This window comes from Echiichthys vipera (genome assembly GCF_963691815.1).
Source record: "Echiichthys vipera genome assembly, chromosome: X".
Taxonomy (NCBI): domain Eukaryota; kingdom Metazoa; phylum Chordata; class Actinopteri; order Perciformes; family Trachinidae; genus Echiichthys; species Echiichthys vipera.
In genome coordinates this window covers 17,073,111-17,217,289 of record NC_139825.1, presented here as the reverse complement: position 1 = coordinate 17,217,289, position 144,179 = coordinate 17,073,111, and the positions used below count along the sequence as shown (strand labels likewise).

The window sequence follows — 144,179 nt, the reverse complement described above, 5'->3', positions numbered from 1 at the left end:
TTGTTGCATTAAATCGACCAAGTCTTAAAAGTTTTAAGAATTTGACTTACTCTGCCTTACAAAACACACCAACCCTGACCTGAATGTTGCAAAATGTTACATCATTTATTGGTTAAAAGTGCCTTAATGTGCTTTTTTCACTGACATGTATGTAAAACAAAGCACTGAACACACAACAGTTACCACTCCGATTGTGTTGTTTTATAGTCTGCACTTCTTATATTAATTTATTTTGGAATAAAGTATTGAACTCATTAACGTTGTGTCCGTTTTCATGTGTAATGTTTTCTTTCTAACTTGCCTGTATGTGCCTGCAGGATACAGTCATACACACTCTGCAGCAGCCTTGCTGTAACCTGACCTGAGCTCAGTCAGGCTGCCACTCTAAACTCTTCACCTTTACCATTTTCTAGAGTGTCTACTTCAACCTTTCTCTAAGCACACGTCCTGCCTCAGTCCTCATAAGTGATGGCTGTGTTGTTCAGTATGGATTAATGATGAAGCTGTAATTAATTCAGCATGATTATAAACACTTTCAGAATCAAATCTTTCATGATGTTTTTACAACCCACATACATATGTATATATTTTTAATTCTGTTGATTAACTCATAAACATCTCAGAAGATGTAATCTCTTTCAGGATTCTGTTTACAATATCTGCTCATTCACAACCATCTGTCTGCCAACATATGCCAGTGTATCCCATCAGTGCTCAGTCCCTGTAAGTCACAGCGGAAAGGCAGCATGAAAAAGCCTATTACCTCTGCTGTTGAAATGGTATTATAAATTCTCTGCTTTGCCAGTATATTAACTGTTAAAGCACTTGGCCAAAAATCCTCTCCACGTATGTTCATATTATTATTATTTTTACCATCCCGCTTTCTCAGTTCTGTTGTAGACCACAGCGTAGAATCATTTGCCACTTGTTTAAAATTGGATTCCCTTGCTGAAAGCCAGTGCATAGTTATTGAGTCAAATGGTCTGTGAGATTTCTAATAATAACATGCTCCAAAGGGGAAATGTCCATCTATAATTAGACAACGGACAGCACTGCAGCTGCCCCATCCCTGCTTAACCTTTTCGAGATACTATACCATTGTGGTGCCATCAAAAAAACAAAAACAAAACAGAATTTGACTGTCATTTTTCAGTCACTTTGTTCTTTTTAATGTTTTAATGGGCTATAATAATACATACTTCTAATGGCTTTCAGCTGGGTGCAATGTTTGTCTGAGCCTTCTCAATAATAAAATACACTATAGGTCAATTTGTAGTTGAAATACATCAATCAACCACAAGGGTGCGTCATCACATCAATCACAAGCCCCGGTTGTGTACCCGTCAGCTTTATCTGATACGGTACTTTTAGAGAAAACCAGTTACATCGGATTACTGAAAGGAAAATGTCCCTAATAATGATGTGCTATATATAACTTAAATAAAGTGTCTGCCAACACAGGCTGGCTCTGACAGGAAACAGCAGGGATGGATGCCATATTCATGCATGGCATCCATCCCTGCTGTGAGCGAGGAGGGTCTCGCCCACACTTCCTCCTTCTGGGCTCCGGTTCAGTTCTCATCTCAGGGCGGCAGCTAAGGTTTGTGAAGCCTGCCGGTGACAGCCGTAACACACAGGAAACTGGGTTGTTGTACCTTCAAATTCAAAAAGTAAACCGTATGAGAAAATGTGTAGAAGAGCTGGTTTTGAGACCCCTGGCGCAAGTCAAGTCCCTTTGATTACGCTACTTGACGTGCAAGTTCAAACTTGCACTTCTTTCCTGTCAGGCAGTTAATAACAGATACAGCTGCAGATGTTTATTTTTGCACTGCACTTTTTTAGTTTTTTTTAATGATTTGAGGTAAAATATCTTCCCGTTTTCAATCCAGTCCAACTCAAGTCTCCAGCTGTGAATATATTAAGTAAAAAGAAAACAGTTTTGTAAAGATATATCTTGTTATAAAGTAAAAAAATAAATGGTGATTAATAAACTATATAATGATAAATAACAATGCTGACATTTCTTTATATCTTGTTATAAAGTAAAGATAAGTGGTGATTATTTTATTACTAATTCTGATTATTATATATACTATAAATAATTAAATACTACTTATTTTGGAGAGGGGGTGGGATTAAAGTATACTTCTTTCCACTCGAATATGTGAATTTTTTTTCTTCGCTTAAATTATTTTTGTATGTGTTTTTCTATTTTTTTATGGTTTATCTTTTTCTCTGCCTGCAATGGCATATTTTTTATTTTTACTAGGAACTATTTCTTTTTTATTTGAGGTAAAATCTTCAGGTTTTCAATCCAGTCCAACTCAAGTCTCCAGCTGTGGATATATTAAGTAACAAAAACAGTATTGTAAACCCCATGCCTGAACAAAACAGTGAGTATTTATTGAGCCTTTCTTTTTTTATTTATTTATCAAAAATTACAATCATAGTCAGAAATACAAATACACAATATAATTTAAGACATAAAATATATAAACATAAGACACAAATTAATAACTTGTAATAGGCTACCCAGTGAATAACACCACAAAAGGGGTGAATTCAATGTACAATAACAATGAAATAGAGGATACGGTAAATTAATCCTTACTATTGTCATAGTAACATATAACATCCTTTTGTTTATTTGAGTCTTTCTTACTTCACAATGCTGGTCAAAACGACCGTTACAAAATAAAACGTCGACCGTTGAGAATCTTATTTTGAAAATGTGAGCCGGAAGTCTCTGGTTTCCATAACACTGGTGCTCCAGGGTGGATTGAGGCAAACTCATCGCACAAAGTGGCCCAGAGGGCAGGAGGGGTTTTCACCAAGTTTTTACACATCATTTTTATTTCGGATAATAAACTAGGACTGGGGGATACTGTGAAACATGGCTGCTGTCTCAGCCTGGTTCTGGAACGAGAGGTTTTGGCTTCCACACAACGTCACCTGGGCGGATCTGGCAGACCCAGCTCCCGGGGTGGAGTACCCCAAAGCTGGACACTTGCTTACCGCCTTACCGCTGGCTTTGGGGATTTTCGCCGTCAGGATACTCTTCGAAAGGTAACGTACTCACCACTTGTGTCAGAAGTTTTCTTGTAAGTCCCTTAAACTACTTTAACTGAGATGTTTTAAAGAAACAACGGAGTGATGGACGGGTAGCTAAACATCTTAAATATGTGCTAACTCTAGGTTTTATTATACATGTATTATACACATGCTAGAACTACCTGCATGTATTACTACACAACACAACCAAGTTGAGATTTCCTGAAGGCTTTATGCACTGGTAAACCAGAGCAATGTATTAATGTCATTAATTTGCCCATTGGTGCATAGCTGAGATGTTGTGGAGTTATTTTATTACTAGCTTGACCCTCTGTCTTCCTCATTTAAAGAGAAGAGTCCAAGCTTACTTCTACAATAGCTTTTAAGAAACGAAAGAGTGGATTTAAAAAGCACTTTTAGGGTCTTCAAATAGGTGGGTCAGTCTGGAGTCCCAAACAGGACAGATGCATTTGTCCTGTTTCCTCAAAAGATCTCTTAATTGCTTGCTTATAAAACAACAGATTATCTTTGGGAAGTTTTGTTGTCTTGTGGGGCGATGTTGGTGCTGGTGCTGAAGACCAAGTTTAACCAGACAATAAAGAAAAGGCCTCTGCTGACAAGTTTCTCATTTGATTTGCAGAAAGTATGACTGTAAAACTTAATCTGATTAATGAAGTACTTGTTCTTGCTTGTGTACTGATACTGACAGTGGCAACAGGAAACGCACATTCACTCATCTATTGAGTGCATCTTTGATAAGTGCACTGAATGGCCTGATGGATGGGTTCACTATTTGTTTAGCCATTATTGCCTTGAAGGAGGTTTATTCTGTTTCGTGCAGCTTCAAGATAAAAGCATCAAATAAAATAAAATGGACATTACAGTAGATGATGTCTCTAAACTGAAATGTCAGATAGGGCCCTCTAGAGTATTACTATTGTATAAATGTAAATAGCTTTTTATTTCATTTGTTACTTAATGTTTTCTATTATTTATTTGCCCAAGTAGAGAATTGCTGTTGTATTTTGTTTGCTCACTGTTGAAGACAGTTTATGGTCAGGTGTTTGCATTAGCAGAAAATACTTTCACATCTGGTTATTTTATCTGTATGGGGCTCTTAATTCATTTTCCAGGAAATTGCACTATATCAGGTAGATACTCAATAAAGAATATTTCATCCTTATCGCCTATCACTAATTTCATTGTGTGTGTCTTGCTACAAACTTAGATGTTTTAAAACGTAGATGCTTAAAACTAGTGACTAGTGACTGTTCTGTGTTAATTATTGTTTAATTATTACATATAACACAAGAAAGGCGTTGACATATTGTGTTGGTGTTTTTATTTTTAGCCAAATGCATGGCTAGGGCTGGGAAGTTAATCGATTTTAAATCGAAATAGGATTTATTTGTTTGGACAATGTTAAAAAATGAAAATCAATTTTTTGTTCTTTAAGTTGGGTAAAAACGGCAGTCTACTGCTCTATCTCAGAAATTGGGGATTTTATTTTTAGGCCATATCGCCCTGCCCTATGCATGGCTATAAAAAGCTATTTAATCAAGGTTTACATAGTTAAAAAGACTATATACTCAAATAGCTCTCTATAGTAGTTGTTTGAAAACAAAGGGAAACATGCCTAAGGGACTACATCTAAGCTGCAGGTTATAGCCTAAAACTAAACAGAGACAATGCCGACAATAACACTGTTAAATAAATGTTCATGTAGCAAGCTCAGTGTGTCTCATTTCTTCTCATTATTATAGTGTTGTATTTTATCCAATGCACTCTCTCAAAATGGCATCAGCCGTTATAAAAACCCATATCAGTCGACCACAAGGAGAAGTTTACCTCAGTCATGACAGATATTCGGGCATGGCTTCTAGACTCAACACGTACAGCTCCAACTACAGCATCAGGCTTTTGTCTCTTTAATATAGACTGGGTCAAATGGCTGTAAATAAGAAGCAATCAGATAACGGAGGTGTCTAAGGAGTGTCGCTGAGGTGTTCGATGAAATGCACACAGCGCTGAGCCACCTGTCTCAGCTGTCAACGCTTGACTCTGTGTCCCTAACAAGAGGCTGGAGATACGGATCCACACAGTGATGTTATTAGAGGGCATTAACTCTGTCACTGTCTGACTCTGGCTAGCTCATCCAGTCACTTTTTCATCAGATAAAAACATCACACCACACAGCTTAAGTTCCTACTTTTTGCAGAACCTAGACAGAGCAGACTGTGCTGTTTGTTCCCACAAATTCACATCACATACAAACTGCTATCACTTCTGCAGTAAGAGGCTCAGGCTTACATTCACACACTGATGAGTTTGGGGGTGGTCCGTCAGACACATCCTGCCATAAACTTGTTATGACTCATGACCTTATGGTATGAGAACCTATGCTCTATTTTTTTTTCTTCAAATGTAGGCTACTGCTTTCATTTCTCACAAATAAACTGATATTTCATCTACATTCATATCTTCCTCTTAAACTTCGACACTTCCAACTGCAATGATTAGCCGGCAGTAAATTCATCTAAGTAATTTTTCGAGCAAAAATGTCAAACCACGTCCGTTGTTCCAGCTTGTGAAAATTTGAGGATTTTTGTCACATATAATAGTAAACAGAATATCTTTTGGTTTTAGGCCTTTGGTCAAAAGAAACTATATTATGCTATATAGTGCTTTATTAATGTATCACCTCAAGAGGTGAGAAATTAGAACAGACATCTTTCACTATTTTCTGATATTTGCTAGAACAAATTATTAATTTATTGATCGATAATAAAAATAATTGTAGTTGCAGCCGTACTTCCAAAATCTTTCAGGTCTCTCCTTTGAACAACAACCCAAACAAACGACTTCTTCAGCTTCTCAAACTCCAATAACTTTCACGGTTCATACACAGTTTACTATAGCTGCTTTCAGTGCTTACACTCAAAATTAATATGAAATTAAAGTGAAACTTTTAAACTGCTATTTCAACTCTTATTATTTTTTCTATTTCAAATGGCACTTTAACTATAACTTTAACTTGAAAACTTCATAAAATGCAGCCTTTTCTAGCTCTAGTTATGCTCTCTTCGATGCCACGGAACTTGCTTGTATATCTTTCGAAATCTTTGTCTTACGCTGTTATCTTTGACAACTGCAGTATGTGATTGTCCTTAAAGATGAGATCATTCAGTTCTGTCTGTCAGGAAGAATAGTTACAGACACGGTGGAGACTTGAGAGTATCGCATGATCTTTTTTCTTGATACAGTTTATGGAAGTCTTACTACCAGCCTCTGTCTTCAGACATACTTGTGTTTGTCCTCGAAAGGCTGCGTTCTCACACGTAATCATCAAGCGTGTCTGCAGGATTGCTCTTCTGCGTTCACTGCAGGCAGCTCCTCCCACTGGCTAATTTGATGCCTGTCTACCACAGCCCAACCCAGACCGTCCCTTCTAGACCAGTTTCTTCTTGTTTGATAATAATCAACGTTTTTTCTGTTTCTGTTGTAGATGGGAGCAGTCAGGCTGTTTTGTGTGTAAGCCTCAACCCTTCTAAGCCGTGTCATGGGTTGAATGGTGTTAACACTACAAACTGAGTAGCTGGGCTTGCCATGTAATCTGTTGTGGCCCGTTCTGACTGTATCCGCATAGAGTAACAACCAGTATTATCCTCTGCCAAAAGGAAGTGAGGGCAGACACACTTAACAAAAATGTTGATGTGATGAATTGAACATCCCCCTTTTTCAGTGTTCTGTTTACTTCCAACATAATCGGGCATTGTCTCCCCCCAAAGTCACATTTCTTCCACATAACTGTAAATTTGTTTTCAAAATGTCCCAAGTCAAATTATGGCCACAATCACATCCAGTACAGTGCCAAGAATAGAGTCATGCCAGTGCCTCATCTAGGCCCTGGGACTGGGAAGTTTTCCCATGGCAGGTTCTATGAAGCTTTCTGCTCTTCCCTTCACAGCGGTCAGGGCTACTAGCTCCCCGTGTACACAGACCACACTGTCTCTTGGCAACAGGCTTTGTGTATGCTGGAGTGGTCAGGATCTGAGGAAGAGCAGGGACGTTTTGACGTTTGACACAAATAGATTAGCTCGCGTCTCTCGCCTTTTTCCCTCTGCTGCTGCAGTCTGCAAGTCAGCTCTGCAGCCTCAGGTGTGCCTGGGCTATTTCTGTTGATTGTCATAAATTTGAAAGGCCTGTGCTTGCAAGAGAACCCAGACTTATGCCACTACCTGTGTCATATCAGCTCATCTTTTAGCCGTGTGATTGGGTAACAGTTTGATGGAGATTGTTGTAGGCACTTAGTACCAGACCACTTAGTAAATTCAGGCTGAAACAGCCACATCACAGATCTGTGCCAACCTTGATTTGCAATGATCGCCCTGAGTAATATTTAACTTTGACCTTTACAGTCTAACTTCTGTGCAGATGTCAGTATGGGCCACTTTAATTTCAGTGTCAGGAGTGCCATTCAATATATAAAGTGGAACTGTTATTTTAATGTTACTTAAAGATCCACGTAAAAAAACACTTTGCTTGAAGAACCTGTTTTTGATTATATGCTCACAGGTTATAATAACTATGTGTATTCTCTCTTTAAACGTTAATGTAGAGAAACTATGTTTGCTTGTTTGGATGGTATGAAAATAACACAAGGCCTGTCTGGTCTACATACTTGTCATTGCTGTAAAGGTCACTTAAAGACAAGGAGAAAGTGCTCTACAACAGATGGAAGGTGTTTTTTTTTAAATTAATTTCCTTCTCATAATAGAACAAGGTATTTTGTGTCAGACCCCCTCACCAGGATCCATTTCTTTTTTACACCACTTACACAATGGAGGTTTCATCGTAGATGATTGCTCCACATTTTTTAACAAATATTTGGCAGATAACGTCTTGCTGACACGATGATCGCCTGATTAAAAAGTAGATAACACTTACAAGGAGAGGCTCAAGATTGTCAAAAATCAAATGGTTAGAAAAATGATTGTAGAAATCACAAAAAATATAAAATAAGTATTTTTCAAAACACAACACAAAAGAATATGACACTGGCTGATCAAGTTTGTAAATATGGGAGCATGTTTCCCTGTTAGGAGCCCCCAACCAGTCAACTAATTGTTTCATAATTTACTTTTTTTAATTGGGAATTAACTGTTAGTCAATACTTGAACATTATGATCACATTTCAGTAATATTCACATTTAAGTGGCAGCTGGGTTTCTACTAAATACCAAACTACCAGAGACACAATTTGACAAATCTTTACTTAAAACTTGATAATTAGTTGGCAAATTCATGAGTTGACATATTTACATATGATTTAATTGCCTGAGGCTGTTGATGTTAGTAGGAATTTACATTCACTTTCACAAGGGGTTTCTCTACAAATGGGCCAAGACGTTGGGCACACAATATTATTGAATGCCTCTAATAGATTTTAAAAAGCGGACACGGTGTTGTGGTGGTTAGCACTGTCGCCTCACAGCAAGAGGGTTCCTGGTTCGAATCCCGCCTGGGGCCCTTCTGTGTGGAGTTTGCATGTTCTGTGGGTTTTCTCCGGGTTCTCCGGCTTCGTCCAAAGACATACTCGTGTTATGTTCATTGATGACTCTAAAATTGCCCGTTGGTGTGAATGGTTGTCTGTCTCTGTTTGACTGCGTCCTGTCCAGGGTGTACCCAGCCTCACGCCCGATGTCAGCTGGGATCGGCTCCAGCCCCCCCGCGGCCCGACAGGGACAAGCGGTTGAAGATTCATGAATGAACACATAATAACACCTTTTTTTCTTGGTGTCTTAATTGTGAAAAATAATGGAAAAGTCTGGATTTTATCCTTTTGCTTACATATTTGATATAGTTTTGTATATAGTGGAAGCATGAATATCTGGCTCTAAATCAATGACAAACTAACCCTTGAGCATGTTTCCAGAAACAAATCTTAGAGTCTGAGCTAGTTATGTCCAAATAGCTTTATTTTATCATAGCTTCTCATAGCCTGAACCAGAAGGAGCTGTTTATAAAACCTCTATGATGAGAGTATGAGGATAACATGGTACCACCATGTCTGTTCTGCAAAGTCATTTTCAGTGGAGCAGCTCCAAGTTTTTGCCAGACAAAGACCTGTTTCTTCAGAGACGTGTTCACAGATGTAGATTTTACAGGAAGACCATAGTAATTTATTTTTTTTCAATAGTTTTTGTGTAAAGTTTTGCAGCAGCCACACCAACAATCATATAAATGAGCGTCTTGTTATTGTTAACAGTTAAAGTTACTCATCGGTATTGATATTCATTCATACTTATTTAAACATTAAACTACCCGCAATATAATATTTTTTTCTGCTAATGAATTCTCCTGTCATGCTTTTGCATAACACTAAACTATGTATTCTATCTGTATTTGAGCGATGCTTTCCTTAATTAATGATTCATGGCCTGCAAGAAGGTCTTCTCACAAATAAATATTTATGGTCATAAGCCTTCATCCTACAGGTCACAGCAATTCACCTGCACAAAGTACAAATTGCCTAAAATATCAAATACGCCACTGTACACATTAAAAGTAAAAACCCAATAAAAGTTTTTAACCTTCCTAACACGACATGATGAGTTGAATCATAGAACAGAGCTACAGACAGGGGTCATACAAGGGCATACTGTTCCCACAAATCCCAGGATCACTGGGGATTTTGAGAAGCTCCCCTTCAGCAAGTTTTTGCCCTTTTTCATCATTTATGAGATGTTAGTCAGGCTAATGCAGAGCCACTGACAGAGATGAGAGGTCAAAAGTGTTTGTAAATGGCATTTGAAAAAAAAACAACCTCCTAACAGCGGTAGTGGTAGTAGCACTAGCACTATACTGGTTGCTGTTGTGCGTCACAATACTTAAAGGTGCCCTGTGGAGTTTTCTTCAAACAAACAAAAGCTGTTTACATTCAGCGTTTCTCCCAAAAAGCAATCTATCCTTGAGGTCTCACAAACATGATGAAGGCATGAATGCATTTGAAACATGCATAGTTTCCATCCCAGTTTACTAGCAAGAAGTTGTCTTTTTTCCTGCCTTAGCCAGTGCATTCCTGCATATTTTGGCTTCTAATATGCATGCAGTGATTTTATATTACTAGTGGTAAGAATCTCATGACAATTAATGTCAATAAAGAGCTATCCCTTTTAAAATATATGTTCACATTTCAGATATGGGCTAAGGAACCCTTCTTATCCATTTGATAACAGATTGAATGTCAATTCAAACTTGGGCCGAACAGGTCCTGTAAGTTTTCTTTCACAGAGCTAGTTTGCATGTTTAAACAACATTGTGTGACTCATCTCTCCCATTTTCACCTCTGCCACAGGTTTATCGCCAGCACCTGTGCCCGAAGTCTCCACATCCAGCCAGGTGTTGGACGAAGAGCTCAGCCCAATGCAGTACTGGAGAAAGTGTTTACATCCATCACCAAGGTTTGGTTTCTTTCTTGACATCTTCTTTCTCTTTTTTAAAGAAGCATTCATGAACTTGAATAATGGTTGATACTGACAACAGTTGGTCATACAAAGGTTAAACATATGCTGCCTCTGAAAGAGTGAGGGGTTAATCTAGCAGACAGCTAGCAGCTGGCCACCTAGCGCCTCGCCTCCTGTGACAGCACCCGCCTGTCACTCAAAGCCGACATGCCCTTAATTATGCATAACTTTAAGCCTTGATATAATTCAAACTGGTGAGTTGTAGAAAAATTAGGCCCCTGCATAGTTGTCATGAACGGGGAAATTAGCTGTACACCAAAACATTTTTATACCAGGTTGTAAATAAGTTTATTCTGCTGTAAGGTTTGTCATTTTAATGGGACTTTGAATATTGACCCGCTTCTGGGGCGATGGTCTTCAGCAATAAATAACTCTTAACTACCTAAATAAAAGCATGTATAAAAAGCTTAATGTTGCGCCTGCAAGAATTACAAGAATGCTTATTGCTAATTGGACTGGGAAGAATGGTATCGACCACAGCGGAGGAAAGAAATATTGGAGCATTCCAGTCTGTCTTGTAGGTCACACTGTTCATTGGGTTTATATTTATAATTACATTGTTTTCAATGTACTCTGTGAATCATTTAAATTGTACCAACATTCAGAAACTGGAAATTGTCTGCCTTCATAACATATTTCAGACACCATATCCTAACATACAATCAAATATGAAAAATCGATTTAGCTATTACTGCGGTTACATAGACTCATGGTTTCATGACCGTGCGAATTGTAGAACCTAAGATATCTATGGTGTACTGAGTCCTGCATTGTTGCCCTGTGTAAAATAAGCTCACGAGTCGAGTGTTTGTGTGCGCTGGTTTGTTTTTTGTGTGAGAGAATCATCGCGCCACTAACCTGAATCATTGACAAGAAGAGCTGTAAAAATGTCAGCGGGAACCAGTTCTAGCCTTCTATCCATCAAAAAAGTTTCTTAAATCTGTATTTTGAATATCAACAAAATGAGCGGGGAGTTGTTGAAGATGGATATCCAAATATCCAATTTGCTAGACTGCAAGACTTGGAATATGTTCCAACATATTTGAGATATGAGATGAATAATAAATTGTGACACCGTGATATTTCCTCTGACAATAATCATGATTTTATGACTTCCCTATTATGAGTAAGATAATGGATTTTGTTAAAGTTTGTGAAATAGATAGACAGATACTTGAGCTCTATGATGAAACTGTTATGCAAGAGCACATTTCTGTCCGTATTGTCACATTTGCAGAAAAGGTCTCTCGGTTATTATTGCAGTTTTCACAGAAACTCTCAATTTCTGAATTTGCTGTCTTCACATGCATCAGTTGAATTTGTTATCTTGAGTCTCAGAGATTAAAGCTCAAACTTGCAATGTGCTTGGACTGGATACTGTATAATAACCAATATTTATTTTCATCCTTGTTGGGAACTATAATCCAATTTGTCTTTCTTTTCTCTTCGCACAGAATCCAGACTCTCGCCATCTGGATGGCCTGTCCAAGCAGCTGGACTGGGAGGTGCGGAAGGTCCAGCGTTGGTTCAGACACCGCAGGAACCAAGATAAACCCAGCACACATACTAAGTTCCGCGAGAGCATGTAGGTTAATCCCTATTGTGTTAATCTTTGACCTCTCTGCAGTCTTGAGCACACATGGTTTTCTGTGCATGTTGTATGTGTGTGTGTGTGTGTGTGTGTGTGTGTGTGTCTGTGTGTGTGTGTGTGTGTGTGTGTGTGCGTGCGTGCGTGCGTGTGTGTGTGTATGCTATCTTCGTGAGGACACGAGCTGTAGAGCGTTAGAGTGAGAACGATTTGGCTTGTCCTTGTTGTTAGGATTTGGATTTAAATGTAAAATAAGAATCAGGTTATGGCAGAGTAAGCAATGGCAAGACATGTATTGCGAGTGGTTAGGGTAGGGGCAAGTAGATACATACTGTATGTTTTATTTTTAATGTGCTTTTTCTCTCTTAAACCAGCCCTATTTTCTGGATCCTGGATCATAATTCCTTCTTGTTTACTTGTAGGTGGAGGTTTACATTTTATTTGTGCATATTTACCTATGGGTTCCGGTTTCTGTGGCAGGTGAGCACACAATAAGCTTGGAAGTACTTATAAACAGGGGGGAAAAAGTAGCTAATAGCATTGTTTGTTCTTTCATTGATAATTGGCTTTGTATATTTCCAGAGATAATAGCCTTTTGGACTGTTTGCTGAACTAACACATTTTTGTTTTTAGTCTCCTTGGATGTGGGATACACAGCATTGCTGGTACGGTTATCCCTATCAGGTATGATACCGTTCTAATCTCTGTCTATAAAATATCTGATGCAATGAACGTTTATTACAGGGCTATTGTATTGGATTGCATGACAATGGATTGCATTGAACCTATTAAACTGGTGCACAGTAAACTTTGAAGATCCGCTGGAGTTGACAGCCGAAGCATTATCAGTATCTGTTTATTTCACTGTCTTTTCCCTGGTCCTTGTATAAATGATAATGTGTCATAAAAAGCAGTCTGACAAGGGTATATCATGTAGTTGTCTTGTTGTAAATGTATGGGTGTAGACTAGGGCTGGGTTTAAAAAATAGATTTTCGGATTAAAATCAATCTTCATTTGAATTATCCGATATCGATTCATTAAAATAATTATTGATATTTCTGGTGTCATATGAAACTAGAAGACTTAGGTAATCCATTGGTACTGATCATGTCATGCTAGCTTGGCCATTCAAAGGGCTCCCTTGAGCTCTGACCTCAAGAAATCTTGATGAAAATGTCATTCAAAACTGAAGAGATGTATAAATGTAACTACTTTGGCGTCAATTCTTAATGTAAACATTAATATTTTAATAATGCACCAGGTTAGAGGGTTCTTTGTACAATTTACAGCATTAGCTATATGAGAAAATTGGTTCTGTAACTGAAATATCCCTAATCGATATTGAATCAAATCAAATCAATTGGGACCTTGTAACCCGGAATTTAATCAATTCGGGAAATCAGTGGCAATACGCAGCTCTAAGACATTGTCTTTATTCAAAGTGTATTGCGATACACCTAAGTCCCACTGGTAACCTTTCCATATTCTAACTCAAGAAGTTTACATTTACATTTGTTTGTTTTTTTTCTTATATGTACTGTTCATTTTATTTGCTATTGTTTGTTTTTTGTTTTAAATTTTAATATGTTCGAAATAAACAAACTAATATAAAGTTCTTAGGACTGAACTTTTCTCACCTCTCTGTCTCTTGAGGTTTTGACTCCGGGTCTTTACCACTACTACGTGATAGAACTGGCCTTCTACTGGTCCCTCATGTTCTCCCAGTTCACTGACATTAAAAGAAAGGTGAGACCACACTGGATACATCACAGTTGCAAGTCCCTGTGAAACATTTTTCAAATTTATACATCAAGATAAAACTCGATTGTAAATGTGCTTTGTAACAAGCTCTCACAGTTCAGTGTGGATGGTCACATGTTTTTGTTTTTGGGAGGGGGGTGGGGCACAGCTCGAGCTGCTCGGTCTGTGAATGCTTTGTATTTTCAGCACGAGGGCATCATGTGATTGCAGAATGGAGCAGGCCTAATTCTATTAGAATTACAGAAATTCTTCTGAATACCAGCATATTAGAGCTGAAGTTAGTTAGAGACATCATTTTAATGTTTAAGATGTTTCATATAGTAGGCCAATGCTGCTTGTTTTAATTTACAAGCTGAACTCGAGGAGGCAGCTGGTCTGATTTCACATTCTGTATAATATATGTATTTTCATCATGTCAAAGACAAAGATTGTTTCAGTAGATTTGTTATCAAGCCAAAGGAAATTTACATAAGGCTGTTCTCCCTGTTTAACCCTTACTCAGCTGAGTTGCATTGTGACTTTACAGTTAGCTCCAAACCACTAAGGTAGTGAGTAAATAGACACAATAACAGGTATTTTCCAGACAAGCAAACAAGTCGGTATTCATGCAAACAATGGTGACTTGAACAAATATGAACCGGTTGACAGAGGAGGAGATTTGAGACCTTTTTAGAGATATTCTGTGAAAATGGATATTGCGCTTGACTGGCTTTACAAACTCTTACATTCTTTTTATCTAGTATTTTAGAATATAAGTCATATCCCACAGTCCCGATGTGTACATTATGTTTATGGCATTTTACACATTGATCTTCAGTGTCAAACAGACAAATAAAACCGCTGAATATTTGTTGAATTAAAAGACAAGATCAGATAAGATGCTCCTTTTATTGATCCCCAAAGGGTACATTTCTTGATTGCAGCAGCACAAGGAAATAAATTAAAGTACCGATAGAGGAAGCAAAGAACAATTAAAGGGTATATATAACTGTGTAACTGTATATGACTAAAATAAGAATAGAAGTAAAATAGAAATGGTAATGTGGAACAAGTGAAAGACTAATATGCTGTAGCTGTATAGAAAGTTGGTTGAAAGTATGGATCAGACCTCAACCTGTTCAACTTAAGATAATACATATTTAAGACTGTAACAACACAGTATGTAACAATACTACATTATTGTTGTTAAAAAAGCTTTGCATAAAATTAAAATGTAATAACTCAAACATTATGTAATATCCAACCAAATGTTATGTTAAACTAATGTTTAGTTTAGTTATGGTTAGTCTAAGTAGCCACATAAAACAACAAGAGATCAGCCTTTTATCATCTTACAAAAAAGTCAAACTCTGGGACTTCATGTAACAACCACTGCAATATGTAATATTTTAATACAAAATGTGGGGGAATGTACTACTTATTGTGTTCAGGTTGTGTTCATTACATAATGTTGGTGTGATAACATAATGATTATTTTTAACAAAAACCTCTTCAGTCTGTCTATCCATCCTGCAGTCTGCTGCTGTCAGCTCTGATGACTAAACTGTCAGAAGCACGTGTCTCTGCCCTCAAGTCTCTGCACGTCTTTGTCTTTGATTGTTCTGCACTATTAATCCCTCATATCTCCCTGCGTCAAAGTCTTGCGACATGAATCCAGCACTACCAGTTTTATCTGTGTTAATCTGTCTGTATCTCCTCTGTAAGAGCTGAACATTGTCTGTTAAGAAACAATGGTGATGAAATTCATAACATATTAGCAGTCTTGTTCCTGCTACTACAAAATGTGCTCCATCTTCTCACGTTGATCGTACAGTGGGCTTTTGTTACAGCTTTGTCAAAGTGCATTTGTGAATGTCATGAATGGGTGGTAGCATTCGTAATGGTGATGTGTGGGGCTGAGAGAGGCCATGAAACTCCTTTTTTTTTTTAATTCTGTTGCTGTGGCGATGCTAGGAGCACATAACTTTTGTGCATCAGTATTCACTTGCAACAACTTACCTACTACTTACTTATAAGTTACTTATAAACCGTAGCAAAACTTTTTTGTAACAAACCTCTACAATCAGGTAAAAAGTAAAGATGATTGTGTGTTTGTTGCCATGGCTCCCATTCGACTGTGACTTCTTTTACATCTTTACTTAATTAAAACAAATTTTTAAAATTTGCATCCCAAACAAAGCTTTTACCTTGATCTGTGTGTCTATTTGCATTATCTGTTTTCCTTATCATTGTAGCTAGAGCCATTTATTCTGTGTAGGTGTAGCTTACACCTTAAATTACTACGGTAGTTCGTATTTATGTTTTAGTGATCTGATATTGCTCTTAACTTAAGTTATATGGCAACTTTAATGTCCAAGCACTGAATGTGTGTTATCGTGGTTATTTGATTTTGAGCATAGCTAAATGCTTCTTGCCAACTTTTCTGAAGACGTATTTTTTTAGGCATTTTGCCTTTATTAATAGTGACATTAAAGATCGGAAACAGAAGCCTCTTTTACACTGTCCATTGTGGTGCTATTGCGTCTTTATTAGTCCCCACCGTCTGTCTGAAAGGCACAGAGACGAAAGTGGGGGACCGATCTATTGTGTCTCTGAAACAGCAACGGAGGAACTCACATAGCTGCAACAGTGCTGAGCTGACGTCTGTGTTAGCGGGATAGCCGGTAGGGCAGATCTGCCCTTCAGTAGTGATGCACAAGTTGACCCACAGGCAGGTCAAAAAGCAACAAAGCAGCATTCAGAGTAGCCTTCCTATACTGTCTCGTCCCCTCTCTCTTTTCTCTCTCCCTCTCTCAGACACACATGCATGGGTGCCACGGTGCTGCCCGTCTCCTTTTCTCTACTCATAGTTGTGCTATTATAATATATAAAGTTGGCAGTTTGTGTGTCGGATCGACTTCGAGCAGTTGATTAACAGTGCAGATCAGCTCACACACACTAAACGCCGATGCCTCTTTTGATCAACAGCATTTCCATTGAAGCTGCCAATGCCCGCAATGGCAAAACAAATAAGTGGGATTTGTGTAAAAATACACTCCACACAACATTCAATGTCCATGTATGCTAACCACCCCCACCCCCCTCTCTCTCTCCCTTTTTAATTTCAGGACTTCCTGATCATGTTCATCCATCATATGGCGACAGTTGGCCTGATCAGTTTTTCTTACGTCAACAACATGACACGAGTAGGGAGCCTTGTGATGTGTGTGCACGATGCCTCTGACTTCCTGTTAGAGGTCAGTGAGGCACAGTGGTGACTGCGATCACACACTGCAAAATTTTGATGAATTAATTGTGTTGAAATTACCACACGAGTGCATGTCTTAAGCAACTTTCTACAAATGAAATATGCTGTACTTCACTGGCCATTGTTCAGTTACAATCGACGTATGTGATCCTCTCCACCCAGCCTTTATACTCTTTATTTACAGCTTTTCATTTGTTTCTTTTTTCAGCTATTTCGTAAAAATGGAAGGTACATCTTATGAAATGGCCACTTAGTGTATGATGTGATTTAAAATCAGAACAGTGTTTTTTTACAGCACATCTGCTATTGAATCAAAGTTATTGCTCATATGCTGATATACTAACACTAGATACAGGAAAGATAAAGAAAATATAGGAACACAGGGCTGATGTTGATACAGTAATTGTGTTACCTCAGCTTTAACATTTAAATACAATAGTTTCCTCTTACTCTGTCAGTGGGTTTCTTAAACAAACTAGATGAATTGTGATTGTTGTTCTCGTCACTTTGTCTTGGGGGAAATCCATATTGATTATTGGTGTTTGCCAAGGAATTAAATGGGGTTGATTCATACTCCTGTTTTTTTTTTCTTCCTTCAGGCAGCCAAGCTGGCCAACTACGCCAAGTACCAGCGTCTGTGTGACTTCCTCTTCATTGTGTTTAGTGTTGCATTCTTCATTACACGACTTGTTATATATCCAATATGGTGAGTTGTCAGTGACACCCGCAGCTTCAGAGTAAATATTATAACTACTCTGCCTTAACATCTATGAATTAAATAATGCAAAAGAGCTCATTGAAATATCTGTTTTTGCAGAAAAATAATAATCTAGCTGTAGATTTAAAGGTGGAGGAGCTCAGGTTAAAAAATATGAGCTCACCCCCGGTCTCTGAGCTTTGTTTTTGTAAACAAATGCAGAATATCAAATCAAACCGAATGTGAACATATTGATGAGGAAATGGGAATGATTACCAATCTTGGGGTTGGGACCCCCCAAAGGTTTAGTAAAAAAACAACAACAAAAATCAATATAAAGAAATACTCCATTACAAGTACAATCATCCATTAATAATTTCACTCAACTGAACTTAAAAGTATTATCACTAAAATGTACTGAAAGTATCAAAAGTAAAAGTACACAATATTCAGAAGGCCCCTGTTTTATATTATCAGATCAGTTTTATATGTAAGAATCATTTTAATGTTGTAGTTTGTCAGGGTGGAGCTAATTTTAACTGCTGTACAGACTGCTGGTGGTTTAATCTTAAACAATGCATCCTATTTTTTAAGATTATCATATTTTTGTGCCTTCATCTAAAAAGTAATCAGTTCCTCTATAAGCAGAGGAGACTCAACACATACCTCAGGACACCACAAAACAATTCCCCAAGTACATTAAATGTAGGCCTGCTACACTCTAACCAACATCATTGTTTATTAATGGTTGATCGGCAAGTCTCAGTGGTGGAAGAAGTATTCAGATATTTCACTAAATTAAAAGTAACAATACCAGTGTAAAAATACTCTGTTACAAGTAGCAGGGTTCATAGACAGTATGGAAAAGTATGGAATTTAATCTGAGTGATTTCCAGGTCTGGATAAGTCTTGAAAAATGTTTGTATTGTTTCCAGACTATCATCTCACTTTCTAAAATAAAATATATTAATACAAATCAAAACAAGTTTACTAACGCAACATAGCCGATGTAGATGATATGAAACTAATGGTGTCCCGTTACCACGAAAAAACGTACAAAAGTATGAGCTTCAAAATGTACTTAAGTATTAAAAGTAATTTTGCATAAAGTCCCTTTTCAGAATTTCTTCTTATTGTACTTGTGTATTTGTAGCACTGTATTTCCTCAATGCATCAAGGTCACACCACTACCTACACTACCTCCAGCAGGGGTATATGGAAAGCAAAAGTACTTCTATGCCCTGATCAGGCGGAACGCATTTTAGCAGCCTGGGGCGACTATTTGTAATTGTTTTCAGTGAGAGTGAAGCAATTTGCTCATTTTCTTTGTCTTGCTGAGTGCCTCGCATTTTGCAGGAACGCCCTGAACGCCTTGAGTTGAAAAGCACTGACGTCATTTAACTTTACAGTAAAATAACTGTTTGGCTGAGGATGGGTGATTCAGTGATTGCCTAGCAAGAATAACAAAAAGAACCTTCAACCATTCTCTGACCGGGGCATCTTCAACAATAGAGAGTTTCTCCCGCTGGCATACTGTACATGCTCTGTGAAATTTATGCAACTATCACCAGTGTTTAAATCAGGTGGCGAAAGAGGCAATTTCCAGGACAACTGACAGCTTCATCACCATTTTACTTCTTTCCCAGAGCACTGCAGAGATGTGTGCTCATGTTTAGGCTTAAGGGAGCTGTTGAGATAGCGACTGTTCCTCAACAGAAGCCTGGGTGTTCAACCTCCAGAGACAGACAATAGGGAACCCATCAGTGATGAAAGTAACCTGAGCAGCTATATTCAGTGTCTTTGTGTGGATGAGTGATAAAGCTAGTGTTGCCGGTGCAGCTACCTGGTCTGAAATCTATACCTCTGCTGGGGGGGTCGGGTCTGTTGACAACCACCTGTCACTCACCTGGATTTAAGGAAGGTGTGACCTCACCAACCACTCACCTAACATTAAAGTCGAGCAATGTTACTCGCCTGCTTGGTTGCCACTGGCATCCAAATGGGAATAACACTGTGTATCGTTATAATGATCCTCATTAGAAGAGTGCTGGTTGTTTTTATGATTAAGGAACAGCTGGACTACCTTCACATCTAGCTGTCTTTTGTGTTCCAGGGTCCTGAACTCTACTATGTTTGAGAGCTGGGCCATAATCGGGCCGTACCCGTCCTGGTGGCTCTTCAACTTGTTGCTGCTGGTCCTCCAAGTGCTTCACGTCATCTGGTTCTACCTCATAGCCCGTATAGCTTTCAAAGCCATGATGCGGGGAAAAGTGAGTCACCACACTAGAGAAGAACTGTAATGTAAAGCTAAAAAAACCCATTGAATTATTAGTCGATCGACAGAAACTTAATCTTCCGACTATTTTGACAATCAGTTATACTCAGGGTATGTCCAAAGTGGTTTTCTAGGTTAGGGATAGGCTTCATTTCAAATATACCCCTGCTTGATTTTCACCATAATCTGGTGTTTCATGTGCAAAATCATTTATGTAAAGCAAAAATTTTCATTTTTTAAATGAAACAATCCTCAGATGTGATGGAAATGTTTTCAAGAGTCTGGAAATGTTTGGTTTAGGCACCTGGAAAGTGCTTTGATCTTATTCCCTGGATACTATTTTGATCATATTTAAAGAAAAAAGGGCAAAAAATCAGTCTAGTTCCCTAGTCCAGTGTGAAGATTTGCACTTTCCGTTGTCTTCTTTGATAGTAAAATAAATATATTTGGATTTTAGTGTTGTGGTCGAACATACCAAGTAATTTAAAGATGTCCCCTTGGGCTCTCAGAAACTGTAATGGGTACTTTGCAATATTTGTTGACATTTTGTTGACCAAATAATTATTTTCTCATGTATTTGTGGAAAAAGCAGCAGAACGGTCAATAATGAAAATCGTGTTATTGGATGGAGTGAACTGCGTTGCCTCCTTACTGTAATGACCTGCTGACGGGGTTTGACACCTGACACATCCAAGCTTTTCCTGCACAAGATGATTGTTTCGAAAAGTTTCTTTTTCAGCTTCTAGCACATGAAAAATAATAACTTCTGACTAAAGAATAAAACCGATTAGTTTTCTGGGATGAGCTCCTGTTAGTTTCACTTCAGTGCAGTGTAATTTCACAATTTAAGTGCAGCTCAAACTGTGGCCTAATTTAAAAAAAAACATGTCCCGGCAAAAATGAACAAAAATGTCTCAAACCAATTGACCTATATCGACTTGTAAGGGTTATAAAGAACACCACATCAGTTATATTAGTTCCAACCAGACACCCATCCATGACTAGACTGTTTACTGAAACACAACAAGCTATTTTTGGTGATGAATTTGCTACCTCCCGGCTGTCCCTGACTCTGTCTCATTCTCTCTGCAGACGCTGTTTGTTTCCTCTCCCTCTGGAATGAGAGAGGGAGATCCTGTCTTTCTATCAGTCTTTGTCCAATGCGCCTTCTCCACCACTCTCTCTCTCTCTCTCTCTCTCTCTCTCGCATCCTCACCCGTTGCTTTGTCCACTTGAGACCTTTTCTATTTCTGGCTGTAAGTTTCTACTGACTGCCTCTGCTTTGTTTTCTTTCACACGTCTTAATTCCAGCTGCCCTGTCCGTTTCTGTACAGATCCAGTGTAGTCGCATTGGGTTTAAACTGGACAGCAGTAGAGCCACATTTAGATTCAAGCCCACTCATGATGACGGCACTAAGAGGAGAGCTAGAATGATGAATAATGTGGTAATAGTGTCATAAATGTAAGGTATGTCCCACTGTTTCTCGTTAGGCAGCAGCGTGATGAAACTGTCCAACGCCACCACCCTGTGGTTATGATGAACACCGCTGATTTGCATGAATAAGATATGTGTTGGGCATGAAGCTGCAAAACCTGTCATTAGACTAAACCAGTGGTTCCCAACCGTACAGTTCTGAGTTACTTACTGTTTTAATTTTATTCTACTTTATAGTTCTACACCACTACACTTCAGAGGCAAACATTTGACCTTTTACTCCACTATATTTATCAGCTACCTCCAGGTGCTTTGCAAATTAGGTTTTAAAAGAATGTAATGAGCATGAAGAATAAAATGCATTGTTATACAGTTAATATAAACATCCCGTAAAGTAATAGCAGTAGATTGTCATAGGCACTGTGAGAAATATGTACACAGGTACAGAACCTTTATTCATATTTGAGCAATGCTACCTAGCTTCACAGTTTAATTGGAGTTCATGGGTAGTCACAGATAAAAACTTATTTTGGTGAAAGTTACCCACTTCATCTTTAATGCAACTGTGAACATTTCATGGTGATATTAGTTATAAATGTGACCCCATTCACCTGCAGTGTCTCTCTTTAAGCATTATGAATGAATAATGTCCTGTTTCCTCCTCCATCTGTCCTCTAGGTGTGTAACGACGTCCGCAGTGACATTGAGAGCAGCTCTGAGGAAGAGGCCGACACGCCCACAGAAGGCCTCAAGGCTTCTTTTCATACTCTCAAAGGAGAAAACGGCACTAACGGCCACTGCTGCACTGGAGCCAAAGCCAGAGTGCAGAACCATAGCAGCTGTTGACAAGAAGCTGGGAGCCCCTGCAGTTTGTCTCTCTCACAACGTCTCCAAGAGCTTTGTTTGTCTCCTGACACACACACACACACACACACACACACACACACACACACACACACACACACACACACACACACACACACACACACACACACACACACACACACACACACACACACACACACACACACACACACACACACACACACACACACACACACACACACACACACACACACACACACACACACACACACACACACACACACACACACACACACACACACACACACACACACACACACACACACACACAGCAACAAAATGGAAAATCAGTTGAAGCGAGTGGTTTGCATCGCTTTATTGTTCAGATGATGGGATTCATTTTGTGCTGAGTTTGGCTGCAGATGTTGATTTCTTTCAGTGTTCACTCCCAGTTTTATTGGTTGGATGAACTTGATTATTTTTGTGAAAGGGTTCATTTACACTGGTTCTCAAAGGCACAAACCACTACTCTGTGGCAGTGTGCTGCATTTCCAATCTGTGATGTCACAGCAGGTATTATTCATATAAATAACTGTAAAAAATAATTGTATTGTTATAGCTGTGGTTTTATCAGCTCTTAAAAGAAGGGCACCTGCTGTGTGTATGACCAGAACTACACACTCGACCAGAAGTTTCTGCCTTTTGAGACGTAGCGTGGATTTTTCCTTTAACAGCGCTGTTTGGCTACTTTGTGACTTAGTTTATTTCTGTTTTACTGTTTTTTTACTACTTCTTCTGAGACCAAATGTTTATGAAATTGTTTGACACTGCATATAGAGAATCCAGTTATGAGGGCTATACTAAATGTCTGGTTTCACGTTCTCACTTGAGTGCCTTGTAAAATATATATTTCCATATATATATATTTTCTGTTGTTGAAATATCTCTTTCTTGTTGCAATACTGTTCATAAACACTACTCTTTAACTGTGTTTTAAAGGCATTTAATTTAATACACACAAACAATTACAGCCATGGATTTTACACAGGACATTGCAAGAAATATGTTGTTGGTTGATTTGCTTGGTGAAGTTTTTATGGGCAACATCGTCCTCATGAGGGCAAGATGCCATCCCAATGAAATTACTTGTCCGCCCTGAGAAGAATTAGCATCTTCATGATTTAACGACGGACAAAAAAAGGAAGGAATGGGAAATTTCCACATCTGTGCAAAAACAAGGATAATCCATCTCACATCAGTCTTTGATGACTTCAAGATCCTGGTTTTCCGCTGCCAGTTTCAGCTGTTTTTGCTTGTCCATGTAGCGTTTTCCTCGCATCACACATAGGTAGCCTCCGTAGACCGTCAGCAGCATCATCGAGGTGGTAAATGTCCGATAGCTGATGTCAGCCAGGCGCTTTGCAGACAGCATGATGAGGATCCTGAAGGGACCAGGAACAGGAAGTTAGAGCAGGTTCAGCAGCAAAATGCTGTACTTTCGTTGGTAATATGTTTTAACAGCTTTTTAATCGTACATTCAGACATAGAGGAAATGTGTTGTAAAATTTGTCTTTCTGGTTAAAATTTTCCATTTCAAAGTTTCATACTTTTTCAGATTTACTGAAGAGTTTTCGGTCAAAATTAAACTTCTGAAGAACAAATCAAAGTATAGTATGTCCAAAAAGTTATTTAAAAAAAAAAAGAAAAGTCAAAATATAAGATGTCCAAGACAGTCTAAAGCAGTCATGGTATGATTTCTTGAATACAGGGTTCCTACACTTTTTCCATTTCTTAATTCCAGACTTCTCAGAGGATTTTTCAGTCAGTATTAAACATCTGAATACCAATTAGATGCTTAGGTCAATAAATGGTTTTAAAATCCAACTTTAACACCTATGTTATATTCTGACAATGTATGCAATTATGCTGCCAAGTAATTACAAGACATTTATACCTACGTATTGTAGCTCATATAAGTGAATGAACTCCAAACCGAGACATGTTGAACACACAGCATTTTATTCAAGGTCAAGGCTAAAAGAGTGAAATTAATAACGTTCCTGCCTGTTATCGAGAAGGTTTTCGTTGCCACCGTACTCTACTGGAGAATTGTTGGCTCTATGTAAATCATAAATAAGTCATAGAGTGTGGTCTTTACCTAGTTTGTAAAGTGTCCTGAGATAACTTTTGTTATGATTTGGCACTATAAATAAAATTTAATTGAATAACTGAACCTGTAACACTACAGACCGTAACAATATTACAGTAAACCAGGAACTACAAAAGAAAACATGAGTCTTTGCTTCATTGGCTTTAGATGGTGTAAACATGTAAACAAATTAAAATAAATCACAAGTAAAATGCAGTTTGTAAAAAAAATCAAACTGAGAATCGCAGTCGCAAGGTGAACGGTAACCATGGTAACGGGACACCATTCTACAGCCATCTTGATCAGTTTCATATCATCTACATCTGCTATGTTGCGTTAGTAAACTTGTTTTGATTTGTATTAATATATTTTATTTTAGAAAGTGAGATGATAGTCTGGAAACAATACAAACATTTTTCCAGACCTAAAAATCACTTGTCCATGCTGCCAACGAACCCTGCTAGACTCTTAGTGTAAAATAAATAAGCACATTGAATTGTGAACAGATTCCTGTCATTTTCAGTAAATACAAACATGTTTTTCCCACAGTAATGCACAATTAACAATAAACAGTTTCTCGGTTATCCATTGAGTTATCATATTGTGATATACCAATATTGCATAGGCTACCCGTCCCTAGTACTACCCAGTATTAACTACTTTAAGTATATTACACTAAATTTAAGAGGGAAATTGTCTTTTACTTACTACATTTTTCTGGCATCTGTAGTTACTGACTCTCTAATTGTCACACGATGCATTCTTATTTAAAGCTGACGTTAAATGTATGTAAAGTAAATTGGTCTGTAATTAAAGTACAATAAAATACAGATCATTCCACATTTTGCTGATGACTGTATTCATACTCAAATTGTTTATTTTAAGTACTTTGACTTGCAACTAGTTTATTCTATTGCATTATGATATAAATGTAAATAATACTACAACTATCAATTAAGTTAAAAAAAAATAAAAATAAAATAAAAAACACACCCAGGAAAAAGAACGAAACATTACTAAAAGTTTGTGCTCAAAAGCAAAAACCCACCTAAAATAATTTTTGGGCCTCAGAAATGCTCTGAAAATCCTATTTACAGGTTGTTTTTTCATTTGCATTACACACTGAATTAACTTAGGCTTCTGATGGTTATAAAATAAGATAAGATAATCCTTTATTGGTCCCACCGTGGGGAAATGTACAGTCTACAGTGTGTGCTACAGCAGCAAATGGGAATCCGCAAATAACAAAAGCATCTATAACAGAAATACAAAGTATAATGATAGCCTTTGTACACAGTAAACAAAAACAATTTAACAGTTGTCCATAGAAGTACAGTAACGTTGCTCTGTTGCCTTGATCAAGGTGAGCCATAATATCCACAACTGGCGTTAACCTCACCACTTTATTTCATCGACTCGTCTTTGTCACGTCTCCTCAGACCAAATACTGAAAAATATTCTTACCTTTTATTTTAAAAAGCGCAAACAGGCACCGGCTATCGTAGCTGTCCTCAGTCAGCACGCAGGTATGTGAAGTTAGCACACAAGCTAACCAACCTTCGCTTTCGTAATGTAGCAACGGAAGCCCAGAGGGGACCTCTCTCCAGACAAAACCGCGAACACAGCTACAGCGCGCCCCCTACCGCCCCGGAGTACATGTGCGTCATACTCGCATTGGGGGTACATTTCTCGTCCCCTAGAAAAAAACTTTGTTTTTGTTTCCTGGAAATATCTTTATTGAGTCTGTTTTGATGATAATGTTTTTATTTAATTTTTTGCTCACTCATGTTTTTCCTCTCATTATTTACTAACATGTTGAGAAACCATTAGCAGTATATATATATGTATATATATATATATATATATATATATATATATATATATAGAGAGAGAGAGAGAGAGAGAGAGAGAGAGAGAGAGAGAGAGAGAGAGAAATATAGTAAGGTGACCAGATTTCTGAGACAAAATCCGAGGACAACTTTGGTTCAGAGGTGTAAAAACCTCCAAACCATGACCAGAAGTGAAGTCAGTTTGATATTCAGAATGAAAAACTATTATGCATTTAAACCATTTCATTGAATTGTGTCAAACCACTTGTGCAACATAAAGACTAATATCCCCCCCTCGTGCATCACAAGGCTTGTTCTTGAATAATGTATATTTTTATGATTTTTTACAAAACTTAAAACTTTTATGCTTCCTTATCTTTTGACCTGGAGATGTAGGAAAGAGGAAACTTCTCGATAGGCTATTTACCAGATTTACGTATTATGATCTGAAGAAAAAACCAAATAAAATACTTGATGGTCGAACATTATCTGTGGATTTTTAGAAAAGAAATAGACTTTGTGCCAGACTGAAAATCGCAGAAAATACAGTCTGATGTAATTTGCAGCGAAAAAAGAAACTTCTACATATTCACCAACATTATTAAAAGCTTTTTTATAATCTGATCTGACATATTTGTAAAATTAAACACACGATGGTAGGTTTTATACAGTCCACCACAAGTAATCTATGGAGCATAATGGATACATTTGAATACCCCCCTCTCTCTCTTTTAATTCAAATATAACCGTACCCAAATACAGGATCCTGTGTTGCTTTGTTTAAACCTCCCATGAACTAACCACGAACTTAACGTTCCCCATTTGTCTGCAGCTCAAGTTTCCGCCCGGACGTGTTTTGAAGGCGCACACATTACGATGGCAACATGTTCGATGGGAAGCGGCGATGTTGATGAAATAAATGATCCAGGAGCAGCTCCTTACGGCAACTTTAAAAATTACTACACCTTCAACCCTCCGGACAACCGGTTGAGTCTGATTCCGGCCACATTGCTCCAGGATTTAGGCTACAAAGACGGCCATGGGAGCACACTGATCCTGGACGTGGGCTGTAATTCAGGGGTACGTGACTCATACTTTCTGTTTGCATGCTAATACTTTTGTGCTTTTATAAAAGTAATATATTGAATGCAGGCTTTTTCCTTGTTACGGAGTATTTTACACTATGGTATTATTACTGTTACTTAAACCTGGGCAGTTTATTTATTTATTCTTTTTTTTTGGTGATGTTGGACAAGGACTTCATAATGATATTTTATTATATTGTGATTAAAGTGTTCTGAAAGAAAACGAGACTTCTGCTGTTTTCAGGCTTTGGACAATCTAAACCTTAGACCTTGGCCAATCACACATTTCAAGGAGAGAGTGTGTTCCTATTGGCTCAGGACAGAGCATGGAGATCTTTGTGATTCATCATTTCAATCAATTTGAAATGTAACTAATACCTGTCCACAAAACACTTTTTTTTTTCTTTCCCCCTGTAAATGACAGGAACTGAGTGTAGCCTTTTACAAGCATCTGGTGCAGGAGCCTGTGTCCCGAGAAGAGTCGGTTAAGAGGAAAGTTAATCTCCTGGGCTTCGACTTGGATGAGATCCTCATTCAGCGGGCTCAGCAGAGCAACCCTCTGCCCAGCAGCATCTCTTTCATCCCCCTGGACATCACTAAAGACACCAACCAGCTGCAGGATTATCTTAAACAGCAGGGTTGCTCCCACTTCCATCTGTGTTTGTGCCTTGCTGTCACTATGTGGGTCCACCTAAACCACGGAGATGCCAGCCTGCTGCAGCTGCTCTCTCACCTGGCCTCCATCAGCCAGCACCTCCTGCTGGAGGCGCAGCCCTGGAAGTGCTACCGCTCTGCGGCCCGGCGGCTGAGGAAGCTGGGCCGCTCAGACTTTGACCACTTCAAGACCTTGAAGTTCCGTGGGGACGTGGCAGAACATGCCAGGGAGCACCTGGAGAGCCACTGTGGCATGGAGCTCATCCAGAGCTTCGGCAGCACTACATGGGACCGCAAGCTGCTCCTCTTTAAAAGGAGATAAAACTGACAACATGGAGTTTTCTTCTGCTGCTGCCCAGAAGTTTCAGACTTGCAACTGAATGGAAGTTGAATCATTTAGTTGATTAACTATAATCTGCAGTGATTATGACAGTTTGTTTAAGTAACTTTTCAAGCAAAAATGCCAAATATTTGCAATATCAGCTGTACACACACACGCACACACGCAAACACACTTAGACTTTTGTGTTCTTGGTTGGAAAAAACAAGTAAACTGAAAATGTCATTTGGCACCTGAAGATTGACATTTTGTAGATCAAACTATTCATCAATACGGCAGAATACTTTAATCATTCAGTCTATATAATATTTTAAATAAAAACTATTTAGTCAGTCATTGATACAATTATTAATGTACAGATTAAATAATAAAACATCTTTTCCATTGGCTCATACTGAGATAGCATCTTCCTCCTGCTCTTTGCATTCTACGATTTGCTCACAGCTCCCCATAACTGCGCACAAGGTCTCATCCAATCCGGTTGTCGTTAATGCCATTAAAATTTGGATCCAGTTCAGGAAGCAGTACAGCTTGCAAAAGGGCTTCAATCCTTGCCCCAGTTTTGAAAACAATGCGTTTCTCCCTTCCTGCACCGACCCTACATGGTCACATAAGGATCTCAAAACGCTTAAGGACCTGTATGACGAAAGGGTGTTTGCGTCCTTTGCATTTATGTCGGACAAATACAGCCTGCCTAATAGCCACTTTTTTCGGCACCTTCAAATAAGACATTTTATGGACCAATTCCTGTCTCTCAACGTACAACACAAACGACTGATGTATAAAAAGATCGCTCTTCTGAGCCCAGTCCCCACTGCCTCACCTAAAAATGCATGGGAAAGGGATTTGGGGGTAGACATTACTGATAACCAGTGGAGGGACATTCTGAAACTGGTCCACTTATCCTGGATCTGTGCCAGGCACGGCCCATTGACATGTTCTGGACGTGCCCGAAGCTTTCTGAATTTTGGTCCGATATATTTCAAACCCTCAAACAGGCTCTTAACACAAATTTGGAACCAAATCCTCTGACTGCTCTTTTTGGGCTCCCTCCGTCTAAAAATCTGCCCATTACTACACATCGTGTCGTGGCCTTTACCACGCTGCTCGCCAGACATAACAACCTTCTTAAATGGAAACATGTTTCTGCACCGACTCATAATAGTTGAACGTGAAATTTTACAATGTCTACGGTTGGAGAAGTTAAGGTTTTCACAGAAGGGATCTTAGACAGCATTCCACAAAACTTGGGACCCACTGCTGGCTCTTATTAGTAATAGTCTCACTGTTACTCCTGATGATGCTGAGGACACGTGCTGGAAAGAGAGAGACCCCCCCCCCCTTTCTTTTTCTTTAATTATTTTTGCTATCAGCTATGGTTTTTACTCTATTTTGTCTCATTGTACCTTAGTTATCTACTTATGTTATATGTTAGTTAGTTGTTTACTGTGACTATGTCTGACATGGGTTGTTGGGAGGGATAGTGGGATGCATGTTGGGGTTTTTCTTCTTTTTCTTACCGAGCAGCTACAGCTTTCTGTATCAGAACTGACCGAACCACAGTATTGAATAATGCAGAAATACAAAAAGCACATTCATTTTTATTATTTTAATTACAGAATAAAAAATAACATGACATAAAATGTCTTTTTAAAAGAAACCATTGAATATTAAAAAGGTTGTAAATTTTGTAAAGTTAGGATATAAAATCTTTGAACAGTGGTGCATAATTGAAAAGAAAAATAAATTTCATATGTGTATATATTAACTGTTCTACTACATTAAAAATGAGATGGACACAAATCACTGACAGACGAGATGAGTAGACACCGCCATTACCGCAGTGAGCGCTCCTTTCGAAGGAAGAAAGACTTGAGATGCACAGCACACACCACAATCCGCTTAAGTTCTCAAGTTATGTCTAGGATTTAAAAAAAAAAATAAAGAGGGTTACCATTTACAACAGAGGAGAACAAACAAGCTTGAGAGACGACAAAAAGTGACTTGGTGACTGCTCCCAATATTCATACATCTCGACTGGTTAAAACCCGACTAAACTGGCCTTGGTTCCATAAACACAAACCATTTTCCACAGGTTTAAGCTGTACAAAAGACTTAAAAATCATTCCACCAAGACAGGGAAGTAACGCTCAGTTGTCTTTCAGTCTCATCACACAGCCATTTCTATATCCTACTGTACAACCGGTCAGTCAGATCCACTGAAAGCTACCATGGTCACATAGTTCATTATCAGGAGATCAACCATAAGGAATTGGAATAGACTATACACAAGAGGGAGGGAGGGGGGAAACATGCATAATCCAACAGTGTTCTCGCTTTCTTCCTCTTCTTTCTGAGATTTACGTCAACCTGTGTCACTTTGTCACAGGCCCTTATTAATATGTTTTAGTCAATACCAAATAATCCCCAATTGAGGACATTCACAGCCTGTTTAAACCACGGCTGCTCCTCTACATATACGCCACACTGGCCTGTTGTGTCCAAACAGAGGTATTTCATTTGTCTCCTGCCGTTTGGGAGACGGGTTGTCACATTTTTTGGTAAACAGACAAAAGGGGATGGGTGGGGTTGGAGAGCAATCAACAGTTTATTAAGGTGTTCTTTTAAAAAACGTCAAGATATGGTATTTATCGAGAGTAACGCTGAGTGGCAGAATCACTGTTCCTTCTGTGCAGTAGTGGTTTCAGTGGCCCATGAAGACCAGGGGAAGAAACGCAGAGAAAGCGTGAAGAGAAGAAGAAGGTTGAAGGGAAACAGACGATAACCCAGAGGACATCCCAGAAGACAAAGGACGTCTGAGACAACAGAGGCGTTTAAGAGGAAATGAAGCAAGAGATACCAGCAGAGCTACTTGGTTTGGCTGGTCTGTTGCTCAGACAGCTGGAGATTATTTGTTTTCCTCACCAGGGATCCAGGAGCTGCTGCTTATCATGTAAGATAATAATGCTGTTTAGGTTCAGATGAGTCCCCCTGAGTTAGTGCACACGTCAGAGTCGGGCAGGCCTCGCCCGCTTGTTCGTTAAGAAATCCACAAAAAGAAGCATTAAGAAAAAAAAAAAATCAATTCAGTAAATCTATATCAAGCTTACAATTAGCTTTGGAGAAACAGAGCCGTCGTAGTTACAAGTCTGTGATTGGGGATGGGTTGAGTCGATATTAGTGAGGAGGAGGGCAGGGGGAAAGTTCAGGCATGAATACGGCCGCTCCCAAAAAATGGTGCAGCTAACCTCTGAGTCCTGCTCATTTTCTGAAAACTCTGTTAAGTATTGCATTTTGTGTCGTGAATGCAATGTGCGTGATGTAGTGCTCAACCAGAGACTGGGCTGTGTTGTTTGAGCATGCTTATACTTTTATACTGTAATCTGATCATCTGACATGATTCCCACGTGGTCGTTGGTGCAGGTCTGCCCAGCAGGCGAGTGGTCGGGGATCTGGTCAGTTGCCGGTGTTGCAGGTTACGCCGACTGTGCGTCAGTCAGACAGACAGACAGACAGACAGGTAGGTAGACAGGCAGGTGGGCTGTAATCTGACTTGGGAGCTGCGGCTAAATCAAGAAAGCCGTGTTTATCAAGCTTTTGTTGGGGTCCAGGCTGGCAAAGAAGCGGACGTCCCGGTCCTTGTCGGACTGCAGAGCCATCACAGTCTCTTCCAGCTCGTCAGAATAGGCACAGCCAGGCTCCTTGAAGTAAGCTGTGCACAAGACACAAGACACAGTTAGTTCAAGTACAAACCTACCAGCAATTGCTATGGGATGAGTTAAATAAAAAGAAGAGGCTAACACATGTTTGGAGCAATATTTTGTTTTCCAATCCAATGAATAGAGAAAAAGCTGAATTGATTGTAATGACTAGTATTGTAATCCAAAGCCTGATATTGCTTATTCCTCAACTTCTATACTTTCCAAAAACTGTCAGCGACTCACAAAGCTGCTTTCAAACCACCACAAGTTTTACCAAGGCAGCTGGGGTATGCCGCGGTTGCTGCCCATGCATGCACAGATTTCCCATCTGCCACCCAGAACTCAGAGAGTCATAAATAAAAATATTTTTATTTAATAAATTATGTTTTAGGATTAAAATGAATTTGTGATTCCACATTTATTTATTTAATGTCAGCTTATAAATGGCATTCTATAAATTTCAAGATGATGCCACAAACACAAGAACAATAAATCTTCAGCAGAAAATAGTCCCTAACGAACGCAGTTTAATCCTGTTTTAGGAACATTTGCTTACGTGTTCAGCTGCTTAGGAAATAGCCTAAGACTTAAAAAAAAACAACTATGTATTTGTAACCTGTTTTTACAATATTTACGTCTTCAATAAGTACCAATTGATGAGAAGTCAGTAAACTACTTGCAGTAAAAATTATGCAAAGCCTTACAATACTTTTCTGAGTATTGTCAGCTTTATCCTTAAAAGACAGCATTCACCATTTAGTTTATTTGCACTTTACCTTTCTCCATGACACTCTGTCGTAGAGCCTTGGCCACCAGTACGCGGACATTGGCCACCGGGTCCGAGGACAGGCTGAGCAGGCTGGGCAAGAGGTGCTGGCCGAAATGCTCCATGGGCATGCAGTTCTCTTCCACTATGGCCTACAGAAAACACAAGGACACAATAAAAACAGTCAGGCAGAAAGGCCGGCGTTGAAGCCAGGAAGAAAGGAGCCGAACAGGGACTGATCCGTCGGCTCTTGTGACAGAGGTCCAAAGAATCTAATGAACATGACAAACAAACACTCTCTTTGGCGACATTTTATGACAGCATGAGGTATCACTCTTAAAAAAATAGACAACATATTTTACATTTTATTCATGGCAGGTTTCAATGAGAAAGGGAAGGAAGGACATGTCAAAATGTTCCAAGAACCATAAATGTGATTAAAACTTGCTCTACCCCTAAACTCCAGAGAACATTTAATTTGCCATTTCATTTCTGTTTGATGCTCGGACAACCATCAGATAAACAACCAAACATGTACAGGGCTATTTATGGAGTTGAAAAACAGGTAGAGAGAAAATGTGTACAGCGGCTGTTCCAATCATTTCGTGCAAGTTATGTGAGATAAGAGCTACGGACCTGGCAGATGAAGGCAAAGGCCTGCCGCCCCACCCACTTGGGACAGTGACAGAACCTGACGGTGAGCTCGTTGATGAAGTTCAGTCCGAGATCATCGGCTCCACATGCATACAGCTTCTGGAGGATCTCTACAACCTGATAACACAAGAGGTGATAACATGCGGAAAAAAATACAGTTTGAAATTGCAGTTAATCTGGAAAAATTAATTAAAAAAATTAAAATGTGTGTTAGAGGTGGTTGAGAATCAAGTTCAAGGCACTAATTGGTAGACTCCTGAAACCACCCTGATCTTGCAAGCTCCATTATATTTTACTCACAGATCAGTCAGGTAACCTGTGGCAGAGAAAATTCTTGTTTTCCAAGCGACCGGACCAATCAGCGTTGGTTTTGAGACAGATTTAAGTGTGACGCAATGATAAGTGAGTGTAAACAACATCGCGGCTTCCGCGGATGAGATGAGTGCAGCTGTCGAGCAAGCTGCTCGCTAACACTATTTTCTCTTGGATTCTTCTGTTGGAATATGGACCGGGCACCTGAAATTGTGCCTTTGATCTGTAAATTCATGTTACATAAATGGCAAATATCCTTTACCGACATGTTGTTTACTTTCTGAGCTTTGCCCCGAAACTGTTAGTACGTCATACGCTTCGTTGATCTGACTGATTGATTTGGCCTGTATGTTGCTGATAGACAGATGGTTTATCCAATCAGCAACCAGTATTTTCGCCACTTCCCAAGAGATCTCCAACAGAGAGTTCCCAGATGGATATGCAGAGCAAATGAGAATCAATCCATGTGGCGGAGTCAGGTTAACAAATTGGACCAATTAAAGTGAAAACAGGCCATGGTATGTTGTGACATTACGGATCACCTGAAGGGAGCTATTGCTTTTATAAAACAGTCATTAAGTTTGGCACCCACTTTTCTCATCAAGTATGGCATTATGAACGTTATAGACATTCCAATTTAAATATTTTATTGTATTAATAAATAATAATGCTCACAATAAAAAAGGCTCTCCTGGGCTGCCTACACATACTGAGCTGCTATAACAGGGTTCCCACTCTTTTCTGAAGACCATTTTCCAGGGCATTCTCAGTGAGGATCTAGCTGGATTGTTCCATACACTTATTTCTATATGCGTTACATTAATGCAAATCTTTGGGACTATAGCTCTGTAGTTTGCATATTAACATTTTTTTTAATACAAAAAAAAGTACAATTATCTAGTATTTAGCCAGTGTTTGACTCACATACACTTGGGCTTCCAATTCATTATTCATTCTCTCAACAGGCAAAACAAACAAGCAACCACAACAACTTTAATTACTGAGGCAAACATGCTTATGTTATCCAATTTAACTTTTGTCAACTGTTTACCGTTAAAGTTGTACTCCATAAGAAATGAAATGCATGGTTTCTAGTGTCCTCTTTGGTGGTAAGATGTAATTGCAGGTGAGTCTGTTCTTTCAGAGTCTCCATCTTTTCACGTTTACAGCCACTATGTGTGTTGACTTTTTTTTTTGTTAGCCCTTTTTGAGGATCTGGGTCGACTAACATGGCGGCTTATTTACATCTAGCCCGAGAATGTCGCCACAGACACGGATATTGTAATACTCAGCAAAAAGGCAAGTAGACGTGCTTTCATTAGTGGGTCATATGATCAATCACCATTGCTTTAACTCACTCTTTGATAGATAGGAACTTTTTTAATTAATTAGATGAACATCGATTAAAATAAAAGTACAACTTTAAAATAGGTTTATTAGCTTTCTTTTTGAGTTAGACAAGAAGATCAATACCACTATCATATCAATAAATAGTCCACCCAAAAGTTTCTCTGAAGGACAGTGCAACTTCCTGAAGTTTTTTTACATAACATGTTAGGGTGCACTCGAACTGTCCTTCCGTACCGTGCCCCGTGCTTTAGGGTACTTGCTCCCTCTCCCCCGCAGCCGAGGCCCGTTTGTACTCACACTACCTGGGCCTCGCGCGAATGCTTCTTGCCTGCCTATACGTCATCACGCTGTAACACGTCACACGCGTCGATTGATGTCATTGCGATGCGTCGCTTTGTTTACAAATCTTTCCATAGACCTCAGAGTTTTTATGCGTCTTCAACTGTTTTTGAATATTTTCATCTGACCAAATCTGCAGTAAACACTCGCATCACACCAACATGAACCTTTCGCCGCCATTGTTTTAAATCTCTGTGCATGGTCTGTCCTTTTTTCCATGTCCAAACGCGCACATAAAATGACGTCAGAACCGCCGTAGGCCTCGTGGCCGTACACGTGCGCACACTAGTGCTCGTACATGTGCAAACATGCTTTACAAAAGCCCATTTCTCCCAATCCAATGGTGCAACTGCACTGCGCCCTAAATTAACTATTCCTTTACAAAATGACAACTTCGCACGTGTAATAAGTAAATATAAGTAAATACAATACAACCTTCTGTGAGGGCATTACTTTTTCACATACCCACAACACAAACTCATTTCCCGTTTGTGAGATAACCATCTGTCATAAAGTTGACAACACTTTTCCTATTAAAAGATGTTACCCCCACCGGCAAAAAAACAACCCAAAAATTCAATGTTGTACACTTACCAGTTTGTATGAGATCCACCTGACCTCTGAGACTTTGTCAGAGCAGAGTGTGAGGGCTATCTGTCTGAGGTAGTCATACACGTCATTGTGGCTGTACAACTCTATGATCAAGATCAACTGCCTGGAGGGAGAGAGAACACTTCAGTCCAGTAAACATGCACACTTTCCCATAAATACAATATAGTAAATACAAAAGGGACAAAATTAAATTTAAATTAAAAGAACTAGAATAGAATAGGTGTTGTGTGAGTATGGGGTGAGGGGGTCACTTCTATGGGCCATCCAATCTCTGTACACTCAAAGCGAGAGCTGTGTCCTGATCCTCGGCAGTAAGTCTGATTTTTTCCTGGTGGGGGTTGGCCTCGGCCAGGGGTGAGCTTTGACACCAATCCTCATCTCATCTCATCTCATCTTCAACCGCTTATCCGGGGTCGGGTCGTGGGGGCAGCAGCTTTAGCAGGGGACCCCAAACTTCCATTTCCCGGGCCACATTAACCAGCTCTAACTGAGGGATCCAGAGGCGTTCCCAGGCCAGTGTGGAGATATAATCACTCCACCTGGTCCTGGGTCTTCTCCAAGGCCTCCTCCCAGCTGGATGTGCCTGGAACACCTCCCTAGGCGCCCAGGGAGCATCCTTACTAGATACCTGAACCTCCTTTCAACGCAAAGGAGCAGCGGCTCTAAGGGAGACTCCAGCCACCCTCCTGGGAAAACCCATCGAGGCGTAGTTGTGGTGGGGAGGGGTTGCAGTTCGGTGGGCTGAGGATCTTGCCACTGCTTTTAGCAGATGATGTGGTCCTGATGGCATCGTCGGTCAGTGACCTTCAGCACTCACTGGATCGGTTCGCAGCAGAGTGTGAAACGGCTGGGATGAGGATCAGCACCTCTAAATCTGAGGCCATGGCTCTCAGCAGGAAACCGGTGGATTGCTTACTCCAGGTAGGGAATGAGTCCTTACCCCAAGTGAAAGAGTTCAAGTACCTCAGGATCGGGTTCACGAGTGAGGGGACGATGGAGCGTGAGTTTGGCCGGAGAATCGGATTGGAGGGGGCAGTGTTGCAGTCGCTCTACCGCATCGACGAAAAGAGAGCTGAGCCGGAAGGAAAAGCTCTCAATCTACCGGTCAATCTTTGTTCTTATTCTCGCCTTTGGTCATGAAAGCTGAGTCATGACCATACCCAATGACAGTAATTAACAAGTTTATATATCTCTGCAATTAATTGCCAGTTGTCTACCCGGACGTGATTTATTAGTGTGACAGAGGGATTGGGTCTATTCGAAACTTGCAACAATAAGAGGTCACAGCAGAGGGGAAGAAACTCTTCATTTGTGGCTTCCTTTCACACAGAAAGATTACAACGGTGCAGCTTATAATGTCTGTACAAGGATAATTAATCTACACTGTGTTCAGAGGCCTATTGTAGGCCTACCTTTTTCCCACACAGAAAATTGATCAGAAATCAATATGGGAACAGAAAGAATTGACCAATAAGCAGAATCGATAACGGCATTGGTATCCTGATGGGAAATAAGAGGAAGAGGTGACCTACTCTGCCAGCTCATATCTGAATCTCCAGTTGCGACTGTTGTCTGTCACCATGAACTCCTGCAGCTGGTACAGATATTCTCTCCTCTTGTCAGCGTGCAGCAGCTGCAACAAGAACATGCACATAAACCAACTTAGTTGTCTATAGTAAGACCCGTAAAGCAATCCAACAGTGATTTTCTTCTTTAACTGAAAATCAAAACTGCTGCAAAACACTGCACTCAAATCTTACCGGAGCTGTGAATTCATGCTCCGTAATGCTCAAAACAGTATGACAAGAAGAAATTCATCATTTTACCCGCATAGAGTGTTCTCACGTTTGGATAAGAAGTATTTGAAATCTATATTCTCACCTTGAGGAAGTCGTAGAGGTGTTTGAGTACACCTATGCGAACCTCGTCTAGGTCCTTGAGGAAACCGTTGAAGATGGGCACCAGATCAGCTGCAGTCAGCTGATCCCCAAGGATAACTGCCAGCTCGTGGATGGAGAAAGCCAGCGTACGCCGCACCTTCCACTGAGGGTGGGGAGGTACAGGGAAAAGAGACACACACATGGATCAAAGCACGAACTGTGAAACAAGCAAGTGTCTTGGTAAAGAAAAAAATGTTAAGACTGCTTTTCAAATAGGAAAACAACCACTTACTGGTGTATCTATATTTACTGATAATTAGAGCATCAATTAATCTGCTGATTATTTTAAATATTAATAAATTGGTCTATAAAATGGCAGAAAATCTTTGCATCCCAGTTCCTCAAAGTCCAAGGTAATGTCTTTAAATGTCTTGTAATGCAGGTCGCAAACAGATATTCAGTTTAATATATAATAAACAAAGATAAGCCTGAAATCAGCATTTTCTGCCATTTTTGCATGAAGAATTACGATTAATCAATTATCAAAATAGGACCCTGCTGCTATTTTTGATTGTTTTTCTGTTGATCAACTAGTCGATTAGTTGACTAAAGGCGCACTCACTGTCCGTCCGTACTGTGCCCCGTGCTTTAGGGTACTTGCCCCCCCCCCTCTCCCCGCGCGGCCCAGGCCCGTTTGTACTCACACTCCCTGGGCCTCACGCTAATGCTTCTTGCCTGCCTATACGTCATCACGCTGTAACACGCCACACGCATTGATCGACATCATCGCGATGCGTCGCTTTGTTTACAAATCTTTCCATAGACCTCTGAGTTTTTGTACGTCTTGTCCGACTGTTTTTGAATATTTTCATCTGACCAAATCTGCAGCTAACACTCCACCTTCGCATCACACCAACGTGAACCTTTCGGCGCCATTGTTTTAAATGTCCGCGCATGGTCCGTCCTTCTTTTTTTCTATGTCCGAACAGACGCACATAAAATTACGTCAGAGCCGGCATAGGCCTCGTGCTTGTACACGTGCGCACGCTTGTGCTCGTACATGTGCAAACGTGTTTTACAAAAGCCCACCTCTACCAAACAGGCCGTGGCCGGCAATTTGGCCGCAGCTAGGCGCACTTTAAAACAAATGACTCTGACCATACACTGTCCCTGTATGTCAGCACTATAACTGATATAAAGATGATGAAAACATGGACGATGTACAGACTCAGCAACACATCGTTGTTCTCACAAGCTGTTAAAACAGAGCTTTACGTCCTCACTAACAAACCCAGTATACTCAAATAGATAATTTTCTTCACAAAGCCAGAATCATGTGTCCAGAAACACTCCATCACACCAATCAGGGTAAACTTAAAGTGAGCCAAATAGCTCTCTTAGAGCCTACTCACACTGTCCTTTTGGCCGCTGCCAAAACCGTTTTTTCAGCTAAAGCCTAGTACCTTTAAGCAGTGTGAGTGCACCCGCTCCACGCACAACTGCGGCCAGCGGGCCGTCCACGGCCCGCTTGAAAGAGGTGGGCTTTAGTGGAGCCGTTTGCACATGCTGAGCACGAGCGTGCGCACGTGTACGAGCACGAGCACGAGCCCTACGGCAGTAGCGTTATGTCCGCCTGTTCGGACATGTAAATAGAAGGACGGACCATGCGCGGACATTTAACAACAACAACAATGGCGGTGAAAGGTTCACGTTAGTCTGATGCGGAGGTGGAGTGTTTACTGCAGATTTGGTTGGATGAAAATATTCAAAAACAGTCGACAAGACGCACAAAAACTCCGAGGTCTGTGGAAAGATTTGTAAACAAAGCCACACACATGCGATCAATGCGTGTGACGTGTTACGGCGTGATGGCGTATGGACAGCAAGAAGCATTGGCCGGCCCTGGCAGTGTGAGTACAAACGGGGCTGGGGCGCGGGGGGAGAGGGAGGGGGGACAAGTACCCTAAAGCCCGGGTCGCGGTGCGGAAGGACAGTGTGAGTACGCCCTTAGCTACAAATCATGTACATTGTTTCCACTACTATCAGAGAAAACAGTCTTCTCATTCAATTTTGCCCAATCATTTGTGTCAATTAAACAATACAATCATTGTACTGTTTCAAGTGTATTTGTTGTGTGATTATCAGTTCTGTTTTACTGTGTAAAACAATTATTTAATAATGCAATTCAGCTTTAGCAAACATGTAACCTTCGCATTCATGCCAATAAAAATGATTGCATTCAATTGAGTTCAATAAACTTTGTTGCAGATTTTAGGGCAAAATTAATTTCCTTAAAAACAATGAAGTGTAAAAATATGACAAGTCAATTAACATACCTTAATCATCACCCATTTAAAAGGCTTCGTTAAGGAATTAAAAGTTTCTCAAAGAACTGCTAAAATACATGATCATAAAAGCACAAACCTCTGCCAACTCAGCCAGTACAGAGTTCAGTTAAATCCAAACAAATAACATATTTTAAACTAACCTTTACATTAAAAGCGTGGCTTATATTTTCTCATGTGGTTAATCACTCAAACAGCCAATCGTTCCCCACATTACCCTCATTTCTCTGCCTACCTGCACATCAGTAGCGAGGGTTTCATATGTGTCCTTGAGGCAGTGCCAGTTCTGCCGCCCCAGAGTGAGCGCTACCCCCGGCAGGCTGAAAGCACAGTGTTTGGCTATCTCTGTATCCACCGTCTGGGCCCGGGCCGGATCCGTCATGGAGAGATACTGATCCAACAGCTGCTGGGGGATGACATTCTGGAGACAGGGTGAGGGATTAAAGAGTTTGATGATCAAACAGGAATTGGGATGCACAGAGATGGTATTTAATAATCCACGTCTGTGCCAATCAATACCAACTGTGAGGTTCTGATCAATATTTACGGGATATATCAATCAAATTGCTGACTGACCTGGATCTTAGGTTTATCCTCAAACACTGGGCTGTGGGCAGAGTCTTCCCTTCCTTCCTCCTCCACACTCTCAATTAGTTCAGACTCCTGAGGAAAATAAAAATACACACACGCCATAAGGGAACAAGCAAACACACTTCACATCAAAGAAGCAAATATGTCTTGTCACTTCTGAAAACACACCATCACAGTGCTGATAGAATAGCTGAGTTTTTACTGTTAAATAAACTAATCATAATTACAAACTTCTTTTTTTTTCAAATGTAAACTTAACCTTTTTTCTATATAGAAATGCCTTTTTGAAAGTTTTCAGGGCCTTCAAAGCTCAATAGGATATGGGTGTAAGAAAATATTGATACTCTTGAGTATTTTCATATTATGTTTTATGATACTGTATCAATTCTCAAAATTGCTACAGATTTTTAATAAACCCTCTGATAACTGTGGGAACGCTGGTGATCTGGGATCAACATCACGGTCATTAAGAGGCTGAAATAGGCTGAGTTTTAAAGTGACATTGAAGTTAACCCCAGGCATCCATTGGTATGATGTCATGCTAGCTTGTCGGGAAGGGGGCTAATTAACACTGCAAAGTTAAAACTGGGATGTCCAATCTCAAAGGACTTTGACCTTTGACCTCAAGATATCTGAGTGAAAATGGGTTCTATGGTTACCCACGAGTTTCCCCTTTACATACAAGCCCACTTCATGATCACAGCTGGTTTGGAGGAAAAAACATGCACTTCTTTGCATGCCGTTTAAATGTGTTAACACCTAATCTAAAATGATGTATTTGAATATTTCTGCATAGTGGGGTCCCTTAACAGTCTTTGAGTTACATAAATTGGATCAGAAGGGAAAGCTGATTGGATTCAACGAGCAGCCATTAAATTATAGTAAGAGCAAGTTTTGTGTTCCTAAAATTTGCTGCAATTGCTTACAGTATGATATATCGCAATATATTTAATTGTAAACCCTGTATGATATGTAGTGTATTGCCAGTATCAACTGGAGTAATCTGATGCTGAGCTTTATATCAAAATCTACACATGCAGGTTTGCAGAACTCTTGTTAACCCCTTGCATAAAATATAAATCCTGCTTAAGTCCAGTATATCTGTTAAGCTGACTTAAAACACTGCAAAGATTTGAATACTCTCGTACTAGAATAGGAAAGTCAGGAGGAGACTCTTCCTGATCCTCCATTGGCTCCGTCTGTGTCTCTTCATCGCCTTGCTCCTGAACAGGGCTCGACTCAGAGGCTGGAGGCATTTCCATCGTTTGCTCTTCTTCTGTAGGATTCTCTTCACTCTCAGACTGAACCTCCACAGATTTGCTCTCCACAGACGGGCTGTTGATCTCGTCCTCTGGCTGCTCTTCTGGCTCTGGGTCAGTCAGGCCGTCATCGTCGTCTGCGGGGCTGTCGTCTCCTGGGCTGTCGAGCTGGGCCGCCTTCAGAGCCGCTGACAACACCTGGACTTGAGCTGGAGGTAAATTCACATGCACAACTCAATCTACAAGCCAAAACATTGTCAAAAGTTAATAGCTGATCCCACATATTCTGGCTCTGTTTACCCACCTTGTACATCAGGGTCATCCATGTGGGGTTGCAAACAATCCAAGACCTTCTGGATCTGGTCGCTGGTAGCTTTGCCCGTGATGGACTTGGAATCAGGACAATCACGTTCCTCTTCCTCCTCGTCCTCTCTCTTTCCCTCCTGTTCTATCACTGCCTCTGATTTTTGACAATTTAGCATCTCCAGTTCCCCGCTGATGTCTGGTAAAGGAGACCTCCAATAGTTGAAAGAATTAAAGTTCTCATCCGTCTGCTCCGTGTCTTTTGTGTTCTTAGCGTTGTTTGTAGTCGTAGGGCTGGGGTTGCTGTTTGATACTGTGCGGGTAAAGCCGCTGTGCATCTCTCTGGGAACAGAAGTGTGGTTGTCATCAAAGTTGTGCGTTTCCTCGCTGTCAGCTGTCGACAGGTGCTCTGGGGACGGTGTGGCGCGGCCGTCCTGGTTGGGAGGTGTGTGGGCGATGGTTCGTTCGGTGTGGCAGCTGCTAATGCCGGAGCAGTTCAGAGAGTTTAGCGAGCAGTCGCTGAAATTGGTAATGGGTAATGAGTATCAAAATGTTTAGAAATATGTAGGCACATCCTTATATTTTTTTATAAGAGAATAAACTTTATCTTGTCAATAGCTTCTTAAATGTTCAGCACTAACTTCACAACCCAAAGCCAATAATTACATTTTCACCTACATCGGAACTCTCCATTGTAGAGTTTTTAACAGAAACAAACTCCACTTCAAGTGTTCAAAGTGGTAACTGAAGCATTTAAGAGTACATTTAAAACTATGTAAGGTGTACTACACTGTAATCTCTATATTAGGACTGAAACAATTACTCAAGTTACTAGATTACAAAAACAAATTCCTTTCATTTCCCCATTTCTAAAAATAAACCTTTTAACAAAAATAAAAAAAACTGGTGTGGCCCTGTACAAAAATCAAATGAGTTACAGAGCATAAAAAATAACAGTATAATAACATGCTTTGTTAATTTTTTTCAAATTGGTTAAAATGTGTGCTAGTTAAAAGCATACATGTGTCCATTTCATTCTTGTTTTGCCTTTGGTTGCGTTAAGACCTCACAAGACAATCAGAGTAAAGTCACTGTGTAAGAGGCGGGTCGAGTGGGCAAGTTGGTGCAAGAGTAGGTGAGCACCAGGTCCCCAGGACTGGCGCTCTCATCGTATGCCACCATGGGCTTAACGGCCAAGCGCGGTACTGAAGCACTCGCCTGTTTGTATTGTGTCCGATGGCCCGGAAGCATATTCGCCCATTCACTTCCATACATACTGGGAAGAGGAGATCTCTACCAATTTTTTTTTTAGATACAAATCAAAAGGCTCATAATTATCTTCAGACCGTCTGCTAAAAACAGTTTTGTTTTCATAATTTTACCAAAATGGAGTTATTGGCAGGAGAAGGTGGGTGCGTGGCTAAAAAGAGTCGTAGTGAAACACATTCTGCAGCTTAGTTCCCGTCTCCTTAAAATCCCAGTGGAAGGCTTCGGCAGAGACACAACTCTGCTGCTCACACTTTTAAAACATTGTGTCTAATGTTTTTATATAGTTTCTCATCGAAAGTCAAATGTTTTTCTAGCAGCATGACCTACATGAAATTCATATATGTTGTTTTAGGCACGGACGTTGTGATTATAGGAGATGATGGTACGTAATTTACTAACATTGTTAGTAGGCTAACATAAAGATTATAACTTTATACGCTTCACTTATTATTTTTTCTATCTATCTATCTAGTCTATGCCAGTGTACAATCTAAGTGTACTACAATATGGGTAGTGAAACCTAATCATACTAAATAGGCTTACTTGTTGTATTTTATTTAGTTAGTACTTGGTCAACGTACTATTTCTAATAAATAAATGAATAAAAATATATAAATATAATAATAATAATAATTCAAGATAGTGCTTAGAACAGGAAAGTAAAATGTATATTTCCTTTTTCTTTAGATGGTATTTTGGCACAATTTAGTCAGGGGATTGAATTTTTAAAAAGCTCATTAAAGAATACAAACGTCACTTTCCTTTTTCCAAACAGTTAATACAGTATAAATTATATACTATTATATAAATAATATATAAACATGCCAAATACTTCTTTGGACAACATTTACTCAATCTACTAACTACCAAGCCATAGATACCATGGACAGAAAAAAAAACACGAAAATATCGCAATCTTAAAGAATAAGAGGCTTCCTTCGCTCGAGACAGACTCGCTCGTGCTTGGCGTGCTGGCATTTCTACATCCGGTAAGTCCTCCCGCGTTCACGAGAAGCAAAAATGGCGGCGTCCTTAGGGGAGCCTGCGCCACTGAGCAGCTTTCCATAGGAATGAATGGGCCGCCATTTTAAGTTCTCTGGCCGTTCTTTTTTAAATGTCCATGAGCCTGCGCCACTGAGCAGCTTTCCATAGGAATGAATGGGCCGCCATTTTAAGTTCTCTGGCCGTTCTTTTTTATATGTCCATGAGCCTGCGCCACTGAGCAGCGCTCCATAGGAATGAATGGGCCGCCATTTTGTGTTCTCTGGCCGTTCTTTTTTATGTGTCCATGGTGAGCACGCATGATGAGGAATAGGGACAAGAGTGCTAAGACAGGAGGCGTCGTGTGTGGAGAGCATTTAAGCTTTGTCGTGGAGGCCGACTACTTGTGGTCCTGACATAAATTTCTATGTGACCTGCAAGGGGTGAATATGATTTGTATGCCTGTATTTTGTGCTATATCTTACTGTTAAAGTGAAAAGAGACTGGATCTGGGTTAGCGACGTGATGGCTAGCAGTAGCATTCGGTGCTTATGAGCCAGTATACCATAGCTTCAGCATTGTGATCAGGGCAGGAAATTGGCACCCTCCCACACACCAAATGCGGGCAACTGAGCAAGTGTTGTGTGTTGTTGACCAATCAGCTAACCTGTTGTTGCTAAGCAAGCCCCTTCGTTTTCTTGGACTTTCAAAATAAAAAACGAGAAGAAGAAAAATAAAAAATGTGGCGGTATATTGCTTCAACAGAACAAAAAGAGGATGAGGAGGACGATTAAAAAAAAAAAAACGTTTTAATACAAAGTGACGAGGTTCTCGACTGGCTTGTGTGCGACGCCACAACAGAGGAGATGCAGTGTCGGGATCACCGTGTGTTTGGAGAGTGGAAGAAGCAGAGGGGAGAGTTTGCTCCTACTGAGCTCTCAGCCTGTGCTCTGTGAAAGGATTTTTATTCAGTGTCTGACCTCCACATTACAGTGTAATGTAGTTTGGTTTCTGTTTATTATTATTGTTTATCTAAATGTTATTCAGTCAAAATAAATAAATGAGACTATCAGTGAGATGCTTTACTGTTTTCATTTCTGTTACTTTCTATTCTAAATGCCTGCCACACCAGGTCAGACACAGCTGTAAGTCATTCTAGTTATTAATGAGATTAAGTTGGTTAATAACTCAACAGCACGTTAATGTGGATTCTGTACAAGTTCACGAACCATTCTCATGCATTTTCTGAGTCGTTCACCTTTATTTTAGGCACACAAAAAATTGGCTGGTAAAAAAATCACAGTGGCAGGTGGCAAAAAAAGCTAAGTTCATTTCTGAGGCTAAAGCAACGCTTATTCTAATTCGACATGAGATAGCATTTGATATTGTGGCTCAATTCGGACAATATGCTTTAAGGAGACGGACGTTGGAGAGAAAGAGGCGGGTTACCAACCGACGGCCCTGCCGTGTCCTGTCCTGCTGTGCTGTGTTTTCTTTCCCTCTGACTTCGCTACAGCGCCATTGCCCGCCAAGTGTTTGGATTATGACTGCCAACGCCATTATCATTGTGAGACTCTCAGTCCCTATTCCCCTTCTGCGCCTACTAATAAAACCTCAGAGCTTTATTTTTAACTACACAGGACCTGGGTTACACCGGTCTAACCTGATACCGCCAGTGAATTATGACATTAGTGCATTTACATGCACATCAGTAACCTGAAAGTGGTCTTTCCCCGATTGCGGTAAAAATCAGATTATTGAAGTTCCCCTCGTATACATAAGCAGGGGTTGAATGAGATCGCTGTTTACATGCGTGTATAATCAGGGAACTGAAGGAGTTCTCAAGGTCTGTACACCGGGGTATGCCTTCAACTTGAATATAATCTGTTTTTTAAACTGCATGTAAACGCACTGCATGATTCATTAGATCAATGATGCAACACTTTAAACTGTGTCTGCGTAAATAGAAACATGGTGATGAAGGTGGGGGTTCTTACCTCTCCAATGTACACCTGGGGAGCTCTAATAGGGATCCGTCCTCTCTGAAGTGAAGGCCTGTGCTGGAGGGATTGGCAAAGGTGGAGATGAAACGTCCCAGAGACTGAAAAGCAGCCTGTCGCACCTAATAGTGGAGTAAATAGAAATCTGTCACTTTCATCATGAAAACAGAGATTTTTCCATAAACAGCCAATCATCTTTGTATGCTTAGGATCCAAATGCATTGATGAACAGGATTGTTTGCGTCAGTCTGTGAAACCTTTGATAACAATACACTGACACCCTTCTCACTAATAAAAAGTTTTGCACCCATTTTGAGAGTATTCCAAATTGCCAGCGAAGTGTTGTAACATTTCCAGAGTGTATCCATTTCTTAACAAGTGCCTAACACTGGTTTTGCACCACCAACGATTGTCTGAATGACAGGTCTAAATAAAGATGTATTTCAAAATCAGGAACAACAAGATGCACATAGTGGTGAGGAAATGTCTCCATTTTCAATATTACACAGAGGAAATTACATAGTTGCTTGAAATTTTATGCAATGCAATTTGTCCTGCTTGTGTCTTACCCAGCGAGACTGGTCACTAATGAGGCTGATGAACAGGGGGGACAATTTTGCACGTCGCACCTCTGGAGAGGTGGAATTGGAGACCATCATGAAGCACTCAGCACAGGCTTTCCTGATGCCCCATAGACTGTCTGAGCACAGATCGAAGAACTTGGGCATCTAAAACAAAACAAAATGACAAGTCAGTATAACACTGACTGTTTCAACTAAGAAGGGATTTATCAACAGCTTGGGAACAATCAAAGAAAAAGAAGTGCTGCAGCTCCTCACCAGTAGTTTTTCTGTGGCCTCCTGACCCACAATAGAACAAAACTCTCCGAAATTGGCTGCACATACCTTTAATACAATACAATACAAACATCATAATAAAAAACAAGGCAAAGTTTAAGTGCCAAATACATGATGAAGTTTATTTGAAACCATCAATAAACTATCTCCACAATAGGTTGCAGATGTTGTCTCAAAATAATGCCAATAATACTAATAGGAATATTAATAACATTATCATTACACAGACCTGTCACATTACTTAATCAATGCTAGCTTAAACAGTGTTATTTGTCTATTATCACAAATGTTGTATGCTCTGGTCAGCTAGCAACGTGAGCATTTTTTGTTGTGCCATGTCTTGAGGGGGGTTTGCTTTTTTCATGCAGTATTAACAAGACTTTAGTGAGTTTTATTTTCATATAAAAATAAGTTTCACATTCTGGCAACTAGAGTTTCGCAAAATTACAATTAGCTGTGGTGAGTAACAGTAAAGTGAACATAATTAAAATTTTGTTTTTCAAGGTTTACAACTTGAAACTGACCAACTGTGCAGCTCCTAAATACCCTTCCCTAAATGGCACCAGTTATGCCAGAGAATTAACATTCCAAGGTTGCAGAAAACAACAGTGTAGTGTAAGCAAAGGTGAAATTCAGTGTTACTGAATTTATCTTGACACAATTAAAGTAACTGTTGTGCCTGCAGGCTGAAACAGAATATCTTGTATGTTTTTGTCATTAGTACTGTTAGATGGTTAAAAGGCGTCTTGACCTTTGAGGGGGAGAAGGAGACGAAAATGATTCAGACGTTTTACCTTGCGGACTTGAAAAAGCCTGGCATCACTACACAGGTCACAGAAGCGTGGTAGCAGTAGATGCTCCACCGTGTCTTTGCTCAACATGGTGACAACTTTACACATGATCTGTAAGAGGAGACATATGTAGAGAATTTAGCGCTGTCATAATTCCGATTGGGCTTCAAATTCACATCTATTCTGCATTCTGAACAAATGAAAACTAGCTGAAGATTTGAACTGAAACTTTTACGGAAAGCTAAAAATGTGCCACTGAGGGAAACTAAGAGTAGAGAGGGAAAAGGGAGGATTAGTGCGCATGTTTGCGAAAGCTGCACCAGATTTGAACTAATGAATAAAATATAAATACAACACATTCAAATTTGAGCATTTTAATTAAATTTTAAATAGTTTATTGCAAACTCAATTTTTTAAATGCAACAAATACCTTAAAAATATATCTATATATTTGACACTTTTCAGTGATGCATTATAGTTTCTATTACTCCAAAACAATCTCTCCTGGCATCCATCATGTTCCTTCAAAATACAGCATTTGTTATTTTAGACTGGTTGTGACTGGACCAGATAAAGGCAATGACTGATCACAGTAAAGCAATAAAAAGAAACTCACTGTGCCTCTCTGCGATTTGTCCAGAAACATGTGGTTTTCAGCTAAATTTCATTCAAACCATTTCCCTGAAATTTAACCAAAGACCATATTTCTTTGTATTTATTAAAATCTCAAAAGAGGAGTTTCTTACAGCGACTGCCTCAATTTTGTAGTCATCATCACTGCTGGGTTCTGTGAGGTCAAGCAGAACAGGACAAACTTTGGTCTCCATATCAGCTTTAGAGATGAGGCCTTGCTCCAACAGAACAAGCAGCGCTGCCTGGCTGGTCTTCCGCACCTGGAAAAGACGAAAGGAAGTTAAAAACTGTGTGTGAATGAATCTGACCAGTGAAATTGTTTTTTTTCTAAGTCTCTTATTTACTAAAAGCTGAGAAGGAGCTCACAGGAAATGACAAGTAGTGACTGTTTATTCCATTGTCAAAATGAGCTAAAAAATGGGTACATTTGAAACCTACCTGGTTATTTGGATCAGTGAGATATCGGACAACAATGGGTACCAAGTATCTTGAGAAGGCTGCTGGGAAGTTGGGCCGACTCTCATGTAAGAACATGGCAATGTTGGGGACCTGCTCCATCAGTTCAGCTCGCACTGTGGGCTCTGAGAACACATATTAAAGTATAAGCTTAATGTACGAACATAAAATGTGTATATTACTGTGCAACAAACCACAGTAAATAAGTGTAGATCTCGAGACATGACCACTAAATTGATTGATGAAAAGGAAAAATCCATCTACCTCCATCTTCTGACATTCTGGCAACTGTTTCCATGACACTGATAAAGTCATTTTCATTGTCACTGAATTCTCGAAGCACATCAAGCAGGCCACGAGCCACGATTTGCCTAGAAAGCAACAGGAGCGTCAAGTTAGCTGACTGCTTGCCAATACCTACAAGTGCTGAATGCGCACAGCGTGACACAGCACTGACAGAGCTGTCAACACACACACTCACGTACGAATGACAGTAGGGACTGAACCCTGCAGAACCAAGCATTAATGTAGGAACTAAACATGTGTACGTGGGGCCAAAAGAGCCATAGTAAATGTTTGCAGAGGACTTTAAATACACCGAGGCCATCTGGCAGGTTTTTACAGGTTACTATGCAAAAAAAATGCATTGTAAATCTCACAAAATGTGTTATCCTTGATCGAGTGATTGAGTGTTTAGGCCGCTGCAGAGCGGTGACTGATTATTTGCCTTTTATTTTGGAATAGGTGAGGGCAGGCTGATTACCTTGAGAACTGTTTTGTTTGTTATTTTGCTGTGAGCTCACCCTAATGTTAGATGTCATAAAAAAATTTAAAAAAACTATAAAAAGGGCTGTAAAATCCTTTGTTGCTGGTGGTTCTTGGAAACTGGGAAGAGGGGAGTCTCACCTGTCATGCTGCGCTTAGGTTTTCCCTAGGCCGGGTCGTAACATTACAATATACAATAAACTAAAGCTACTACTGTCATACTATTGCCACATTCAGACAGACACCATCCACCCATGGCTCAATGTTAAGCCTTTGGCATTCCTGCACTACAGCGTTAAGGCAGGTATGTGATTAGTAAATACACAGGAATGCAGAGTCAGCCAGATGAAAAAATCCATCTTGAGATGACTTGATCGAATGATGTGATAATCTCGCATTTAAATTTTCCGATGTGAGGTTTTGTTTATGGTACAATTTAGCCATTACTAAATACATTTTATACAGTGAATTTGAAGAAAAGAACATACAATATCAAAAAAATATTAAAATTTTTATGCAACATAATACCATTAAACCTTTAAGCAATGATTTTCTTGTAGTCAGTGAACATTAAGTGAAGATCAAACTTTTTTAGCAGCGCAAATACTATTTCTTGACACACAAATGAGCTTAATTATCACTGAAGAGTTTCCTAAACTAGATTAAAAGTCTATTTGAATATCTGGCTACATCTTTTCATCACCTTTCATCTACAAGAAGTGACACTGGCAAGATGTTTCCTTTATACCAAGTTCCACTAGGCTACAGATGTTTCCTTGTTGCCAAGACTCTCTATGGGGAAGCCACTCAACACAAATTATCACCATTAGGACACCTACACAGTTGCAGATAAATTTGAATCATTTATATATACACACCAAACACTATTTTTTGCTCAAAGAAAAATATCTAAAATCGTGGGGCTTAGTGTAGATGGCAGGAAAAAGGATGCAATTCCAATGTATTGATATTAGTGTGGACACAGCCATGGTCATAAAGGAAACAGTGGCCGGATTAAAGCATGATTCTGGCTTAATTGTTTTTTGTAATGTGTCTCTGTACAAGCCTCAGTTGCAGCAGCAGTAAGTTTTGAATCACATAAAAGAAAGCTACCTACAGTGAAGAGTGCTAATGGAGAAAAATGAGAGTCCAGTTCCAGTCGAAGTCTTAACAAGGTCAAAGAAACAATGTTTTCTGCCCTACAACATGAATCTCTGCATTTACACCTAACTAGTTTGACAATGTATCCTCACAGCCCAAAACAATACTCATGAAAGTCCCATTGTCTGTCTGATATTGAGCATTTTGTTTGGCTCAACTTACCTGTTGAAGACATTCTCACTGAAGGCATACTTCTCTAGCCTTCCAAGAGGAGTTAGGTTGTCTTGTCCTGCATCAAGGAAGGCTGTGATGCGAATACCGTCGCACTCTGAACCATAGTCATCAAATCCAACTGCAGGATGGAAAGAAACATAATTTTACAGTTACACAAAGTAGAACCTTCCTCTCTGTAGCACATAGCTGATGCCTACTAAAACAATGAACAGCCACCACAGTGCCACGTTAAAGAGGAGTCGGGCTAAATGTTAGGAACTAAACCGCTAATCAAATGGGATTAGTTTTACGTGGGGACGTGAAAAAAATGTTTTACCTCAGGACGTCTGTAATATTCAATTCACATGGGATAAAGAAATCTCTGTATTCTACCAGAAGAAGGAGGGGTTACTCGATTTAGGAACTGTGTGCTACGATGCTTCCTCATATTGCAAAAACTAACCAAACACGAAACTAAATGACAGAATCAATCATCTAAAAAAGCGTTGAGTGCTTCTTTAAGTTACTCCATGCTAAAAAAAAATTGGAAACTACGTAATAACAGGATATGACAGAAGATCTGCAAACATTTTACAGAGGGTCTTATTCGGACAGGATTATTATTACCTGAGCTATTTTTTCCAGATCAGTTCACAGAAGATACAAATCGCCATCATCTTTACTGACATTCTCCGGAATAATTACATGGCGCATTCGGACGGGACTAAAACCTGTGGTAAAAATGACCTTACCCCACATCCCGACGTAAAACTAATCCAATCCGAATAGGGCTTAAGACCCTCTAATGTATGAATAAAGCAGAAGGCATCAGGTCTAAGAATTTATTACATTTAATGTTCCAAACAAAAAGACACCAGGATTTGCAGTTGGATCCAAATGCTGTTTCATCACCCTCACTAATGCAGACAACAGGGACTGTCAGCCTGTATGACAGCTAATAATAGCAAGGCATAAAACCTGAAATATTGTTGACAGTTTTATATTTCACATAGGTGAACAGCGTTGTCCAGAAAGATGACATTCACATATACCTCTCTGCTGAAAGGAAAAAAAACAATGTTCCAGATGTATACAAGAAATGAATCTTAGTTTTGTTTAATGTGGTTTTGTTAAAGTACTCACAATCATCCAGATCATCATGGCCATCTTCAAAGTATAAAGATAGACCTGTAAAAGCAGGGAAGTTAGGGGGGAATCCATGGTTGCAAACATGTCATCAACATACCATCACTCTATACAGCACAGTACAGAGCTCTAGCTTAGCGGGTTTACAGCTGACAATTAAAAAGAAGGGACAAAGTCTCCTTAAGTAAGACTTCTCGCTGATAAATCACTGCGAAAAATTAAACTATGACATCATCGGTATAGTGACATGCAAGAGGAAGAAGTCAAGGCAAGGTAGTAAATACAAAACATAATGTTTTTCCTGGATCCCAAACTATTGTCTTAGTTGGTTTCCTGCACATGCATTTCTTCTAGTTTATAAATTAGAAGTAATCCAAAAGCATTTATGTGATTGGTCATTTTGGTGCATCTACTTATATTTATTTTCCTTCATGAGGATATTCATCTGAGGGGTCAAAACACTGCCAATAAAAGTTTAAGGAACCTGATTTCAGTGTGTAGGCACTTGTCTATTGTATATCTGTGTATTGTCTCTATGCTTTTTGCAGACATAAGACACTTTACCCACCACCGGACACCACTGCCTCAGGTGCAACTTTTGTATTGAATTCTATATCAATTTTCTTATCTCTTCACGTCAACCTATTTATTGTCTTCATACCCTTTACAGTTGCCATGTTTGGTGTAGCTATAGAGTATTCAGTAAGTTTATTATTTTTCTGCTTCATTATGAATGCAACAGATGTTCAAAATAGAGGTTTTTTAAGTTGTTTATCTTTGAGAAATCAATTTCCCTGCATGAGATCAATTCATTAATATTGGATCACTCAGACAATTATGTTGCCTAATTTAAGAACTACAAGTCAGTTATAATTATTCAAGAATTAAGGATGTGGCCAAAAAATCATGGCCAGTTTGTTATTCCATTGTCATGCAGTCCAGTGATGTTTCTTCGCTCATAGGAATTTCCCTCATAGGAGACTATTGTGTGTTTAAAAAAGCTGGATCAAATCTAACCAGTTGGTTTGTTATGTTGCCTTGAAATCATAATTGGACTATAATAATGTCTAATCCACTTGGTTTAAAGTTTGGCTTCCCATAATCATGCAGTTCAAAATGATGAACACAAACTAGACATGTAAAGCGGGTAATTTCAATAGATATTGTTTGTGTGAAACTTACTGAAGTCCATTTGTGTGATTAAAAAGTTAGATCATATGTCAAGAAAATTACTTAGTAAAATAATGCTTTTTTTCCATCACACTGGTAGAAATGGGCTTCCATAGACACTACAGCAACAAGACTTTTCTTCCTGATTGATTTTTAATACCACCCAGCCCTGATTATAGGACAATAACTCAGAGTAGTGCAGTCAAAAGAAAAACCTAGAAAGAAGTCCCAGTGTACAGCTGAGCATGAAGGGGGATGTGCCCCAAATATAAAAACAACTCCTATATCTCGAAAAGACATTGCATGGAGTACATAACATCACAACCGGTTTAAAAGAACCGCAAAATACAAAACAAAGAACAATATACACCCCTTTGTTATGGTATCGGTATGTGTTAGAAACGACACGCGTGTATTGTGTTTTTTTTAACAATACGTGTTGAGGTTCAGCTGGGTAGAGTCATAAATCTAACTAGTTGGTTTGTTATGTAGCCTTAACTAAACTACAAAGCAGATAAATCATAATTCCACTATAAAAACGTTTTTATCCACCTTGGTTCAAAGTTTGGCTTCCCATAATCAAAGTGATGAACACAAACTAGACATGTAAAGAGGGTGTAGTCAAAGGAAATACGTCCCAGAAGGAGAAGCATGTGCTGGGACGGCTAATGCCAGTGTTTACAGCTGAGCATGCAGAGGGAATGTGCTCCAAATATAAAAACAACCCCTATATCTCGAAAAGACACATTAAACGTGGCGTTTCGTGTGCGTGTGTGTGTGTGTGGGGTAAATAGCATCGCGACCGGTTTAACAATATCCACGAAAACAAAACATGTTGGCAAAGAACAACATCTCCCCCTTTGTTATGGCATAAAGGAGGATTTGGTGGAGAGCTTATGGGCTGAAATGACTTTAGCAACTCGGCTAACGATAGCTAGGTCAACTCACTAGCCTTTGCCATGACAACAGTTCGATAATAAACACGACTGAAAGCATGTGGTGCCGTCCAAACTACAGAATAGTGGTCATTTGAAAAATCATCTGAGTAGTTATGTGTTTATATGTCGCCTCATGTCGCACATTTCGACACCCTCATGAGTAGCTTTCGTTAGCTTGCTGTTAGCAGTTTGCTAACAAGGCGCTTTCGCTTGACTTGACTCGCCTTTTAGGAAGCACTTTTGCCAGGGAGATATCACAGATGCTGTTACTATTTTTTATATAATCATATTCTGAAGAACACAACACAGCATTACAAGTTTCCAACACTGCGTCTAAGTACTAAGAGAAATCCCTATTATGAAAAAAGTGCCATTATTACCTGCCATCTTGAGTATCGGCTCGGCTCTGCGGGCTGCCGTCGTCCCCGTGTGGGCTGTCACCACCGACCAGCTGTCACTCAAACAAGGCAGCAACTACTTCCTCCTTTCCTTTTTTATAGTATATGTAGTTTTCATGTTACTTTTTTTGGTTTAATTTAGTACCTTTCAAAAATGTTTTGTAAAATAAAACGGAATACTAACAAACATGAATTTATAACTATTTCTTATCAATCCCAAATATTTGGCAGATTAAACTTACATAATTAATTTGATCATTATCTTAGCAAAAAACTATATCCATAAAATTATTTGGCTTAACAAACTTCCCTCCTTTTATATTTTTAAAGAGTCAGATTTTAAATCATAATTTTATGATTAGATTATTAGACGACGATTAGATTATTTAGGCATTTTCAGGTTTACTCCCTTAGTTTAGCAGACCCAATATGTTTTTGTTTTACTGTCTTTACACATTTTACTTTCTGGTATTATCATTTCTACATAATGAATAAATTAATGCTGACATAAATGAATACATAAATAAAAGCAGAAATAAATGGGACCTCCTACCCCATTAACACATGGACAGGCGATGCAATTCGGACCCGCAGGTCCACGGGCACAACGCAAGTCGCAGCTTGAACGCAGCACAGATTGTTGTTTAAAAAAGAAAGTGTCTGTATTTTATTTAGTAGATAATGTGTTTGTTCACATAATGCATGCATTACTCAACTTTGCACAACAGCCCCAGCTTGTGGCTGATTGATGTCAGATTTTGCACAGACGCTCAGTGCGGCTCAGGAAATAACTTTTTCAAGTTGTGTAATAATCAGAGAAACTACTTCAAAGTAACGCACCACTTCCTGTTTTGACTACAATGTACAGGAAGTCTTTCCTCTATAATTTCCATATTGTTTGGATTATGGAAATTCTTTTGATAACTTTTGATCGTAGTTTTAGAAGGATTATGTGTGCAAAATTTCGTGCTGATGGGACTCTTGGCCTAGGACGAGTTCGCAAAAGTAGTTTTTGAATATTTTTTGCATGGTTTGTGTATTTTTCAATTTTGTGTAACAGCGGCAACTAATGTCAGATTGACATCAAATTTTGCAGAGAACCTGAAGTTTCCATAGAGAACTATCAGTCTGAGTTTGATGTTATTCGGACTAATTATTGCCAAGCTATACAATACTTCCTGTTATGAGCAGGAACATAAAGGAAGTTGTTTCTTCATAAAATACACGTTTTGGACTATTTCAATTATTTTGATAACTTTCCATTAAAATGATTAAAGGATAATTCCTGCGAAGTTTCTTGGTGATCGGAGTCTTAGTCTAGGAGGAGTTTGAAAAAAAAGGTTTTTAATTTTTTTGCAATTTTGTGCAAAAATACTAGGCATAAATGTGCCACGGTCTATATCCCAAGATTCAGCGCCTTTCAGAGAACATGTGGATGTAAGAAATCTATATTTGCAATATAGGGCTATTCAATTATTTTGGAATTGGGGCCGGTTGATGAAAATTATCCAAAATGAGGGGCCCAAAAAATATGAGCATCACATAAATGGATATTGTAAAACAATGCAGCGACATAGGAGTACATATAATGTCTTTATTTTATCAGTGTAAATATTAGTCATGACCTCAAAGTGCAACAAGCTTGTCAAAAACAATCCTTCACAAACCTGTGAACCAAATGTTTTCACTCAATTACTGGACTAAAGTACAAGTTTGAGGTTCTTCTCCTTTACATGAGTATTTTATTTACATGCTACCATACACTTCTACTCGACTACAAATCAGTGGAAATATTCTACTTTTTACTGCACTACATTTATCTGTTTACTTCAGTTACTAGTTACTTTACCAGGCTTACAAGCACATATGAAACATTAGTTTGTTCATCAAAAACTGGACTGAAAATTATTAATTATTAACGTTAACATAAATGCAGAGTAGCATGATTTTTATTAAAATGCCTTATCAACTTATCCTCTTTACACTCAGATATGGCTGCAGAGTAAACACAGGCTTCACAGTGACAGAAACAAAAACTTATCCGTCCATTTTCTGGTGAAGTGACGGTTTTCTGTGACAACCTTTCTTTTTTCCAGAGTAGAAAGAAACATTGCGGTGGTGATTTCACCATGGATTTAACGCATAGACTTTATTCAACCAGACAGAAACGACTGAGAACAACAACAGAGCGGAGCTTAGAGGGCTGTTGCCAAGAGGATTCAGAAACCCACAAAGAAGAGCGTAGCAGGAGCTTGCGTAGCGTTGTGGCCGCGCCTGTATTTGACGTGCTGAGACGTTAGCGCTGAAATGGATACAAGAAAGGACAGCGGTTATAATGGCTAAGCTTAAAACTGAGCCACTGAGGGGCTGCTAGACAGGCTAATGACTAATGCGAGTTTAGAAATAATACAGTCCAACTTCGTTTGTTGCAGTTTTATGTTGATTTATTTCTCACAATGTCATTAATCCAAGTGCCTATTTTGTTTGCAAACAAAACACGCGCACCGTTTCATTCAATAGTAGTCAAAAACTATAAAGCTCCTCCGACTAGCAACACACCTAGTGGGTGACTTTTGTCCACACACACCATACTTGACAATGGCTCTTACAGCGGTCATGAATTACTTTTTTCACTTCAGGCTTCTACTCAAAGGGCCAGTAAATATTCCCTCACAGGCTGGATCTGGCCCGGGTGCCACCAATTGTATAGCCCTGCAATATATCATGTGGACTTGATCATAGCACTACCTTGGGGTGGACGTGGCATTTTTGGTGTGTTCTGCGGGGGCACCAGTCTATACCTCCCCTGAAAGTTTTGTTTCCATAACTTTTAGGGTTAATGCTCCAGTATGAGTGATATTTAAAACAGTGCCACCTCATATTTTTCTCAAAGCCTCAGACAAGCAGCAGAAACTATTGTTCTAAGTTTCTTGTTAATCTTACTTAGAATTGCTAAGATATGATGAATTCTACAGCGCCACCTAGTGGTTGGTTGGTGTGAAATTTTGTAGAAGGCCTCAGTAAGACATAGGAAACTACAAGATTACCAAGTTTTGTGTCGATCCGACACAATTTGAGGAAGATACGCAGCACTTCCTGTTTTCCCTGTAATCTACAGGAAGTTGTTCCTTAACAACTTCGGCATTCATAAGAGTATTGAAATTCTTTTGATAACTTTTGGTCAGGACAGTCCAAATATTATGTGTATCAAGACTATCTTGATCAGACACTCGGCCTAGTAGGCGGTCGATGAAGTAGCTTTTGCATAAATTGCGATCCTGTTTAGAGCGCCACCTGCTGGTGAACATGTGTCATTTATGGTGTCTTCCGTACATGCAGTAAGTTTCACCTCCATAACTTGTGTAGGCTGAAGTATGAGTGTCATCGATGGAAAAAATAAAAAAAATAAAAATAAAAATCTTTTGCGAATAAAATAGGGTTCCCATAATCACTGGTACTGAGAGCCGCGCTGCTGCTTGCATTGCGTGGCCCCCCAGCCCATGATTAAAGCCGCAAGCGGCGATGAATGGGCCCTCACACCCGTTCCACATGCAGGCTGTCGCGCCCCAGCCGATCTATCATGACTGTTGCAGCACTTCCTTCATCCGCTGTGTGCCACTAGAGAGCTGGTACTAACTGCGCTTTGTGATACTCTGTATCAAGTGTAGAATGCACATTGAAAATTTTATGTAAACCGGATAAATTTTGTCATATTAGGCTGAATTCCTGTTACCAGTAGGTGGCGCTGTGACTGTTGGTCACTATTGGCACATGGTTGTCATCAGGCCTCGACTGTCATCATGTCTGGGAAATCTGTTGTAGTTTGGACAATGTATGTCAAAGTTAGTGGCGATGAAGGGACCCTCGCATCTGGTGTGCGCCGGGGGAACCAAGCCGGACCCTGGAGGGCAAGGGGATTTCTTTGCGTGACCACCAGGATGCTTTGTGAAGGGTGCCGGGCCGCGGGCTATCTATTCCCACTCTTGCAGCACGCCTCGCGTCCCGTGTGTGGCGCAACTGAGCGCATACCAAACACGCTTTGTGTTACTCTTCATCAAGTATAGAACGCGCATTCAAATTCAAATTCAAATTCAAATTCAAATTCAAATTCAAATTCAAAAAACTTTATTTGTCCCCGGGGGGCAATTCAGGGCACACAGAGCAGCAAATGACTCTCATCATGTATATGGAATTTTGTGCAGTTTGGACAATGTATATTTAAGTAAGATTGACTTCCTCTTTCATGGCGAGAAGCCAAAAATGGCCGCCATGACATTACACAGCGTGCACAAAACATGCTTTATGTTTCCATACTTGAAGTCAAGAACCCACAATGGAAATTTCATCTAAATCTGATGATTTTTTTTTATCATTTTCCATACTGCCAATAGGGGGCGCTATAAATGTGAGTCAACATTGAGATGTAGATGTGTTCAGGCTGGGACTCTCTCTGAAAATTGATGAAAATTGGACAATGTGTGGTCAGGTTAAACCAACTTTCTCTTGTTTGGCGATAGGGCTGACTTGGTGCAACGCCACTCCCATGCGGTGCAGTTAAAATGAAACGGCAAGTATTGTTTGGTCACACATATCTTGACATACTAACAGATTTTGAAGCCGATCGTCTTAAATCTCTAGGACGAGTTTGTTAAATATAAAGACATGTAAAAACATGTGACTTCCTTTGGCAAGCATGGGGCGCTATGACTGTGAGTCAATATTGAGATGTAGGTGTTGTCAGGACAGCACTCTTGTCATGCTTGACAAATTTGGTGCAGATTGGACAATGTACGCTGAAATTACAGCCACTTCCTGTTTGAAGGCGAACGGCCATATTTGGGCGCCACACCACGGAGACACAGAGATAAAAATGTAAAAAGTGCAGTGTATCGTTTGGTCAGACATGTCTTTAGATGATACTGGCTGATTCTGAAGTCAATCGTGTTAAATCCCTAGAAGGAGTTTGTTAAAGTAAGACACGTGTAAAAGTGCAAAAATGGGCATAAAATTCAAAATGGCTGACTTCCCGGTGACTTTAGACTTCAGGTTAAAACAACTTTCTCTTGTTTAGCGATAGGGCCGACTTTGACGCCAAGCTACGCCCACATGGTGCAGTTAAAACGCAAACACCAAGTATCGTTTGGTCACACATGTCTTTAGATGGTATTAACCATGTTTGATGTCGATCGTGTTAAATCTCTAGGAGGAGTTCGTTAGGCTTTTTTGTACGACTGGATGAGTTATATGCCTACCGGTTTTCATAAATTTTCATCAATCTGGGAGTTGGGGCTGTTTTCTAGGGGGCGCTAGCCAGTCAATTTGCCATGCCCATCTCTGAAAACAATGAAATCCGTAAATTTTCACCATGACTGAATTATTTGTGAAGTTTGGTGAGTTTTTGAAAATTTTCATTAATGATAAAGCCTCTAAAAAGGCAATTTATTTGTTATCGTAATAATAATAATAATCATAATAATAATAATAATTACAATAATAATAATAATAATAATAATATTAATAATAATAATAATAATAATAATTAAAGCTGCAAGGAGCGATGAACGGGCCCTCACAACTGGTGCATGTCGGGAAAGTGGCTGGTCACCGGCACTCATGGCATTGTGCTTTCAATATTGAGAATTTCATGTAAATCTGATTAATTTTGTCATATGTCTGATTTCCTGTTGCCGGTATTGCTGTGTCTGTTAGTCAATATTTGCATTAGGGCTTTGACTCCAAATTTCAATATTCAAATTTAATTTGAGGGAAAAGGAGATTGACCATCTACTGTGAAGGCACCAGCAACTCCGTAAGAACTGGAGGAAGGCACAACAGGAAGAGAACGAGGGCCTGAAAACCCTTTGGGAGGAGGTTAGACAAAGACTGTCCAGGCTCCGCAGAGCCAAGCGTATCCGCAAGCTTACCAAACGGAGACAAAAAGGACGAGCCAGCTTCTTCAAAGACCCCTTTAAGCATGCCAGACAGCTGCTGGAGAAGAAGAAGAGTGGGAAACTCAAAACCACCAGGGAGCAACTGGAACAGCACGTCAGAGAGCAATACAGTGATCCAGCAAAGAATGTCCCATTAGGAACATCGGGATATGTGCCCTGGCCCACACCTCCAATTACTGAGTTCAACATCATGCCCCGAAGCTCATTGAAGTTCGGCAGGTGGTGAAGAAGGCAATGTTTTCATCAGCCCCAGGCCCCAATGGAGTCCCCTACAAGCTATATAAGAACTGCCCTAAGGTGCTAGAGTTGCTATGGTACCTCATATGAGCTGCCTGGAAAAAGCAACGCATTTCATACGAATGGCAAAGAGCTGTAGCGGTCTTTATTCCCAAGGAAGCAAACTCCAAAGACATCAGCCAGTTCAGGAATGCCGCCTTGCTAAATGTGGAAGGAAAAATCTTTTTCTCCATGCTGGCCAAAAGGATGACCACCTACCTGCTCAAAAACGACTACATAGACACCAACTGCCAGAAAGCAGGAGTCTCGGGCTTCCCAGGGTGTGTCGAGCACTCCACAATGATCTGGGACCAGATCCAGACGGCAAAAAAGGGGAAGACAGACTTCTCTGTCATCTGGCTCAATCTAGCAAATGCATATGGATCAGTCCCACAACAGCTGATAAACTATGCCATGGATTTCTTTCACATGCCCTCCTGAATCAAGACCATGGTTGCATCCTACTTCAACGACCTGCAGAAGTGCTTTGCTCTCCAAGATTTAACCACCGGATGGCAACAGTTGGAGGTAGGGCTATCGTTATGGGCTGTGCCATCTCTCCCATCTTGTTTGTGACAGCATTTGAGGTGATCCTCATCGGTGCAAGACAAATTAATGGAAGGATCAGGCTCCCAGCTGGGAAGAGACTACCCCAGCTGAGGATGTACATGGACGACGTCACAATCCTCCTTCAGACCGCACCATGTACATCAAGACTGCTGAAAAGGATGGACGAGCTGATGCCGTGGGCTCGAGTGAGGATCGAGCTCTCAAATCACGGAGCCTGTCTCCCAGAAGAGGAGTCAGAACCGACAGCACCACCTTCATCGTAGGGGGAGAGAAATTTCCAACTCTTTCTGAGCAACCCATAAAAAGCCTTTGCAGGCAGTACACTGCAAGGTTCGGAAAGAACCCCCTCCAACTTCTGCTCCAATCCATCAGTCTGGGCTACAAGCAGGAAAAGACCAGGCTCGTTCTCGAGTTAAGAGAGTCCACCGACCAGGCTGTAAGGAAAGCAAACATCAAGATTCCAACAGGCCGAAAGAGGAATCCCCAAACTCAGGTTGACAGAGCCATCAGTCGCCTGCAACATCAAGAGATTGTCGGCAGAGTCCAGGCAGGAAGGGCAGGCCTAAGGTGGGGAGAAGCACCATGGTTCTGGTCCAAGGCCAACCGCAAAGAGAGGAAGGAGATGGTAGTGGCGGAGGTGACAAGGTAGGAGGAAGAGCGCTATAAGATCAAGGCTGTGTCCCAGGGCCAACAAGGAAGCTGGACAACCTGGGAGGGAGTCATCAACTGAAACATCAGTTGGACAGACCTTTGGAAGATCTCGCAGGCAAGGCTCAGCTTCCTTATTCGTGCAACATATGACACGCTTCCCTGTCCTCGGAACCTTCACCAGTGGTTTGGGATCGAGGGATTCTGCACAGTCTGCAACACCCCTGATGCAAACCTCCAGCACATCCTGTAAGGCTGTAAGATCGCGCTCTCCCAGGGACGCTTTAGGTGGCGCCATGATCAGGTCCTGAGGAAGCTAGCAGAGGTGTTGGAGGGCCGTCGACAGGGCAGCAGAGGGGTACCACCTGCAGAGAACCACAGCTTCATCAACTTCGTCACGGAAGATGGGGGGAGAAGAGAACCAGGCCAAAAGAAACACCTAGACTGTTCTCCCCTAACCAGGAGGGGACATGAGAGTCGACTTCGACAGGCAGCTTTGATTCCCGGTCGAGATCACTGCTACGTCGCTTCGCCCGGACATATTGGTGTGGTCCTCTAAGGCAAAATCCCTGGTCCTCATGGAACTCACTGTAACAGCGGAGGAGGGGATCGAGGCTGCCTACGAACGAAAAAGGGCCAAGTACTCAGAGTTGGCTGCTGAGTGCTGGATGGCTGGCTGGAAGACCACCATCTATTCAGTGGAGCCTGAAGAAGGCAACCAAAGAGCTGGCAGAGGAGGCTGAGAAATGAAGCTTTTGGCTCTGGTTAAGGAGGAAAGACAAGTGCTGGGGAATAAACGTTGTTTTCAATTCAGATGCCAAGGCTTGAATTGTGAGCTCATTAGCTCTGTCCATTATTGTCAATCTGTGCTCCTGTAGGTGACGTTAGCGTCAGTCAGGAATGGTCACGAATGGGGTGTTTACACTCACTCATTCATTCTTTTTTCTGTGTCGATGGTTTCACTCAGCATTGAAAAACTGATGCCAATATCTGGGCAACATTCTTTAACAGCAGTCAAGTTGTGAATTTGTTGTCATGTCACATTAATAAACAGGAAATGACTTACTCTGTGCTCAAAGTGATGCTCAGAGTTCCAAGATCACATGAGTAAAACGAGGCTGACTATTTTCTTTTCATTGGTTGTTGCGTTAAATCTTACCCAATTACAATAGTGCTATTTTCTGATTGGCTGTTGTGTAACCCCGTTCTTCTTGTCAGTGGCAGCTCTTGATTTAATTTGAAAGTCTTTTATTTTGTTCTGCAAAGAGAAAAATTATGTATTTTATCATCACAGTTTGCCACACACACACGCAGTAACTTTACACTCAAGTGTGTGTTCTCGTTCTCTGAACATTCACTATTCTAACACAAAAAGTATGAATATCTGCACCAACATCAAAACAATAATCATGCCTGTCAGTGTTTCCCACAGACCAGGTAGCAATGTGTGGTGACAGATAAGTGTACTGCTTTTATCTGAATCATAATATGCAAATATACATAACTATATGTCTGTGTGTATAGCAAAGATATATCTTTTTTTAAACTTCAATGTTTCTTGGAACCGAATAATCACGATAAAGTGAAAGTTTATAGTGGGATGGGGCTGACATTTATGTGATTAAGACATCTATTAGGCTTTACTTGTATATATTTATGTGGGACACATTAAAGCCACCCAGTCCCTTCGATTTGCAGAAATACGTTTTTATTTGTCTGAAATATCTTTTTGGCACCATGACGGGAATGACAGACCTTTTCTTTTGCTTTGTTATCGTGTTTGTTTGGACAATTTTTAACCAGGCCAGGTGTCTGACAACAGTAACCAGGGTTTTTTCTGCATTATAAATTTGGAGGCAACTCGCTGAAATTGTCTGCTGTCGCGCTGGAATCTTGATTGAAAAGCAATGTAGGTCTATGGAAGCTCAGTGGCGATGTTTTCAACTCGGTTCAATTCGACCAGCATAAGGTTTGGTTTGATTTCAGCTCCGGGCCGCAAAATGACGTTGACTGCTTGTATTCCCGCCGGGCTCAGGGGGGCTCCGCTCTGTTCAAACTTTGTGCCAAGCCTGAACACACACAAAAGAAAGAATCATTAATTCTGAGGTATGTACTGCAAAGCAGTGCACATTGTCAGGATTCCTGTTTCTGCCAGCCTCTTCTTTTCCTTTTGTGCTTGTGTTTGTCTCCCTCTGTCTGTTGTTCCCTGCATGTGTCTCCCCTCTTGGTGTGTGTCTGTCTGGAGCTGGTAGGCGTGGTTCCACCCAGCTGTATCCAGTTCCACTGATGACCTGCTCTGCTGCTTAAAAGGCTGGATGTGGGACACATTTGGCGCCAGACCGTTTTCCTCATTTACGTGGTAACCTCTCGTCGGTTGGCTCCCGTACATTGTTTGTTTGAATCTTTGCTCTTAGTAGTTTGTTTGTTAACCATTGTTTCTTTGTTCCCTTTTGTTATAGTTTCCCGCAATCCCGTTCCTGTCTACCCTTGAGCGTCTCGTCACGTTTTGTTTGTTTGTTTCCCCTGTTTTTGGATTCCCTTGTTTCTGTATTATTAAATATTAATTTATACTGTTCACTGTGTCCTTGTTTGCATTTGGGTCTGATTCACTGTGTTATTCCCCGCACCGTTCATGACAGAAGGGTCTGGCCATAACAGACCTAACATCACCAGGATGAACCCATGCAGTCGGGCCACAGCCGTCTGACTCCCACCGAACGACAACGGCATTTTCGAGAAAGACTTTGTATTTATTGTGGAGCTCCCAACCACCAGCTGGCTACCTGCCTGCGTCGGTAAATTCCAGGCTCACCAGTCGCAGACGGGGTTCTGGTGAGTTGATCCGTTGTTCCTGCTATTCCCCGTAAGCACATACATTTGGATATTGTTTTAAGCTGTGAAGGCAGAGAATTCCCCCTTCAAGCTTTAATCGACTCAGGGGCGTTTACTAGTTCCTCTAGTTACTCCGTTGGTGGTTAATGGTCTCGGTGGTGAGGAGGTAGCTCAGATCTCTGCTGAGACGATTCCCATGACCCTGTCGCTAGCAGGTAATCATACTGAGACCATAGCTTTCCACATTATGCCATCCGCTAATGCTCCCATTGTTCTTTGTCTCCTCTGGCTTATCACTCACAACCCTATTATTGAAATAAGTTGTGAGTTGGAGCAGCAATTGTCACTCTACCTGCCTTCGTTCGGCCCCTTTTAGGTGCCCCAGTGACCCCAGACCTTCGTTACCCGAGCCTCCAGACTTGTCCTCAGTGCCACCAGTGTATCGTGACCTCGCCGAGATGTTTAGCAAGGCCCTAATTAAAGCTGCAAGCAGTGATGAACGGGCCCTCACCCCTGTCGCGCGTAAGGGGAACCTGCCTGACACTGGTGGAGGAGGTCGTGACCTTACGCGTCCCGAAGATGCTGCGCCCGAGGGCCGCATCATATCTATTGCAATTCTTGCAGCGCTTCCTTCATCCCCCATGTGGTGCTAGACAGCGCATACCAAACGCTCTTTGTGCTGCTCTTCATCAAGTGTAGAACACACATTGAAATTTTAATGGACATCAGATGAATTTTGTCCAATCAGGCTGACTTCCTGTTGCCAGTAGGTGGCGCTGTGGCTGTTGGTAAATATTGGCATGTGTTTGTCTTCAGGCCTGGACTCTGGAAATTTGATGCAGTTTGGACAATGTATATTTAAGTTAGAGCGACTTCCTGTTGTATGGTGAAAAGCCCAAATTGGCCGCCAAGCCATTACCCAACATGCACAAAACATGTTTCCATACATGAAGTGCAGAATACACACTGGAAATGTCATGTAAATAAGATAATCTTTTAATTTTTCATCCTGCCAATAGGGGCCGCTTTCACTGTGAGTCCATATTGAGATGTAGGTATGTTCATGACATGACTCTCTTCATGCATGAGAAACTTGATGCAGATTGGACAATGTATGCTGAAATTACAGCTACTTCCTGTTTCTTAACTATTGCAAAAGGCCGAACTTTGACGTCAAGCTACAGCGACACGGAGCAAAAAATAAAAAAGTGCCGAGTAACTTTTTGTCAGACATGTCTTGAGATGATACTGGCTGATTTTGAAGTCAATCGTGTTAAATCCCTGGGAGAAGTTTGTTAAAGTACGAAATGTGCAAAATTAGCATAAAATTCAAAATGGCCAACTTCCTGTTGACTTTAGCATTTTGCTCCAAGAGGCTTTTTTGTACAAATCAATGAGTTATATATGCCTACCGGTTTTCAGAATTGTATGTCAATCCTGGGGGAAGGTTTGTGATATAATGTTTGGCAACAGGTGGCGCTATGACTGTGAGTCAACATTGAGATGTAGGTGTGTTCAGGATAGGACTCTTATCATTCATGACAAATTTGGTGAAAGTCGGACAATGTATGGGCAGGTGTCAACAACTTCCTCTTGTTTGGCGGTAGGGCTGACTTTGGTACCGTGTCACGCCCCATACGGTGCAGTGAAAACACAAAGTTTTCAGTATCGTTTGATCAGACATGTGTTTTGATGGTTCTGAACTATTTTTTTAAGTCCTGCAACACAGAACTGATAACGTACCCACCAGCTCACAGGCCCAAGGGGAAGAACGCGAACACCTGAGAGGCCCCCTAACAACTTGTGGCTACCCCAGCTGGATCTTTGTGAAAACGGCAGCTGCTTCCAGAAATAAAACCAAAGTGATTGAAAAAGAAAAAGAAAACAAGAGAAACAATATAGTCATTCCATATGTGGCTGGGGTATCAGAGAAACTCTTCAACAAACACAGCATCCCTATGTATTTCAAACCCAGTAACACACTCAGACAGAGATTAGTAGATCCCAAGGACAGAACACCACACACTCACAAAAGCAATCTGGTTTATGCTGTCCAATGCAACGAGGAATGCAATGATCTCTACATTGGAGAAACAAAACAACCACTGCATAAACGCATGGCCCAACACAGGAGAGCTAACTCCTCAGGCCTGGACTCTGCTGTCCACTTACATCTCAAGGAGAAAGCCCACTCCTTTGATGAAAACAATGTCCACATCCTGGACAGAGAGGACAGATGGTTTGAAAGAGGAGTAAAAGAAGCCATCTATGCAAAAGTAGAGAAACCATCGCTAAACAGAGGAGGAGGTCTGAGACACCTATAACAAAGTCAAAACCAACTTCCCACCAACGACTGTCAATCCAACAACGGTCGTTGGCACTTGGAGCATAAAGGGTTCCAGTGACATTATTGGCCTTGTGAGAGGTTAAATACCTGGATCTCCACACCAGACATTTGGACCAGTCCAGTGAACTGATGAGCGGTGAAATGTCTTCCTACAGATATAACCAAGTCCAGTTGCTTTTGACTGAAATTGCTTTGGGAATATTTTAAGTCAATTGTGTTAAATCTTTAGGAGGTGTTTGTTAAATTATGACACGTGCATAAGTGGAAAAATGGGCATAAAATTCACAACACCTTCAAGAGGCTTTTTTGTACATCTGGGTTGGTTCTATATGTTCACTGGTTTTCATAAATTTACATAAATCTGGGATTCAGGGCTGAATTCTGGGGGGCGCCTGCGAGTCAATTTGCCACGCCCAATTTTGAAAACACCACCCCTGAATGATCTGTGAAGTTTGGTGAGTTTTTTAATACCATAAAGCTTCCAAAAAGGCAATTCATTGGGGGGAAAAAACAAACAAACAAACAAAAAAATAATAATTTTAGCAATTTCAATAGGGCCTTCGCCAACCAACTTTCTGACTTTAGTCAGTGCTCGGACCCTAATAATTTTTTTGCGAAAACAATAGGTCCCTGACTGATGTTGTCAGGACCTAATAATAAAAAGCGAAGCAAATTCAAAAGGTCCCTCTCCGACGACTTCGTCAGTACTCAGGCCCTAAACAATAATCATAGGAAAAACAATAGGACCCTTTTACTGAAGTTGTTGGTCCTCGTGCCCTAAAAAATGAAGGTGAACAAAAATCTAGAAATAAATGTAAAGCATTTATTTAATTATTTATTATTTCATATATATATATATATATACATTTATTTATGCATTTATTAATTCCTGCATTTATTTATTTATGTATTTAATGGGACCTAGGTTATGGTTAGTCCTCCATAGTGTCCTTTAGCAGCACCTTTTGTGTGTTTCTCCCATAGACTGTATTATGAATCATTATCATAATACAGTCTATGGTTTCTCCCACAGACTGTATTTTGAATCATTATCATCGTACAGTCGATGGTTTCTCCCACAGACTGTATTATGAATCATTATCGTTGTACAGTCTATGGTTTCTCCCACAGACTGTAGTATTAATCATTATTGTTGTACAGTCTATGGTTTCTCCCACAGACTGTATTATGAATCATTATCGTTGTACAGTCTATGGTTTCTCCCACAGACTGTATTATGAATCATTATCATTGTACAGTCTATGGTTTCTCACACAGACTGTATTTTGAATCATTATCATTGTACAGTCGATGGCAGGGGTAGGCAATTCCGGTCCTGGAGAGCCACTGTCCTGCATGTTTTAGGTTTCTCTCTACCCCAACACACCTCTAACAATAATCAAACTGTGACAAGCATCAGATGCTTGATAACCAGCACAGAGAGAAACCTTAAACATGCAGGACAGTGGCTCTCCAGGACCGGAATCGCCCACCCCTGGTCTATGGTTTCTCCCACAGACTGTGTTATGAATCATTATCATTGTACAGTCGATGGTTTCTCCCACAGATTGTATTTTGAATCATTATCGTTGTACAGTCGATGGATTCTCCCACAGACTGTGTTATGAATTATTATCGTTGTACAGTCTATGGTTTCTCCCACAGACTGTATTATGAATCATTATCATTATACAGTCTATGGTTTCTCCCACAGACAGTATTATGAATCATTATCATTGTACAGTCTATGGTTTCTCCCAAAGACTGTATAATGAATCATTATCATTGTACAGTCTATGGTTTCTCCCACAGACTGTATTTTGAATCATTATCATTGTACAGTCAATGGTTTCTCCCACAGCCTGTATTATGAATCCTTATCATTATACAGTCTGTGGTTTCTCCCACAGACTGTATTATGAATCATTATCCTTATACAGTCTATGGTTTCTCCCACAGACTGTATTTTGAATCATTATCATCGTACAGTCTATGGATTCTCCCACAGACTGTGTTATGAATCATTATCATAATAAAGTTTATGGTTTCTCACACATACTGTATTATGAATCATTATCGTTGTAAGTCTATGGTTTCTCCCACAGACTGTATAATGAATCATTATCATTGTACAGTCGATGTTTTCTCACACAGACTGTATTATGAATCATTATCATTGTACAGTCGACGGTTTCTCCCACAGACTGTATTTTGAATCATTATCATTGTACAGTCGACGGTTTCTCCCACAGCCTGTGTTATGAATCATTATCATTATACAGTCGACAGTTTCTCCCACAGACTGTATTTTGAATTATTATCGTTGTACAGTCTATGGTTTCTCCCACAGACTGTATTTTGAATTATTATCGTTGTACAGTCTATGGTTTCTCACACAGACTGTATTTTTAATTATTATCGTTGTACAGTCTATGGTTTCTCACACAGACTGTATTATGAATCATTATCATTGTACAGTCGATGGATTCTCCAAACAAACAAAAAAAGCCGAAACAGTCACGTGACCTCGCGCCGTATAGTTCAAGATGGCGACCGCTCTGATCTGCTGGCTGTACTGTTAGCTCGCTAAGCTGTTTATAATAATCACAGTATGGCAAATGTGGCGGACAACACAGCGAGAGTTATCACCGAACATGAGATGCGCGTTTTTGAGAGCTTTCGAGCACGATGAAGTAAAGTTGTTTGTAAGCATACAACACCTGAAGATTATTCACGATTAAAGGTAACCAGAAGAGAAAACTGTCAATGGTCATCATCACAAACTGAGTGAGAGGAGATCGATATGGCGCTGAGAGAGTTAAAAGTTTGTCTCCTCGGGGTAAGTCAATAAAGAGTTTTACGTGTGTGTGTCTGTAGTCCTCACTGTACATCTGGCTGTACCTGTACAAATGAGCCATTACTGCTCCTCCACCAGGTTATGAACCATACTGATAGATTTGTCTGTTTACATCAGTTAAATGTGTTATTACCACAGGTTATTATTACCAGTGAACGACTGGGTGATAATACACACATTGTATTGACTCCACTGGGGCTGTCTATTCTGCAGTTTTTATATGTTTAAATCAGTCACAGTACCTGCATTATCACACAGAGACTTCATTCAGACAATATATAGTGTTTATTGTTTTGTGTGTTAAAGTGTTTATTTTTTAGTGCTCATATCGTTTTTAATGCTGCTTCTTTAATTCTTAAATTTTTTATGAAATTGTGTCAGAGCACATTAGAATACAATGTACCTGCACTGTACTATACCTGTACATATATATATATATATATATATATATATATATATATATATATATATATATATATATATATATATATATGTATTAGAGATGCAACGATCCGGGTAACTGGCTCCGGTATTGACTAAGTAGTTGGATCGGATATCGATGAATGAGGCCGATCCAGTAATTTCTTTTTTATTAATATCATAAACAGCAATACAGTTACAGCGATCAAATCACTTCGATTCTATGTTTGCAACACCGGTCAGGGTTTTATATTACATATCTGTTTGCGGTGCACCTTACATAGAAGTGTTTGCTGCTAATTTACACTTTGCTATTTGTTGATAAATAATATTAAGTACATATGTATCTGTGGTAATTTGTCACCTGTTTTTAACCAGGATAAATGTTTATGTCAAGCCTGGTGCTTTCACTCACATTGACAGATATACGCTTCATTCATTCAACAGTAGTATCGGATCGGTGTCGGCTATCGGCTGATCCGCTCAGCCCAGGTATCGGTATCAAATTGAATCGGAAAAAACTTGATCGGTGCACCTCTAATATATATGTATAGTATACTGTATATATATTTATATATATATATATATATATATATATATATATATATATATATATATATATATATATATATATCCAAGGGTGGACCTGGTGATTTAAGACAAGAAGGTATTTAAAGTTGTCACGTAGGGCCGCTACGGATTTTCACTATTATGGACATTTTATACACTAAATAGTGAATCAAAACAAAATGATTAGTTGCAGCCCTAATCCTCATATCTCCCTTAAATATCATTACTGGTCTTTGCTGCCCTCAAATTTCGATTAGTCTGTTGACAGAGAATTAATCAGTAACAACAATGATAACTGAGTAATCCTCAATGTCGTTTTTCAACCAGCTTCTTCGTTGTGAGAATTTTAATTTTGCTGCTTTTCTGAGTTTTTACATTGTCGTCAATAAGGTTGTGGACTGCTTTTCCGACAAGATATTTGAAGTTGGACTCTGGAAATTTGTGCTTTGCATTTTTTTGTTTTTTATTTTTTATTTTTTTATTTTATACTGAAAGACTAAAAGATTAATTTATAATTCAAATAAATGACGTGGATATAATATGATGAAAAACCTGCAACCTTTATCCTTATGGTGTTTGCTGCAGTCTCTATTCACGAATCAGTCACAATAACAACATTCTTCAATGTCTATACTGTATACAACAGCACAAGATGCACTTTTCTCTACCAGCATCTCATAAAGACATTCCTGAAGTAACATTCTTACATCTCCTCTCCATCCTCAACCAATAAGATGAAGAAAACAATGTAATTTTAACTACGTATTTCCTGTTTAACTATTACAAAGTCACGATCCTAGGAGGGGAGCAGGGAGGAAGAAGATGCCATGAAAAAAGAAATGATGTCTGGGCGTTTTGCCGGAGAATGTGCTTGTGTAGTTGTGATTACACTCGTAGTAATTGTTTCCGACCGTGTTTATTAAGCATCGTCTTTATTTTGTCTCCGCAGGACACTGGCGTTGGAAAGTCAAGTATTGTTTGGAGATTCGTGGAGGACAGTTTTGACCCAAACATCAACCCAACAATTGGGTAAGTTCCTGCCGTCCCCCAACGGTATTCTGTTTTTTCATTGGTTTGTGTGATGCAGGACATTATCATGTCATCAGATAATTTATGTCTATTTATGGATTCATCAATTCCAATTGGAGCCAAAATGAGCAGGAATTTAATCTGCAACAATTTTGATAATCATTTGATTGTTTAAATCACATTTCAAGCAAAAAATCCAAAAGACTTCTGGTTCCAGCTTCTCACTCGTGGGGAGTTTTAAGTTTTGGACTGTTAGTCAGACAAAACAAGCTATTTGAATATGTCATGTTGGGCTTCAGAAAAACTCTGATGGGCATTTATTACAATTTATTTTCATCTATTTACTATTTTCTAACATTATAATAGATCCAACAATGATTGTATTGTTTTTTGTTTGTAGTTTGCTTGTTTTCTTTTAGTTTTTTGTTCCTCTAGGGCTTGGATTTTTAATTACATATTTGTTTTACATTATGATGTAATGTTTACTTCGCAGGAAGAGTGGTTGCCAGGTTTAGTACTGGCAATTAGGATCTGATTAAATAAAATGATTAATTAAGAAAATAATAGGCAGATTATTCAGAATAAAGACAATAATTTGTTGCAGCTCAACTCCAATTAGGATAATTAGTCATTTTATTTACTAAGCAATTAAAAATGGTTTAATCTTCACAAATGCAAAAAGTCACTAACTTTTCTGTTGCGTCTTGACATTATAAATTAAATTACTTTGTTTACTTTCTTGTGAGAAAGACATTTCTTTGTCAACTCGTGACATTTATCATAATTTTTGACATTTTGTAAACAATATGATCAATCAGTCTTGACCAATACATGTCATTGTTGTCATTGCCGATATAAATGGCAGATATGTTTATAAATACATTATAAACAATCAATACCAAATGTTGATACTGTTATCAGCATCACAAGTACAGCATCGGTGATACAATCAAATTGGGATGTTTACTGAAGCAGGCTCAAACCAGCTGATGAGCTAAGTGAAGATGTGTGTGTTTGTTAGACTCTTGAAAATGAGTTGGGATAAACCCTGTAAACTCTAGCTGCAGCTCTAAGTATAATTTGTAAAACAGCTTTGTAATGTGATGTAGTTCTTCAATCAAGAATGCTTTCTCTTCACCAGGGCATCATTCATGACCAAGACAGTGCAATACCAAAACGAGCTGCACAAGTTCCTGATCTGGGACACGGCAGGACAGGAGCGGGTCAGTAATATCTACTGATGCATTTTTAAATTTTTTTTATTGACTTGTGGATTGTAATCCTGAGCAAAAGTCACATGATGTGTTTTAGATTTGCACAGTCAAACCACAACAGCACACAGTTTTGATATTGCAATCAAGTAGTCTAAAAAAAATCTACTCATTCCTCCCATGTACTTTTATATATTTTCCAATTCTGGGCTTATTCTTTCAGTCAGTATCACGAGTTACATATAAGGGTTTGGCGATATGGCCAAAATCTTCTTACCTGATGTAGGTAATTTCATATCTATAATCACGATATACTGTTTATCATAATATGTTTTCTGGTTATTCAATAACTTTAATAGTCGATACGAAATAACCACATGGTCAAGTTTATTTTTTTTATAATCCAGTGGGAATTAAATCCTCGTCAAATAAAAACTACTGAGTAAAATTTAAACTCAATATATTTCACATCAGATTTTCTGAAAAAGAAATTTAATTGAGGTGTGTATCACAATATCTCGATATGTGATTTCAGCACAATATGATTCCATTGACAGGGATAAATTCTTATATTGAATTATCGCCCATCCCTCTTATACATTATATAATTCAGTGGATCCTACCCTTTTCTTTCTGGTGCTGTCGAAGTCACCATCATGCATTACCTTTGTGTGAGCATACCATATTTGATTAAAAAAAAAAAAAAAAAGAAGTCCAGTTTAAAAATATTCTAACTCCATAGTCAACAAGGGTATTTTTGTTTTTCAATGAGAAAAGTTGTACTTTGGGTTTTGGACCTCCTTGGTGCAAATACACCTTTTCCTCATTGAGATACAGCCATTATTGGATATTGTTCTGGGCATTTTTAAGTAGACAATGTGTTATATATAATATTGGAAAATAAACAACACAATACGTCAATATACTGAAGTTGTTTCCATTTTCAAAAATAACTTTTTTATTCTTCACAGCAACACCAAAAACACATACTAATGTCTAGCGTAGCAACAATGCACCACTGGGCTTTTATTAGGAAGTAAGAAAGCTGCCTACACCTGTGCATGAACCACTCCCTGAAGCAGCCTGGGAGAAAGTGCAGTTATTCATTACTTCTGATAGGGGGCGACATTTACCTTCCTGTGGTGGCGGAGTTCTGCCTGCTGCTGACCAATGACCTACTTTTTTCAGTGCTCTTGATGCAGGAGCCCCCTTTTTAAATGGCACGTGTGGTGCAATTGATTTGTATTCTTTAGATCAGTGAGTGGCGGCTGTTTGGTTTATGAGAAACATCAGCAAGTCTGTCATGATTTGTCTCTTATGTCACCTTTAAACTTTGTCCTCCCACTCACTTCTTCTTCCTCATTGCATTCATACATTTAGAGACACAAATCAAGAAGTGCCATTGCTTTCCTTTTGTTTGATTTTGTCTCACGTACACGTCTGGTTGTTTGTCAGAAATAATGTGCAGGTGCCACTTCTTATGTAATCTACACTCCTATGTGTCTACAGCAGCAATATTTGAAATGTCTCATCACCCATACATTTAGGACTGAAACCACTTAAAGATGATATGTGATAAATTGAACATGATGGATTTACGTACAGTTTGAGCCTGTCCAAACGACACCAAGCCCCAGACAGTGATACTTTCTCTTCTGACTCACTCTTCTGCATCCCACATTTCTCTGCATTAGTTCTCCACATCACTTCCCCTTTCTCTGTGCGTGGCCCACTATTTTTCTCATGCACAATCCCCGGCTGTTGTAATGTCTTATCCCTGCTGCTGTCCTCTCCCGAGAGGTGAGATAAGATGCCGTTTGTCTTTTATCCTCCTTTTCCCCCTCGGGGGCCTTTATTTTTTCACGGCCTTGAGGGGACATCAATGCAGTCTCATTTGAGATAAGATGAGAGGATGAAACCCAAGCTGTCTCAGCCCACTGGCGTGTACTGCCACTGTGTCTTATCATGAGAGGCCCTGCAACTCCACATCCACAGTGTCCTATTTTTTCCCCCTTTGTGTTTTCTCCTGTCTAATCTTTCTTTTCATTTCTTTCCTTGGACACAAGTCTATTTTCTGTGATTCTTTTGTGTTCTTTTCCATTTTCTCCACCTTTCGCATTCCCACAAATCTACTCTTTCACTCATGTGTGGCCTCTCGGCATCCCAAGGGGTTCACTTCTGTGTTTGGAAAAAGTAGCAACATTCCTTTGGTAGGTTTTGTGTGTGTTTTCATACAAAGCTGCTGTGGTATTTTGAAGCCTTCATGGCTTGTTTTCTAACTTCTGTGGAGCATTGGTCTATCACAGTCTGTTGAGTTGTGAAAGGGGAACACAAAGCCAGCCAATGCACATGGAAGGAAGACCGGGGCAAAGAGGAAAGCTCTGCGATTTCCACAATCCATATCTCGAGACCAGATGAGGCCTCACGGGTACATCTGAGCCCAGCTGTCAACAGCCCATCCAGTCCTCCCCCTCTGACTGCTCCTTCTCACAGAAAACAAGCAAAGGGAACCTTGCATCCTACTGGAATAGGAGCGTTTCTTTCATTATGCACCCAGCTTGTGGTTTCAACAATTAATCAGCACTCGCCAGGCATCACTGGGGCTGTTTTCTGGGCTGCTGTGTGGCCAGACGTCTGGCCTCGCTGTGATTGCTCTTCTGGTTAAGGCAGAGACCACACAGGACTGGTGGTGGTGCAGCCCAACACTAGCCAATGAAACAGACAGCACTCTCCTCAGTGCCTCTGCCAAATATCCCAAGTTGGATTCCCGTTGGTGGACTTAGGGCCAGTAACAACTATAATTATGTGGAATGTGTGCTTTCCTGAGGTAACACTGTCACTCCAAGATGGATAGTTTATTCCATCGTATTGTAAAGGAAAATGAAATTGGCGGGAAGGCAGGGTTATTCCAAGTGAAGGTCTTTTTCAGTCAAGGGTAGTTTCTTTTAAAATAAATATCATTAGTTAATACATGACACATGATTTTATTAGTCTGTTAAAGGGACCCGGTCCAGGGAATATTGCAAGAAGCCATAATATGAGGTTAGGAGTTGCAGTGGGATAATTGTTATTTTTTAACTTTCATATCTTGAAATATTTTAGTTTGTTTTGCTTACAAAGACGGTTTCAACATCAAAATCCTGATCATTGCATATTATAACAGAATTAAGATCAATAGCCAATATGTTACGGCAGAAAAATCAGTGAATGAATGGATTCATACTCCACTTTTATGTTAAGTTGCCTTCACACAGGAGCATCTACAATGTGAAACACTGCTTCTGTTTTCTACTTGTTCTCTATAAGAGTGATGGTTATTTAATTCTTTATCTGTGGGTTTTGAGTAGGAGGTGGAAATTGAAGTGACTGGATCGAAGCTACGCAGGCCTTTGCGGGCGTAGCCAATCGCTGTTCAACACTGGTTAAACTGAAAGCTGGAGTGGTTCTGTAAGACTGTACTTGAGTGTGGTCATGCTAACATTTGCCAATTAGCACTAATCAGAAAGTACAGCTGAGTCTTTACTTAAATGAAAAATCAGGGGATCACCAAAGATATGATTTATCCTGAAGGTGGCAGTAATATCTGAAGCAAATTTCATAAATCCCTCCCATAGTTTTTGAGATATTTCACTAAAACATAGAAACTGTGTACCCCATGGGGCAGCAAGAGGAAAAGTCAGGGGATCACAAAAGTCAGTAAGTGTCATCCTCTAGGCACAAGTAATCCCTGTACCACATTTCTCAGCAATCTACCCAACAATTGTCGAGATATTTAAGTTGTGACTAATGTGGGTGACCAACGGACAGACAGACATGCTGTCATCATGAATATAAACAGTAAATTTAAAATATTATGACAGCAGGCTAATTGTTGATGCCAGGTTTCAATGAGCACTGGAAAGTAGTTTACCAGAAAATCACCAAAACCTGGCAAAAAGAAGAACCCACAGCCTCTCAGGTTCAGATGGATTCAGAAATGCACATGTTGTTTTGATTATGCAGGGCTTTGTGATGTATTGGGTTAACATCAAATATATAGTCTTCCATAACTATCAAAACGCTAACAGCTCTTGACACATTCTGCTCATCTTTCTCTTGATGGCTACCACGTGTGTGAGGTCTTGGTGGAAAGACTTGCCGTACTTCCATTTAAAATAAAGCCACTTGGCTTATAGGCTCAGAACACTTGGCCTCTGGTATAGTAACATGGTATTCTGTATTTTTTGCTCATATGTATCCTCTGTTTTGAGTTTGTTACAGTCAGTATTATTGAGTTCAACTCAGTGACATGACCACCATGGTAATGAATTAGCCATAGAAAAGCCTACACACTGTGAAACTGTGATCACACACTGTGATCTATGTGTGAAAGTATATAATAGTACAAAGGGGCGGCAGTAGCTCAGTCTATAGGTGACTTGGCTGGGAACTGGAGGGTCGCCGGTCCGAGTCCCTGTGTGGACCATGAATGGAGCGTGGACTGGTGGCTGGAGAGGTGCCAGTTCATCTCCTGGGCACTGCTGAGGTGCTGTTGAGCAAGGCACCGAACCCCCAACTGCTCGGGCGCTGGTCACTGGCAGCCCCCTCGCTCTAACATCTCTCCATTAATTGCATGTATATAGGTCCTGTTTGTGCATGTGTGTGTATTTCGGGCCTGTGTGTGTCTAACCTGAATAATAATAATAGAGTGAAAAAATCAAATTTCCCCGTTGTGGGACTAATAAAGAAATTCTTCTTCTTCTTCTTCTAAATGCGAAATGTTGGACGAATAAAGGAGTATTGTATCTAATTACACTGTAATGACACTTAAAGGCCCTTTTCATATCCAAAAATGGGTAAATTGGAAGGAACTTACTCTGCTCATTATGTTCAGTTTCACATGGTTTCAAAGCTATATGCAGATTATATAATATTACATAATATAGAAATGAAGTTCATTCAGAGGCTTCTGAGGCTGCCAAACATTACTCACTATTGTTTACTTTCTCTGTTTTCTCAGTTTCGTGCTCTGGCACCAATGTACTACAGAGGGTCAGCGGCGGCCATTATTGTTTATGACATCACGAAAGAGGTATTATTTACTTTTTCTCCTCAACCACTAACTTACTAACCACTACTAAGTACTTAGCTTATGGTTTCATTGTTTTGTCCCATGTCTGTCTGTAATTTTCTATTCATAAACTTATTTGCTTTGGTGCCAAGAGTAGGATGAGAAGGTTGATACCACTCACTTGTGTGTACGGTAAATACCAAGTTACAGCCAGCAGGTCTTAGCTTAGCCCATTTTTACACCTCTAAAATCTTAGTTTTGTAAAATAACAACACAAGAGAAATCTTTTAGAAAGATATTAGACATTTGTTAAAACTATTTAAACCATCTCTACACAGAGTACCCATTAAACAATGGACTTGACATCAAATCATATCAAAGGCAAATAAAAAGAAAATGATTAATTTGCATTACAGATTAAATGCATAACAGAACAAAAAGAAACAACATTTTAAATAATTATAATGAATGAATCTGAAAACTGAAAGCCGAGTGCCACAGACCCAGTCACTGATATCAACGTTATACAGTATTTCTTGTCCAGGAGCAGTTGGCAACCAGTAGAGACTCCAGGAAGTTATTGACCCTTGTGAAAAGAAGAAAAATACTTTTCTAAACAGAAAATACATCATGTGTTCATTTTTTAAACTGTTTCTAGTCTTTATGTTAAGATAAGCTTGCTAAGCTGTTGACTTCATCCATAAAAACAAGAGTGATCTCTACTAAACTAACTCGGCAAGAAAGCAAATAAGAATATTTCCCAAAATGTCACTTCAAATGTCAATCATTTAAACCTTCCTGGTGAATAGTCTGTGCTTGTCTACTTATTGGTTTATTTGGTACAACATGTTGTGTATCATCAGGAATCCTTCCAAACACTGAAGAACTGGGTGAAGGAGCTGCGTCAGCATGGTCCTCCAAATATAGTGGTCGCCATCGCTGGTAACAAATGTGATCTGTCTGACGCCAGGTGAACCTGAATTAGAGATAATACTGTATTTGTCATGAACTGCTAATGCTAGTGTGCAGTATCTTGATGCCTCCTCATTTACAAGCTTGAGAGGGATGATGGGATTTCAGATGTCAGATGGAAAAAAAAATGATGTAAGGAAATATTCTGACCTTTTTAGCATCAGAATAATATCTGATGATTGGCTTTGAAATATCATTGGAATTTACTGTTTGTGGGGTGCATTCTGTTCTGCAAGCAGGAATATTGGCTCTCTGGTGAAAGTGGTAAGTGGTATAAATATAGTGAACCAAACAGTCTGTCATATTGAAATTTTTGAGGAGAATTTAAAGACTTTATTGTTATTATTCTGTATCTTCCACAAAATTGAAAAAACTCTCAGACTCAGATACATAGGCCCGTGCTTTTGGTAATATCATCCATGAAATTAGGAAATTTTCCACGTAATAGCTGTGGAAAAACCTTTTTGTGGTTATCATGCTGTGCATGAAATTGGAGAATCTGTTCACATTTTGAAACATAATAGTTTTGAAATACCTCTTGTATTTACAGGGAAGTGCCAGAGAAGGATGCCAAGGACTACGCTGACTCCATACATGCCATCTTTGTGGAATCCAGTGCCAAGAACGCCATTAACATTAACGAGATGTTTATAGAGATAAGTGAGTGTGTTTCTTGAGCACCTGGCGCTGTTATACATCTCCACTTTTCCATTGATGTGTGTCAAATTAAGCACTGTGCAGCATTATGATCATCATCATATTATCTCCCTTTCTGTTTTTAAGCAGGTAGACTATGTTTTGAGCAGTATTAGAGGTATAGTTAAGATCATTCTTTTCTTGTTTGTATCAGACTTCTCACAGCGGTGAGCTAGTTCAGAATAAGATACAGATACGTAGTGCTGAAGCTCAATCCACTTCATCATGACATCTTGATACTTGATTTTTAAACACATATTTACAGAGATGAGATGCAGTCAGAGGAGTTGATTCAGTTTTGAGACGCAACTGATGAGCACAAAAGAGACAATAACATATCTGTCCTAATTCTATATGACGTATTTATTCTAAGCTGGTTTTGAGTATATACTGTGTTCATTACAGAAAATTAGATAAAGTAAGCATACATAAGTCTTTTTGCAAAAAAAAAAATCAACATCCACATGTATTTTATAATTTCATTATGTTATTGGGACACAGCTTGTTTTTCCCGTCTAAAATTATATCCAGGTTGTACTACAATCTACTATATAATCTAAGTGTTATAGTACACTGGTTTTGCACTTAGTATTCAAGAAGTTAATATATTTTACTGTGTTAAAACTTTGACTTTGGAACGAATAAATTCAAAAGAGAAAGCAGAATGTTTTATCACTTATACGACACGATATGACACAATATACTTTACAGACCCCATAGGGATATTTGTCTCTGATGCAAATCTCATACCTTTTGTTTTTCTGTAGCTGTCTCGCCACCATCATTTATTAAACTCATCACATTTTGTCATATGTGAGTAGTGCCTCAATTTTATTTATTCATAAACAACACACTCAATAAAGTGTTTTTAGTATGGTCACTTACTTTTGCCAATTTTCCTGTGTGAACACATTAAAAACTCAAAACTTTCTTAAAATCAGTGAGCTGAAGGAAACTTGGGCACAGCTGCAGTTAATTAATTGGCTAGTAGTAAAAGTACTGCTACCGTGAATAATAGTGTCTTTTTTAAATAGATATGAAAAATGTAAGTTTTGCACAGTAAGAAAGTGTGTGATAATGGAGAATTTCAAAGAGAAAAGGGAAGCTGAATGATGTGAATATGTGATGTGTGTGTCTCCTCAAAGGTAAGCGCATTCCCGTTGTAGACGCAGCCGGAGGAACTTCAGGAAAAGCTTTTAAACTGGGACGTCAGGCCTCAGAGTCTCGCAGGACATGCTGCTGATGATGCCAGTGACTGTCCCCACATGACCTGTGACCTGGCCTTCACTTGCCCTTTATGTCCCTGGCCGGCGTCAGCTTACAGCCACCACACGCCCTCAAACATTCTGCCGTCTCTGATACCGGTATGCAGCAGTGCCACTCAAATGCATTTTTGCGGCACTCAACAAAAAAAATCTAAAATCTTTAGTCTGAAAATTGCTGGCAGGAGAAATACTTTAAGTTTACTGAGCATTGACTATTGCCTGCATTCAAACATTGATGTGTAAGTGAAAAAGCCCCATACATTTAACTTAACTGACTTTACAGCTACACATTCGTAGATTCAAAAATCATTTGTACTTGTAAAAGTCTTCTATCTTCCAACCAAAACATGGACTGAAAACAGTTAAATTTCACCAAATTATTTTGATAGCACTGACGTTATTGCCTTTTGGTTTTTTTCACTTGACTTTGTGAAGGATCCATCTATGCAGTTAATGGGTGTAATCACTAATTTATCATACGATTAGGTTATGATAGTGATCAGGTTTTTCGAAGGACATTTGGAGAGATGTTGGCAAAGTTTTTTGTGAGATTGCTGTTTTAAGCCAGATGTATTTCAAAGCAAAACACGGATGTGGATGTTTTGATATAAATTGCGATCACACAGGGGGGTGTGAGTATACTTTGATTATATTAGAGGAATAGTTCAACATTTTGGGAAATATAGTTATTCATGTTCTTGCCTAGGCTGAGATGAAAATATCAATATCATTCTCATGTCTGTTTGGCAAATACGAAGCTGCAGCCTGGTTAATTTACCTGTTTCCAAATTTTATGTTAAGCTAAGCTAACCAGCTGCTGGCTGTTGCATTATATTTAATGGACAGATATGAGAATGGTATTTTTCTGCTCACCTAACTCTCTGCCAGAATTCCCCAAAACAATTATTTGTTTTATTGATAACTTTGTTGTTCCCTCTTTGACTTGTAAGGATATTTTGATCACAGTTACACCCCTGAGAATGATAGCAAAATCACATCTCCATGATTTAATCATTTAATGATTTAAAATTAATTAATCAGGCTGGAAATGCTGACTCTATTGCAGTCTTCAAGTTTATTATGTAAGGGAAAATGTAGATCAAACAGGTCATTATCTGCAATAATGACTGGCTTGCTCCGTTTTATCCTGCTTAGTAGACGGCTGCCTACTAAAGAAATCAATATCTGGCACAAAATATTGAATTCAAAATAATTGTATTATTTTAAAAATGATCCTCTGATCAGAACTGCGTCCATAACAATGGCCTGTCATTCAGAAATAGGAGACCGTTGAATGCCATAACTGCCCAATCAGAATGGAGTATTCAACAGAGCCATGTAATAATATATGATAACAGTATCAGCTGCTCCACATTTCCACTTGTAATTTTTGAAAAGGTTTTAACTGAATCATGTGTATGAGGTTTCCTGTAGCACACGCAGTATAGTTGTTTCACAATATTACTTTAGCCTTATTTTTCTTTTATCTTACTCTAACTGGCAAGCCCGCCTGTCCTCAACCCTTTGTTGCTACCTCACAACAGTTTTGGAGATTGTTGTGAGGTTTTGCCAGATTTTGTAATTGTCCCATAAACATTCTTCATCTTTCCTTTTTTGTTGTTGCACATAATCAGCAGCAGCTCGCACATGCAGTGTTGTTTTATAACCTGGCCTGTGATGAGATCTGGAAACTAGAACGAATTCTAAAGAAACTCTTTTGGAGCTTAAATCTCAACTCAGCAGAAGGTTATACAGTGCCTTGCGAAAGTATTCGGCCCCCTTGAACCTTTCAACATTTCGCCACATTTCAGGCTTCAAACATAAAGATATAAAAGTTTATTTTTTTGTCAAGAATCAACAACAAGTAGGACACAATCGTGAAGTGGAACGAAATTTATTGGATACTTTAAACTTTTTTAACAAATAAAAAACTGAAAAGTGGGGCGTGCAATATTATTCGGCCCCTTTACTTTCAGTGCAGCAAACTCACTCCAGAAGTTCAGTGAGGATCTTTGAATGATCCAATGTTGTCCTAAATGACTGATGATGATAAATAGAATGCACCTGTGTGTAATCAAGTCTCCGTATAAATGCACCTGCTCTTTGATAGTCTCAGGGTTCTGTTTAAAGCGCAGAGAGAACCATGAAGACAAAGGAACACACCAGGCAGGTCCGAGATACTGTTGTGGAGAAGTTTAAAGCCGGATTTGGATACAAAAAGATTTCCCAAGCTTTAAACATCTCTAGGAGCACTGTGCAAGCAATTATATTGAAATGGAAGGAGTATCAGACCACTGCAAATCTACCAAGACCCGGCCGTCCCTCCAAACTTTCATCTCAAACAAGGAGAAGACTGATTAGAGATGCAGCCAAGCGGCCCATGATCACTCTGGAAGAACTGCAGATAACTACAGCTGAGGTGGGAGAGTCTGTCCATAGGACAACAATCAGTCGTGCACTGCACAAATCTGGCCTTTATGGAAGAGTGGCAAGAAGAAAGCCATTTCTCAAAGATATCCATAAAAAGTCTTGTTTAAAGTTTGCCACAAGCCACCTGGGAGACACACCAAACATGTGGAAGAAGGTGCTCTGGTCAGATGAAACCAAAGTCGAACTTTTTGGCCACAATGCAAAACGATATGTTTGGCGTAAAAGCAACACAGCTCATCACCCTGAACACACCATCCCCACTGTCAAACATGGTGGTGGCAGCGTCATGGTTTGGGCCTGCTTTTCTTCAGCACAGACAGGGAAGATGGCTACAATTGATGGGAAGATGGATGGAGCCAAATACAGGACCATTCTGGAAGAAAACCTGTTGGAGTCTGCAAAAGACCTGAGACTGGGATGGAGATTTATCTTCCAACAGGACAATGATCCAAAACATAAAGCCAAATCTACAATGGAATGGTTCACAAATAGACATATCCAGGTGTTAGAATGGCCAAGTTAAAGTCCAGACCTGAATCCAATCGAGAATCTGTGGAAAGAGCTGAAGACTGCTGTTCACAAACGCTCTCCATCCAACCTCACTGAGCTCGAGCTGTTTTGCAAGGAAGAATGGGCAAGAATTCCAGTCTCTCGATGTGCAAAACTGATAGAGACATACCCCAAGCGACTTGCAGCTGTAATTGCAGCAAAAGGTGGCGCTACAAAGTATTAGCGCAAGGGGGCCGAATAATATTGCACGCCCCACTTTTCAGTTTTTTATTTGTTAAAAAAGTTTAAAGTATCCAATAAATTTCGTTCCACTTCACGATTGTGTCCTACTTGTTGTTGATTCTTGACAAAAAATTACACTTTTATATCTTTATGTTTGAAGCCTGAAATGTGGCGAAATGTTGAAAGGTTCAAGGGGGCCGAATACTTTCGCAAGGCACTGTAGGTGCAGAATCAGACGTGGTGCTGCGTCGACATGCTGACCTGTTAATGAACCGTAGTCTCCATTCTGCTCTGAATTACTGTATGTGTTTTGTTCCAAGTTCTGCCTTCTGATTTTCCTTTCTCCCAACTTATTTTGCCTCTTTCCTTTAAATTCCAGGCCCTTATTGGTCCAGCTTTAATTTTGTTTCAAACTAATATGGTACAGCTTTCAAAGAGCTCTATCATCCCCTTTACATACATACTCCATGATCCTTAAAGCAATGTTGCAGTAGTTTCATTTACCCCTTATATTGGCCTAATTGAGCTTCGGTTGAGCCCCCACAGACTTATTAAATCTGTATAATTTAATCCTGTATCTCTTGAGCCCTTTTAGCCCCAAAACCTCTTTTCAAAGTTGCCAAAAAAGTACAAAGTGGGCTTAATTAGACTGCATTCCCACATTATTGAATTTGGATTGTGTGCTTTCCTCTCAAGCCACTTTATTTGCCTTTAAGGATGTTTAATGTAGCTGTTATTGATGAGTTATGTGTGGAGTAGTGCTGCCTTTTTCTTCAGGATTTTCCTCTGGAGTGCCATAGTTATTATGACTAAGGATTAAAATGTGACGTAATCCTAGGAAGTTAGGGGTCTCATCTCTCAGCGGTCTCAAACAGATGATGATGACAGGTTTATGTTGACCTAATTTTATGCTGATTTGATGACAGTTTTTAAATTGAGCAGTGTGATGGGGCTGACTAAATCATTTGACAACCAGAGTCGCATTCTAGGTCAAAACTTAAAGGGAATCACTCTGGCACTTTGAAAGCTGCACTTTGACTATTTACAATAATTGGCCCTCAAATTACTAACTGTCAATCTGTCTTCTGGTAATACCTGTGTGAAATCACGTGATGAAACATTCTTGTAACGGTGTCCAACTTTTTAACGTAAAGTCACTCAATGTTATTTTAGGTTTTGATTGTTTGCTCAGTTGTTATTGCGAAGGACATGGTGCCAAATAATGTCAATGCCATTTTACTACACCACGCATAATTAACCTTTTTTATTGTCAATGTAATATAATGATTTTAAAGTGTTTATCACAGTTATGCTTAAAAAATATTTGAAATTTGATAATGATACATGTTTTCCCCCTTATTTGGAAACAGGAGGCATGAATAGAAATCCTGTCTGGTTTGCATTGAAAAATATGAATAGTCTTATATATACAGGCTGGCCCTGGGAATGTGATTAATCTATATTATGTATATTTTTCAGTGTAGATATATACCATCAAATTGCACATAAAACAATGACCATATTCTATTCTCAACCAGTTGTGTGACCACAATACACGTGTACATGGTTTGCAGTAATTCCATCAGCATTGTAGTTACCATATTTAGCTTTTTACTACGTTTCATATTGATTGTAACAAAATGCCTGAAAACACGTGTTTGCAGTGTATTTACAAATGCATAAAAAAGGGAATTGTCAATTTGTTTCCTAATAAAAGATTGACAAAAATACGTTTTCCCCTACTGTCGTGTGTGAGAGAGAAAGAGTGTTTAGGTCTTACAAGTTTCTCACTTCCTTGTGTGAGGCCCAAGAGAGATGTCAGCATTAACTTGTTCCTTGGGGATAAGATGACAATGTTGTTAGTGATTGGATGTGTTGTTCAGTTGGCAGACAGCCGCCTGGCTATATATATATAAATATGACACTTGAGATGCGTGTTTGACTGGCAGAGGACTTTTCACTGCACTTTGAATAGTGCTGAGAGAGCGGAACACTTATTGGACAACCTCCCAATCCCCCATTAAACTTTCTTCATAAAGCATGTTTGGAAACTAATGGGAATTGTGAAAAATATGGCTGTAAACCCACAACTTCACCTGCAATAATTAAAGGCTCATAATCAATATAATTAATCATTCCATTGCATTGTGAGAATAGCATGGGAGCTTGTGTAAACAAGGAGAAAAAGAAATTGATTTATGAAATTAATTAAAGGTACACCGACACACTGGTGTAGTTCCAATTAAATGATTTTGCCAATGAGCTGCTTTATATCCAGGAAAACAGTGGAGTGTTTCACAGTGTATTACTTTATGCTGTTGCCACCATTTAAACATGTTAAACACAGGTGTAACTAATAATATTAATAATGGCTGCATAAGCAGTCTGAGGCCCTGGTGTGCTGGGGCCCTCACATTGTGCTTACTGGTTCGTTGACCCACTTCATTGGAATGGAGCCATCATTAATGTTATTACTTAAACTCAATGTTTGTTCTACTGTAATAATACAACATTTTAATGGTGAGGATTCATATGGCCCATATTCACATCATCTGGGTTTTTTTTCTTTACTGAGATACACACACAAGTGCACAATCTTTGTACCATACAATAAACATAAAAACAGCACATATCACATGGTGGCCTTTAGATGAATAGAAGACAAACTATCTTTTTTTATTTTTCTAATCTAAGACCAAAAAGTGGTGTATTTTACCTATAAACATGCATTTGTGAATGTGAAATTTAATAACATAAAAATTTTTTTTTTCAATGTTCAGAATTAAAAATGTAAGTTATCTTCTAGACTGCCAAAAAGTTATTTTTCAAAAAATAGAGCCAAGTCTTTCTCCATGCAAACTTATACACAAAGTGATTCCATGATGTGATTACTTGAAATGTTGCCATAACCGTATGAATGGTTAACAACTGATGAGTACGCTTTAGATGTTTTGCCTAAATCGTCTAGAAAAGGGATTGCACAAAAAACTTCTGTGGTGTTGTTTTAGAAACTCCTTAAGATACAAGAGCCAGTCATGTATTGTAACTACACAATTTTGTACCTTTATACTTCTACTCCACTGCATTTTAGAGGTGAATGCACTACATTCATTTTAAAGCTTTAGTTACTAGTGACTTTGTATATTAAAAATATGTTTTATTTTTATATATAAAATATAAATCAACTAACCTTTTACAATAGATTGAGGTACGCAGTGGTGTACTAGAGTCCTATAAAGTGGCCAGTATGCCTGTTTGCACCCTTTATGATTATTTCACATTCAATCCAAAGAGGTGCAAACCTTTACTGAAAATATAAACTTAGTGGACAGAAACATCAAGTTCACCAGAGAAGATGTCAAGGACAACAGTTTGTCTTTCTTAGACTGTGACGTCCATATGGAGAATGACAGGAGCCTCCACATTGGGGTATACAGAAAACCCACTCACACAGATCAATATCTACTGTTTGACTCCCACCACCCCCTGGCACACAAGCTTGGAGTTATCAGAACACTTCAACACAGAGCTGATAACGTACCCACCAGCTCACAGGCCCAAGGGGAAGAACGGAAGCACCTGAGAGGCGCCCTCACAACTTGTGGTTACCCCAGCTGGACCTTTGTGAAAACAGCAGCTGCTTCCAGAAAGAAAACCAAAGTGGTTGAGAAAGAAAAACAAAACAAGAGAAACAACATAGTCATCCCGTATGTGGCTGGGGTATCAGAGAAACTCAGGAGGATCTTCAACAAACACTGCCTCCCTGTGTATTTCAAACCCAGTAACACACTGGGATTAGTACATCCCAAGGACAGAAACCCACACACTCACAAAAGCATCTGATTTATGCTGTCCAATGCAACAAGGAATGCAAAGATCTCTACATTGGAGAAACAAAACAACCACTGCATAAACGCATGGCCCTACACAGGAGAGCTAACTCCTCAGGCCTGGACTCTGCTGTCCACTTACATCTCAAGGAGAAAGCCCACTCCTTTGAAGACAACATGTCCACATCCTGGACAGAGAGGACAGATGGTTTGAAAGAGGAGTAAAAGAAGCCATCTATGCAAAAGTAGAGAAACCTTTGCTGAACAGAGGAGGAGGTCTGAGACACCACTTATCTCCAATGTATAATGCTGCCCTTTAATCCCTTCCTAGGAGATTCAACAATCTAACCTCAAAGAACAACTGTTCACAAATTGCCTCCTGTGACTCCAACGACTGTCGTTAAGACTCAATAGAGCACTAACGACGTCAAAACCTACTTCCCACCAAAGACTGTCACTCTAACGACGGGCGTTGGCACTTGGAGCACAAAGGGTTCCAGTGACATCATCGGCCTTGTGAGAGGTTAAATACCTGGATCTCCACACCAGTTAGTTGGACCAGTCCCAGCCTGGTCAGATGCGTACATGAACTGATGAAGCCTCTTGGATGAGAGGTGAAACGTCTTCCCAGACAAATAACCAAGTCCAGTTGCTTTTGACTGAAATTGCTTTGGGGATAACGATGACCTGGACAAATGAGAACATTCACAGACCCTCATAGAATTAAAAGGTTGACAATACAATGTACTGTTTTGTTTTTGTTTTGGTGGCCCCATCATCTCTATAGGTGTACCCTGGTTTCACTCATCATCGTCCTGTCACACTTCCCTTTTTAAGTTTTTCATTTATAAAAAATTACAATCAGTCAGACATACAATACAGTTTCATAGAGCTGAATTAATCACAAAGTATATATACACAAGACATACATACATCAGAAATTTACAAATTGTAACAAGATACACAGTAAATCACACCACAAAAGGGGTACATTCATTATACAATAAGAATAAACAGACCTCAAGGACGTTCATCAAATAGATTCTTGTTAACAGTCTATAATAATCTGTTGCTTTTTAAAATTATTTATCTTGGAAAGATATTTGAGAAGTGACCCCATTAAAATAAACAAGTCAACCACATGAATTACTGACTTACTCTTAGTAGTGTCATAGTAACATACTACATCCTTTAGCGACCATGGGGGGTATAAATGTTTTTTTAGCTGACATTAATAATTAACGTGTATTTCTCCCGTTTAACGGCGTTAGCCAGCAGATGGTGGCAACACCGGCAAGAAAACACTTTTCAAAAGTATGTAATTTAATGAACGCCAATCTAAAAGTTAGCCTCTCACAAAGCTAACATTATTAACAAGCTAACGTTGATAGTTTATGCAGCTGAGCCTAAAACACAGAAGTTACATTCTGTGATTCTTTGTTTCTGCTGTGCCTGAAGTTATTAAAGCCAAACAATATGACAGACGGTAATGTAACTGCAGCAGGAGATCGGGTGAAGTTAGTTTGAAGTTGGATATTTGGATAGACTGGGACAGGAGTGGGTCTGTTGAATATCCAAATTAAAACTCACTTCACCCCTGTAGCAGCAGGTAACATGCTCTCCGTGTCATCTGCGGAGTGTTTGCTGCAGGTTTTATTCCAATCAAGCTGTAACACACCTGACTCGACTCATTCAATCACCTGAATAGCCTTCACACAGTGAAGGGGGAAAACAAAACAAATTCATTTATTTACCTGGTTAGAAATACAAAATGTATGAGGTAGAAGCCAAATTGACAGCCACGTTTTTTTCCAATTATTATCTTCCAATTGTGAATTCCAATAAAACATAATTTTGTTTTTACCAAAGTGTGACCTGTCACCCTCTCCCCATTCTGAGTGGCGATGCAGAGGCAGTGACGTCACCGGTCCGTCTCGCGCTTCGCTTCCTGTTGCATCACAACAGCCGTTAGTACCTCGAGTATATCACTCAGTGACCGGGGGGACAGAATACATCCACAGCACAATTCATTGATAACACAACTCTGTCGACGCTGCAGGTACTCAACAATATCCTTAACACGGGGGTACCTCAACGGACAGGGACTGGTTTGCAGTGCGATATAACCCCGCTCCAGCTGTTGGGACATGGCCAGGCCGGAACAGGTTCTGCTCTTGGAGCCTCAGCACGAACTGAAATTCAGAGGTAAGAAGGGAGGAGGGCCCGGCTGGAACTGCCGCTGCCAGCGGGGTTACACGAGGAGGGGGTGGTGGGCAGGCCAGTGCTGCGGTAACCAACCCTGGGGAGAAGGGGCACTACAGAATTTGACAATATTGTATGGAAAGAAAAGGTCTGAAAGGACGACAGGTCAACTGACAGCTAGGTTAGCTCACTCGATTAGCTTCCAACGGCTAACCCGGCTAGCCCAGGCCCTGTTCTTACACATTTCTACTGCAGCAACTCTATTTTAAAAGTGGGCTACAAGTGCAGTAACACCAAACATATGTCCACTTGGAAATAGCACTCACAATACAATGTGTAACAACGTTATTTCCCTGCTAACTTCTTAACCTTTTCATTGCACATATAAGCTACAACATCCTAAGCAGGCAGTAGCTTGCTAACATGAGCTCGCTCTCTGAATAACTGTCTCGCTCTGTTGGCCAGACAACTGTCATTTAATAACCTGACAGCCCATACAGGACGAAATGACCTCCCAACCTGTGCTACTTAATACTGCCCTACAAAACCTAAGTGTACTAAATACGAAATCACTACTAACATGGGCGCTGTGCACGACTTTGGGCCTGAAAGTATAGAGGTTAGGCTTGATTTGTATAGAAACGTATTCAATTGCAAACTAGTAAACCATAATCCATCATCAATGTGCCAACTATTCATTTGTTTGGACAGTAAACAAACTTTAAAGACATGCTTGTTTGTTTTTTAGCTTTAAAGTATTTCGTAGGCTTTGTATGGCAGAATATGTCAACTACGGATCATTAACATGCCTGCAATCCTTATCGTTAGGGCTTTACAATACTAATTAACATTTTAGTGAAGCTCATTTGGCTGCAATATGTCACGTTGCTTTAACTGTTTTTGTTTTGAAATAATTTACAGAGATCCTCTCACACTATTTAAATTATTGCACCTGGAGTAAGAAGCTTCATAGCTTACATTACATTTGTTTAAATGTTCACAGGACAGTTATAGTAAAATATAAGTTTACTTTTTTTCTAATTAGTTGTGAGATCAGCTGTTATAATAATGATGATAATGATAATATTAATAATAATAATAATTTAAGCCGAAAGCAATGATGACTATGCCCTTGCACACGGTGCATGTCGGGGAAATTGGCCGGACTCCGGCCGATGCGGGCGCATGTGTCCGCTAACGTCGAACACTGTCCGAAGGCCCTGGGTCTTCAGGCAATCTATGGAAACTTTTGCCCCACTTCCTGTGTCCACTGTGTGGCACTAGAGATCACCTACCAATATGATTTGCCTTGTTGTATATCAAATGAAGAACACAAAATTTGATGGGAATCAGATTAAGTTTGTCATATTAGGCTGACTTCCTGTTGCCAACAGGTGCCGCTGCGGGGGTCTTGTGATGGTACAGGCCAATTTTGATGTAGATCGGGTTAAATCTCTTGGACGAGTTTGTTAAAGTACAACACCTCCTGTTGGGTTTAGGATATGTCTTCTTGAGGCTTTTTCGTGCGTCTCCTCACTCTCTATGAGCCTACCGATTTTCATAACTATAGGTGAAACCGCATCGAGGGGCTCAATTTTACCAACTTTCTAGGGTGCTACTGAGCAATTTTGCCACGGCCATGCATGAGACCCATAAAAAAAACGAAATTTTCACCAGACCCGCCAAGTTTGCAAATTTTGGGGACTTTTTCGGTATGTTAAGGCCCTCTAAGGCAATTAATTTGTTAAAATAATAATAATAATAATAGGGAAGGATAATCCTTACATGCGGACAACACTCTGTCCCTAATAATAATGATAATAATAATAATAATAATGCCCATTTCCTCCTTGTTTGCTTTGCAGGAAGAGCTTTTAGGTCCACCAGCCGCTAGTGTCGCTGTAGAGCATTTCTAGCTGTCTGTCCAGCAGAGATGGGGACTCAAGATTTGAGACTCGTGCACTATCTTTTTATCTATGTACTTGAAGCATTAACATCAGGAGCAGAAAGTTATTCTCTCCCACAGAGATGCATGAGCGGCCACACTCTGCAGATGACACGGAGAGCATGTCACCTGCTGCTGCTGCTGCTGCTGCTGCTGCTGCTGCTGCAGGGGCAAAGTTAGTTGGATATTCAACAGACCCACGCCGGTCCCAGTCTATCCAAATATCCAACTTCAAACTAACTTCACCCGATCTGCTGCTGCAGTTACATTACCGTCTGTCATATTGTTTGGCTTTAATAACTTCAGGCACAGCAGAAACAAAGAATCACAGAATGTAACTTCTGTGTTTTAGGCTCAGCTGCATAAACTATCAACGTTAGCTTGTTACTAATGTTAGCTTTGTGAGAGGCTAACTTTTAGATTGGCGTTCATTAAATTACATACTTTTGAAAAGTGTTTTCTTGCCGGTGCTGCCACCATCTGCTGGCTAACGCCGTTAAACGGGAGAAATACACGTTAATTATTAATGTCAGCTAAAGACAAATTTAGGTTACAGCTTTACTGTTGACCATGTAATGTTAATTAAACTGCGTTATTAGCTTTAAACATTACACTGAATTTGAGAGGCTGGAGGATTCTTTATGTATTTCACAGAAAGAGCTCACTGACATTAAACATCTCTTTTTTCAGAGTGTCCTGAGACAGACAGCAGCACGACTGATGACGTTTCTGACAAACATAATGAGCAGCCAATACAAAATACATAACTATAATAAAATAAAATATATCAAATAACAAGTAAAAAACACAAATATACATCAAAATCGAGCATAATCATGACTATATAAGGCAGAATATCTACAGCCAGATGAGTCTGCCTCCAAGTTATAAAAATTTTAAAAATCATTCAATGAGAGCAGGACCTGGAGTTTCAGGTGTGTCTGTAATTAGTTCAGGTAAAGGGAGCAGCAGACTTTCTTTCTTTAAACTAGATTATAAGCTGCCATTAGTTGGGACTTTGTGTAATTATACAATAAGGTTGGACTTCAACTCTATTTTATTATTTATTAAAACCATAGGAAACTTGACTTGGACTTGCAAAAAGTGACTTGTTACTCTCTCCGCTGTCCAGTCAGAGCCATATATTGTGTAATTGATTCTTTCCGTTTTCATAATTCAATCCCAGTCAATGGAACACTCACAAGATGTCACCAAAATCACTCTGTCCTTTTAAAATCTTCCAGAAAATGATGCAAGTGTATCGAATCGTATCAAATCGAATCGTACTGTTGGCTGAATGCCTGATGTATATCGTATTGTGAGCTGAATATCGTGTATCGTATCGTGAGATTAGTGTATTGCTACAGCCCCATTCAAGAGGTTATAAACTAATAGTAATGAAGTGTCTGAGTTCATCTGTGGGTAGATCTGTTCACCAGTTAGTGTAGGAACAACACTTGTGTTATTCTACATTTTCTAATTGTCAACAAAAACCACAGGAAAAGAAACAAATGTGCTTTGTCAACTTCACTGCCCTGTCTCTGTGCCTCAAGCCTGTATTGTCACTACGATCAATGTGTTGTTGGTTTTTGTCTATTGACGCCTTCATGGGATTTAGAATATCAACCGCTTTTTGTCCTTAAACTTGTTACTTGGCATGAAGCAGAATTACTGTTTCTATGGTGAACTGTAGTTTAACATACCTTGTGCACTGATTAATAACTGGTGTTCCTTCATATGATTTATGTGGACACATTCTAGCCAATCAGAAATGAGCAACATACACATTTATGATGTGTTGATGCACAAGTGTTAACCAAACAGAAGGAACTAGTGCCTTATCAGTATAGTAGACAATACCACAAATCACATGCCAATACTCAGGCTCCAAGTTATGTGTCGGCAAGCATTGTGAAACTTCAGGAAATAGAGTAGGTATGTTAGTACTGCCTTGTTAGGCCTAGGCTTAGACCACCAGACTGAAGTTTTTCACAAATTGATTCCAGGTTTTTTTTTTTTTTTTTTTAAACGCGATTTTGAAATGTAGATATCGTTCCCTTAATTCATCTCCACATAGCACTCTTTCTCCCTGTCATTCTCGTACACACACACACACACACACACACACACACACATACACATACACATGCTGGAATCTGAGCTAGGGATGTAACGATTCATCTTGAGACAGTTAAAATCGATTAAAATGTGTGACGATTCAAATAGGTTGAGATGAAAAATCAATCAGGTGCCGCTATCTACTTTTGACTTTGTTTGTTGACGTTCTCCGTCAGTCTGTCAAGATGGTGCAGCCGCAGAAGGTCGCTCCAGCCTGTTTTATCGGAGGTTCTAACTCAGTTTTGTCTTTTGTAAATTAAAGAAGTTGTGTATCTTCATCCACTGATTTCCTGTCCCACGCGCTGTCAGCGACACAGGCTGGCAGCGACACAGGCTGGCATCGACACAGGCTGGCAGCAGTGCGGAGCAAGTTATTAGGTAAATAATTTAGGGAATGCCTCAGTACGCTACAGAGGCTAGTCAGTGTGTGTGCCGGTGAAGACAGACGAAGAATGAACTCAAACAGCAGACAGCTTTAGACACCTGGAGCTGCTGATGGTCGGAGCAGAGAAGAAATTAGCAGTTAAGTTGTAAAGTTTTAGTAAATGTTACGTATTTCCTGCAGCGCCTCTGCTAACAGAATGATATTCCTCATGTGTACAGGGAATAGAAATAACCTCAGTTCGCTGTGCTCATGTAAACACCATGTACTGAATATTATCAAAAACCCCATAAACTGGATATTCATGAACATGTAAACGCACTCATTTGTGAATGTGCTGAGATCTCAACTATAGTGAATCGAATCCAATGGTGAGTTGAGTCAGTGTATCCATACATTCCTAGTGATCAGTCTCATTAAACTGTGTTTAATAACAGGCTTCTGGTCCAGCTGCAGTATTGTTATCGTTGTTACTGTAATTGTTTTCAGGCCCCTGGCCTGGTGAAAGATTGTCCAAACAAACACAATAATAAAGCAAAAGAAAAGGTCTGTCATTTCTCTCATGGTGCCAAAAAGATATTTCAGACAAATAAAAAGTTATTTCTGCAGACCAAAGCGACTGGGTGACTCTAATCTGTCCCACATAAATATATACAAGTAAAGCCTAATAAATGTCTTAATTACATTAATGTCAGCCCGATCACGCTATAAACCTTCACTTTATCGTGATTATTCAGTTCCAAGAAACATTGAAGTTTAAAAGAAGACATATCTTTGCTATACTCACAGATATATAGTTATGTATATTTGCATATTATGATTCAGATAAAAGCAGTACACATATCCGTCAGTCTGCACAGGGGAGAGGTCAGAGCCCCTGCCCCTCAAAAGGTCTCTGACGGCCCTGCACCACACATTGCTACCTGGTCTGTGTGAAACACTGGGGTTATTAACAAATCTTTCCAAAAATCTCCCTGCTCCTTACTTAATAGCTGCTATTTATAAAAGCTAACCTTAAAGTATGACGGCTTCAAACATTAGCTCTTGTTAATAGTTTTTAACTGCCGTTTTGTGGTTTTTGTGAGTTGGATTCTATCCCGAGAAACTTTCAGGAAGTAGTAGATCAGGTGTACAGTAGTCGGTGGCGTGAGTCCCTTTCATTAAAATCCTTTAGAAGTCAAGCCAAGCTTGTGAGGGTCTGAGTTTCCTTTCTGTCTTTGCTCAAAAGGGAAGGCAAGTGTCAGTTGCTCTGGATGTTTGCTGAGCTGAAACTTTATCTTTAATCTGGTGTATGTGCTAATTCTGAAATAGCTTCATGTTTTCATGCACAGCGAGTGTGCTTCTCTCAACCACAGAAGGTTTTACTCACCACAATATCTACTATAGTGGCCTAATTTGTTATTCTGTTAGAAAACAATACTTGTTTAGAAAGCCTTTCCTGGTTGAGTTGGGGTTTATAATAGAAGCATAATATCACATGTTCAAATGTTATTTAGATAACTGGATGTTGGTAAATAAATGGGTTCACTGTGACACATGAGTTGTGCTTTCCCTGTGAATATTTTCACAAAGACAAACATCACCAGATTCACAATGTCTTACAACCTTAACATGCCAACTGTGGTGTCTACTAATAAACTTGCAGGTCAAGAGCCATCATGTGTACGATATTATGAACAGATCTTAATTTGCAGGCGCAAAGTGACAAAAAACATTGGCCGTAAATACATTTTGTCCTCTTTCATAGACAGAATAGTTGATTAATAATATTTGTTTTATATCTTTTTTAGTTTCAAAATGAAAACCTAGTTTCTGTAAAACTGACTGATGTCAAGTGTGTGTTATTGGCACCATATCCACTAAGTTTGGGAAGTTCCTACATTAATTCGTCATGCCCCCCCTCATTTGACTATGAATTAGCTTTGCTCTCACTTGAGTTACTGGAAAAACACAGGCGTAGCTAATGGTTGCCAGTTAGCTATCTAGATAAATTTCGCTATGGAGTGTCCTGTCAATAAAGAAACATTTTCCAGAAATAACAGGAATAAATTAAGGACATGTTACACTGTGGTTTTGTGAGGGAGCATTTGTTGGAATTTGCCCCCCCACCCCACCCCCCTCCCTCCAGTACGTGTAATGTGCTGATAATATCAAAGAAGACTCATTAGAGACTCTTGGCTTTCTCCAGGGTCAATGCATTAGCCAGATTAGGTTTTGGTACTTTTTTCTTTTACAGTGTTCATGCAAGAGCTCACATGTCCAAGAGATTTTACTTTTCTGTTAATGTCATCACCACAAAAGTGAAAAGAAAACCTTAAACCAAAGTGGAGATCGCTTGCCCTTGTGGTATTGAATGTGAGTGCAATATACCTCTGAATTTATCTGGTGCCTCTGAAACTTGGAATCACTTCCCACATCTCTTCTTTTTTCAGCAGTACAGCAAAATACACTTCTTCATGAACAGAAAATGGCAAACAAAAATCAGACTGAATGAAGAAGTAAAGAGGCTAATCTGCATCCACCTGTTTTGAAATTGGCACTAATTACAAACATTACGAGCCTGATTCATTCAATCAGGAAAGTGCCATCCTGATGTTTAAACTGAGTGGCCAATGTATTACCTTCTCATGAGATGTTTTTCGTGGGGTGAGAATTAAATTTTCGCTGATCAAAAGTGGCTAATGTATTTATCTGCTCTGACAACACTGAGGCTGCCATACAGTATATCAGAAGTTAACCTTAGGGTGCACTCGCACTGTCCATTTGTATCGTGCCCAGAGCTTTAGGGTAATTGTCGTCCGCCCCCCCCCCCCCCCCCCCCTCCCCCATTACTTGAAATTCGGAGACGTTTCACCTGACTAAATCTGCAATAAACACTCCACTTGCACATCAAACCACCGTGAACCGTTCTTTTTAAATGCCCGTTGGGGGAAACAGATGCATATAAATAGACATCAGGACCGCCGTCAATGCTCGCACTCGTACACGTGCGCACGCTCGTGCCCATCCATGTGCATCCGTGGTTTACTAAAGCCCACGTCTCTCAACCGGGCCGCAGCCGGCAAGCGTGCCGCGCCTAGGCAAAGTTGCACTCACACTGGTCAAACGAACTAGACTTTAGCTGTGAAGCGTGCTTGGGCACGGTACGGATGGACACTGTGAGTGCACCCTAGGGGCGCACTCACACTGTCCTTCCGCACCGCAACCCGGGCTTTAGGGTACTTGTCCCCCCTCCCTCACCCCCCGCGCCCCAGCCCTGTTTGTACTCACACTGCCTGGGCCTCGGCCAATGCTTCTTTCTGTCCATATGTCATCACGCCGTAACACGTCACACGCATTGATCGCGTGTGTGTGGCTTTGTTTACAAATCTTTCCATAGACCTCAGAGTTTTTTTCTGCAGTAAACACTCCACCTCCGCATCACACCAATGTGAACCTTTCACCGCCATTGTTGTTGTTGTTAAATGTCCGCGCATGGTCCGTCCTTATTTTTTCTATGTCTGAACAGGCGCACATACTGCTACCGCCGTAGGGCTCGTGCTCGTACACGTGCGCACGCTCGTGCTGGCCGCAGTTATGCGCGGAGCGGGTGCACTCACACTGCTTAAACGTACTAGGCTTTAGCTGAAAAAACGGTTTTGGCCCGGGACGGAGGAGTGTGAGTGCGCCCTAAGTTTGCTGGTGATATTGAGAATATGATGTGCAAAGAAATATGATAGATAAAAAATAATAGTGCCTCTCGTATTATCTTAAATCTAATAAAAAAAATTCTAGCCAATCTAACATGATACTTTATTACCTCCCATTAGTCCTGCTCCCAGGCTGTGCCTACATAATAACCCAAGTCTTGCAACATGATTACAGTTAGACTTGACCTCAAATGATTAGGGATGGATGGTTAAGGTCAGGCATAGACCTCGAATGATTAGGTCGTTGGGAATCTTGAAAGAGTTTTTCGCGAGTTTTCTTAAATTACCATTACCATCTAGACACAACCCTGCTTCCACCCTGAGTCCGTTATTTTGTCATGATTCTCGAAAATGCACCAAATAATTTGTTTTGGAAAATGTACAGTTTTCTGTTTTTACACAGGTTGATGCCTCCCCTTGTTCAGGTAGTGAGTGACCCTTTTGGGTTTAACTCTTACAAGTATAAAAATTATTGACACTGACCAAACTGGGCCTAGAGAGTACAGAGGCGTTTTAAAAAGGTTAAGACCAGATGAAAACGTTATTTAAACATTACTGCGTTTGGGAAATAATTATGCAAAATTGACATTGATGGATACCTCACTTAACCTTCGCTCACCTTTTAGATTTGGCACACCTTTTGTTGTAAGGGTTTTCTGCTTTATTTGTAAAATCTGTGCAACTTAATACATCTGGCCTTGTGACAGCCTCAGAGATATTTTACCTGCATCTACAATGATAGCTTTAATTAGTTGAAGCCAAGGGTGATGCAGTTTGGCTATGGTTGTAAAGTAGTAAAAGCCTGTGATTTATAGATTTGTACACACAGTTTACTCTTAAGAGGTTTTGGTAAATTGATACTAGAATTGTTTTTCTTAATCAAGGGGACAGACTAAGCATCAGTGGTCAACATTAGTCTAGACAGACATGTTTAATGAAAAAGAAAGAAAAACAGATGGCTTAGTTTACATCCTTGACAAATGTACAATAATCCAGTTCTCACCAGGGCTTTTTTTTTTTAACCGAGATGCTATATTTTGGGTTTTAATGTGAGCAATATACTTGAATTATTTATCTTGAGGACAACCTCCAGTCAAAGCCTGCATTATTTGAATTGGCAGAAAAACCCTGTTTATCTAAAATTTCAGGTCAAATAAAGAAAATATGCAGCAAAAGGTCCAAATTGTGGTCAGTAAATTGAATTTGTTAAAATTTAAAGTCATATCCATTCAGTCTTTGATAGACCATGTGTTGACATACATGTCTTATATTTTTGATAGGCTTTACCCACTGGTATTCAACTCATATATTTTGAAAACGGTTAAATTACCGTGGTCTGTGGTGTATATACACTGGAGATCAAAATCAGAGAACAAAGTATTAATACTTGATTTATCCTGAAATATTGTTATTTTACCACTGCTGTACTGTATTTAATGTGACTGTAAGTTTTGTCTTCCCCTCAACAGTCTTTGAAGACCCTTTATTAAAAGTTTGTTTTACTTCTAGTCTTTGGAGGATGTTGTATAATGTTAATAAAGAGAACTTAAAGCTATTTTCCTGAACCACCAAAAAACAGAATTTTATTTGTCCACCTTATCTTCCTTCTTCCCAGGTCCATTCTCAGACGTGGTCACCACAAATCTCAAGCTCTCCAACCCTACAGACAGGAATGTGTGTTTCAAGGTGAAGACGACAGCACCGCGCCGGTACTGTGTGCGGCCAAACAGTGGAATCATCGATGCAGGCACCTCAATCAACGTCTCAGGTAATGACTGAAGAAGTGAGGCATTGCAGGATCCATTAAAGTTATTACAGGCTCTTTTAACATGCAGCTCTTACTCTGGCAGAAATGATTAGTTGATTACCAGAATAATTATATGACTGTTTTTGTACTTCATCTTCTTCAAGTTAAATATTAAATATTTGCTGGTAACAGTTTCTCAACGTTTCTGTATACCCCTTTGTTTTTTGAGTCTTGGTCAAACAAATTAAGCAACCTCGAAGGTAGCATTTGTGGTATGTGTGGAGATTTTTTAGACTGCATGAATAATATTGAAAAATTATAATTTTTGTAGCCCTAAAGCCATGACTTGTGAGACTATCTAAATATTGCAGACTTTGTTTTTATTTGTATCTTGACTTAAAAACCAAGTATCTGTAAGAAGGAAGTCAAACTATTGTATTGTGACGGAACAAGTGCCCTGTTGGCCTGGAAGGCCTCATTCCCAGTCATGCACTCTGAAGGAGACAGGTACAGGCTAGTGTTTCCACACTGTGCCACATCTGCCATTTACAGCTATAGACTTGTTTAACAACCTCCCCTATCTGGTGTCAACAACTGCAAACTGTGTCACCGGGGCCGCAGTCAGCAGTGGGCGACAAATCAGAGCCGTCCTCTCTGTCAGTTGCCTTCATTTTTCACACTTCTTAGGCTGAGAAAGGTCATAGGTTTGAGTCCCAACAGGAGATTGCTTTTCTAAGAATGTAGTCACCAACTATAGGCAAAAATTATAGCCATGGCATTTAACCTCTTTCTGTTCAGTGTGTCTTTAGGGAGAATTAAGAAAACCTTGTACTTAACAGGATAACAAACGGTTGTGGACTCCTATGTTGCAGGCATGGTGTGCTTTACATTGAAACTGCATTGGGTTGCGATGAAAAAGATACGTTTATAAAGGCACTGCACTTCTGACTCTGCTGTTCAGCGGTGCTTGCGACGTGAAAAACAATGGTGACCGCCTCACAAACTTTCTCAAATTACAGCTAAATGGTATACTAAAATTAGTTTCTGAACGGACCTGCAGACTGGAAGATGACGCTGTCAGTCATCGTCTTGAACACGCCCCACATGGTATAAATGGTTGTGTGTCATCTGCCCACAGCCAGGTCACCTGGAAATCTGTTTGTATGAGAGAGTGACCGGACCTATTTGCCAGAACAAATGAAACTTGAGTTTGGCACATTTGTCCAGGCTATCTCTCTCCACAACTCTTTTTGATAATCAGTTGGTAGAGATTTGATGTCTTACCTGCCACCTCATATGTTGCCTGCACTAAATGTAACTGGAGCACATCCATATTTGGCTTTGCAACTCTGTTATGTGGAACGAAATGCATTCAACTTGATTGTTATACTTCAAGGATACACTGATGTGACGATGATGTTTACATCACACTTTGATGTTAACATCAGTTTTGTTTGTTTGCAAGGGAACTCCACAGGGCACCGTTAAGTGCTCTTTCTCCCTGGTCTTAAAAGCTACATTACAGCTAATTGATAAAAATCTCTGAGCACACCAAACTTTTCTAGCTGAGTGAAACAAACGGGGCTTGGTTGTCATAACAACATTGCTAGTAAAAATGTTCTTGGGCAAAGATATTCTAAAAGCACAAATATTGTAATGTTATTTTGGGAATGACTACCATTATTGAGGTATTAAGGCAAATATTGTTCTATTGAGTTTTTGTGTTTGAAGACTGCGTAGGAATTGTAACTTGTTGCAGTCCAGTTTGGCTCATATTTTTGGCCTGTCATTTTTAACAAAAGCTACATGGCAGTCCACATGCATCGGGCGAAAGGGAATAGACTGCCACAGGATACCTACAAACCCTGAGATGTGTCAAGTGCTGGTCCAGCTGAGGATACACACAGTGCTTTTGAAGCTCAACTCAGCTGTAACTGTATATGTTCAATGTAGCCATGACCACAGGAATGTTGCTGAGGTTGATTGGTGTTATGTAGCAGCATCCAGTGGAAAAATATGTGGCGTGAATGTTTTAAAGATCCTTGTGTCCACAAATATTGAGCTTATTCTGGGAATATGTGTATAGTTTGTCTGACATTAATGCTTGGGACTTGTTATCATTTCAAGGTAGGCAGAGAGAAAAATAACATATATTTTGTTGCATTTATCTAAATTGGCTTAATTAGCTTTCCCTGGCAATCATTTCTAGTGGGCCCTTTGGTATGATGGGGCAAAGAAGGTATTATCCTGTCTTAATTGACGTCCATATTCATACATTTCTGCTAATATGCTACACTCCAGATCTGTTCCAATATTCTAAGGCCACATTTGCTATTTTACTCACCAAATAGATTTCTCTAACAGAACTTAATCTCTTAGTGGTATCTGATTCCTGCAAAACGCTGGCTTAACTGCTGACTCCTGGGCTATTTCCCACCCTGAAAAAGTTGTGTTGGTGTATAGTCTGTATAGTCTTTTCCCCCTTTTGAATTAAATTGAATTAGATGGACCCAGGAGAGCACAATCAGAAGTGTAAAGACCCTGCTACCCTCAGATGACTGAATATGAATATGTTTCCTGGTGAGTTTTCCCTCGAGCCCTGTATCTCAACATCGCTGGTTGGTTTAACTCTATTTCACATTCCCATGCTCTATTGTCTCGGTAGATTTGCTGATCTTTGACCAGGTTTTTGTGTTGCGCAATATTGAGCAAAGTAGGCTGGTTGCTCTCTTTTTTTCGAGTACGGTTTCTTTAAATCCGTGTGAAAAGCTTACTGTCTTAGATAGCAGTGTAAAATAGAGCCACGTGGTATCATTTGTCATAACCTTGTTTCTGCGTCACAGAGTGTTGTAACATTCAAAGGGAACTCACTTTGTATCTAATTTGGAATTTGTAGATATGTGCAGTAGAGCTGCAACAATCAGTCAATTTTCTTGTTTATTTCCTCCTCTATGTCAGTAGACTGATTATTTATGAGTTGTGGACAGAAGGAAGACCTCTGAGGACGTCATCTTGGGCCTTGGAAACACTGATTGGCATTTTGCATTATTTTCAGTCATTTTAAAGACCAAACAACTAATCGGTTAATCAAGAAAAAGATTGACAAATTAATCAGGAATAAAAATAATCGTTAGTTGCAGCCCTATTGTGCATTGTTTTGGTCATTAAACTAAGACAGTTACCCTTTGGTTTTTGGCACATTTATTTATTTGTGTTTTATTGTTCAACACAGTTTTGTTTTTTTGCCATGATGCTGAGAATTCATATTAAATTGATCAGGGAAATGCAATTACGTTTTTATACTTTTATTGAAACAGTGTGATAGAGTGACATATTACTTTTAAAATAAAAATGTAAGACACTCTCATGTTATTTTTCTTGTATTGAGGATCCATCACATGACACTATTAACCAGTTAGTCGATTAACAAAAAATGCCAAGACTTGTGGTTCTAGCTTCTGAAATGTGATCATTTGCTGCTTTTCTGTTTTTATATCATTGCAAATGGATAGATGTTGGCTAGAGAAAACTAGACATTTGTAGACTCTTTAACTATTGACATTTCATAGACGAAGTCATCGAGTATTATTATTTAATTAATTGATAATGAAAATTATTAGTTGCAGCCCTACAATAGAGAACCGTGTGCAGAACCTGTAATAATTATATTCCATGGGTGGACCTCTATAAGGTCGTTATTCTGTCCTGAGCATCTTGCCTCATGGGACACGATTAATTAGTGACAGGAAAGGAAAGTTTTCTTACCTCCCTCCCTCACCCCTCTAATGGTTTCATTCATCATCAACAAGCAGGCAGGCGGTTACCATCCTACTTGACCGTGTTGAAAACAGTTAGCCTCTGGGAGTTTTATAAATGATTGCCCATGAAGCAAGAACGTTAAAATCATGCCATTTGCAGAAGTAGCTTTTATGTAAAGGTATGTTCAAAGGCTGTCGATCAAAGATGATTTAAATCACTTTTCCCCTCCTGTGGCAGTGTTTTTCCATCTCCGTCTTCGGCTCAGGACCTTTTCATGTTATTCACTATTGCTCGAAGAACTTGCATACCTTCCTGCCCCCATTCTCTAGTATTGTCCCCTTGGACCTGAGGTAGATGGCTGTGAAAATTGGGTCTGACTGAAACAGGACGTTCTCAATCTGTTCATGCCGTCTGTTTCTGGTTTGCGTTATTGAACTGCCCTGATTGCTGTAATGGTGTACTACATCTCTGAGGTTTTCTACTCTAGGGAGAATTGGCATGTGTCATATATGAAAACCATCCTGATAGCTACACCCGCTTTGAAATTAGGAGGTCATTTGTTTCTTGTGAAAGCCAAAGAATCAAGGAGGAATTGTAGACATAGTGGGTACTAATGTCAAAATACGCTTTTAAATTACACCCTCATTTGAAAAGTCAAAGGATAAAAAGATCACCAATCAATAGCCATTTTCCCCACTGTGCACTTCCACCCTTAGCTTGAATACTGACATAAGAAAGTGATCATTGTAAATCATTGTTGCAGCTTTAAAATACCTTCTCAGTCATTGGAATGACATCAAATAACGCCACTGACTGAGAGGTCTGACGTGGTGATGGATTAAATTTATATTCCAACCCAACACCTGCTTTTTGTTAGAGCGATATGTACTGTTGAGAAAAAAAAGACAGGGTTGGAAGCTGTTAGAAAGATTACCCCCAGGGGTATTTGTCGATCCGTCAGTGTTTTGCCCGTCATGGTAACACGAACTTAGAAATAAATCATGTCCACCACTTTTTCCATGCAGCCCAGAGCCTTGAAGACGTGGAGGACCTAGTTTGCTGTTTGATAAATTCATGAGTTTTTGATACTGATTAATGCCTCTTTAATTCAAGGAGTTGAGAAAGGGTGAGAGATGGAAAGTTGCTGACATAGAGAAGTATCAGCTTTATCGCTGGAGTCAATTTTGCATTCGGGGAGGCAGATTTTACTCATCATGTTCTTGCCTGTCTGCCACAGTTTGAGTGATACTAACAAGACTTTGTTTGACACATTGTCCTAAGTCCCCTAAGGATGGGAAGTGAGGAGGGTGGTTAAAAAAGGGAGAAAAAACTGAGTGAGTTGTAACAAATGATATAATAATAATCATCATTTTGGGACTTCCTGTTCACACTTTCGTCACTTAACAGCCCTATTTCTCTCTCCCCATCCTAATTATGAGTTGTTAACTTAAGGGAAATCACTAGCGACTTCATGGTGGTAGTATCTTACGCCACCTCGACTGTCATTTTGTCTTTCAGTTATGCTGCAGCCTTTTGACTACGATCCCAATGAGAAGAGCAAACACAAGTTCATGGTCCAGTCTGTGCTAGCACCTCCTGACATGACTGACATGGAGGGAGTGGTGAGTGTATCTATCATCAGTTTGTCTTTAACTACTCCAGTATTTGCAGATGCTTTTAAAACAAAAATACTTTTCACATTGATGTAACACGTCACTCATGGATTGTCAAGTCTCAGCCTGGATGAGAGGCTGTTTCTCGGTGCTGACAGACTGCAATAAAAACCACATGGATGACCACAGACTATTCGGAAAGTGTGTGAATGTGAGAAATTTGTTGTGATTCTGTGTGACTCACACTCATGAAGAAATTCACAGAGACAAATTTAATCAACCTGATGGAAAGTTTCAAAAAAATATTGTTCATGTGAATGTAAGAGACATTAGATTTTAAGAAAATCAACCAAAAAACAGATTTTTCAAAGAAGAGCACAAATGAAGATAAACTGCAGTTCTGGTCGTCATTTTTTGTCCAGACCCCCAGCAAAGGGAGAATTGTACTCAGGTACGTTGTCATTATACCTGGCAGCTTCAAAACTCAAAATTTTATATTATTATGCCTGCCAAATATGGAAATGCAAGTCTGTTTATTTGTTCAGGGGCTGCTGACACCTCATGGGAAACACCTTATATACGTGCCTTGAACAGTCTCATAGGCACTAATGTATTCTGAAAGATTCGAACTATCATAAATGATTTCCCCACTTTTGATGATGTATTGAATGTATGTATACATTTTGGAAATAATCAGAATCTAAAATTTAACTTTGAATATCTTCAATTCCACAGAAAGCCTAGGATATAGATATGTGTTATAGATATTAATATATATATATATTCTTAAACTGTGTTACACTTTAGTAGGATGAAGTGGGTGATAATCCTGGTTTATCGAAATTCAATTTATGATGTACTGGAGTCCAGGATCTAAAATCAATATTTTTCTTAAATTATGAAAAGAATTGGTGATTGGTCGCAGAATACATAAAAATTATGAATTTAGTTAGAAATGCCCTCAATTTAAATAGAAAAATATGTGGTGGTCATTAAATAATGAATGCAATACTGTATTACCGTGCAGAAAGTTGTTACTATGATTCCTAAACCAAGACATTATTCAGAAATATGTTAAATATGTCAAAAAGGAATAAAGTTGAGGTTATCTCACCCGCGTCCTCGTCTGAACAGTCATTATCAGCAGCCTCTGGAAAATATTAATAATTGCACCTTTCATGACATAAAATGCAGCTCAAAGTGCTTCACAAAACAAAAAGGAATCAATAACACAGGTATTAAAACAGAAAACACAAAAAGTGAAAAACAACACAATAAAAATACTCTTAAAAAGTTAAAATAGGATAATATAAATAAAGTTAATAACAATAAAAAATATTTTAAGATACAAAAACCATAAAACAAGTATGAGAGATATAATTTATTTCTTCTAACATCATTTTTGTTAATTGATAAGCTATATTATAACAATATGTGTTGAGCTGTTTCTTAAAACTATCAACTAAAAGGGTCCATTTTGCCTTGTTTTAATAATAAAGAAATAATATTTTGATAGACTTTTATGTTCGTGGTCTCCCCAGTGGAAGGAGGCTAAGGCTGATGAGCTGATGGACTCCAAGCTGAGGTGTGTTTTTGACATGCCAGCGGAGAATGAAAAGACGGTAAGCACGCCCTGTTACTCCACTTCTCCTCACCCTGTTAGTTTTGGTTGTCACTACAGATTGGATAGCAAAGACACTGCAGGGAATGATGTCACATTTTCAAAATAGATTTTTATTGGTATGTCAGTGATCATCAGCAGTGCCACAATGTAGTTTTAATTATTGTATGTCAGTGATCATGTTTGTTGTGTTTGTTTTACCAAACACAACAGAGTGATGCCTTTTTATTGCTTCTTCCTGTACAGTGTAACATTTCTTTGCTTGTTAATATTTGTATCAAGGAGGGCCTGCATTATTTATGGAATAATGTTTATGGTTGTTTTCCAGCCGCCCACCTCTTTACTGCTCTGCTGTATCTGCCTTCTCTTTCACTTTTCTCTTTCCTGTCCCATCAGTCTTCATCTCTCTTCTACTTTTTGCAATGCACTCTTCTCTTGCCTTCTCTCTTTCTCATTGTCACTTTTGTTTCTAAATTTTAAGCATTAATCTTCATCCTTTTGTTCCACTTTCCTCCACCTCCCTCGCCAATTTGTTCATTCTCACATGCAGTTTGTTATTATTGTGATTTTTCTCAGACCCCAAACAGCTTTGGAGACGTTATGTGGTCATGATATGAGCCGAGTATTGTGGTTTCATGAACACGAGGAGGGAAGTTTAAGGACCCGTGGTGGCTGTTTTCAATTCATCTTGAGCTCTGTGATACGCTGGGCTCCCAGTTGGCAATGTGCACCACACAGTCCATTTGACAGAGATAATGCTGATAGAGACCGGCTTGATCCACTTATGAAAGGCACCCCTGGGTGAACTCTCCCACAAACATGGAGATTGCACAGCTTGAGAGGAGGCTCTGTGTTCCTGTACTGTATATGAAAGTCTCCAAATCTCCTAATATAAACATAAAATTTCACTTGTGTGCCAGCCAAGTCATCGGTCAGAATCGCCATGGAAACATTGTAGCAGCAAACAAACAACTTATTGCGTTATGACTTGTCGCCCTGTTAACCCACTTACAGCATGACATGGAGTCCAACAAGATGATGTCGTCCAGCTTCCTGAAGTCAGACTCCTCGCTGCCTCCGAAGTCAATGAGCTCCACCCTTGATGACGGGGAGGTAAAGAAGATCATGGAGGAGTGTAAGAGGCTGCAGATGGAGGCTCAGAGGCTACGGGAAGAAAACAAACAGATCAGGGTGAGTGAGATGACTTGAGGACCATAGTCAGTTATTTTTTCCCCCACAAGATCGTAAAGACACAAGTATCAGTGAAGTTTGGTCTCAAAGGGTTTCTCTGAGGAAGTTTGCGGAGTAGGTAAATTATTGTCCAGCTGTAAAATGTGATTATCAAACTAAATGTTCTTTCTCCCAACTTTGCAACTCGCTGTTTGATCAATCACTTCATAGGTTTGCTTTGAAGTAATTAATCCAATCAGTCACCTGCTGAGGTGAATCATAATTATTTCTTCTGACCTTGGCCGAGACACTGGATGTGAATTCAGATGTTACTGTATAGATTTACATTAAAGTTAGTGTGTTGAAATGAGTAACAAAAACAAATGAAATCTACTTATTTTAATGTCCCAGAGACTGTCATAAAAATTAATACTTTAGATGCTAAAATCATTTCATTTTTACTTTAAAAAAGTGACGATCAAGAATATAGCTGGTTAATTTCCTGTTTCCCTTCTAATCCTTTATTTGACTATTTGTCTCACCTGAAATAGTTTTTGTGCATTGAATCTTGTTACACATTGTGTAATTCAGAAAACGAATCTATCTTCAGGCTTTAAGCAGAGATAGAGAGAAAGTGTTATTCCACTGGCGAAGAAAGAAAAGTCCCCTTCAGATGACATCACTGGACATCCAGAGTCACATTTGGTTATTTTGTGGTTCTGATTGATGTTCACAATCAAGATAAGCAAATTAAGTGGAAACTTGATTCACACAAAGTGGTGGTTTCCAAGTGATGTTGCGGTGTCCCTCCACCCTTTGCTGTATTTCTTTGAATGAAGACAGTAACTCCAGATTGAGGTTTGCATTAAGTGCAACTGCTCAGATCCATAATCAGCATCAGAACTCGAGCTCCGAAGCTCCTGAGGCCATCAATCACAACGATCAGTGACGTAAGGTTTTAAAATTACGTTTGGTTGGAAATGAGTCACACACACACACACACACACACACACACACACACACACACACACACACACACACACACACACACACACACACACACACACACACACACACACACACACACACACACACACACACACACACACACACACACACACACACACACACACACACACACACACACACACACACACACACACACACACACACACACACACACCACAGCGGCTAAAAGAAAGTCAAACACCACCTCCTCCCCTTTAAATTCTTGCCAGAGACAGAACGACTGTTGGCTGCTCCTGCGGCAGAGATTAAACTAACAGAGCGCCCCCCACCCGCTGCTGGGAAATGGAGTGTTTTAAAGCCTGGTGCCCTCTACGATCCTCTGGGGATTGGGTCACATGAAGATTTATGCAGATCCTATTTCTTTGAGCTTGTAAATAAATACGGTCTTATCTTATTGACTGATTGGCAAGCTGACCATCTCTTCCCCATGTCATCCTTTTCTTTTTGTCTTCTCCACTTTTTCATCCCGTTTCTTTATTTCACTCTCCAACACCAACACCACCACCTCTTTCCTTCTTTCATCGTTTCTCAATTATTCATTTTACAACACTTTCTTTTTTCCTCCGCATTTCAGGAGGACGATGGTCTGCGAATGAGGAAGAGTAATGTGATGTCATCTCAGCACTCTTCAATTGGCATGAAGAAAGATGAGGGGTTGAGCATTCGCACCATGGCCCTCATCGTACTCTTCTTTGTGGTTGGCATCATCGTGGGCAAGTTGGTCTTGTAGATGGCAGCGCAGTCCAATCTGGCCGCAGCATGCTTTAAGGGAGATGAAAACAAATGCGGGATCTGGGATTTTGGATCGAAATGCCATATCCGCGGGGTGGGGGGTCAGTACTAGTTTTGATTCAGTCTCATTTATGTAAAAAAATTCAAAGGTAATGTATGAGAAAATTAAGAAGAAAAAAACGATTCATCAACTAAGTAACACACTTACTGTTACAGGTCTTGCCTCTGCGTAATCATCACATAATCATTCTGGCCCTCTTTCCCAAAGTGTCGTGTATACAGACGAATGGTTCTGTGTGGAGGTGGGGGGGTAATGGAAACATGATTTAATGCTGGTGATCCAGTCCAATTTTCGAACACAGGCGAGTTAGTGTTGGAACCATTGAGTCAGTTTGCAATTGAGTGAATGTCATTTTAGTGTATTGTTGTTTCTTTTTCTAAATGACAGAGGCCAGAGCCTATGTATATGTATACGTAACCCCCCCCCCCCCCCCCCCCCCCCCCCCCCCCCACTGTACAGTATATACAGGTGTTCCTTCCAGCTAAACCCCCTTTAAGGAAGGGATTTACCAGAACGATGATCCACACAGTCGGGGTTACACAGGGCTATCAAACTGACTAAAGCAAACTTAGGCTTTGTAAAATCTGCTTGCCTTTGACTGTAGATCAACCTGGATCAGTGTATGAAACACTATACCATAGGTATTTTCTTTCCTTGTGTGTTTTTTTTCACTCTTACCTTATTCCCGTCACCTGTCACTCAGTGCTCACCACACCCCCAGATGTCAGAGGGGGATGTTTGAATGCATGTGTAAACACACAAAGTGTTGCATCTGGACTTTTGAATTTAATTTAATTGCTTTTGTAATGGTGATGATATGTCATTTGGTCGTAGGTTTGCACAGCTACATTTTCAGATTTTCTTTCTCTTGTGTTTTGTTGCATTTTTATGATTTCATGTAATTTTTGTTGTTGATAGGGTTGAAGCATTTAAGAATATTGCAGCTACCAGAAATGAGATCCAGATTTGTAGGATTAGGTCATTTATGTAAATGTTATCCAGATGAAAGGCTTGCCTTGTGACCTATTTGGGCAAGTTATTCTCAGGCCAAGATGGAGGTTTATATACATTAAACACACACACACACACACACACACACACACACACACACACACACACACACACACACACACACACACACACACACACACACACACACACACACACACACACACACACACACACACACAGAGCATGCATACACATAGTGAGAAATGGACAGGAGGTGCATGTAGAGGCGACTAGTTATGTGTTTCCCTTACAACATCAACAACACCAAGGTCCTGTTTCTGTGTCATCACAAAGGGACCTTGGTCTTTTGCAGCTCACTTTGTTCTCTCAATTTTTCCTACTGAGCCATCGGATGCTGACGTTCTGTTTTGTTTGGGGCAAATGTATGTCAGAGATCAACTGAGTTTTTCAAGCTGCCTGCGCCAGCTCTCCACTACTGGTGATTTTTCTTTTTCCCTCCACTGCAGGCCTGTTTTCAGTTTTTTGTGTTTGTTCAGCATTTATCTGTTGCTTATTAATGTTCTATCCTTACTGCATTTGAAGTAGTGTTCATTTTTAATGCACTGAAATAGTTTCTTTGCTTTGATCTTCCTGCCGCATTTTTTTTTTTGAGTTGGGGGGTGGTTGCATACAGCCTAGTTTATATCCTTGAGGGGACCACATGGTGACATTGTACTGTTCAAGAGCGGATGATATTTTGGTCAAAAATAAACGGAAACATAATCTCAAATTGTTTTTCTCCAAATTTGCATGATGGAAAAAAAGCAGTGGATTCTACTTGCAATATTTGAAGGAAAAAGAGCAGATGCTCATATTTGTATCACACTGTGTTCAAATAAGATGCAGTAGTGCATTACCCTTTGTTAAACTGAAAAATAAATACGAACCCATCATCTTTTCATGTTAAGTGGAGTGGAAGATGATGGATATTGCTGGTGGGTAGGGGATTAAAATATACATAAGCTTGTGTTTCTACTGTATTTCTGTAAAGTTGTTGGGTTGAGGATGACTTGCTGCTTAGAGGGAGGGCAGAGCAGACGTGAACTAAAGTCCCATCTTGGGTTATCAGACCTGGGTCATATGGTACTTGCAGACAATTCTTCTTGTTCTATGAGTCCTGGTTGGAGTATCAGAGCATTTAACATGTAAACAAATATTTAAAAGTACCAGAATATCCTCTTATCTGATTAATAATATACCACTGTCCTGCTCTGATGCAGTAATCCCCACCAACACTCCAAGTAGGATTAAACAAACAATAATAATTACATGTAAATACTAATTGATCCAGGCCCAGTTGTAAAACACACTACACTGACCTGTCCTGGAGTCTCTGACCATCACCGTGATCAATGTAAGCAGTGGGCAAACTGTTTTGTATGTATATAAATAAATAAATACATAAATAAGTCTATCTGAGAAGAAGATTAATATCCTTAGTTCAAGTCTCTCTGGTGTATAAAAACAACCCAACCTGGTTGGACTATGTAGCATCTTAATAAATTAAATTAATAAAGCCCCTACCCAACTGTGTGAAGTCATTTCCTGCTATGCACACAGGATACAAGGTGCACATTTATATGTATGTATGTATGAAATCACAGAACAAGTTTTCATTAAAAAGAAAAAGAAAAGGATTGCCGAAAAGTGATATCTCACTTCTGAAAATGTGTTTCTTATACTGATAGTGCTGCACAAATAGTTCAGGTGATGTGTGTGATGATCGTGTAGTTAGGGCTATGATTGTGTGAACAAACTATTATGAATAAGAATCACACATAAGGAAAGATTTCTGCTGCCAAAGCATGAGAGAGAGAAAATAGGGACAGTCTAATTGTGTTAAAAACCTGAAATGTTGCACTTATAAATTAGTCGGTCAGCTATAACATTGTAAATCGATGCAGCAGAATCAGAGATGTCTTCTTATTTTTTTTACACATTATTAACTGTTGCCTACATACCCCAATGCAATTTGACCATGACAGTTCCGTTAGTTTGTGTGTGCTATGGTAATAGCAGCTAATGCAGCCTCGAGCTGCTAGCCTCAAGCAGAGACGAGGAGTGGAGCTTTGATTTTTCCTCCCAAACTCAACTGGCCCAGACCTAACTCACTGAGTTCAGGCTGTAACGTCTCAAAATTCCCCCGGGCTTGAATTTGGTTGGATTCACACACATTTCCTGTGATTAAAAAAACAAACACCTTATACTCGGTGTAATGTCATGAATAATATATTGGGCTGGGCATCATTAACCTACTGTAATGCATAATTTGAATATTAACGTTTGACCATTGTCTCAATCAGTTTTCGCTGCTGTTTGAAAATCACTGACAGCAGTTGCCTAAAACCGTACTGAAACTCCCATCTCCTGCCTCTCTCATTAATGAGGAGAAATGCTTCACGATCTCTACTTAATATATGTCCGTTTTCAGGCTGTGCTGAACACACAGGAATGCACGTCAAGGATCGTGTCACGAATGTCTATTGAGCTGTGTTATCACATCTCTGCGCAGCATCTCCTCCTCCAGTCGTTTCAGCGAGGGCAGGCGACAGAGGTGAAGCAGTTGTGACTGAAGCAGGAGGGGTATGATGGTGTGAAAACAGCTTTATTGCTCTGTAAAGGCTTTCATAGAGTTTAGCCTGTACCATTTTTTAAATACATATGTTATTATATAAAAGTAAAGGTTTGTGTAAATTCAGGTTTTTTATCGGGCCTAGGCTGAAAACTTTCATGTTTCAGGCTCAGACAAACTGTGGATTCAAAGGCTTTATCCAATTTTTTTTTACATTTGCAGTAGAGCTGAAAGTGAAAACAAACTTGGATGTGTAAAAGTGGTGGAGTTCCCCCATTAACAAATCGACTACAATTAATATTATTCTTAATCATTGTGTAAACTAAAAAGATCTTGGTATCTTCAACTACATTGATGAATAAGGATAGAAAAGTTGTTTAAACTAATGCAATCTCTGACACTTCATCACTCATCAATAAAAGCGCAATAAGATGAAAAAGTGATTTATTACGTGCTTTGGTGTGTGCCGACTCAATGATCCAAGGCTGGATCACATCTTGGCAGTGAGCACTGTCTGAGGACATCTGAGCCTCCAGGCCTACAAACGCTTGTTAAACGAGCTGTTAGTTTGTGCTTCTTGTGTATTAAGCGTTACATTCAAGTCACAGCGGTAAGCATCTGTTGCAATGTCTGAAAAACCAATAAGGTCATTTAACAACACTTAACACTGTTCTGAAGGTATTTCCAGGATCCTCAAAGACTCTTCCAACCATCTGGCTTGTTACTCTCAAGCACTTTGCTTTATTTGGCAGTACCATCATTTGCAGTGGGATAAGGGCGTTAAAATATAGTATTGCTGCAAGGAAATTAATTACCCTGTGGATTGCAGTGGTAGTGTTGAGTAAAATAAGATTCTGGTGATTCATCAGGTATTATTGTACCAGTAACAACCAGACAGTGTTTCTGTCTGCACCTCGTGGCTGAAGGCAACATAGCGGAGTTTGTGTCAGGAAACCCCCCGGTGTGCACCTGGGCCCGGTAGCTCCTCGGCTGTTTGGCTTGGCCGCAGCAGGACACAGCTGCGAACTCAACGGTGGAAATCACTATTAATGCACTTTGCTACATTCTGGAGGGAAATAATCCATTTCCGATGTAAATCACAGAGGAATGTGTTCAAAATACTGAAGATGAAAATTAGAGAGGTCTGCTGCTCACCTAAGGGTCAACTGGGGTTTTTGTCCCGACCATAAGTTTGCCAGAATCAAATCTCAAATCTCCCCCATAAAACACTTAAACATTAATTTTTTTTCTTGTAATTAATCGATGAAGATCTCACATTAATGAGTGAGTTATAGGTGTGCTGGTAAGTAGATAATGTTACATTTGGACAAAGTCAGGCTAGCTGTTTCCAGTCCTTAGTGCTATCGTTAAGATAACCAGCTGCTGGCTGTTATGATTAATGCAGGCTAAAGACATGAGAGGTAACATTTTTTTCTCACTGAGAGTTAGAGTGCAGTTTAAATCCTGCAGCTCAGACTGATGTTTTGCCACATTTACTTCATCCCCTTTGTTTTGTGCTGTAGGGTCAACGATGATAATAATAGCAAAATCAGTCAGCCATAATATTTTTGCTTTTCTCTTCTTTGTAGAAAAGTAATGAAGTGATAAACTCTCCCTTTGTTGCATGCAATGAAGGTGACATGAGATAGAAAATGAAGCAAATGAGGATATATTTGGTATTTCATATGCATGAACGAATATATATGCTGCTTGTTTGTAAGAGAGGAATTGACAGAAAAGAAATATTTGAGATAAATAAGACTCAATAGGGGTCTAACTCTCTTTTAGATCTCTTATGAACAAAGACAGTAAAAAGGAGCTGTAAAAAGACTCATCTTACATCTTACCAACCATAGCAAGGACACTCCAATGATCATAGCTAAAATATGCAGCAGAAAACTGCTTAGACGGGACCTCCCATGAGTTAATAACAAGGTATTGATGTCCTAATTAACCTTTCCTTGACTTTATTCTGAGCAGGTGGTTCTTATTATTCATATTGACCACATCAGTCGTTGATCTCTGACCCTTGTACTGGATGTCGTTTATAGGCCACATATTGTTTTTATCCTCTGTCCACGGACTTTGACTGATCTTTAAGCACACTGTCTCCCTCCCACCCTGTTTCTGTGAATCTGGTCTTCATTGAGGCCTGTACAATAAACTTGATGTGTGGCTGGGCTTTTACGTTAGAAAACATATACAAGATTTCATTATGCATCAGCCTGACACTCTCCTATCCTTGGAGTTTACTGTGTAGAATAATTACTTTTGGCAACTTGATGAGTATTGTTTTACATTGTTGTTAAAGTAAACAGAGAAAATAATCCATCTTCTGTTTCATCAACAAGTTCTACATATTTGGCACATTTATATATACCCTTACTTTATTTTCAAGTGAAACCAAATACTCTGCACTCTGGCATAGTTGATTGGCAAAACAATAAGCCAAATTTCATGCAAATTTTCTCCATACAAGAGGTCCCTGTAAGAGGTTTAAGGCCATAACTGTTTGAAAAGGACTTGCCAGAAAGATTGGAGGCGGGACAACTGGCAGCCGAGGGGTGCACTCTGGAAGAATCGTCCCTGTGGCAGATCTCGCCAGCAAAAATCTTTTAAATCATTTGTGTGATCTTAACCTTAGAGCACAAACATGACCTGGTTTAACAAGCCACCAGATCTGACAGATAGCTGTTAGGGGAATGCTTCTGTCCCAAAGGCAACAAATATGTTAAAGAGGTTTTCTCATACTGGATGATGGAAGGTTCTGTTCATCTCATCTTTTATGTTTTTATGTTCGGCAAGAAATTTACTTTTCTAGGATCTGTTGTGATCTGCTTTAGTGGAAAGTAACTGAGTACATTTACTTGTGTATTTTTCCATTTCATGTAACTTAATACTGGCATACTGTACTTCTCTTCCTTGGAAATATTGTACTTTTTAATCCATCACATTTATTTGACAGCTAGAAACTATTTACTTTTCATAAAATAAAATATGTTTGTCTTTTAACCTTTACAATCTTTCACATATTACAAGACGCACATACGGTACTGTTATTAAAGAAAAAAACATGTACAGTAGCCAGTGGCAAGTAAGGATGGGAATCCGCTTCCAGTTGAGAACCAGTAACAAAGGTTATCTATTCCTTTTATCAATGTCAGTCTTGTTTTTCTGACAGTTCACTTTGCAAAACAATGGCATCAAACTCATACGCTGGAGACAAGAAAGAGTCACAGTGGAGAGCAAGAAACGCTTCCTAGCGTTGCTTCATTTCATGAAGAAAGATGACCGTGCAAAATTATAATTTCAAGTAAGAATGGAAACACCAGCAATATCCAGAAACATCTTTCTGCAACATGGTCTTAAATCCCATCAATGCCATTTATTTGACGCTCTACAGCCAGATACTACTGCTTCCCAACCAAAAAGCATGTCTGTTCCAGAGGGTAAATGTCCTGTCATGATAACATTAACAAAAACTAAATGAAAGTTGTACAAATATTCTCTCATTTCATCAACACTGACTGTACACTGACTATTCAATTATAATAAAAGTAAAACATACAAATAATAATAATAATAACTATAGTAATAATATATCAGTCACAGGGGTCAATTTTCTGCAAAAAAAGTACGTAAACTTGTCTACTTCTGTACTTTTACGGTAGGATTTTGAGTGCAGGTATCGTACATTGCTGAATAACTACCTTACCAAAGTAAAAGATGTAAATGCTTCTTCCACCACTGGTGTCCTGATAGATGAGGAATTCATATTAAGAAAAGGAAAATGACGGACCTTTGGACGGGTGGGATCTTTTCAGTAGTTGGTAAAATATATGAGTATGATGTCATAACAGAAAGGAGCCTGTTTTTTTGTTTGGCGTGAGATCAAACAGGAAAGTGCAGTCGCTGCTCCACACTGCAGCTCTCTGGGCAAAATGCAACGCTTTGTTCATTTGTCTGAGAGCCAAGAGGACACAGTTTTCAATATAAACTCATTTGTTTCAACTGAGCCCGCCAACTTAAGTCTGATGTTATCTTTTATGGGGCAGCTGCAGCTCATATTCTCATAGAAATAATGGGATTTTCTTAACAGAGCTTGAAATTTGAATGAGTGGGAGAAGTTAGAAGGTGCCCATACTACTACAGTGATGTCATCTCAATGATGTGCGTGTGTGTGTGCGTGTGTGTGTGTGTGTGTGTGTGTGTGCGTTTGTGTGTGTGTGTGTGTGTGTGTGTGTGTGTGTGTGTGTGTGTGCGCGTGCGTGCGTGCATTAACAGCATATGCAAGATTTTTATGGGAAGGCAGGAGATGGGACCTCTGCTGTATTTTATATCCAAAAGCAGCACTGTGTCTTTCTTTTACCAGAACATTTGTCAGACTATACCACCAAACTGTTTGTGGTTTGGAAACTTGGTTTAGCTGAAAGGAAACTCCTTAGGGCCTGTTTTTTTTTTTTTTTTTTTTAATTTCAATTTCTTTTTTAACAGTCTATAGGAACATTCTTCCAAAAGTCGTATGAAGAGATTGAGTCTTGTATGGTCCTAGTGCACAGAAGGCTAAAGAAAGTCAAACAACAGCTAAAACCTTAACCATGGTGTGGCTCTAAAAAATTTAGCTTTCCCTCTTGTAGCTACTTGTGGCCCTTAAGAGCTTCCTCATTAAATGCTCCCTGCTTTCAGTCTTTATGCTAACTTTAGATAATTTAAACAGCTGCTGACTTTAGCATACATTATTTTGGAAATGATGGTTAAGCTAACTATATAAACCCGTACAGATCATGATTGATTTTTATATGAACTAAATTAGGGTGTCCAGATGTCCCGCTGTTTTCTGATATCGGTAAGGGCAGCAGAGCCTACCAGTTGACATGTTGTGCTTGCACAAATACCATTGACAAAATACATAAAACTGGAATTGTCCCCATTATTATTTCATAGATAATAACATTAGATATTTTAATGAAGTGGAAATGTCAGTTTTCATTTCAGGAATGTGGTCACCTTTAATTAAATTAAGTCTGTTTATCCGGTTTATCTTTGTTTTTTCTGTTGTTTAGTGGATGCATTCAAGTCACCAGGCCCGATTGCTGCAGGTTAGCCCTGCACTCCCCTCTGCCTTGACAGTCTCTCTACTTTATGGCACACTACACAAACCGCAAACAGACTATGAAAAACTGTACAGCCCGCGGCCCTCCTCTTCAGTCATCACCACCACCCAACCATCTCCAGCACTTGACAACCTGGGTGGATTCAAGTGGTCGCTGCTGCATTCACGGGCTCTTCGTTTAATGACAGATTGTGCACATCATTGTACAGATAAATGCCACTCTCAGTTCTTATTTGTCTCGGCCCATGTTCTTTTTGTGTTGAGCTTGAGGAGGTTACAGGCCTATATTCTTCATCCAAGCCTGAAGGATGACCTCATGGGGCTAACAGCTGCCATCACCATTCTCGCAGGAGTTAATAGGAACAGCATGTAGCCTCTGGAAAGGACTGCCTAGCTCTTTCCCCCCTCTTTCTTTCTTTCTTTCTTTCTATCCCCACTACTTTCAATAATAGACTGCCAGCTAACATAATTTTTGTGTATTTTATTTAGGCTATTTACTAATTTTAAAGCAGCATTACAGACCTAAAACTGCCAAACTGTGTAATGTTACATTCTGTGAGCAGTCAGTTTAAAGGGATACTTCAGAATTTTTGATGTGGGGAATTTTCCCGGGGGGAGCTCAGTGCTCTCGTCAGAGCCACCAAAATCCACTAACAGTAATTTTACCTTGCAGAACAAAGGAGTTGCTGGTCTACCGCTGCCTTGATCGGTTAGTTAGTTTGTTAACTTTGTTAGTTCCTAACCCTAAAGCACAGAACGGCTTCAGTCCCCCATGTAAACAATTAATTGTGTGTTCATTTAGGACCTTATTGATCACTATAAGAAACTGACCTTCAGGTTATTTAAAACCTTTTGTTCCATGACGTTTTAAGGAAAAATAGAAGAAACACTTTGTGAATTTTCTTTTGATTCCTCAGTGGTTCAAAACTACAGATTATTTGCGAGTTAACATTTGAACACATGAATACACAACTGATTTTGGGTGATATTCTGAGTTGTGTTGAACTACCTATCAACTACCAGCGTTTACAAATGGAGGATATTTTTCTCTACGGCACACCACGTTTCACTTGCTTCAGTCATAACACTGGAAATCTGGAGCTTTATATATTCCTCTGTTGTCTCTTAACTGCTGTTCCTCTTGCCTCATTTATTATCAGAGCGACTGCAAAATCTATTCTGTTGGCTGATGTCAGTTCATTCTCATGATACACTGATATCCGTGTGTGTGTGTGTGTGTGTGTGTGTGTGTGTGTGTGTGTGTGTGTGTGTGTGTGTGTGTGTGTGTGTGTGTGTGTGTGTGTGTGTGTGTGTGTGTGTGTGTGTGTGTGTGTGTGTGTGTGTGTGTGTGTTTTCAGCAGTTGGACCTGCACTGGAATTCCTTGTGTAATGTGTGAGCCATATGACAGTTATTTATCAAACGGCGGTACGCTCACCCACCCACTATCTGGGCTTTGAATCAGACCACAGTCTGAACACCAGAGAGAAGACAAAGTCCAGCTGATGCTACAATCTCAATTTTATGTTTGGTTCTTGAAATAAAACAGCAGCTTTGGAGCAGAAAGAGCTTTCATATTTTTTTTTTTATCGTGCAAGTACTTTGCTACAAAGGTTTAGACTAAAATATCTCAACAACTGTTGGACGGATTGCCATAAAAATTTTTGTGTGACATTCATGGTCCTCGGATTCATTTTTTTCCATTAACACTACCATGAGGTGGACCTTTGTGGTTTTGACTGATATGGCTCAAGAACTATCTCATGGATTACCATGCAATGTGGTTCAGACTTTCACGTCCGTCTCAGGATAAATTCTAATAACTTTGATCTCTTAAGTTTTAATCTTACACCATCATCCGGCAAAAGCATGTTTCCAATACTTTTATGACGTTTATGGTTAAATACCTAATGGATGTATTAACTAGAGGTCGAAGCGGGGCCCCTGTTCATTGCTCTGAAAGTTGCACATGAAGCCAAAAAAGTTCACTGCTGTGTCAAAACTTACTTGGATGATCGGCACTACTTCTGCATAGTGTGGCCCATAGAGCAGGCGCACTAGAGACTTCCACTGGCCAAGCTGGATACATTTGAATTCAGGCTATGACTAACTTGAATGGCAATTGATTCGATTGTGCAGCTTTTATAGACATTCTAAATATTATCTGACTAAATGGATCAAATTCTGATATTAACACAAGTCAATTTAAGGGGGTTGTGAAAAAAACGCTTCTTTCACAATTTAATTCAATGGGTCACTGTTTGGCCATTATGTCAAATTGGTTTCAAGGCCTGGCCCACCTGCATGGATCAGTTTAACCATGCTTTGTGTTAAATGCCAATAAGAAAATGTTAGCATGCTAACACTAGTGCTGCGTCACAATTCTGATACTTCCATTAGTAAACGTGCATGTAGTACACTGCGTACACACTTGCTTAGTGGGTGAATTTTGAGAGGGTAGTGTTGTCTCAAATTACACAAGACCGTTATGCACTCACCAGATATGATGATTACAATATTTGACTGATTCTTCTTCTTCTTCTTCTTCTTCTTCTTCTTCTTCTTCTTCTTCTCTCCGCCAACTTGTCACCTGCCCAAATATCTTCTGGCATGCTTTCTCACTTTGGTTTTATTAAACATGAACATAACTTTACTGTTTCTTGCTTTTGTGTTCACTCTGTTTCACACGAGGTGGAGATAACCACCACCGTGTCCTCTGGTGTTCCCCAGAGCATCTGCTGCAGTTTCCTCAGCTGCATATTTTCACATGTTTTAGTGATACCTCTTTTTCTGCTACGCAGCCAAGATGTTGAGCATTGAGGGTATGAAGTGTCCCACACTCAACTTTTTACGAGTGCAGCATCCAGGTACTCATAATGCACTGAATTTTGTCACACTTTGAGCGTACTGCAGTATGCAATAATGTGTGGTAGTACGCTAATTGAAACGAAAGCATGAAAACATGACGATTACCAGTGCTAAACATCAGCATATTAGTATTGTCACTGACATTAGTGCTTCGTGTCTAAGTAAATCCTCATACAGTAGGTCTGCTAATTGAACACAAGATTTTATGAAAAGCCATTTTTAATACATATACAAAATAATCACTTCTTTTATGGTGAAATGGACTAAAATATTAGACCAAAAATCTTTCTCTTATCAAAAAGTATGGTATAAAAGGTTAAAATAAATATTAATTTGATTTGTTTAAATTGACTGCAGATAGAGAAGCAGACTAATACACAAGCTTTGACAGGGGATAGAGATAAAGCAACATTTCACACCACAGTGGCATTAGACCAACGAGAAAGGCAGCGATTAGAGTGCTGATTACACAGTTTCCACTTTCCAGTTTTTTTCTCTCCAGCATGTTGAGAAAACAAGGTTCTTTACAAAGTACTTTAGTTATATACTGCATCATGGATGGTGTGGAAATAACTGATCCACATTTCAACTCTGTGATCCTACTTTGGAATAATAGTGTGACAAGAAAACTGAGTTTACACAGAAATATGCAAAAAGAATAATTCACCTGTGAAGTAAGAACCTCTGATCATTATACAAAAGGAAGACATATAAAATAATATATTTTTACATACTGAAATGATGGCATTTGTATATACTGGTGGTTTATATACAGAATAGTTTTAGGTAGAAATGCAGCCGAAGTTAAGAGTCATTAAAGTGAACCTACAGGCAGCATCTGAAAGCCAGATATTAAAAATGATTCAGCTCTCCTGAGTGTCTCATGATTTCTCTGGACCGTCACACATGTTAGTCATCATCAAATGGAGGAAGAGTGAAGGAAAGCTGCCAGAAAACAATATCCATCAATTACTTCAGCTGTGTAACAGGCTGGGTTCAAGAACAACGTCTCTAATAAACACAGAGCCAGCTGCTCAGCACAGATCCCAGCACCAGCGACACCAGCTGTGCCAGTCTCGCTGTCCCACTGGTTGCCAACTGGACTTGCTTGCTGTTAAAACCTGAGCCATAACGACGTGAAGGCTGTGTGCCCCCCCCACTGCAGAGCACCATAGGAGCCTGAAAGGAAGTGGGTCTCCTCTGTGGTCGGTCTGGACTGGACCCATCAGTCGGCCTCTCTCCGATGAACAGCATCAGATGTTTCCTGTGGTCCAGCTCAGTCTTGAAGAGCTCATACTCTTTATGTGGCAGCTTGATGCCCAGCAGGTTGCACCCATCTGTGTGGGTTAAGTCCTGCTCCACCCCGACCTCCCATCCTCCTGCCCGGCCACACTTTCCGGCCCTCGTCCCGTTCAGCAACTTCGCTGTGGGCTCCATAGCTGTGACTCTGACCTGGGTGACCTTGAAGACAAACTCACTGGCTCCTGAGACCTTGGTAGAGGGATTTCCCTGAGCATAGTGGCCCGAGGCTCTCAGGGTGAAAGTGGGCTGAGAGCAGGCGGGGTCAGAGTAGTGCTGGTAGATGCCTTCCCATGCATGCTGGTCAGTATCGAAAGTGAAGTCTCGGGTGAGGAAGAGGACGTTGGGACGGGTTTCACAGCGCCGGCTGACCCAGCGGCCGTCTACAGACAGAGGGGCTGCAGGGCTGCGGGGCAACACTGGGGGACGCTGCTCTGAGGAACGATACACCAGGGCGCACACAGGGCAGGGATGGATGTGATGCTGCAAAGATTAAGGGAGAGGTGAGACAATGAGAGGATTTACGGCTGCAACTTTGAAGTTGGGTTTGAGGATTAATTCTTGACCTTAGAGACAGTTAAAGTGCTCTAGGGCAAGTCACCAAAATGCTGTTAACAGTAGAAGACGTGTGTAGTACAGCTGCTTGCCCTTACAATTAATCTTCCAGACTAAACAAATAAAAACACTGTAATGTCTCACCATGGAGTTATGCAGTGGTTGTTGGTACCCTGTTGGTCTGTAATGAGTCCTCTGTGTCCAGTCCGTGTTAATGTCCCCTAAGAGCAGCTCCTGGACCTTCTCTCCATGGCTGTGGTGCTGCGTCTCCACCCGTATCAGTCCCAACTCCATCATGGAGAAGCCCAGTGTTGCAAGACATCCCCTTCCTGCCCGGGTGTTGTACAGCTCATATGGCTTCCCCGCCAGCACTCGACCCAGGGTCAGGCCCACGCAGGTGGGAGGCAGCCGGGAGACCAGCCTCTGCTTGGCTGCCAGGCTGTGGACCACAATGCCCACCTTGCTGAGGTGGTGTTCAGCTTCGGTGCCCCCGCGGGTGATCCAGGAGGCCTGCCGCAGACGAAACTTCCCTCTGATGATCAGGGAGTAGGCCGGGTCCCTGCAGCCGCTGTCTGTGTAGTAGTGCTGCAGGGCCTGGAAGTGACGGCTGGGGTGGAAGGTGTAGGAGCGGGTGAGGAACTCTGGACCTGGCCGAACTTCACACCTGAACGCAGACAAATAAAAGGGTTAAAATGAGGCAAGATCAGTGATTAGTTGTGTCAAGTTATAAGTCTTCATAAGCAAAAAGCTACAAATATTTCAGGTCTCTGAACATTTTTTTTTCAAAGGTGTGTAAAATCTATATATTTTTTTGAGCAGAAACACGTATGTGTGCGTGTGTGGTTCTTCGTGGGTTTGTCACTACGAGCCACTTGTATTTTACACACAGGTAGTCAGATGAATCCATTGTTGATATAGATATATTGATTGTTGCTACTTTAAATATTCAAGGTGTAGCCTTTGTGTTTAATGTGCTTCCTGAAGTTTCTCAGTCATTTCTGTTATTAAATCTGAATGAAGTCAACATCTCAGATTTACAACTCTGGTGATATCTGCCTCAATTCAAATAGTGGAAAGTGATTACTATCTTTGAATATAATCAATCTACAAAGGGTATAACAATTAGAAAGATCCTGTACATGAAACCATGAGGTAGATATGTGCAAGTTCATAAGGGTGATAATAAAAAAATAAATTAAAAAAAGTGTCTTATGAAGCTTCCTTAATTCACCTTGTTGACACCCATGTGCCATCCAGTCTCGGGGGGATGTCCGCTGTTATTCTCACTCTGTCCTGTAGTTGGTGGTACTGACAGTCCTGCTCCCAAGGGAGGGTCTCACTGAGGTTGGAGGAGTAAGTGAAGGAAGATGTGGGCACCTCCCATAGTTTACTCCCTGTTCCAGCCACAAACACAGCTACAGAGGAAGAGAAAATCATAAAACAGTGAGTAAATATTATCCAATCAGATAAACACAGAGGCTCCATTATACATCATTTAGATTTCTAGGCTGATTTTGGGTGGATGAAGGAAATGGGAACACCAGAATGATTCAGTTGAGAGATGATTATCACCCTCCTTCATCTGAGACTGAAGGGAACAAATAATATCCACGAGGGAGTATTCACATCTTCTCCCTGTTACATCCAAACACACTTATGGTTGACTGCAAGCTGTTTCAGGGTTGTCATTTTGGTACATTTTCCATGTAATGAGTGGTGAGCGGGTGCTAAAGAAACCATACGTAGCTGTGAATCAGGACGTTGGCCACAGTACAGACAGTTTTGGCTTGTCACTCCAATCGGCCTGCAGCTGGAACACATAGCTTATTTTGGGGTTTTGCTTCGAGGCAGGAGATGTGTTTGTGTGCTAGGGCCTGACCAATATGGATTTTTTGAGACCGATGCCGATAAAGATTTTTGAGGGAAAAAAGTTTGCAGATGGCCAAAACGGCTGCCGATGTAATGCATTTTTTTTTTTTAGCTAGAATGAAGATACACCTTTGCTATATGGATTGTGCACTAAATTTGCACAATATGACTCTGCAAAAGTACTCAGAAGGCTACTTTCTGAAACAAATAACTTTATTAAAGAACGTATAACATTACTATACAATTTATTACATTTTCAACTAATTCTAGAAGTGAACACTGAGAGAATAAAGACTCAATAAACATCATGTTAAGTATCAGAAAATGATCTCCATTTAAATGAATAATATGTTTTTAAAAAGCTACATGTCACCATTTCTAAATTACTCTGTAAAAGGTTTTCATATTGGTGCATATCAGAAAACATAGGCCCATACAGATAGATACCGATGCCGTCCATGATAGGCCTAGTGTGTGCAGGAGTACATGCTTTTTGTATGTGTGCGTTTCATCAAGAAAAAAGCAAACAGAGGGTCTCTGACAGCAGCGGGCCGGCCTAGCCAAACACATCTGTTGATAATATTATTTAAAAAACTCATATAATGATGAATGCTCTTGCTTGAGTTTCCCCAAACACTGACAGTTAATTTAATCCAAAAGAAAGCATTATTACACTAAAGCATTTATTGATCTGACACTTGCACATCTGCAGTCTGTTTGCCTGTCGATGGTCATAACTGCACTTTCAGCTTTTGTCGTTGACACAGAAATGTGTACGTTGTCGACATTGCAATGCAGAGCGCTCTGATCTGGTTTCAGTTGAGACCGAGAGGATTTTCTGATTGCACCCTCATAGTTGCAACGTGAGGAAATCCACTGGGGTTTGGACAGTGTGCTTTTCTTTGTGTGAAAATTATGGCTACAGTTTCATCCTCCCAAAACAAATGTCAAAAAGCAACGGTCGATGAATTCACTCCATCTCCTGTTTTCTTAAACCTCTTGTTTTTCCCTCTCACACTGTAGTGAATGAATCGGATCCTTCAAGTTGAAACATGTAACTGTATCAAACCTTTCGGCTTCTGTCAGTTTTAGAACATACATTACAAACATACATACAACGTAGTTTCTCTGTCCCGCCTTACGAAACTCCTCTTCAATGCATTGCCAGTTATTATGTATAAGTTTACATTAATAAAGATAAAATATTCATTTCTGTGCACTGATTCAGCATACAGTTTGATCAATCTTGTTCACTCTCGACATGAGTCGGATTCAATCGCTCCCCGCTCGTTCACTCAGTGCCGTTGCTGCACTATGTAACTTTACTGATGAACAACAACAACAACAAAAAAACACTCTGTATGTTCAGCAGGCTGACCTATTATATACCCAACACTTAAAAGAATCTTTCAAAAAGATTTTTTTTCGCCCATCACTAATATTCAGCCACTCACTTTTATTCTTCACGGTAAATTGTTTTTACATGTTAGTTCTTGGATGGATCAAACAAATATAGCATGTCATATAGTGAGCTTTAGAGGTGCAGCAGAATTGTTACTACTGTCTCCCTGGTTTCAGTCTTTATGCTAGGCTATAAGCTAACCTTCTGCTGACAGTTTTATATTTATATTTATTGGTATTAATCTTTTCATCTAACTCTCTGCCATAAGACTATTTAAGAAACTTAAGCTTTAAGTAAGCGTATCCTGCTTACCTTTTCCTCTGTTTCCCTTTTCCTTCCCTCTTATTCACTCCCCTTTATCCTCACAGCTCTCACATTCTTTCTTTCACTTTCTCAGCTTCCCTCTGGGTTTTCTGTGGAAGACAGCTTTATGGGTGTAATCTTACTCCACTTTTCTCTCATTTGACTTTAGATGCACTTGGGGGGAACATCACCTGTCGAGCCTCTATTTGAAATGGGAGTTAGTTGTTGAGCCACAGATAAGTTTGTTCACATGACTGAGCAGATTGAGCTGAAGGTAAATCGGGACTGTTTGAAGAAGAAGAAGAAGAAATAGAAGAAAAGTTTGTGAAAAGGCTACAAGATGGCGGCTCACTGAGCAGCGTTTATTAACCTTGTTAGTGTCAGAGGGATGATATTTTTTTCGTTTCCCTTACTCCTGGAATGCTTCCCACATGTTGACCACAACCACAGACATATGTGCAGAGCAGTCATTTCCTAGCATCCTTCCACCTGACACACACACACACACAGACACAGACACAGACACAGACACACACACACACACACACACACACACACACACACACACACACAGACACAGACACAGACACACACACAGACACAGACACACACACACACACACACACACACACACACACACACACACACACACACACACACACACACACACACACACACAGACACAGACACAGGCACACACACACACACACACACACACACACACACACACACACACACACACACACACACACACACACACACATGTAGAGTTTGCATAGTCACATATAAAGTCACAGACCACAAAACCAGATTTAAGCTCAAGGCACATTTATCCTCCTTTAAGTTGTCTGTCAATTTGTTGATATGATTAATACTTATTTTTCCTGTCACAGGCATTGAAACATGTTTGCAATTTTCCCCATGCACTGATGTATTTGTTTATGCTCCATGTCACTGCAGCTGGCGAGGGAACCCGGTCAGTCGGACCCAGCTGTGCTCCCTTGAGAGAGCTCGGAGCAGAAATACTAATCAGGATTAATTAATTTCCACCGCTCTTTGCAAGTCATCCAATCGGTCTGTTTTGTGTTATCCACCCTTTGTAGCTGCATGCAACATGTTGCCTAAGCGGTTACTCACACACAGTGCAATGAATGGACAGAGAGAGGCAAGCGTTGCAGTATGTGATGTGGAGTCATTTGGGTTTCTATATTTGAGTTTCTGTTTTTGCCAAAGTATTTCTATAGTGTTTCTTGAGGTCACTTGTCATTCAGCCCCTTTCCCTCTCTTGGATCTCATTCCAGTTGGGCATATGGTTGCATTTACTAAAAGAGTACTCATAAAAGCAGAGCTTAGTAAAACAAAATTGCTCATCGTGGGGTTTTAAGTATTCTTCTACAAAAGAGCCTATTTCAACCACAAGTAAGGCAATGTTGTAGTACATATGATAATATCCAATCCCCAACTCAATTTGGAGGAAAGGGGGGACTGTTTTAGTTGATTAATCTCCTACATAGGCAGTCAGATACCATTAGTTTTACCCTGCAATGGTTCCCACTGATTTATTGTTCCACTATGGCCCCTAACCCCCCCATGCAACCTGCACCTCTCTGTCACAGTGTAGTGCTCAGTGCATCTTTTAGAAACAGCTTTTATGTATTTTTTACCATTAAAAGTCAATGCAATGATTTAACTGATGCAAATAGTTACATTTATAGTTCATGTTGGATTATATACTCACTTGCAGTTTTATTAGGTACACCTAGCTAAAACTAATGCAACTATTACAACAGTCATACAGCCAAACCTGTCTTCAGGAAGATATAATGTTTTTGTTGAAAATGTTTCAGAGAGATGTTGATTCAACTGTGTGTTTTGCAGGCTGCAGTTTGCGGTGCTGTTGAATTTTATTGGGTTATATTGACAAGTGTTTCTATTATTAAGCTTACCCTCATTGATGGAATGATTGATGAAATTGAAATAGATAGAAACATGTTAGTGCAGCGCCATATACTGACTGATTGATTGATACAGCTTTGTAACTAAATGAAAACACACAACGACAGTTGACGACAAACATTTACTCAAGGTTTTTACTTAAAGTCAAACGTCACTAAACTCCATAACTTCATAGGGTTAAAAGGTCAACACAATAAATAACACAGACTCTTCCACCATTTAAGGATAAGTTTGTACTATTTTTTCAAGTCTGTCTTAAAGGTCTCATTGTGTAAAAAAAGGCACTTTTCTTTTTTTTAATTATTATAAAGCAGGTTGGGGTGCTATATAAGTACAGTAAAAGTGTTTGACTTTGGAAGATACTTGATTTGACTAATTCTGACTAAAGACTCATATTAGCATCTAACTAACTAAAATCCAACAAAATAAGAGAGGTAACAACCATTTCAGATGGGTTGTTTTGCTGCCACATCGACCAATCAGACTGCATGCAAGCTGTTGTTCCGCTGTGACTGATTAAAGATTAAATCAGCCTTATCTCTCTTTCTTCTCTTTTTCTTCTCTTTCTGCTCTGCTGCAGTAAACCGGATGTCTTGATGCAGCTGAACAACACGCTACATGTTCCAGGCAGAGATGACGCTCATTTGTCCTCACGCAGTGTCGTGATTTGCCCACAAGGGGTCAGCGCAGCAGCCTGTGACCTGCGTGTGGTCTGGACGGTCAGTCTGTCATCACCACCAACACTGCCGCCACTACTGGCCCTCGCTTCTGCTGACTGATGAGCGTCCAAAGAAATCTACGTGTCTTTGAGCTCCCGTATTCATCCTGTTTCCACACATATACACATGCATGCACGCACGTCCACAAAAACACACTGCACACATTGATTTACAGTACACTGCAGAAGGGATACCATTTATAAAGGACCTCCAGGCTGCTCTCTGTTTGTTTGTTTGCATTTGTGATTACGGTTTGGCAGACTACGCTCTTCTCTCTCATGTCTCATCCGCAGAGTTAAAATACAGTTTTACGTACTTCTTTATTTGGAGCTGTCCTGGAAAAACAAGAACCAGATCCAGGCACTTTCTATTCAGGGCTTTCAGGGAGAATCAAGTGCTAGACGTTGAAGTAGCCTCGTTTTTTAGAAAGAGAGACGTCTTTGTCTGCTTCATAGCTGTTTCTATTGAGGCTTTTAATGGAGAATCATTAAACCTGCCAAAGTGGAGGCAGTGAAGGAGGAAGAAGAAATGTAGTTGATGCACTGAATGATGGCCAAGCAGCACCATGTTCCAGTATTTTAACTACTTTATGTTTCCTAGTTTTTTTTTTCTTTTACTACATCCTCACCCCATTTCTTTCAGTGTGGTTAGCCACAGTGTCCTGTAAAGCCACTTTCTCATCTCTTTTTGCTTGAGTGCTGCAGGACAAAACCCTTGAAACTGTCCCTGAAGTGCCCGTTACCCGCCTGGCCCTCCTCCCCCTCCACTGATTACTGCTCCCCTCCCCTAATGAAAAAGCCATGATGTTTACAGCTCATTTCTCCTGGCTGGATTTCAGATTCCTCCCTTCTTTTTTCTTCTCTCGCCTTTGTTTCAGTTTTTTTTCTCTCTCTCTCTGTCAGTGGTTGATGAGGTGACGTTGGTCAGGAGGGGTGAGGGGTGGCTTCTTCATGAGCTTGGATGACAAGATTAGTGAGGTGCATGTGCGTGATGCTACAGTAGCTAAAATATTCTGCTCAGTCCACATATTTAGTTGACTGCTGCACATTTTTAACAGTTGACAGCTGCTTTTTCAGTCGCTGAGCTGTCCTCCAGATCTCGGATAGGTGTTACAAGACAGTGATTTCCAACTTTACTTGGCTTTTGACCCCGTAAACCGAAGGATTGTTTGCTTGCAGCCACAAGTAGTTGCATTTGTTTTAACCTAAGTTATTTCTGTCTCTTGTGATGGTGGTCCAGTTTAGGAGAAGTTCTGTTATTCTAAGCCTGTATAGTAAAAGGCAGAGACAAGTGTTGAGCAAGATACTTAAAAATGTAAGAATTTATTCTTTACTTTTGTTACTAAACAAGGGCTGTCAAAGGTTCCTCTAAAGTCCAGGTAAAGCTCCAAATTCTCCACACACACAATCACACACACACACACACACACACACACACACACACACACACACACACACACACACACACACACACACACACACACACACACACGTCACATATTCTGTATTTAACAAGTATTGCAATAGAACATCACATTGTGATTTAACAAGGCACAGCCATGTGTTCTGCCAATGTTTAGTAAACTTTTGATTTACTGGTTACAACCCCTTTTAGTGGAGGCTAACCGCCTCTCTACTAACACGTCTCACAGCAGTGAAAATTGAAATAAACCCTCCATCAAAATATTTGGTAAAGACTGCTGTTCTTTGTTCATCAAAAACGGTGGCTTTCGCACAGTGGAAGTAGAGCTACCAGTCGATTCCCCATGGTCAGTACCGTTTTTATCACTGCACCTGCGCAGAGCCCCCTAAAGTGTCATGGTGACATGCCAGGAGACAAGAAGTTAAAAAAGTAGCTATAAGCTTAAACTGGTGTCTCTGTCAGTCTCTGTCAGTTAGCTCTTTATGGTAATGTAACACGTTACATTGTGTCAGAGGTGATGATTACTGTGTCCCGCTGATAATGTTACAGACCTCCAGCACAAATTCTTAGGGCTCAGGTCGTGGCTTGAGGATCAGACTGTACAGTCTGAGCACAATAATGAGTTTGGCTTTACATTACAGACGATTTACTGGTATATTATAAATTAGAATTAGACAACAACATTTCGAAATTGTACAGTGCATGCTCAGCTTAAAGGCACCTAAAGACAAATATGTCAACCCGCAAATTGTGAAAGAATTGACCTTCCTAGGATACGTAACTGTAATGTAAACATTGAATCTAAAACTGTAATTCCTTACACTACTTGTTCCTAAACAAAAGTAAGCACACTATTGTAGCAAGTTACTAAGCAATGAGTTACTGCCCAACACTCATGGATGTAGGAAGGCAAACAGAAGCCAGTTCATTTGCTGCAGAACCTTGTTTCTGTCTTCCCTCCTTCCCTCCTTCCTTGTCGCCAAAGTCAGGCGAAGGTCAGGTTGATTTAGAGGTTTTTCAAAGAACATGAGGTCTGTTTTGTTATTCTAACCCTTAGTCCCCCTTCCTTTTTGGGGGCTTTAACTCCAGCATCTCATAGCGGTCTCCTGGACCAGGAGTTTCCCTCTGTCCCCGGGGCAGCGCATGGACTACTGCTGTTGTCTTTTCATCACAGTGTAAGCTGGTTAATCCAGTAGCCTCGTTTATTTAGAGAAGGGATCTACAGGAGTTTGCCCAGCGGACGCTGCTGCCAGTTCCACTGTGGTTAGCAAACTTTGGCTCCTGTTCACAAAGCAACAACACACACACACCGCATCTCACACCTTCACCATGAGTAATACAGCTGCCAAATTGAGCCGACACATCCACCTACGCCACCCTTTTCTCACCTTTTCATGTGCTGAACAATTGGATTATGTGCTATTAAACATTAGAGAGGATTCCTGATTTAAATAGCACTTGACATGCATTGTGTCGTTTCTTCTTGATGGACAGCTGAGGCAGATTGAGATGTAGATGTTTATGTGCTGAGATAACATCGATTTCACCTGAATCCAAAAGCTCGGTTTGGAGACGTTTTGGAAGATCCGGTCGGTGGCTGTTTCACATTCTTAGAAAGTTGGAACAGGAATGTTACGGGCCAAAACATGAGAACTGCATCCACAGTTTAATTTATATTTTATATATTATATGGTCAAGAGTTTTTCTCTATGTTAAAATGATGCAGGGATTGTGGTTGGATCATCCATTTCAGTTCAGATCTCCACTGTCCCACAATGTTAAATTATTTTGGCCAAGAATCCACTTCATCCAAATAATCAGTGTGGTCTCTTCCATGTGGACACTTTTATCTATATCAGAAACTTGAAAAAGTGTTTGTCTTCTAAAGTTAAAAGTTTGGGTTAAAGTGCACTCAGTAAATATAAAGAGTCAGTATGGAGTACATTGGCTCTAGAAGCTTTTACTCTTGTAGAAATGACATTAAACCTGTCAAATTTAATCTGAATCTAAATTTTTTGGTCCAAATAATTCCACTTTGATATTAATGATGGCTCTGTAAATTCACTCCTGATCAGTTTTCTGCTCTCTGAGCTTCTTCTGACATCTGGTCAGGGCCAGTGACTCAACCTCGCCTGTCTACTCTACTACACTTGAACAGTGAAAAAGAAAACAATGCACAGATACCAGTCTACCAGTCTACCACTGAAGCAGCTAGGGATGGCTGGAGGAAGGGGTGGGGTGGGGAGTGTGATGATTATAACTGGGCAGACGCCTCCTCCTGTCTGTCTCCCACAGCTCATCACCCTAACAAGCCCTGATGGCCAAAATGCTGCGTTTCCGTGATCGATGCTGCGGTGGCTGGACAATCAGTTCTGCACAGCAGCCTGAGGTAAATGTCAGTAATGGCTGTCTCCTGTTATTCTAACCATTAATATAATGGCAACATTAGTTCCAGGGCCACGCTTCTCTGCTCCGAGGGAGCCATTGTTTAAAGACACCAGCCAGAGCTCTTTTTTAAAGACCACAGATCTGACTGAAGCTTTGAAGACACACAGAGGAGGAGAGGGAGAACACAGACCGGCTATTCATAAGTCTAACGTAGGCACTGGTCGTGTTTTTATTTTTCAGAGTGCTGATCCACATGTTACCCTGCAAATCATTTGAATTGTGACAAATTACATAATAACTTCCTCGTAATTATGAGTTTGTCTGTTATAATCTCTTTCCTTTTTTCTCTCAGTGTCCTGCCATGTGTTCTTTAAGCTGAAGCTGCAAGTGTTCAGCTGATTTCTCATATATGAGAGAGCGGTTTTCTTTTTCTTTTTCATAAAGTGAAAGCTTTGGATTACAGGCAGAAATCTGTTGCAGTCTTTTAAGACCTTATTCTAAATGCAAGATTTGGAAGTTATTAACACTAATGAATACAAACTTTTTGGGATTCATAGACCATGTGATTATGAAACACTAGCATTATTTCAAGCTTTCGGAAACTCATCTTTTAAAAACATTTATCTTGAGTTTTTTTTAAAGTCAAAATCAGGTAAAAAAAAGTCTTTGTATGAACTGACTGCACAAATTCCCTTAATACAAATCTGCACATTTATGGGAGTAATTTAAGACTACTATATATTACAAAGAGCTGTTTAAACAGCTGGAAGCCTTTTTTTTTTTTTTTTAAACACAGTCATCCTGTAGACGCTGCCTGAACTCACCTTGCCACAGCCACAGCAGCCAGACTCCCCTCAACAGGTGACTGAAACGTCCGTTTGACATGATTCCTGCTTCCGCACACTTCATTCCCACACTCCTCAGCTCAGCAAACAAACTTTGATCCTCGGGAAATCCAAAACACACAGAGGCTTCTGTCAACAAGAGACGATCATGTAGGATATCACCATGACACGAGCACATATATGAAAAGTCCAGTAATCCCTCAGATGAAACTCTGGTGTCCTGTTCAGCCAGCAGGGAGTTTTTTTTTCTCTCTCTTCTTATTCTTCTTTTCGTTCTTCTACTTCCACTTCTTAGCTTCCATGGTCTGATAGGAAAGTCCTCAGTTGGAACCACACGCTTCATGCAACTCCACACTGGTGCTTTCCTCAAGTGGGGAGAGGGGGATAGTAAATTTTCTCTCTCTCTTTCTCTCTCTCTCTCTCTCTCTCTGTCCACCCCCTCTCTCAATCACACACCGTTGCCTCACTACTGTGCAGCTCTGTGGATCTGTTCCATTTAATGCTTGTGCAGTGAGTGTGTGTGTGGCAGAGATAGGGGAAGTTTGTGTGTGTGTGTGTGTGTGTGTGTGTGTGTGTGTGTGTGTGTGTGTGTGTGGCAGAGATAGGGGAAGTTTGTGTGTGTGTGTGTGTGTGTGTGTGTGTGTGTGTGTGTATGTGTGTGTGTGTGTGTGTGTGTGTGTGTGTGTGTCTGTGTGTGTGTGTGTGTGTGTGTGTGTGTGTGTGTGTGTGTGTGTGTATGTGTGTGTGTGTGTGTGTGTCTGTGTGTGTGTGTGTGAGGGAGAGAGAGAGAGCTTTTAGCTTCCTAAAGTGGTCTGATGCTACACCAAAATTACAACAACCCAAAATATAACAACATATTTTCTCGCTTACTTTTTTCTGTAGTTGTATCTTAGCAATGCATATAGTTTTGTGTTGGTTTTGAGATATTCATCTCTGAGATTTCTGCCTCCACCCTAATATAAATAGAGGTGAATAAAATTGTGTTTGTTGTGCTTGCAGCATTAAACTACAATTATCGCCTTGCAGTTGTATGCCTCCGCACACCATCCAAGTTGCATTTCACATCCAAACTGTCCAGACTTACATAATATATGCAGACTTTTAATATATGACACTTTTAAGGAATTTAATAAAAGGTTTTGGGTGTATTTCTTTAGTGAAACACTGATGCTTCACACACACGTTCAACCCGGCATTGGCAACACAGAAGATCTAAACAATCAGCACAGTTTCAAGATTAGTGTCACAATTCAGGATACGACTAAATGTCTCCCCTTCTGTTTCTAAGTTATGGTGTTGAATGATGGTAAAGGACAGAAGGTTAATTTTTGCTCCGCTGTTGTTGAACAATGTTTGAACAATGTTTGGTTGCACAGCATGAGTTCATAATGATGTCAACAAATGTCAACAAATGTCCTAGTTACTCAAAGACGTCACTGTGCAGAGTTTTTATTGGAACTACGGTCTATTAAAGAAATAGTCCAAATGAAAACTGTTCACACTGTGGTCTGTGGTTTATTGAGAGTAATGAACACTGTTTCTGGGAAAAGATGCTGCTGTTGATTCTTTTAAAACATTTTTATTTTTTATATTGTGGAAACCACAAATGAAACTAACCTGACTCGGCTGGATGAATTGATTTGCATAATTTGCATTTGCTTTGCATATCTATCTGGGAACTCTCGGTTGGAGATCTTTTGGGAAGAGGTGGAAATACTGGTTGCTGATTGGATAAATCATCTGTCTATCACCACCTATGTTTGTGACAGACAGGCCAAATCAACCAATCAGATCAACGAAGCGTATGACTAACTGGCTATGTACTAACAGAGCGTCAAGGCAACGTAAACAACATGTGGGTAAAGGATATTTGCCATTTATGTAACGTGAATATATGGATAAAAGGCACAATTTCAGGTACGGGTGCGGAAGCTGCCATGTTGTTTACACTGAACAGTCGCTTCTCGTTGCGTCACACTTCGAGCTTCCTCAAAACCAACATTGATTGGTGATCTGTGAGTAAAATACAGTGGAGCTTGCAAGATCAGGATGGTCTCGTGAGGCTATGATGAAACTCCATTGGAGAAATCATAAAAGACATATATCTCAAAAACTTTCACATAAAAGTAGAACTATCTTCATGGCTAGATACCACTGTAGGTGAGTGGAAAAATGGGTGAACAGACCCTTTAATTCAACAGCAGCAGCAGCAGCAGCAGTAAGACATGTCTAAACTCAAACCTGCAGCAGCTGCATACAGCGTTTGCACAAACCCATATCACACCCCATTAGAAAGGCTTGCACGCACACAAACGCTTCAGTCACACTGATTCAGAGGCTCTGTGTACACTTGTGGTCTGACGGAGCTGTTGACACTGTTGACCGCTGCAGAGGTAAAGAAGGATTTCAAGCAAGAGTTGGCAGCACATCTACAACGGGTGGGCTGACCAGAGCCCTGGCACACAGTGAGGGGTGCGTGCACTCCTGACATGATTACACACAGACAGCCAATGACCAACGCATTCGGGCTGAGTAATTTTACCACTGGTGTCTTTTATATGGCAGATTTGTAATGCATCATCCTGCTTATATTAACATTTCTTTGCCAATAGTCAGTTTGTTCTTCCCGAGCCATATGTTAAAACTTTCTCACAGTCTTTATGCCACATTCTTGATGGGCATTAAGTGCTGATGATTCTGCTTTAGTTTTATTTTACAATCTGGGTCTCACTTCTGTACTTTTTGCGGTCGTTTGCATCCATAATACTAACATTGCTTCCTTCAAGGTAATTGCTGAGATGTAGGAAAGCTGCAACATCTGTAAAAAAAGAAGTCTGACAAATCAAGAAAAAAAACCTGCTTTACTCAAACTTTGGAAGAGAAAATGTATTAAACAGTAACAGACTGCATAACATGCTTACCGTGGTTGTGAACACATACAGTTTTCCTGTGAAAGGAGGAATTGTTTTTCATTCCGGGTTTACCTCCAAAGAAGGTGATTACAGATGTGTGTATGTGATTGATATTTCAAGAAACAACCATATCTTTTAAAAACAATTTTTATACTGATTTGGTTTCCCAGTTATGTTTTGGTAAAAAAATGTCACTGCTTCCAAAATTGTGTTAATTAGCTTTTTTTTTTTTTCTTCGTGTGAAAGAAGCACTTTATTTTTGTACGTCACAGAAATTATAAGGAAGAGTTAGGGGCAGATGGTGGGTGGACAAATAGCTGAACTTTGATGTCAGAGTCCCACAATGAAACCACTTTGGCAAAGTTCAGAGCGAGATTGTGGTTTTGGTTAAATGTTGACACAGTAAACACGTTGTGTGTTATGCTTTATGTCACTGCGGACCTTGGCTGTAGTTGCGACCAGTGGATGTTGTAGGAAAACAAGAACATGTTGTCTGTAAACATTTTTCTGATAAGTTCACTACTAAAAGTTTGCCTGATGTGTTAATACATTTTTTCCTTATTATGTTGATACAAAACCAGAGTTTTCCTTTTAAAACATTTTTGCTTTTGCAAATTAGTAAACAAAACAAAAGAAACATCATTCTTAGGAGACAGGGTTGCAACAACAATATTTACATGTGCTTGCTAATCCCAGCCTGAATTTGAACCAGGAACCCTCTTGCTGTGAGGTGACAGTGCTAACCACCACACCACCATGCTGCCCTGCTAGCTACATTGTTGTTATTTTTCTTTTTTTTTTAAAGAAATAAGCAAAACATTGAAATCACCATGTTAAAAACCCTCTTATATGTGTAGTTATGCCAACTTATATCAAAAATGCATAAAAATTATCGTTGTAAAACTCCTTTACATGGTGGCAGCATGTAACGTGTTGAAGTTACGCGGCAGCACAACAGAAAGAATTTTGGTTTAGCCAACAAAACCACTTGGTTAGGTTTACAGAAAGATCATAGTTTGGGTTAAAATAAGTCAACATCTCTTTCTCTGGACGGTCCAATCCCTGCCGCCAGTCGTCACTGCTAATATTTCAGAAGAGCCTAATCTGATTGTTTATCAGTGCCTCTGGCTAAGTGCTAACTTGCTGTGACAGACCCCACAGAGAGCGTAGAGGAGGGAGGACAGACGCTGCTGATCTCTGATCCCAGATCTGACAGCTGGCTCCCTCAGGAGGACACTGCCTGGGGTGTCAGTGGCTTTGATCCACTCAGGGTCCTCTCAGGAATGCACACGGACACACACACACACACACACACACACACACACACACACACACACACACACGATTGAATGTTCTCAGATGTATATGTAAATACATGTATACCCAATTTGTTAATTTCACCCTCACTCCCTTTTTTTTCCTTTCCTGTCTCTAAGACATAGACTCATACATCCACACTCACAGACACACACACACACTCCCACACTGGGCTCGCCCTGCTGGCACACAAACACAGGAGCTGGCACGAGTTACCTAAGAACACACAGTCAACGCTATTTTATAATCAAATAATTTCTCGATCCTGTAACTAATACTCCTCCACCGAGCATGAGCTATCAACTACGGTGGGCTCAATGTGTGTGGTGTATGTTTGCTTGGGCATGTATCCTATACATCAACACACACACACACACACACACACACAGACACACAGACACACAGACACACACACACACACACACACACACACACACACAGACACACAGACACACACACACACACACACACACACACACACACACACACACACACACACACACACACACACACACACACACACACACACACACACACACACACACACACACACACACACACACACACACACACACACACTCTTGAATAATCACATATATACATACACACACACGGACAACATATTCACACAGAACTTCAGACTGGGTTCTTTCATAGCGGTCATTTTGTGGTCTGGTTGTTTGGATCGAGGCACTTTCTGGTCACTTTACGAGCTGATAGCGCCCCCAGTAGGACTGAAAGTCCATGTGCATCAAACAACTAAGTCCCTTTTCTTCTGTTATCTTCTTTGTTCTCAGCAGAAAAGAACAGATTAGATCATATAAAAGAGGAGAAGAAAGAAGAGAAGAAAGTTTCTCAACAATTTACCCTAGTGTATATAATACTGTAGTCAGACTTCAGGAAGATGTCTTCTTTCACCCGTTGCACAAAGCTGTCTAGTTCTTGACTATTTTAAGTAGAACTTAATGGACAACAATGTCATCTCTCTCCGTGTTTGTCTTCAGTCATGTCAACAGTTACATGAAAATTTTACTGGTAAAATTCAACAAAGAGTGCAATCACCTGTAGCACAGCTGAACATGTTGTTGTGACTTCTTCTTAAAAGTCCTATATTGAAATAAACAAAATACATTCCCATGTCTTTTTAATTCTGAAGTAGACCCAGTTGCTATATACTGTAAATAATATGGAAGTATTCAAACACTCAATCCACAGAGAAATGCCCCTTAAAGAGACAGGTGCTAAAGCGGTGCATTTCAGACAGAGGGTGAATACATCTATATTAAGACAGACAGGATGAGAAAAATAATGTGTTCTTTGAACATTAAAACATTTGAACATGTTTTAGTAGAAATCCAAAATACATATGCATATAAAGTATGAACCTGGTGAGCCAGGTCTTTATTTTTGTGAAACAATCTACCTTGCATTAGGCTACTTTAAGATTATACCGTATTTTCCGCACTATAAGGCGCACCTAAAAACCTTCAAATTTCTCAAAAGCCGACAGTGCGCCTTATAATCCGGTGCGCCTTATATATGGACCAATATTGAGCCACAACAGGTCTCACAACTACGGTAAGCAGCCGCCGACTCTATTTCCCCCCGTAGAAGAAGTAACGGGCGGGGCATGTTAAGATATACGACTGCGCGAAGCTTGCCGTTTCATTTCCATTTGTGTGTTTGTGTAAAGAGCCCAAAATGGCTCCTATTAAGAGACACGCTTACGACGCAGAGATTAAACTCAAGGCGATTAGTCACGCAGTAGAACACGGGAATAGAGCAGCAGCGAGAGAGTTAAACATGAACGAATCAATGGTGCGGAAGTGGAGGAAGCAACAAGATGACCTGCGGCAAGTAAAGAAAACGAGTTTCCGAGGGAACAGAGCGAGATGGCTACAGTTGGCGGACAAACTCGAACAGTGGGTTGTTGAACTGAGAGCACCAAGTAGAAGTGTCAGTACAATCACTATTCGACTGAAGGCAACAGCGCTAGCACGCAAACTTAACATCAATTACTTTAGAGGCGGTCTTTAACGTAACCCCAGCCTCGACTGTAGCGTCTATTCTATGCGCCTTATAATTTGGTGCGCCTTATGGTGTGGAAAATACGGTACATTAAGGGGCCGTCCATATGAGCGTGGGTATTTTTGAGACCGTGGGTTCCTCTGCAGGGTTTGGCCTTTTATCCACACATAACCATAGCTGTGGGCCTCGGAAACCGGAGTTTTTTGTAACCGGAGTCCTGGGTGAACTTTTTGGAAAAAGTCTGGTTTCAGCAGTCATGTGTGGACAAAAAAACCGAGGCAACCCACAATTTCTTGTCAACATTTTTTGACGTCACACTGCACGATGGTGAACAGTCATTTGTATCCATGGAGACTTTTGGAGCACTCTAGACGTGACCAGCTGACAGAGTTGCTGCTATGGAAGACCAAGCCAAAATACTGGTGCTATTTAGCAACTTATCAGCACTTTGTGTGCATCACTGTCAGTCCACACGAAGGAATCTGCCTGGCCTCGGTTCGCCATTGTTGTTTTTGCGATATACATTTTTCCAGCCTTGTGATTGGCTAAAATGGCCTTCCTGTTAGCAGTTCCTACTACTTTGGCATGTGCATAACATTGTTTGAGGCGGATTTTGCAGTTTCAAGTGGACAGAGATATTTTTTATCACATCGTTGGTGTGGATGGGAATTTTTTTCAGGTGGCCATAAAAGTTTGGTTTCAAAAATACCCGTGTTCGTGTGGACTAGGCCTAAGACAGAACACTACAGAGCAGTAGCTTCTGTCCTATTTCTCATAAGTTGAGTTCTCTCTTCATCTGCGCTTCATCTTCATCTTCTGAACTTAAACAAACAAAAAAACAAATCTTGCAGAACAAGCAGCCCTTTACTTCCTCTGCGGCTGGATGGTGGTTCAGTCTGTCTCTGTGTTGTGTGTCCAGTTAACCAACAGGATATACGCCCTCTTTTCCCGACACACAGCCCCACACATACTGTACTCAAGCTGCTGATAGGACTCTGCTCTTTAATCATCACACATTCACAACCCTGCCTCTTATCTGGAAGAGGCATAACTCCAAACACACAGCCAGAAAAAAGAAAGACACCCACATCATCTTCACACTATTCGTCGCCCTTTGTCGACAACATTTCACTTTTCTGAGTAACCTTAACCAGTTTCACCGGTGTCCTTGTTGACCCGAGCTAAACAGTGTCGATCACATTCAGGGACGTTGTTGACAGTGCTGGGTGGTGTCACCAGGTGAGGTCTGGGATACTGTCATGTTACCTCAATGCGCTGATGAAAAGATAGGCTGATGTCTGATGTTGTAATCCCACCCTGCTGCAGATGTCTAAACACGTTACAGCGCAAATGAGAGGAGGAATGCCATCATGTCTGCAATCGTTACTGCGACCCGGGAGCACACAGATACTCTTATTTCTGTAGCTTCCTTTTCTATTGATTATGTTAGTAATGATAATGATAGAAAAGTAATGAGTGAGATCTAGAAATATGGTGCCATCGCTAAGACAAGGTCTGATGGGGCAATGAAAGGCCCAGAAACATTCATGCACACACACACTGATTTAAAGAGGAACTCTGGCCGCTAATACACAGATAGGGTGGGTAAGTGTTTGCATGTTAGAGCAAAGTGTCTCATGACACTGACAGTGTGAGCCAGATGAAGCGTCCCTGGCAGATATTCACACTCAGGGGGGAAAAGTTGAGCAAATATTCAGAAGCACTGATCGCTAACAGATGATAATCAGCCACAGGCTTATTTATTCCCATGCTGCAGGTTGCCACAACTACTTCACTGTGCCTCCAATCCTGCAAAGTTTCCGTCTCCTTTAGCGGAATGAAACGTGTCAAAACGGTTTTGCCCTGTTTGCATGTCGACAAAATCTTGCTTCTAATACTTCGCCATGATGATTCATTCATTTATTTCTGAACCAATAATTGACTTTAAGAGTTTTGACGTTAGTATTAGCATTAGCTCATGCTAGCAAGTAGTGATGGGAATAACAGCTCTTTGACAGGAGCTGGATCTCATGGCTCAGTTGTTTTCTGAAAGCCGTACATCATTCTTTTTTATTTTTTATTTATTGTTAAAGTTGCACTCAGTGCTGTTCCCCACACCTGCTTCACTCTGGCAGTGACGTCTTTTATTACACAGAATTACCGCTCCCGCAACCATCTCTCAAATGAAAACCGGCCAAGAAGAAAAGTAAAGAAAGAAGAAAATAGGAACTCTAACTTATATAGATATGAGAAGCCTGCTTTTGGATACATTTGTGTGAAAAATCACTGCACATTATGAGTCCCACAGAGCTTTCAAACCTCTTTTGGTCCATTGTTTTGGTTTTGTGGATCACACTCCCACTTTCCCCCAAATTTCTTAATTTTGTTTATACTTTGCCTGTTTCCGTGTGTTTTCTTAAAGTACAATGCATTGAGCTTGGCCAAAAGTTTCCTCCGGCGTTGACATTTCTTAAGTTAAAATGGTGCAATATGATTTTTTTTAGTTTGTAGTTACTGATAACTAAATGACTTAGAAGGATGGATTCATGAAACCT

The 144,179-nt window shown here is 40.0% G+C and overlaps 7 protein-coding genes across 7 annotated transcripts in view; 5 read left to right on the top strand and 2 right to left on the bottom strand.

Moving 5' to 3' along the window:
- The window catches only part of LOC310965467 (glycerol-3-phosphate dehydrogenase [NAD(+)], cytoplasmic-like), a 6,881-nt gene extending 6,623 nt beyond the window's left edge, over positions 1-258 (top strand). Inside the window, exon 8 of the mRNA XM_083939080.1 lies at positions 1-258. This exon is cut by the window's left edge and continues 286 nt beyond it. The gene's annotated coding sequence lies outside the window, so the exon portion shown is untranslated.
- A 2,521-nt stretch (positions 259-2,779) lies between these two features.
- Positions 2,780-22,505, top strand: cers5 (ceramide synthase 5). Its single transcript, XM_083938791.1, has 10 exons — positions 2,780-3,066; positions 10,409-10,514; positions 12,032-12,162; positions 12,588-12,645; positions 12,799-12,849; positions 13,820-13,912; positions 17,035-17,163; positions 17,774-17,880; positions 19,985-20,141; positions 22,260-22,505. Exons 1-10 carry the CDS (start codon positions 2,894-2,896, stop codon positions 22,425-22,427), a joined length of 1,173 nt encoding a protein of 390 aa, XP_083794917.1. The 5' UTR covers positions 2,780-2,893; the 3' UTR covers positions 22,428-22,505.
- Positions 22,506-27,260: 4,755 nt separating this feature from the next.
- On the top strand, positions 27,261-28,704 carry bcdin3d (BCDIN3 domain containing; the record flags this gene model as incomplete). The annotated part of the gene is made up of 2 exons (XM_083939024.1): positions 27,261-27,464; positions 27,894-28,704. 2 exons carry the CDS (start codon positions 27,261-27,263, stop codon positions 28,443-28,445), a joined length of 756 nt encoding a protein of 251 aa, XP_083795150.1. The 3' UTR covers positions 28,446-28,704.
- Positions 28,705-30,069: 1,365 nt separating this feature from the next.
- ppp4r1l (protein phosphatase 4, regulatory subunit 1-like) lies at positions 30,070-55,309 on the bottom strand. The gene is made up of 20 exons (XM_083939367.1): positions 55,276-55,309; positions 52,785-52,829; positions 51,651-51,780; positions 49,827-49,933; positions 49,545-49,687; positions 49,220-49,366; positions 48,477-48,584; positions 47,665-47,730; positions 47,395-47,553; positions 46,823-46,947; positions 42,577-43,094; positions 42,162-42,481; positions 40,999-41,085; positions 40,658-40,843; positions 38,079-38,240; positions 37,730-37,830; positions 36,180-36,300; positions 33,567-33,701; positions 32,941-33,082; positions 30,070-32,175 (listed from the first exon to the last, which is right to left on the bottom strand). Exons 1-20 carry the CDS (start codon positions 55,280-55,282, stop codon positions 32,030-32,032), a joined length of 2,955 nt encoding a protein of 984 aa, XP_083795493.1. The 5' UTR covers positions 55,283-55,309; the 3' UTR covers positions 30,070-32,029.
- A 15,229-nt stretch (positions 55,310-70,538) lies between these two features.
- Positions 70,539-83,870, top strand: rab22a (RAB22A, member RAS oncogene family). Its single transcript, XM_083938639.1, has 7 exons — positions 70,539-70,756; positions 72,714-72,793; positions 73,935-74,016; positions 79,004-79,075; positions 79,918-80,024; positions 80,577-80,686; positions 81,868-83,870. Exons 1-7 carry the CDS (start codon positions 70,721-70,723, stop codon positions 81,963-81,965), a joined length of 585 nt encoding a protein of 194 aa, XP_083794765.1. The 5' UTR covers positions 70,539-70,720; the 3' UTR covers positions 81,966-83,870.
- A 7,083-nt stretch (positions 83,871-90,953) lies between these two features.
- Positions 90,954-111,440, top strand: vapb (VAMP (vesicle-associated membrane protein)-associated protein B and C). The gene is made up of 6 exons (XM_083939208.1): positions 90,954-91,184; positions 100,931-101,083; positions 106,340-106,443; positions 107,976-108,056; positions 109,070-109,246; positions 110,829-111,440. Exons 1-6 carry the CDS (start codon positions 91,127-91,129, stop codon positions 110,982-110,984), a joined length of 729 nt encoding a protein of 242 aa, XP_083795334.1. The 5' UTR covers positions 90,954-91,126; the 3' UTR covers positions 110,985-111,440.
- Positions 111,441-122,857: 11,417 nt separating this feature from the next.
- Positions 122,858-135,725, bottom strand: apcdd1l (adenomatosis polyposis coli down-regulated 1-like). The gene is made up of 4 exons (XM_083939937.1): positions 135,347-135,725; positions 125,695-125,878; positions 124,608-125,127; positions 122,858-124,391 (listed from the first exon to the last, which is right to left on the bottom strand). Exons 1-4 carry the CDS (start codon positions 135,708-135,710, stop codon positions 123,621-123,623), a joined length of 1,839 nt encoding a protein of 612 aa, XP_083796063.1. The 5' UTR covers positions 135,711-135,725; the 3' UTR covers positions 122,858-123,620.
- Between the last annotated feature and the right edge of the window lie 8,454 nt (positions 135,726-144,179).

Bases quoted from the DNA above. Each gene is read 5' to 3' on its own strand.
- apcdd1l (XM_083939937.1), bottom strand. From the start codon at position 135,710: ATGAAGCGTGTGGTTCCAACTGAGGACTTTCCTATCAGACCATGGAAG. The intron at 125,879-135,346 runs GTGAGTTCAGGC...CTTCCTCTGTAG, and splicing joins GCTGCTGTGGCTGTGGCAAG to CTGTGTTTGTGGCTGGAACA. The intron at 125,128-125,694 runs GTGAATTAAGGA...GTCTGCGTTCAG, and splicing joins GGCACATGGGTGTCAACAAG to GTGTGAAGTTCGGCCAGGTC.
- rab22a (XM_083938639.1), top strand. From the start codon at position 70,721: ATGGCGCTGAGAGAGTTAAAAGTTTGTCTCCTCGGG. The intron at 72,794-73,934 runs GTAAGTTCCTGC...TCTCTTCACCAG, and splicing joins AACATCAACCCAACAATTGG to GGCATCATTCATGACCAAGA. The intron at 79,076-79,917 runs GTATTATTTACT...GTGTATCATCAG, and splicing joins TTTATGACATCACGAAAGAG to GAATCCTTCCAAACACTGAA.
- ppp4r1l (XM_083939367.1), bottom strand. The intron at 41,086-42,161 runs GTACGAGAGTAT...TATTTTCCTCAG, and splicing joins CTCCTGACTTTCCTATTCTA to GAGTCTGAACTAATTGAGAG. The intron at 40,844-40,998 runs GTCAGTCAGCAA...CCCTGTCTCCAG, and splicing joins AGGATAAACCTAAGATCCAG to AATGTCATCCCCCAGCAGCT.
- cers5 (XM_083938791.1), top strand. From the start codon at position 2,894: ATGGCTGCTGTCTCAGCCTGGTTCTGGAACGAGAGGTTTTGGCTTCCA. The intron at 13,913-17,034 runs GTGAGACCACAC...TTTTAATTTCAG, and splicing joins TCACTGACATTAAAAGAAAG to GACTTCCTGATCATGTTCAT. The intron at 20,142-22,259 runs GTGAGTCACCAC...TCTGTCCTCTAG, and splicing joins AAGCCATGATGCGGGGAAAA to GTGTGTAACGACGTCCGCAG.
- vapb (XM_083939208.1), top strand. From the start codon at position 91,127: ATGGCCAGGCCGGAACAGGTTCTGCTCTTGGAGCCTCAGCACGAACTG. The intron at 106,444-107,975 runs GTGAGTGTATCT...TGGTCTCCCCAG, and splicing joins TGACTGACATGGAGGGAGTG to TGGAAGGAGGCTAAGGCTGA. The intron at 109,247-110,828 runs GTGAGTGAGATG...TCCGCATTTCAG, and splicing joins AAGAAAACAAACAGATCAGG to GAGGACGATGGTCTGCGAAT.